The sequence below is a fragment of the Cavia porcellus genome, unplaced genomic scaffold (genome assembly GCF_034190915.1).
Source record: "Cavia porcellus strain 051 isolate PalLab524CR breed Dunkin Hartley unplaced genomic scaffold, mCavPor4.1 scaffold_11, whole genome shotgun sequence".
Lineage (NCBI taxonomy): Eukaryota > Metazoa > Chordata > Mammalia > Rodentia > Caviidae > Cavia > Cavia porcellus.
Genome location: NW_026947494.1, coordinates 16,852,078 through 16,996,256, shown reverse-complemented (window position 1 = coordinate 16,996,256; position 144,179 = coordinate 16,852,078).

The window sequence follows — 144,179 nt, the reverse complement described above, 5'->3', positions numbered from 1 at the left end:
CTAGTGACTTTTAGAGTTCAGTAAAAATTGAGAGCAAAAGCACAGCAGAAAAATTTGAAAATTGTGCGATATCTGCAGAACATATGCATGTTCAAAAGAATTGCCAAGAAGAATGCATTCGGTAAGGGAATTAATGAAACTAGAAAGAATCCATGCACTTTGTACCAGGGTAATAAGGAAAGTACATGAACAACATCTCAAGAATTATCAACACCCCACTGATTGCTGGCTTAAAGTTTTAAGCATAAAAGCATTTCAGACATTTATTTGAAAAGACAGCTTTGTGTCTCCTTATGTACAGGGAATAATCTTCCTGGGACTCACTCCCTTGTGTCCGTTTAGCTAAGCACTCGGTGCCTGCTGCATAACTGATTGGTTGATGCCTTTGGCAGACGTTGGCACCATTCGTGTGATGTGGCTTTACAGGTACACAGAATGTAAGAGCTAGGGGGTCCAGGAGACTTGAGAGATTTGAAGGGAAAGCTTTGGAGGCTAATTAGTCTGTATCACGGTTAGAATCCTTAAAGCCACCCCCTGGCAGCGAAGTATGTGGATCTGTTAGTGTCAGTGCAGTAGTGAAGATCCCAGGAAGCTAAATATGCCAAGGCCATGGACTCCTGCTGAGGGAACCTGAGGGAACTAGAGGTCAGCCCCAGGGAGGAACCACGTGTGTGTTGGCCTTGCAAGCTGTGAGAGAAGGGCTGCTGGATCCCTTAGACAATGATATCATGCCACAGTGTGCCTCAGATTCTGAACACAGAGATTTAGACTCTAATCAATCCTGTGAGGTTTGAGTATCACTTTGCTCTGAACTTTCCTGAAACGTTTGCCCTGTATGGTTCTGTTAACACTGTGCAGTTTTGTTTTTAATTTTTACAGGTAATGACAGCTCCATTTAGTTGAGTCTCAGCAAGGACTTTGGATCTGAACTTTTAAATTATTCTGTGGAGACTTTTGGAGTTAGACTGGGAATATTTTTATTGTGTGGTTAGCATGAGCATTTATGAGTCAGGGAAAGTGTGTATTATCTGCATCTCAAAGGTCTGTGAAGAAGTTTGTGTTAATGAATCAGTTCAATGAATGGGTTCTCAGCCTGGGAGGAAGGTAGAGGAATCTTCAGAAAGTGTGACCTAGTAAAAGGAATTTAGGCCACTTGGAGGAGAAAGTGAAACCTAACCCTTTGTCTTCCTTTCTTTTACCTCTCTGGTGGCCATTAGTTGAGTAAACTTTTTCTGCTCTGCACTACAACTGTGATGTGCTGCCTGGCCACAGGTTCAAAAACAATGGGCAAACCAACCATAGACTGCCACCTATACAAGCACGAGTGAAAACAAATGCATGAATTTTAAAATGTTGACTAATATTTTTAATATATTGATTATCGTAGGTATTTTTCAATTTAAAAAGGATTAAACAAATGGTCATTTCAGCCTTTGTTTATTCTGGTTTCTTTGAGCCCCAACTACCAGTTTCTGGAGACACAGAACTACTTTTCATTCAACAAATGTGAGGATACCCACCACCCCTAAAAAAAGTAAATAAATAAAATAAAACTGTGACTGGTTGCATGTGTGGAAAGGCAGGCCAAATGGCTGATGCTGCAATTACAAGTCCTTATGGTATTTCAGCCTAACATAATCAATGTACTCATATGGTATATCCTTTTTTTTTTTTTTTTTTTTTTTTTTTTTTTTTTTTTTTTATAATCAGTACCGTGAATGGAACTCACGGCTGCCTGCTTGCAAGGCAGGTGCTTATGCCGCTGAGCTAAATTGCCAGCCCCGCATTTGGTATATTCTGAGACATATCTTCAACACTTTTATGTAGCACATGCTCCAAGGGTAAGCACAGCATTTCTAGTACTCCAAAGATATTTCAATTGAAAATTATTCTTGAATTCGTATGCCCATCCATTCCTTGTAGTAAGTGACTCCATGTCACTTATGTTAGGTCACTGTTTGTTGACATCTTCCTATGGGCTCAGTGTTTTCTCACACAACACATTAGCATCATTCAGAACATATTTTCTATTCACATCTTTCACCCTCAAATTTAACATCTCCCGATTTTAGAAAAACACTTACCATACTTTGTTGTAATAGTTTTTAGTGCTTGAGGTATGTCAGAAAACTAATAAAAATTTATTTTTCCTTCTTCCAAGTTCATGAATAAATTTAGTCTTACAGTAGATTTAATCAATATCAATATATATTTTCTTCCTTTAACAATTGAACAACTTTTACACTTTTACTTATAGAAAACACTTTATAACTTCTCTTTTGCATATCTTGGTTGCTAGCCTCATTATTTAAACTAAAAGGCCATTACTAAGTAAATAAAAATCACTGAATTATACCACTGGGATACTGTAATAGTCAATATGGAAACAAAACAGACTACTAAGTGACTTGGAGTACATCATGTATAAGGAACAGAGACACTAGACAAAGGGAATCTATCACATAACTTAGAATTGGGAACAACAGGAAATATAAATCGTTTATGGAATTTTCCACTTAATATTTTTGGGCCATAGTGAGTGAGTAACTAATACTATAGAAAGTGAAAATGCAGAAAATGAGTTACTATTTACTTTTCCTAGAGTTTGAACAGCAGTCTCTAAAGTCATCTCAATCCTACATCCCGGCACTCCAGTCCTTGAGAAATCCCCTACTCTTATATCCTATCTAGTTGTATAACTAATTTCCCGTGGGTGGAGAATGACAAAAGTAAAGAATGAGATTAGACTGTACAGGTCCCAAGAATTCATTTAGGGAGCCTCTCTCATTCTAAGAGATGCTTGTTACTATGTGGGGAGCTGGTTTATGGAGAGGTTAACACAGTAAACAAGCACAATTACTAGTCAACATCAAGCAAAGACCTAGAGATTCAAGATCCACAGTGTGACTGCAGAAGAGGAGGCTGCTCCTGGCTTACCTCAAGAGAGATCGTACACCTGACTGTACCTCAAGAGAGATCCTACACCATAGAATGTGATCTGTTTTTCCTGGATCTTAATCCTGAGAAGTCCATGTAATAAATACATTTTTTTTTATGTAATGAAGTCAGGCTTCTATAATAAACATCTAATAAAAGAAATGATCCTAAAAGCACAACTTCTTTTACATGACTTGGAAAGTGTTTTCATCCCTGAGTACCAAAACAAAATCTTCCACCAAACCTGAGGATACAGTCAAATTTCTATTAAAAACCAGATGATGTGACAGAAAATTTCTGCAACTGGATTCTGTCATTCAGGAGGTAAGAAAGACAAGGAAGCTCTTTGGAAGAGGGTTAAAATCAGCACACTATTAAGTTCATGCTGGAAACCTTGTTGATGGAGAAAGAGAGCATGGTCCTTCTCCTGACTGGAAGGACGTTTCTTGTGTTTATGGTTGAGTCTGCAATGTCCCCAGCAGCTTGGTGGCAAAGGCTTGTTGCTCATTGTAGCAGTGTTCAGAGGTGAACCTTCAGGAGATGAATGGATCCTGATGGTTCATCAGTAAATTCGCTGAGGAATTCACCCCTGGATGGCTTGGCGGATAGCAAGTAGGTCTGGGATAGCGGAAGTGGGTCACTGGCAGAGTTTATTCTATCACATGCTTTTTATTTCCTGTCTCTACTTCCTGACCATCATAATACGAGCACCTTTTCTCCACCAGGCGTTTCTGCTGTGTTGGACTGCCTCAGCCTAAGCCTAAGAGCCACCAGGCCAAGAACCATAGGGGGAAACCTCTGCAACCATGAAGCAAAATAAATACGCTTCCTCCTTCAGTTGGTGTTAGCAGGTATTTAGTAACAGAAAAAAAGCTAATGATTTTTATTTGGATGAGCACATTAGAAATAGTTTGTGTATTTCCTTCCCAGAATTTCTTCAATGTACTTAAGGGAAAAGTGCAGTTTTAGTTTTATTTTTCCCAAGAAATCACACTAAATAATAAATTTTAATTATATTATTAGATTACTAGGAAAATTTATCAATTATATAAATATATTTCAACCTATTCTTTTAATACTTTCAGAATGATTCCAGAAGAATCTTGGAAAAAGTGGATATTTATATTAATTTTATTCCCTTTATTGTGTCTTTATAATAAATTAAATTTGGAGGAAAAATATTAAAAGTTAATATTCTGAACTTTGGAAAAGCAATTTTGACACGTAAACTACTAAGTCCATCTAAAACTACATAAAGCCACAGAACATAGAAGAATAATAATTTAATGAACTTGGGAGATGAACTATGCACTGTGTGTCAAGCTTATCAAGGAAAACACAGTTTCAATAGCAATGAAACAAACTCCCACAAAATCCATTTGTGTGTGCTCATCAGTGTAAATACAATTAAATTATAAAACCTGTCCTTGTTCATGAAACATGTTTTCCGTTCTAATTCATGCTATGTGGGCACTTTGGCTTCTGGTACTTTCGTTACAAAGTGGAAAAAAAAACTCCTCTAAATTTGTGTGTCTCTGCCATGGGATTAAAACTTGTACACTTATTTCATATTAAAAATATTATTACCATTCGCATCCAGTATTAATTTAAAAGGTTAAAGATGTCTACAAAAAGTAAAAGTCTACAAATTCTAGAATTTAAATGAAAGGAGGAATCATGGATTTTTTTTACTAAAATAATACTAAAAACAAAAATCAAAAGTTTTATCTTTATGTTTCAGATTGCCTTGAGTAAGTTTATTTTAGTTACCACTTTTTTTCTTGGCAAAATATTCCTAAGCACCATGTAAATTTGCAAATTATGACAATAGTAATATCAATAATATTATGTTCAATAATTTTAATAATGATTCATCAAATTTAATGTCTACATCTATAAATTATTAAAGGAATTTTTTTTGATGAGAAATGTGACTCAAATATAATCATCTCGCCTCAAATCATGCAATTAGTAAGTTATGGCTTGGAAGTGAATCTTTTGTGACACCAAAGTTCATTGTACCAACTCACCTGTGTGTAACTAAATACCTAGTAAGTTACACTTTTCTAGCAATCTCTATTTTGGCTAACAAAGGAGAGCTGTGATGGTACCTGATTTTTATCCAGATAAACAAAATTAATATTTCTAACATGTGGTGAATGTACAAATATTCCATTCTGAGAATAAATACATGTTCAAAACTCCTTTACAGTAATGACACCTTGAAATTTATGTGAGGAAAACTCCTGTTCCACCCTCTTCTTATGGAGGAGCAGATGGAGCCCAGCTCAGATAATGTGTCCCCTGTATTAGACACTGATTCCCTAGGGTGGCACTACTGAAAGGTGCTGTGGATCTCTGTAGAAGAAGTGTCCTGTGGCAGGTCTGCAGGTCCTTGAGCACATGTTCCTGAAGAAATCTGGGGACTTCTGGCTACTTTCTGAGGCAAGGAGTTCACTTTCTGCCCTCCATCAGAGGCCACTAGAGACAAAAGCAATCAACCCACTTGGTTTTGGACTGGAAACTCCCACAGTGGGAGTCAAAATATATCTTTTCTTTATGTAAGTTATTAGTATCAATCATTTCATGACAGTGACAGAAAGATCAGCTCAACGGAATTATATACACATAAGGGCAAGAGGTGACAGGAGCTGGGTGTGACACAGAAGGTGAAGTTTTGTTTGCTTTGACTGTTGATTTCTACTATGTGTAAAGCCTCAGGTTAATTATCATGTAGGTACATGACCCCAGAAATCCTGATTCTTTTCCTTTTCATTTATTTTCCATCCCCCCAATGATGCCTCTTCTCCTATTTTCACATGGCTGCACTAGACTGAGCTGCCGTTTCAAAGCGATGCTTTTTTAAAAAGAGGGAAACAAAGAGATAGATCATTGTTCCTTCTCCCAAATCAGCTTCTCAGTAATTTCACATGGTATTTCTCCTTACCGCCATAAGTTGGTAACATTTTCATGTCTAGAGTCAAAAAAGCATTATGGGTATAGTGTTTATTCTTTATGTTCAGCTATGCCTCAGAGGTTCATCTTCCTTAGAAGACGAGGAAAGAGTGAAGAAGTTGGCAATAAACCAGCACTTTCTGCCAAAATAAACACGTTAGCCACGTAAATTTTTATTAAAAATGAAAAAAAAAACAGTTAATATAAATTTACTATTACTCTGAGGTTTATTTTCACTTCTTTGCTTGTTTGCTTATGTTTTATTTCAGAGGAATACTGGCACATTGTAATAGAATTAATACAAATTCCTCATCATCTTCAAAAACACACAATCTTGAAAAAATAACTTCTGTTTTATTATGCTCATCTACAAAAGTGCATTACTTTGCTGATTTATTTCAACAGTGGAAATAGCATAATTCTATCATTAGCAGTATATTTGGAGCTTTCTTTTAGGAATATTTATATTTTGCTAGTTTTTCACTACTTACATACCAATAGCTTTTCACCTTGGTCAATTTCAAAATTATTTTTCCAGTTTCAATTCCTAACTGATTACCTGGTTTTAAGAGAAAGCCAGGTATCTGGTGATTCTAAAGTTCATTTAATGATGTGACACATTAACAGCTTTAATGTGAATAAAAAATTTTTATGGGACAATGAATTATAATTGAGAGTAGGTGCCGTCCACACTTGTTCTTGTCCTATCCATTAGCCAAATTGGAATGTGCAAACTGCTCATTCTTTTCTAGTCACAGAAGGAAGTCCCAAGGCAAGTGACTGCTGCGGCACTCATAGGGCAAGTCCAGACCTGCTGGAGGTGAGGGGTGTCTGGGAAAACTACAGTGTTCTCGGGGCCTCCCCCATGTCATCCCTGTTCTTCTCCTTGCAAGAGTGCTTTGCTCTTCACAGCCCGCCATGGTCACTATTATTGTTCCCACTGCTCTCCATGCATTGTCCTTGACCCAGATGTAATGAATAAATATGAAGGCTCAGGGTGACTTGTGATCTTCTGTTTCCAAAGAACAACTGGTCACCCCAGATCCTTGCCTGCATCCCTATTTTGTATCTTGCTCTCTTTCTTCCCACCATAAACTGTAACACTTGCCCAGAGATGGAGAGCTCACTGCAGGGACCCCCCGATGACAGACACCATGGAAAGGGTCACTAACCATAAAACACTACTTATTCATTTGTAGAAATAAAAAAATATAACTTGAGGTAAAAATGACTAAAATCTTATAGTAAAGGTTATAAGCAAATATAATAACTAAAATGTTTCAGCAAAGCATATCATATTATTATACAAAGTCACAAAGCAGAATATCATAGGATGCTTTGAAATTTTTCCAATTAATGTAGCCCTAGAGTCAAAGATTTTCACTAAAGCTATCCTGAACTTCTAATGTCTGGTATTTCCTGAGGTTGGGTAGTTTGCATCTAATGTTGAACAAGACTATAGTTTGAGCTGAACAAATAAGAAAAATGAGCTACTGGAGTTATTTTAGTCAATGGGAGGAGTTCCGATCATTATTTAACGGTCAAAGAAAATCTTTTATAAAAATGTAAGTTAAGATGTATATAGGATAGAATTATCATTTTCATTATAGAGTCTCCTACTAATATGAAGAGATGTTTAAAAAGTACCAAGATTAAGAAGTGGCACATTTCCAATTGTTACTTTTAAAAAATCAGAAAAAAAGAAACAAAAAGTAAAACATCCTATATACTCCAAATAGTCAACCCTCTTGCTCTCTGCTCTTGAAAACATTTGTTTTGGTTTGTTTGTTTCTTGTTTTTCTGTTCTGTTTTTAGGTTTTAACTTTTTCAAAATGTCATATATACTCTTCATGGCAAGCAATTTGCGGGACACCATCCTTACTTCCATCAGCAAACAGAATGTGGAGTTCTGCATCTGAGATGTAGGAGAGGATTCTTCCCTCTCTGTGGAAATAGACCTCAGAGGAGGCCACTGAGCAGGGAGGCTTCTCAGGGATGGGGACCAGTCTTCGGGTCATGCTTTCAGATTCAGAGGTTAATGCTGTATTTTCCTCTACAGTTTTAGAGTTCTGGATTTTATATTCAGATCTATCATTTATTCTGAGTTCATTTTTTGGAAGCATATGGAAGGAAGGGAATGAATACTTTCCCTGGGAAGATTCACTAAGTCTGCTGAAAAAAAAATTATACCATAGATAACAGGAGAGAAAACATACAAATGTATATACCATGCTCTTGATAACAGGCTCAAACATGTGACATAAACCTCAGAGAAGGACCATACAATTATACTGTTTTGAAAAAGAGGAAGAAAATAAGTGATATAGATGATTTATACATGTTTGACTGTTTTTGCTCTGTTCTAAGGGCCATATTCTTGTATTTAGTCTAACCCAAATTGGATAAGCTAGCTCACTTTCTTACCTCTGTGTCTCTGCATATAATACATTCAACTGTATAATATATTTAACACACACGTCAGAGCAATATTTGTAGTTCTTTTTGGTTTGCTTTTGAGGAGAATGACTTTAGTTGCTATGATCTGACTTGGAGAAGATTATGTTTTCATGAATCAAAGTTGAAAGAAAACAGATAAGAGACAGCAGCACAAAAAGGGTGAGAGAAACTTGCTTTTGGGATTGTTTCTGAGATCTTTAAAGAAGTCAACGTGCCAAAACATTATATTCTGAAGTATCGATTTCTGATTTCCAACAATAAAAGCATGGACTATTGACAAAATAATGACTAACTGCCATGAAAACTAGGTCTAAGTCTCAGAAATGTGGATGAAGAGATAAAAATTTGAAACAATAAGTCCAAAAATACAAAAATACATTTTTGTGTGAGCAACCTTATAGGTTTGCAAAATATATTTAACTCTACTATTTATTGTTTACTCAGTTGAACCGAAGCATATTTCATAGACATCACACCTGTAGTTGATATGAAATCCACATTGTTTGATTTCCTCATTTTATTATTGTTTTATTTCCTTAAGTTTTCATGCTTTGTAAATGGTTGGTGAGAATAGAAGATAATTTATTTAGAGTATAGGAGGAAAGTAATCCTTGCAAATGGCGTCCTTCACAGACTAATGAGTACTTTCAGAATGAAGAGTGATGGAGTAATAAGATGATATTTCAAAATTCTGTCTTTTAATATTGTATGTTTTGGGTTATATATGCTTACTTTTGTTGCTTACAGAAACTATTTTCTTACTGAAATGAACTACCTTTAATGAAACATGAACCATGCTCTAAAAGCAAGTATCAATTTTTTTTCAATTTCATAAAGAAAATATAAAATTCCTTGTTTAATAAGTTTCCATTTTTCTATTAGCATGAAAGACATGACTAAGATTATTTTAAATAGACTCATTAGAATAGGAAAAAAGGAAGTGCATTGTTTTGCAAACTGTGCATAACTTTTTAAAGCAAGAAATTAGATATCTCAGATTAGAAAGATAAAGACATCTTCCACAATTAAAGGATCTATTCTATAGCAGATATTGAATGAAAACTACTACTAGTAATTTAAACAAATTTTTATAACACTGTCATTTCCCACCTTCCCCTTTCTTCTCTCTCTTTTCTGACTTCAACATACACCAGCCCCCACCACCTCAAAAATGCAGTGTTCCTAAATTCTGCCATTCTAGTCCCAAACATGCTTTTTTTTTTTTTAGGTTTTATTTTCCATAATACTCCCCCACTGAACACTAAATCAGCAGTTCTTAAATATGTACCAGAGGTTTCCACTGCTGAAAACTAATTCATCAATAACCCTTGAAAAATGAAATCAGGTACAACCTCTGCATCAGCACATATTTCAAGGTGGCAAGGGAGTACTGGTTCTGGATTCGTCCTCACTTAATAACTTTATTAATGGTGTGGATGCGTGAACAAATATTATGAAAAGCAAATTCCTTCGTATTAAATATGTAGATTCTGCAGAAACAAATTGGCTGGAAGATATTGCCTTTAAAACGACCTACAGAAGTTAAAAAGGTTAATAGTGGCCCCATAATCTTCTACTTTTAATAAATGAGGTCATTTTGTGGAAAAAAAAATCAATGAAGGTAAACTAGTAAGTAATAGTAATGTCAAAAGGTAAAAAAAGAGAATGTTATACTTTAAAACAGTGAAAAATACATTAAGACTCTCAGTATTTCATAAATATTTTCAAAAGCGCTGTCCTCTAATTCATGAATAATCCAAATGAAATGAGAAGCCATAGTTCATTTTCTCCATGCTGACGTGATAAATTATTTAGGCACAAAAGCATATATAAAAGATTCACATAAGTGACACTCATAATGTTTTCATAGAGAAGATATTTATAAAACTCAAACAACTTGCAATTTTATGAACTCTGTATGTACATTTATTTTGACAATCAAGTTTGAGTCTATAAAAAATCATTATCTAATAACAGTGAGGCGAAAAGTATTCCTTAAATTTCTTCCAGTCTTATTTTCTCACTATAATTTATACATGGAAATATATTGTCTTAATTCGTTATTTTGAAGCATAGTCTGATAAAATTTATACAATTATTTTATTTAAATCCTAGTTTTGGGGAAAACTTTAATCACTTATGACTCAGATTCATAAGTTAATTTCATTAAGAATTCAATGCAAATAAATATCGCTCTTGTCCTGCTATGTAAAATCTCTAATTTGAATCTATAGTTACAGCACATGTGCTCAGCTCTTGTTTCCTATGACAGTATTGTCACTTGACTTCATGTCCTGTTTTTTCAGGAGCTTCCTAGAGTATTGTACAACATTCACTTAGCAGGGAAAAAGATGTCAATAAAATATGAATCAAATATGTAATGAATGCTTAGAATAGACATTAGTTTCAAAATACATTTGTATTGATATATGCACATATGTTATCTATGGAGCAGATTGAACTTCAAGAATAAACAAATCAGAATCTTTTTCAGTATACAATATAGTTCTATCCACTTTTATCATCAGTCAAAGGAATACATTTTAATTGATTTTATTAAATTTTACCTAGAAAAGGAAATATATTATACATTATATTGTAAAAGATGCATAAAAATGCAATTTCTTAAATGATAATAATGAAGTATTATTTCACATTATAGGATATTTAATAAAATGTTCACAACATTGCTTAAATGAAATCAGCCTACATTTAAGAGTTGGCACTACATTTTGTAGTGTATTCCAACTACATTTTTATTTAAATCCACTGTTTTACATTCCAGGCTTACTACACGGCCAAATTAATACAGATATTCTCAGTAAAGCCAGGTGCAATTCATCCTCTACATTGCATTCCTTGGTTACCTGTTATTAGTCTGCCATATACATAGTTAACATCTTCCTAACTCTCAATTGGTTTTTACAGCCTTATCAACAGTTTTGCTGAAATATTTGATTTACTATTTGTTTAGAAGTGCAGATTTCTTGTAATTTTAAAACACAATCTTATGTAAGATTTAGTTTGTGACCATTTTTTCTTTTGTATGAAGTTGTAAACAGTGCCCTGGTTTTCTCGTTACTGTTGTAAGCAATCCATCATGGAGGATCCAGAAGACAGATCCAAGTGCCTGTTAACATTGAGAGTAGGCCTTTGGGTATATTATTTAGTTGCAACAGAGCTCCATACAAAGAAAAGTCATCTAATAGACTGTTGCAGTCATAAGTGTGTGTGTGTGTGTGTGTGTGTGTGTGTATATATATGTATATATATACATATATATATACATATACATATATAGTATGTGTGTATATACATATAGAAGTATTTACCTGAGCATCTAGAAATATCGCATTGCTTTCTTATGTTATCAAATTGTCCACTCACAAGTTTTAACGAAATTACACAAAACTCATTATTGACTAAACGTGTTCTTTACACATTCATGAGTGTTTTGGTTGATACAACTTTTCAACTTGAAAAGTTTAGAAGTTGCACTGAGAAACTCCCCAGAGAAGCAGGTTCTTGTACTTATCCTCATCCTGTGTAAAGAAGGGCCAGGAGATTTTGTGAGTGCTACACCTGCCCTGAAGCGGGATGGCAGGGAGTTGCATACAATCTAATGGAGGAAAAGAGCCTTGCTCCGTCTCCTCCTTCTGCTCTGGCTGCTGCCTTGAAGTGTTGCCCCAGCGCCAAGCCACTCCAAGACACTCTGACTTGGAGCTAGCTGGTTACCAACTGAAACCTCCGCAACAGTGAGCTAAATAAACCTTTGATTCTTCTTTTTTGGGTGTTGGGAATTTTGTTCCAGCAATGAGAGAAAAGTAAACAAGACAGTGAGTCATTGTGAGGGGTCTTTTATGATAAGATTAGTACTGAGTTAATATTTAGGTATGTCAGAAATAAATGCAGTAAATGGACATAGCAGTTTACACATCATATATAGTGTACAGTAGCTGGTACCCTAAAGTTGCCCTTCCCATATTACATTACTGTGAGAAAGAACTTTTTGGCTTAAATTTTCTAGTTTACTTCATTTTTGTTCTTGTTGTATCTGCTTGAACTAATATATAACTTCAGCCAAATATTAAAAAATCATAATATTATATTTTAGCAAAAATTTAAGCAGTTCACTCTCCTTTAAATTGGGTACCTCTTACTCTAAAGTCATAACGGCCAGCGTAAACCATGATGGAGTGTTTTCCCCTTGAGTTTTACACAGTTTGTATCTACCCAAGGCAATTTGAATACAAAAGCTGAAGAGGGTACAAAACAATGTGCCTCATTGGGATGTGGGGAGAAATTCATGAAAAATATCATAATGCAATTGCCAAACTTGCAGCTCTGTCTGACTAAAGATTAATTTCTTAAAAATCCTTGTCTCAACATCTTTACCCTTCAGTACACTTTATGTACACAATATTAATGGGCACCGCTACCTATCTTTGTGGCTTTTTACAGATAAGACTACTCAATGCAGCAATTGTTGCTTGCTTTTCTCTTATGGCACACATGAAATGTGCAATATTTGGTTGATAAATTTCCTATGCGCTTGTTTGCACATATGAAACATTACTTGTGTTTTGGTTAATCTCAGAAATTTGTGTTTCATAAATGAGTAAATAAACATATGCTTCTCTTTAGATTACAAGCTTAAGTCTTAATGCTTTTAGATCTAAGTGAAATAATTTCATAAAAAGAGTCATTGGAGGGTCTAATGTGTAGGAATAAATGTCACATTATTACTTTTCAAAGCAATTAAACTGGGCTTTTAATGATATTACTTATATTTTACAGACAAAATGAGTAACAATTCAGCAAATTTCTCAGAAGATGACTTTTAAATCTCCAAACTCTAATATAATCTCATGTAATAATTATTTGCAAAAACCATTAATGTGTTTTATATCTTGATTATAAACAATAGTAGAAGAGAGTAAGGATTTTTTAGATCTAAGTGAAATAATTTCATAAAAAGAGTCATTGGAGGGTCTAATGTGTAGGAATAAATGTCACATTATTACTTTTCAAAGCAATTAAACTGGGCTTTTAATGATATTACTTATATTTTACAGACAAAATGAGTAACAATTCAGCAAATTTCTCAGAAGATGACTTTTAAATCTCCAAACTCTAATATAATCTCATGTAATAATTATTTGCGAAAACCATTAATGTGTTTTATATCTTGATTATAAACAATAGTAGAAGAGAGTAAGGATTTTTTATGAGCTAAAAATTTTGAAACCTAAATGGATCATTTTTATTATTTCAAGAAAAATTCCCTTGGGCTCTTTCTGTAACAAAGTCAAAGTCAGGGGAGTATAAATGTCTGTAAGAAAATGTGATTTTCTCTCTCTCTCTCTCTCTCTCTCTCTCTCTCTCTCTCTCTCTCTCTCTCTCTCTCTTTTTGTTTGTGTGTCTGTGTCTCTGTTTTTGTCTCTCTCTCTCAGTCTCTGTTTTCCTCCCCCCCTCAGTTTTCTCAATTGTACCCAGAATTAGAATCATCCCTCACTGAGAGACACATAGAGCTGGCTGAGGACCTGATTATATGATGATGATTATAATAATAATCTTTTTTCAACTGTATGGAGAATACTGTCCATGAAGCTACATTTTTCTCAGGAGTCTATGAAAGACTGCACACCTTCCGCAGGCTTTTCTAAATGTACCTCAGGAAATTTTGGCCAAATTGCATATTGCATAATTATAATACATGAACTGCACTAGGTCTAGATAAGGTACTCCCAGGAATGTTTCATTATCATTTCAGGTTCTAGCTATGTGTACAAAGCACTTTGGTGAGGACATGGAGCAGTGATGGGACACTGATTTCTGCAGAAGTAGTGATCTGCCTGAGCTTCCCTAGTAAGTTACGTCCTGAAGAGGTCAGCCTCCCTCGTAAGGGTATTAGCATCCATTTCCTTTCAGTATGTTCTAGGTAATAGCTTTCATCACTCTGCTGTGAATGTGAGCACGATCTTTTTTATGTGAGTACTTTAACCTTTGATTTGTCCAGGCATTATCGGTATCAGGAAACACTGTTTCCTTACGTTTGAATTTAGGACTGACTGGCATTTCAAAGTGAGGACATGAGAAGGAAGAGATTTCCATGCCTTACATTTGAAGTAAACAGCCATGAAATTCTAGCATAAGTAACTTAGGGAGTCTGTCGTGTCTTTTTTAATGATTCTCTGGATTGTTGTGATAATTATAGTGGTAAGTTAAAAGTCTCTGTTTTCCATTATTGCCATCCACGCAAAGTAGGTTTTCAGAGAAGTGACCCAGATGCTGCAGACGGTAAAAACTGATGGTCGGTGCTGCTGTGTCACATGCTGCAGTCATGGAAAGTGAGTCATCTGCTTGTAGATACAGAGCCGAATTACTTCATTTTCTACTTCTTACCTTAAAGTATTATTCAGGTATAAATGTCTTCATACATTTCTCAGTAGCTGGTTTTTAAATAACATGTTTCTACTATTCCACAACTATTTGAATATTTCAGTTCAAATTAAAGGTGTTTGTCGTTTGGTACAAAATATTTCTACAATTTTAAATTTACTATTTTTTTTCACTTGAAACAAGATCAAGATCCTTATTTTTTATACCATTGTATATTCTGTTCCTTATTTACTATTTCAGATCCTCACACAGGGGAGACAATGCAGTGTTTGCATACATGTTTCTGATTTGTTTCACTTAAGATTATGAGCTCAAGGTGCATCCATTTAACTAGAAATGTTTCAAGTTTATCTTCCTTGTGGCTGAGTAGTACTTTTTTGTATAAAAAAACCAACAAAAACAAACAAACAAAGCAAAGACGTATCTTTTATCTATTTGTTGGGTGATGGACATTTTGGTTGTTTCCAAGATTTGGCTATAACAAATTGCTTTGCTATAAACATGGGTACACATATTATCAGTGTGGTATGATATTTTTAATTCTTTGGGGCAGATTCTTAGAAGGGGAATAACTGGATCAAATGGGACCTCTAATCCTAGTTTATTGTCACTACACTGATTTCCACAGTGATTGCACCTATCTACATCTCGACCAACAGTGCAGAAAAATTCCTTTTCCCTGTAGTCTCTCCAGAATTTGATATTAGTTGATTTCTTGATGACAGCCATTTTTTTCTGGAGTGAATGGAATTTCAGCTTTGTTTTAATTTGCCTCTCTAAAAACCAGTGATGATTAAATTAAAAAATATATATTTATTTTCCATTTGTGTTTCTTCCTCTGAGAAGTGTGTATTCATCTTTAAATTTGGGTGGTCAGATTCTTTGCAGTTATGTATGTATTCTACATATAAATCCTTTGTCTCAAGGGCAAAATTTTTTCCCACTCTATGGGTTGTCTTTACACTCTTCTTGATTTCTTTTGCTGTACAAAAGCTAAGAGAATGAGATTCCAATTGTTGAACCTTTGTATTATTTCCTGTTTGATCAGGGTTTTGTTCATGAACTCTGCCTACACCCAGGTCTTTGAGATTTTTGCCTATTTTCTCTTCTAGCACATTTATGTCTCCTTGGTGTGAGAATGTGAAAAAGTAAATAAGGACCAAAATACACAATAAATAGGGTGAAATAGTAAGAAATTATTGTAAAGAAAAGAGGAACTAGGGAAGGGGAAGAAGGATTAAAGGGGTTGGGAAAAAGAGAAGCATCAAAATGTATCATATATAGGTTCCCTATATACAATTCTTTGGGGAAGATACTTGTCATATGCATATTCCCTATCATATGCAAATTCCTTATGATTAATATGATCTTTATCTATAAATTATATCAATAAACTTATTTTTTTTAAAAGCAAAGAAAAGAAAAAGAAGTAAAAACATACTGGATATATACGCCCATTGCATGCCATGGGGTGCTGGATGTTTCCCCTCAGAACTGCACAGCTGGCTAGAAGCTACATCTCAGAGCCACTGCCCAGCACAGAGAGACAGTATTATACTCCTACATAAGAAAGCTGGGAAAAGATCACAACTTCAGTTAGAACTGCTGTTTCTGCTAACTGCATATTGCTTTCATCTAAAAATAAAAAAGACCAAATATAAACAACACAATACACATGCATACACACACACACACACACACACACACACGGTTTTAAAGAAAACAAAAACATTATTAGTAGGGTTTACTGAAGTCTAAAGTCACTAATTATTGTGCAGGTTTTATGTATCCTTCAATATATAAAAGATTACCTTAGAGTAAAAAACAAACATGATAGAAACTCAAAAGTCTAATCAAAGAGAACTTCAAAAACAGAGATTTAAGAATCCATACATGATCACAGTGAGTCAGTCTATTACTGATTCTTTGAATTTTCTTCAAAACAGACTTCAGCTTGTATATTCAAATATACGGGAAAATGGCAGATGAAGTCAATTATATCAAACACTCTATGCTCATTCCTCTGATATTTTTTTATGTTAATATGAATATCTGTTATTTTTACCACATGATACGTCTTTAAAATTAAAACACAATTAGAGGTCATTAGCTCTCTCCTAAGTGGCCTTGGAGCCAGCATTTAAATGCATATATTTCTAAAGTTTTGTTTTGTTTTGTTTTTTGTTTTGGATAAGAGCAAGTAGTTCAATTCTGTAGCTACATTTAATAGCATGCAACTTTTCAGTGAAATAACAAAGAACATCAGACAGTGAGATTGCCACATCTTCTTATGTTAGATTAGTTATCTTTTATTTGGAGAATGTGCCTGCCAACTATTATATCTGCTTCTCTATATAAAACTGTGAGAATATTTTCTGACTTTGAAGTCTTTTTACTGATTGCTTGTTATGCACATTATAATTTGTTTAAATGCTTAACAATGAAACTGTACTTTCGTGTTTCAAAAATTTTCTGGGTTGATTATGAAGGTTTATTTTTAATATCTATAGCATGTGGAGAGACCTGTAGGCAGGTATCTAATAGTGCAGAGGTGGAACCCGAAAGAAGAAATGATTGTCTTATTATACTTATTTAAAGACTTTGATTTATTTGAAACTTTCAAGATAAAAGTCTGAACTTGTAAGTCTGGGAAGCCAATTTTAAGCTTCCTAATTTCAGTCCCTGAATGTCTAAAGATTGAACTATATACTACGGAAAGAAAGACAAATAATCGTTTACACTGTGAAAGCCTGAGAGGTAGAAGTCTCCTGCTCCTCCCTCTCCTTAAATCTGCCATACTATGTTAGAAGCAAGTGAATGTGTATGAAGGATGGCAGGTAGGGTGGACTTTTATACAAAGAAAGAATTAAGGGAGCATTGAAAATTTAGATTATTTTCAAATGCTGAAGGAAGGCATGTTTTCAGAGAAGACAGTTGGAATTCCTTTAAAGCATACTATTAATAAGAATTGTTGAGAGAGTTAACAATTCACTGAGGACAAATGCTGTGGCTCAATGTCCATATACCTCATAAGATTTAGACAGATAAACTCAATAACACTGAAGGTCAGACTGTTGGATAGCCAAGTTTGGTGAAAACACTTTTATGTTTATAGAGATTAGAACACACTGCAGGGAAGATCCGGGTGAGTATCCATGTAAACAATTTGTTGTTCTCCTTCTTAAGGAATAGAGATGAAAGATATTTTTCAATGAAAAGTACACTCTAGACAGGGCATAATGCAAGATAATTGATTGAATCAATAACCATGGTTTTCTCCAGCTGCTGAACATGAGAGGTGATATTTACCTAAGAATGAGAACTAGTATTTCCTTCTGCTTCCAGAATGGTGGTCAGGGATTTGTGTCTTGGAATGGGAATCTCAATTGCATTAGAAAAAGCAAACCACATATGTTTTGCAAGCAATTAGCATAATGTAGCTTTCTAGCTGCCTTTGGGGATGGTCCCAAGCTTAAAATGCTAAAGGAACCAAGAGGCTGACCTCAGAGCAGGGCGTTCCCGCTAGTGCCTCAGAGTCAGGGTGACATCTGGAGAGCTTGCTACCTAAGCACCTTGGATGCTGCAAAGAAGTCTGATTACTAACAATCACTGCGCACACACTTCGAATTCTGAGTCTGCTTTTCTATAGCCCAGGCTGTGTGGTGGCAGACAAAGGAGAGACAAAACCCTTTTCTTTCATTTGCTCAAATTGCAAAACTTATGGATGTATTATAATACTGATGGAGAGGACTTAAAAACACAGATCGAATTCCTTTAAAAAAAATAATGCAGGTAAAGACAGAAGCGCACTTCATTTTATTTGGAAGAGTGATCTGCATCCTTTCTGTATGTGAGCACTGGGAAGAAAATTCAGTTCTTTCTACACTAACATTACTGATGTTTCCAACTCATGAATTCTGGAGAGTCATTCAGATCACGGTACATCATTATGAAGCCTGTCAAATGATGGGAGCCACCAGTCTGAGAGACACAGTATAATTCCTGTGTCACCATTGGGCACACCATCTCTGATTGGCCTCCTAGTTCCTACAGAGCTGGGTGGATGGTTTTATAAAAGACGTTAAATGGAAAGTGATCTTATTTTGAAATGATTCCTTTCTTGCCATTATCACTCAGAATTTCAAAAGCTATCAGGGAGATTTGGTAAACTTTAGACCTCTTTAACTGAAATATGTCTCTTTAAAGGATCTTAAAGGGTAGGGGTTTAGCTCAGTGGGGCAGCATCTGCCTGCAAGGGTGAGTCATGAGTTCAATTATCAGTGCCAAAACAAAAAACAGAAAATAAATAAAAGAAAAAGATTTTAAGTTCCTTTGAAAACAAAATTAAGCAATATTTTCTGTAGTTCTTTCCCAGCAATTGTCTCCCTGACTGAAAGCATTTTAACACAATGTCCTCTTCCCTTATTTATTATCATCTAACACAATTGTCTGAAAGGATAAACTGCCATTTTCAGAATGCTAAACATTGGATATTAATTTATATTAATGTTTGGATACATTTGATTGTGGGCAAAGAAATGCAACATGCTGCAAAGAACATGGGCTATGGGGAAAAACAGTACAGATTTCAATGCCAATTCTATCACTTTTTAAACTTCATATTATTCAGTTGATTCACATCTAATTCAAATTTCAAAATTCTAAAAAGACATTGAACATGAATAATTGGTGACTATCAAATTTTATTTATGTTGCTGTAGTATGTCATTGTCTTAAGGCTCCTGAGACAATTCCCAGTGCTAATTGTATTAAGAAGAACGTTCTTTTACTGCCAAACATTCTTTCTCCAAACTCAGACTCAACACAAACTCACTCAGTTACACTCATGCACACACACTCATTCACATACAGGCATAATTGTAAGTAAAATATTTTTCATGAAAAAGCATTTTGCTAAATTCTCATGATTAGTTAGATTTTATTCTCAACCAGTTTTGTGCTTTTCAGCAGATAAATTTTAACTGAGCTGAGGATGGTTATTCTTTTACTGATCAATAAAAATTCCAGAGCCTTGGTCATTGTGGAATTGTGCTTTCTTCAGGAGCAAACATGAAATTCCCACAAACTGTGAAGATCTTCAATGTTTGTTAATGTTGCAATACTTAAGGACATTTATTATTATGCTTCTATGCAATTTACCAAATCCTAATTTAATTTAGCAAAAGTTCTTCTGTTTGGTTAATGTTATTCTCACAGTGTAGCCAGTAAAATAGGATTTCAAATAAAAATAAACATAATCTTATTTTATATATAGTTGTTTAAAAAGTAAATGTTTTTTTTTTGTGTGTGTGTGACTTGTGGAATGTACTTTTTAAAGACTTTCTAGCTATGTAGTTAACCATACTTATTTCTTTGGCTGACCATCCAATCATTAAATTCTTTTAATGACCATAAATAATTACCATAAAATGTACTTTTTTCAGAGTCAAATCAATTTTAATTTTTCAGTAATTCATTGAATTTGAGTCTATGCTTTGCTATGAACATAAATGAAAACTGTATTTTGCCAATGTGTACCATTTCCTGACTCAGATATTAAATTCCCTATATTATATACTTAAGATTTTAATGATGTGATGGCTTGTGTCTAGATATCTCTCCAAAGCCTAACGCAGTCATAGGGTTTTCTCGGAGGTGGCCGAATCTCGAGTGTGTGATTGATCTGTGGTGCAATCCTGGGATTAAGTATTCTGAGATTAAGTGTGGGTGGCTGCTGGATCAGTTCATTGAGTGGATTGGCTCTGCCCTAATTGCAGTAGGCTGAATACAGTACAAAGGAAGAAAGAGACTTATATTTCCTTGGTGGTTAATTTTGTTGTATTCTGCACCCCTATGAACTGTTCTCCTCTGTGAAGCCATCTGCTCTGGAGCTAAGCAATTACGGACTGAAATCTCCACTGAATGTGAGCTAAATCAACATTTCCTTCCTTAACTTTGGGCATGGGATACTTTGTCTCAGCAAGGAAAAAAGTAAGACAAATGAGTCATTCAACACTAAAGCATTCAATTATGAAGTTTATTGAAAGAAGAAAGTATTTAACAAGATCAAATAAAATATTAAAATATTGTGATAAATGTTAGTAATTAAAATTCTGCAGAATTATGTCATAAATGGGAACTGACTTTTCATTTAAGAAGGTAAATTAACAATATAGCAAGACCAAAAGCATTCTTATAGTAATTATGAAATATGGGGTGTTAACTTTTCCAATGTTAGGACAAAAAATTGACCATTGATTTAAAGGAGGGAGGTTTTGGGCTAATGGTTCTCATTGTCTATCTGGCTATGAGTAGGCAGCAATACATGTTACTACCTGCATGTTAGTTTACCCTGAAATTTCCTCTGTGTGATCAACTGGTCATCACCATTAAATTCCACTTCATTACAAAGTATTAGGACAAGAAAAAATGGAGCTTTTACTTTATATTATTTTATTTTGTTTATCGGCAGCATGTAACCCATATGGCTTCTGGTCCAAATCTAAACAGAGTTCTCATTTTCATTTGAAATCTCACCATATTTCCTTTACTGTTCACATGCAGCATTTCAGTCTTCTAAACTCTGGTCAGAAAAACCACCAGGCACTGCTGATGGCATTTTGAGTTTTCTGTGGCCTGATTTTCCTAAATCCTCCATAACTTGTGTTGAAAGATTTCTAAACCACTCGGTCAAGTATAGTTAGAGCAATGACCTTACTTCTCTGTGAACATTTTCTATATTAGCTTTTCCACTGCTGGGACAATATACCCATCACTCACGGCTTAAAAGAGGAGTGATTTTCTCTGATTCAGAACTTTATAAATTTTGGCTTCTTTCCAGTTGATTACAAGGCAGAAAAATGTTGGGCAGAAAGACGTGGTGATGAAAGTCGGAGTGGTTCATGGCATCCATCATAAAACGAGCGGGAGAAGACCCCAAGAGAACATGGTCAGTGACCCACTTCCTCTGCCTTACCTTTACAAGGTAAAGTGTAATTACAGACACATCAGTAGCAGAGCTCCCATCACTGATCATCTTTCCAGGAGTCTCTTATTATAGTCAAGTTGACACTGCAGATTAACCTCACCTGCAAAATTTTTAGATAATATAAAGTATTTTGTTTGTTTTTTATCAACTGTCCAAATAAATACTTTTCAGAACATGGACACATAAATTAAATATGGTAATAATCAATTCCATATATGTATACACACGCATATATATAATTATAAATGTAATTATATTATAAAACATATTCATATTATATTCATATATGATATATTAATTAAAATTAAATATAAAATATTAAGTATTCATAATATATACTTGTATACCATTCTAGCCACTGATAAGTAATCTCTGTTTGGCCTCCCCGTAAATCCTGTCTGACCTTACATCTTGTTCTGATCAACAGAATGTAATAACTGAATGTATTGCAAGGCTCAATCTGGCAATTTAAGGTTAAGAGACCTGGTATAATCTACATTATCTCTGCTGAAAGCCTTTCATCATTCAAGAAATCCCATTCTCCCACAACTGGCATGTTACAAAGAACCAGAAACAAGTTACACAGAAATGCACAGAGGCCACAATAAGAGCTGGGAAACCCAGACAGTAGAGATAACTCATGCCGTGACTTATGACTCTGGTTGAGTCATTTTAATGATTAGAGTCATTCCAGATGTCCCAACCCATGATTCTGATGATGTAGAGATGACATATCTGTCACGGCTTCACCTATTTGATCGTTCTCATAGAATCAGGAAAAAACTAAAATTATTTCTATTTGGTACAGAGTATTACAAACTCATCAATTAGTATAATGAACTTTTATTCTCAAGAAATTGAAAGTTTTATCTGATAAATAATAATAGAAATAGCTTTACTTTTTAGTGGTTAACTATATGCTTATCAAATGTTTATATAAGCCATCACATGTAATGCTTAAACTCTGACGTAGGTCCTCATTTTGTCTTCAGTAAGCTAAGATTAGAGAATCATCTACTGGTGACCTTGTTGTTGTACAGGTCAGAAATCCTGTAGATTCTATTGACTACACTCTAAAGTCTCAAAGGTTGTAAAGGTTACATAAACCATCACACTTGGTTGTGCAAGCTCTAAGGACGAAACTGCTTTAGACTCATTCTAGTTGTTGGTGGCTTCAATTTCCTTCTCAGAATATTTAGCAAACCATAAATTGATTCCTTCTCATGGTTCAAATCTACACATTTCCATCACCTTTTTCCTCTGATGTGTTTCTACTTCTTCTTTTACTTTAAGAGCTCAAGTGATTATATCATACTATCATGATAATTTAAGATATTTTTTTTACTATAATGTCACCTGCAAAGTGCTTTTTTTCATGCAATGTACATGCACATGTATAACAACCATGGTTAAATGTTGTAAGGGCCAAACTTCTACCTGCTGCAACCCTAATGCTACTCTCACAGTGTTCTTCTTTTCTAAAGAATACTCATCCCTGTCAGACTGGCTTCACTCAGTGATGCATTCCCCCACAAACTACTCAAGCTGTCACAAGGCAATGTTACCAGGGGTGGAAACACTGTGGGCTACTTTTATATTTATCTCATTTGTTCTTACCCCTTGGTGCGATGACAGTGGAATACTCCTTCTGACCTATTTAGGGTAATCTCATCACAAAGATATCACAGTTACAAAATATGTACTATGTCATAGTTCTCTTGGAAGAGGATGCAATCCAATAAGACCATCTTCTGGGTAGTCAGAAAGTAACCTAATATTCATTTTTTAAAGGCTGTATTGGACAACTATCAATCACCTAGAGTGTGTGCACTAGATTAGAGTTTAAAAACATGTTTTTCTTAGAAAATAGATTATTTATTTATAATTTACCAAACAATTTTTATGAAATTACATTAAAGTTGTTGCCATTACTTTATTATAGATCTTCATCATATATTTAGGGTAGATTGCATTTTAAGTAACATGTCTGATAAAAACTGTGGCCAGCAGATATAAAGTGAAAAACAAAATAAACATCATCACTGAACAGAAAGAAAAATCTATCAAAATCTATACTATATAGATAGTGTATATCATATTTTTTAAAATTTTTCTTTTCCCATATCATAACCCTACACTGGATATCTACTTGATTTGCATTTGTCCTTTTATATTGTAATTGGCTTTTAAGTACACTTTCATCAGCACACAATAAAATTCTTGAAATTATTAATTAATAACCTTAAATCAGAACTTGAACTTTGTAATCAGTGTATTCATCATGCTTAAATAAATGCTCAAACTCAGAAATCATTTCCCTTCAACAAATATTTTTAACATGAAAACTTTACTGGTCTCTCCATTATGGGTTATAATTTCATAGATGAAATTTACAGTTTTGAATTCTATCAACATACACTCTTATGACCATCATTTATAACCTTAAAATGAATTTGCAGAATATAATAAAATATGGTTGTGACTGGAAGTAAAACTACTGAATTTTTTAATGAAGGAATACGGAGTGATATTTCTAATATTGAGTTAAATACTATATCTCAGTGCTTTAACCCCCTTTCAATGTTTTGTAACAGCTGCTGAACAAAACTACCCATGATATTAATTTATTGATGCATTCTTCATTCATCAGGATTTTCAAGGCACATTCTGCCTACCAAATATTTAACAACAAGATAAATGTTTCCGCAAGTTTATGATCTCCTGGATATAAGATAAAGAAATAAGCAAACAATTGGAAAGGTAAATAAAGCATATTTTGAAGTATAATTCATTTAAAATATTCACACTTTAAATGGATTGTTAATTCTGAACAAACTAAAAAAGTTGATAGTCAAGAAGGTTGTTCGGGGAGACACTTGTCAGGGTAACTACTCTGGTTTGGGAAGCTAAAAGGACCTCTCTGAGAATGTGCCATTTAACATAGGCCATGAACCCAACATCAAGTTTCTAGAATGTTAGAATATATGTAGAGTATGGAGGACACAGTTCCATGCAACTAATGCAAGTTTTCTCAGAAGATTAACCATGAAATATTCCAACAATACATAATCATGAGCTTTCCATAGCAAGACTGTGTCCCCAGAGCACAGTGCCCTGAGATAGTCACAAAGTGTGTTTGTTTGTTTATGCAACAATTCGGTGGATCTGGAGCTTCAGGTAGGCAAGGATTTGGGTTTATATCTATTGTTTTCCACAGTCAGTGTGTAATAGGGACCTGCATGTTACAATAAAGCAATTTTGGTTAAATGAATGAAGACATTTTATTTTGGAAACATTAAATTTGTTTTAAATATTTTAAAATTAAATTTAAAACAATGAAATTTTAATGTCACTTTATGTTTTTGGCAGTATAATTTTGTAACAGACAAAATATAGTCTCATAAATTCTTTCTATACATAATTAAAATCTAATAGAAACAATACTAATCAAAATCAATGATTTACTAAAGTCATGAAGGAATTACATGCATTATTAGTACCATAAAATTGTGTACAATAGAAATAATGCAATATAATAACAATAAATATTCATAAGAGTGAAGCGCATCACCAATCATCTTCTGGAAAATGGAAAGGATGCCTTCAATACGTAATAAATATCTTGCTATTGTTTCATGTACTCATATATTTAACAATAGATATGTAACATATCCATCAATATACTGATACTTCCAGTCAAATAGAGCTGTAAATTGTAAAATCTAGAACTTTCTTTTGGAGGTGGGGAGACCTGGATTGAACTCATCACCTCGCATTTGCTAGGCAGTACTTGTGCCGCTGAGCTAAATCCCCAACCACTAAATCTAGAACTATTTCTCAGTTGTACAATATGTACAATATTTTGATTTGAGATTATGAAATTAACATTGAAAGTACATGTAATATGATTAACTTCAATTTTATACAGCGCTAGAATTTATCTTTTAGAGACTAAACATTTTCCTTAAGTGGTTGTAAAGTAAAACTTGAGAATATAAACAATTAAGTTTGTATTTGGCATTATAAATTCGGTGATGAATTTTAAAAAATTATATAGGCATGATATTGATTTTTAATGCTGTAAAAGTACTTTTAAGATCTATTTGCATTTTATTATATTACTAGAAATTAATTATTTTTTTGAAGTTCAGGTTAGCTTGAACTCACTATGTAGCTGTGGGTGGAATTGAACTCATGGCAATTCTGCCACAGCGTCCTGAGGCTCAAGACTACAGGCGTGCACCTCCATGCTTAGTTTAGAAATTAATTCTTTTGAATGTCTTTTTTTAAATTGAATGCTATTGATGGCTCTTTGTTCTGCAATTATAATTGTAATTTGAAATTACATAAAGAAAATATACAGGGACATATATTGTGAAGATTTTAGTTTAATTCATTTACTCATTTTTTAAGTACTAGCATTTATTTACTTTTAGTTTTACCAAAAAAAAAAAAATCATAATGCCCCGAGAATACCTGTTCTCATTTTATTTTTAAACTTCTTTTTAAAAACTGTAGTGAATATCATAAGTTATATCTGCCTGTCTAAATAGGCTCATATGTATGAAGCAAGCTGGAAAATGAATGACATCAACTGATAATCAATAATTATAACCTAGTATATTATAAGAATCGGTGAATGTTATATATCAGATGTTAGATGGTATGAGATGAACTCACAACCGCTGGGCTTCCTGAAATCTAGCACTGGATGGCAGACAGTGATGAAAGCAGTTGTCAAAGTGAAACTCGGTTCATTTCCAATTCATGACAAATTCCCTTATAGAAGTAGAGTTCAAAGTAATATTTTAACAAATTGGGTTTCTATAAAATGACATATTTATGTGATTTTTCCATATAAGTGAAATTATTTTTTACTTAATGAATACTTATATAATGTCACAACTGGAAAGTGCATGTTTTAATATTATTTTTGGAAATGGGATGAGCTGTTGTTTTCTACATGTGGAAAGAACAAAATTAAAGAAAAAGTACTATTCTTACAACCAGAAAATGGAAACAGATTAATTTTATTTGAAACTCTGAAATATAGATTACTTGAAAGAACAATAAAGACAGTACTGATTATTTCCAAACTGCATTTTCAAATTATATTTTGCACTATAGTACATCAAAGATTCCACTTTTTGTATTAAGATTTTTGCAAAGTTTAATGAGTATTTTAAAGCAAGTTTTAAACCTTTGAGTATTTGAAATTATTTATTTTGATTAATAATAATAATTACTCCTTTTTTGTTAATATAAGCAGGTAACTCAGTGCTTTAATGCATTTAGTCCTGTATGTTCTCAGAGCGACTCTGTTGGCAGAGGCAAAATATTCGTTTAACTCAAACTGAAAGAGGAAAGCTAGAAAGAGAAGTACAATCTTAGTCCAAAAATCCCTTTCCTATTCATTACGGGTTAATTCCTTGATTAAGTTCCCCAGACAGCTCATGTAATACCTTTCCAGAGTTCAAGGAAACACATACAGCTGGTGTGTATTTGAAGATTTGTAGCCAACTGTATGCATTTGAAATCTATAGCCAAATGGCTAACATTTACACAGGAGCACCATCCAGAAAGTGCTAATTTTGGGTTTCTTTCCTTTCTTGCTTATTTTCACCTTGGCTTAATATCAATTTACAAGATACAAATGTTGCCTCTCTCCCAAAACTCCTATGTTGAAATCAAAGAAATGATATTAGAAAACTACTTCTAGATACTTTTAGTTCATGTGCTAGTGTCTCCATTCACAGCCCCCACAGTGTGAAAACACAAGGAAGCATGCTTAGGAGCAGGGCCGTGGAACTCACAAGATGCTGGGTTTTCGCAGCTTTGATTATGGTGTTTCTTGCTTCCATCACTGTGAAAAAGAAATGCCTACTATATGCAAATTACTGTTTTATGATATTTTTGTTATAGAAGCTGACAGGATTAACATCACAATTTTGCTGGTATGTTTAGTAGGATTAGAAGTGAAAAATAATAAAAAAAAACTTAGAAATCCTAAACAAATAGAAAAATTGTTGGATTGAGTATCTCCAAATAATGTTAAGAAATTCACAGAAGAGCTGACCTTGGATCAAAGCTGTTTTTTTTTTTTTTTTTTTTTTTTTTTTTTTCTTTTAGATATCAAGATAAACATGGTGAGTGATAAAAAGTTTTTATAAAGGGAAATACAGGAAAGGAAGACAATAAAGACAATTGGACCAGTTTTTAATATATGATTGGAGGAGATTTTATGGGTTCACAAGAAAATGAAATTAGAGTTATAGTTGGGAGAGAAAAAGGGATGGAAAGATACAGTCAGTGTTAAACTGACAGGCAGGCCTGTGTCTGAGTGTAAGTGTAATCACGGCTTGGAGAAGTATTAGAAGTTGAGGGAGGGGCAGAAGCGAGGCATTTGATTAAGAAGCTTAAACGTTTGCCACCTGGAGTTGCTACGGAATAGCACAGTGGTACAATATGACTACTCATGAGGATCCACCTGCCGTGGTAGGAGTGGAAGAAAGACTGATGCCCTGAAGCAGATGTCTAAATCCTAATCGCTGAAACTGTGTGTCAAACTAAATGGCAAAGAACAATAAAGTAGCAGATGGAGTTCAAATTGCTAATCAGTTAACACTGAGATAAGATTATCCTGGGTTACCTTCATGAGCTCAGTATAATCACAAGCATTCTTTATAAGCAGAATCAATACAGAAGGGCCTCAAAAAACTAAAATTACAAAATCCCATTTAACCTACTTCTAGGAGTCGTCTCCAAAGGGGTAAACACATTGTATTTCAGTGATACATGAATGCCTATGATTTTAGCAACACAGCTCATAGCTAAATCTTGGAAGGAGCTTATATTTCATCAGCTGATAAAGGATGAAGAAAATGTGCAACTTATATACAATGGAAAACTACTCTGCCAGGGATAAGCTTGAATCATTTGTAGGAAGATGGTTGTACTTTGAGACCAGAAGGCTAAGTGATATAAATCAAACACAAAAGTTTAGATGCCACATGATCACTTTTATACATGAAACAAAATAAAAATATATCGTGGAACAAAATTAAAGATAATAGAAATGCAGACATAAGTATTTGACAGAATGAAAGGTGATAAAGAGGTGGCGGGATGTGGGAGGGAATATAGGAAGGAGGGAAAAACAGAAGTAAGATATGTTATGCAGAAACACCAACTCCTCACAATGAATGTAATCATTATGTGCTACCACCATGTACTAATAAAATATTTTATAAAACGGTATTGGCCAAAAAAAATTTGCATGTACTGTAATACTCTGCTAGTTTGGGGGGTGGAGAAAGGCACTAGAAACTGAGGAAGATAACATGTATCATTGTGAGAAAATACCTTTCCCTAAGTGTCCAGCAGGCGCTCAGGATTGCTGAATAAACCAGTGTTGGTTCAATAAGATGTATTTTGGGATTCCCACTTCAAAAACTAAAGGACAACACACTTGTGCTATTGTAACCATAAATTTTATGGTAGTTTCTTAAAATAGTGATAGATATCTAATAAAAATTTGATTACCAAAGATGAAGTTTTTGCCTTCATTCACATTATACTGAAAACCCTATGAGCAAAGGGAATTCTACCCAATTGATTCCAATTTTGTCTCCATGATCAAATTACAGATTTACTAATACACTACTCTGCGAGATGGTATCATACAAATACGGAGCTAGCTAGAAAATGCAAAATTTTTGCAGGAAGCATTCAGGAACTCTTGGACATGGGCTGAAACTGTTGCCCATAAATGATGTTTTTTCTTAATTGAGTCTCAGATACGCACTTTCAGTTTTTCAATTGGCTGAAATAGAACCAACTAAATTAGCTAAGACAATCTTCCTACTTAAATAAAGCAGTTAAATACTTTGATCATTTTGACACAGTATATTCCAGAAATACCTAAGTTGGTATTTGGTAAAGGAAGGAGTTTGCATGTCAGGGGGCAGGAGACAGAAATAAAAGGAGCTGCAGGCAGAAGTGAGCATCCTGGATACCGCCTGAAACATGAACTGCTTGCTTCTTGGCTTTCCGGTCCAACATGTGTAAGATACAGATGCCGAAAGAGAGACCAGGATGCAACATTCTCTCCAAAAGGAGTGGAACTAGGATTTTTAGTGACAAAGACTCAGGCATTTAGTGTGTGCCCTTGTGATTTCCTTTTATAAATTCCCATACTGAGAAGGCAAAATCTGAGACTAGCATTTAATGTCTGAAGATATCAAAATGTAGTTATCTCTTTTCTATCAGATTGAATCAAATTTCCTTCCCCAAACTGCTTTTAATGTATTTATATTATCCTTAAATTAGGAAAAACAAATGAATCTTGCCGACATATAGCAGAGAGGTGAGGAATCAAAAACTGACAGCCTTCAAACTGGAGGGTTACTGAAAGTGTATGTTTGAAAAATATCTCAGATTCTGTGCAGAAAACCAAAATTTATGATAAAATGTGTCTTTTTAACTAGGATGAAATCTTTAGCATCTATGCAAATATGACATCCTTGATGAAGTAAAACAAACAATATTCTGTTTTAAACTTTATAATCTGTATGATGTATATCTGCTGATTAGAGAGACTTATTTCCTTTCAGAATCCTTGAGGCGCAGTAGTGAACATTCTTGGTATATGCTAGAGTGTTTGGAGTTGGGAAATGTGTAGATTTCATTTTTGGCTGATCTGTATGTCAGTGCTCAAAATATTAGAGAAAACTCTAATGTCTAATTCTAGTGAAAGAGAAAAACAGGAGACTCAAATCTCACTGACTTGTCACAGCGTAACAGAGGTCTCTGGGAGCCAGTCCACACTGGGTCATGGGAAACTAGGCTAGAAGGCAGGAAAGCCAGTGGGCTGAGCAGCACAAGCCCTTATGATGGTTTTCTCCTTGGTCTTAAAGCGCACTAGTGACTGATTGAAAGAAGTTGAAAAGCATTAGCTGGTGTCACCATATAGATCAAATCCTCAGGTAATATTATCATATTATATCCTGCTGCGTCAATTCATTGGTATATTAAAGCATGCTCTTATTTAATTTTTATTAACAGTTTATAGAATCATTGTTTGCTGTCTGTGATTTTCAGTGTGAAAGGAAAATAACACAGATAGAAAATAGACTTAAGTAAATGTAATTCGGGATCAATCATACCTGGGAAGTTTACATTGCACTGGGTTATTCATTCCATCTGATAAATGATCAAAAAGTTTTTGCAAAAGGTTTTAAATATTTTGTTAAAAAATTCAGTTTAGGAAGTTCCATTTATAGTTCTTGGAAGCAGAATATCAGATAATCATTATATAACCTAACTCCTTTTGGTTGAGGTACTTGAAGTAAACCATTTCATTCCATGTGGGTGTAACTGAGTCCATGTGATAGCCTCAGTGAGAACCTACTGCTTCTTTGTCTCAATATGTTTTGTTCTGTTCCAATACCTAAGCCAGGATACTTTACAATGAATATAAATTGATTGGATAGAAATTTTGGAGCCTGAATCTGGTGACCAAGTGCCAGGATGGAGTCAATTCTTTTTGGTACGTCATCCCAAAGAGTAAGGTGGATTTGAGAGACACAAGAAAGGACCCAGCTCTCTCCTTTATCAGTGCACCAATTTCACCCACAAGGGGTGAGCTGGTTTGATCACCCTTTAAGCTCATTACAAGACCAAGTGTAAGCATGAGTTCTACAAGAGGTAAAAATTTAAATCATAGTTGTGGAGATTATGCAATCACATATATCTTCTACGTTCAGTTTGTGAAATGTTTGTTTTACCTCTGGTGAATCTGACTAAAAGACATTATAAGATGCTGCTTGGTTCATTACAAATTAGGCTTGTTTTAAGAACCAATGACTTGAGAAGAAAATTCAAATGGCAAGCTGTTTTTCCTGAGGTGAATTTACAATAAAATACCACCTAGAAGTGGCCCCTGTTATTGATCTGGATTATGTATTTCTATCTTGCACCTAGAAGGCAGTATGTATAAATATAGAAGTTGTAGGAAAGAGATACTCTTATATTTACTGTATCTTTCCAAAATATATCTTATCTGCTAGTTTTCCTTTAGAAAGAGCCCTGGAGTCACTTTAGGGAAAACATGTGAACCTATGAAACCTCACTGATTGTCTGTGTAGTGATCTGATGTTAGACTACAAACTATCCAACTTTCTTAAGTGCTATCAAGTAAAGATCTGAAACATGTTCCTTAGTCACATAAGGTGGCACTAATTACATATATATATATTGGCCTCCTCCACTGCCTGCCTTTCTGGTGGCTGTAATAGTTTAAACACATCCTTAAAATTTCTTGTGATGGAAACTTTATCCCCAGTGCAACCATATTGGTAGGTGGGACCCCAAGGCTGAAGAATGAGGCCCTAAAAAGGTGCAGCAGGACTGGGTATTCTCTCTTGACTCTTACGTCTTCTTGTTACAAGAAAAAATCAGGATGTTCAATCCCAAACACCAGAGCCTTGCTCTTGTACATCTCCGTAAATGGTAACCATTAAATTTTTATTCTTCATAAAATCACCCAGTGCCTCAGATTCCATCCTAGCACCATGCAGCACACTAAGGCAGGAAACTAACTGGACACGTACAGAGTTTGACCATATACAGATCTCACCTGTACAGAAGTGGGAAGAGTAGCATACATTTTGGAAAGAAAGCAAATTTGATAGGAAGGAACAATGTCCACAGGATAAATAGTCATTGGAAATACTCATCAGAGAAAAGGATTTGAATTTTTACAGATTTCTCAATTAAGGGTTTGTTAAATTGAGGGACATTTTTCTCTCAACTTTTTCACATTTTAGAATACTGAAAGCCTTCATTCGCACACAGTAGTAAACCTTCTGAAAAGGGATAATGGAAGCTACATCTAAGGGTTGTGAAGAGGAAAATAAAACTACTGCACGATTAAAAATGCTGACGGGCTTTGGAATCCCTAAAAGAGAGGTGATTTTCCTTTTGACTAGATAAGGAGCTATTCTTTACAATGCAGTAGCCTCTAAAATCTTGAGACTTTGGTGTATTTGGTGTGAGTTAAAATGTAGTCTGAAATTATCTGATTCATATATGAGTGGTGAGGAGTGGATGACTTAATGACAGAGAGAAACAATAGTATTATTATTTGAGACAAGTTAAAACAGGAATTCTAAATCTGCCCTATTCTTGGACTGTGACACTACAGAAATGTGTAATTGCTCCAATTTGATAATTTCACTTTAATCTTACCTGTCATAATTGTTTTTAAGTAATTAGTCCAATTCATTTAAGATTGTTTCTCAGTAGAATTCACTGATGGTACTATATAGGAAAATTCATCTACACTAATAGGGGAACTGAGTATGTGGTTTTAAAGAACTGATTTGAATAAGCCATGACCTCTGAGCCTTCCACGTCAAAACATTTAGGGAATCTGACAATGATTTCTGTAGAGTTAGTTAATTGCTTATATTTTTATCATTTCCATGGAGTGAATTCATTTCATATTCTTTCATGAGAGTGTCAGTAGCAAAAAGCATCATTTTCAAACTCTCAGCTATAGCCTTAAGGTGGAAAAGGGGGGCAAAGAGTTGGACGAGTTTCTCAGGTTTTTGTAAAGGTTCCTGCTCTATCGTCATCAGGCTTTTAATAAAACACTTATTCTTTGGTATGCACAAAATTTTAAAAGGTGTCCAAAAATTTCCTCAAACAACAAATCCAAAGACTCAGGTTAAATTCAGCACTGGAATGTAAAACAGTGAACCTCACAGTTTAGCAGGAGACTTGGCAGCTAACTCAGGCTTTCCTCTGAAGACTGGCTACTCCGAAGTCCATTTCCAGCACCTGTGGCAGATGGTCAGTGGAGGAAAAACTGTCCCCGTCAGTGAATCTCCATCTTTAAATCCCCACGTACAAAGGACAGATGGCAGCGAGAGTGACACTGGGCACAGCAAGGGCTCTGAAAACAGACCTCAGTTGACCTGAGACCTGCTATTAAGATTTGCCTTCCTTTTTTGCGAAAGTGCTAAAATCCAAATCCCTCCCAGGATGATCAGAACATCAACCAAAGAACAGTGTAAAATCGGTGATACTGAGAACGTACATACACGCTCTATGTTTAAAGTTCCACTCCAACATAAAAATAAGTCTCAGGAATAATATGACAAAATATTTACCCTTCACTATTTCCTCTCTTTCTTTGCAGTCCATTGTGAGAATCCTTACAGGAAACAGATACTAAGTTTTTTTGTCATATTATTAACTTCCAAAATAACTCTATTAAAAAATACAAAGCTCGTATAAGATGGAAGGATCTTGCAAGTTTTGATGTGACACAGTTAAGCACCCACTTTGAAAACCTGTGTAATGTCCACTTAGCAATGAAATTCTGGTACCTGCGGTCCATCCTGCATTAACCTTCTTGCTGACTGGTCTTGAGCCCAGGGAAGAAAAATTCCTTCTCCAGTTTGAAGGGTACCAGGTTTTTCCTGTTGACTTACACCTGAGTGGTATCACCCATGAATTTCAGATGTACTTTACTACATCTGAATCCTAGGATTTTTCAAACTTTAACATGCATCAGGTCACCTAGAGGGCTTGTTGAAACAGATCACTCTACCAGATCCTGCTTCTGATTCAGTAGCACCCTGGGGTTCCCATTTGCATTCCTAGGCAGCATTCAAGTGATACTGATGATTTCAATACAGAGAGCACATAGGGAAAATCAGTTTTCTAGAATTGAACGGAATCGGTGTTTATTGTGTGGTATCGACCCAATTTCATGCTCGTTGGGAAGGGAGAAGGAAAAGTTCTCTTGAGTAACGTTTCCTCTGTTACTTTAGTTGGCTTGAGGTACCAAATGGAAATGCTGGTTTAGTCAACAGAAATATTGTTTTGGTTGTTGCCTTGTTTTGTTTTCTTTTTGAAGTTGAGGATTAAATTCAAGGTGTCCAAGGAACTGGGCTTCTGTGAGACCTGTTTCCTTCATCCCATCTCAGACGTTCTCTTTTCTACAGGCTTCTCTTGGTCATCCCTGGCGCCTGGCCTTTTGTCAGGATGCTGGTCTTAAACGTTAGGAGGAACGGCATAGCCTTTCTTCAACTAGGCCACATTCTGCTCCCTCTCCTTCTCCTTCTCTGGCTCCTTATTTTCCGCGTTTAAAAACCTTGTCCCTGAAATGGGTCCTTTCTAGGGTGGAATTTCCAAGGTATGAGTTTTAGAGAGGCACTGGTCAGCCTGCAACAGTAGATTTAAAATAAAATCACAGTGAGCGGAATCTTAAATCTCCACCAATGGACGTTTCTATACCAACATCAAGCTTGCTTAGCCACAATCTCTGAGGAACCAGAAATTTTATCCGCACATCTGTCTCGCGTCTGAGAGGCAATCGCCAGCTGTCAGGAGTGCTGCTGAAGCTTTTGGCTGTGTCTCTCAGGGACTCCTCTTTCTGGGTGGCCACACCTTTCCATCCAACTGGTGTATCCCTGGGCTTTGTGTAGGTTCCTTTTTTTTTTTTTTTTTTTTTTTTTTAACGGAAATTTGTCTAAAATTAAGATAGAAAAACACAGTGAAAATCCGTGTGATCTTCATGACGGAGTCTCTACTTTCAATTTTGTGTGAATATTTTTTTAAAACATTGAGAACTTCCTCACCCACCCCCTTTCCCATTCCGATCCCCTTCCCCTTTGTTCTGTGCAATCTTTTCTCTCTCTCCTTTTCTCTTTTTCCAGCTATATGTGGCTCTCCAAAATCAGATCATGTTTTTCTCTTACTTATTTTTCCTCATCGAAATAAATATAGTACAGCTACTTTCCTAAATAGTTAAAGAATAAGATCTTGCACTCTGGAACTGCAGCACTTGGAGTAGAATTCCAGTTCTTTGGTTAGAAATAATACAGTATTGCTGATAAGATAGTCCCACCTTTTATGGCTATTTTTATGATTAAACACATAATTGTAGGAACCATGCTTATTGCAAAGTTAGCACCATATAAGTATAAATGTAATTAAAATTACATTAATATACAATTATCTGTATATTTTCTTATCTGATTCCTTTTTCTTAATACAGACACACTATCTTTATTTCATTGTCAGTGTACTGGGATACATTTTTATCGCTATACGTAAGATGCTTGAGAATACTTTCAGACCATTATGACTTGTAGAGTTTTGCACTATTATCCATCATTTTCTTTATTAATTTGTCTGAGTTGTAAATCCCGATCAAGAATGTGCATATTAAATTTTCCTTTCAGTAGTCACATTAATATGTATAGATATTATAATTAATAAAGTAATTTGTTTATATAGGAAGCATACTAAGAAATTTTGTAAAGATTCTGGCATGTCTTATTTTTTGAGTTTCACCATATATGATAAATATAAGCATTATATCAAAACATCATTGAAGTAATACTGTAAACACATCTACACAGCACTCATCTTCATTCTTACTGAGACATTTTATTAAATAAATATCATATTTCATATGATACTTTAAAAGGGAATTTGATGTGTACTGAATTTAAAAAGAAACACAACATGAAACATATGTGTATCTATGTAAAAGTTAAAATAGAGTAACAATAAGACAAAATATTTGTTTATTTTTAAACCATCCCAATCATTATACAAAAATACAGTTGTTCTAATATAATTGCTATGGTGCACTATTATGAACATATTGATTAAACAAACAGGATGACTCCAAAAAATCTAACAATAATGCTCATAAATAAACACAACAGATTCTAAATATGTAAATACCTGTATTTTTATAGACAGGAAAAAGAACTATAAGTCATCTATGAAGTTAAGAAAGTTATTAAAATAATATTACTAAATACTGATAAGTAATATGCAACACTTTATGTGAAATATGAATTAATATCCAATAACTAATATAAATATGTAACAAAATTAGAATGACAAATAGGTCGAATCTGAAATATTTCACTGTTTTTATTGAAACATTTTTAAAAGATTCTGAAATATCCAAGATTATGTGTAATTTCATTTGAAAATGAGATTTATATTTTATTATTAACCTTGATATAGTGCTTATAAATCACTGAAAATTCATAGAAACTGCCTGTGTTGAAATTGCAAATAAAATGTGCAAAATGTGAAAAAAAAACTGAAAATATTTTATGAGACATTGCACATAAATGCATGCTGGGGGAAAATCTGGATAAAAAATACAAAAACTGTTCATAATAGTGGTGTTGGCAAAGGTGAGTCCTTGGGGACTTCTTTCCGTGTTCTTTAGGTCCCATCCAAAGGTTGGACAAGTCACACGGCAAAGATCACAAGGTGGTACCTTTATTGCAGCTGGAATAGAAGTCTTCACTACAGGGAGAGAGCCAGACAGTGAGAAGACTCACGGTGCCCTGGGAAGGAGAGAAATGAGTCTTTTGTACCCCCAATTCCTGCCCTGGCTTCTCCTCTGCACTAAGGCATCCAGACAGTTGTCATCAAAAACTCACTTGATCTGACACGAGCTCAGCTGCCCAGTGAGAGATCCACGTGGCTTCCCAGCAGAGGGAAATGAAGAGCTGGAGCTCGGGCCTTACTGATTAATTCCATAAACAAGCCAGGTGACCCGTCTTGAAAACTGGCCTTTCTGATTCTCTCCATGTACAGCGCTTGGAAGCCTGGAGTCATTTGGGTCTGTGTTTCGCACACGTCCTCTGGTAACCTGTGACATAGTCTTTCCAGTTGTTCCCCTGATTTGCCCCAGCTCTCATCCTCCCTCAGCTGTGCTCCTCTTAGAGGAACATTTAATAATGCGTTACTTTTCTAAAATTCCTCTATCAAGGAGCAAGAAACTCTTTAAGTAACAGCAGCCTCCTTCATGCCTGCCACCCCAGCTTAGTTCTTTGTTTGTTTCCTATTTTAATGAACAGGTTCTAGGAAAATCTCAATCAAATAGTGTTGTACATCAGTAAGATACTAGATTTTCTGCTGATACTTCCCCTATGAATAACGATACAGAAGCTACTGATAAAGAATTAGACTGAAGTATCAGAGAAATGACTTCAAATGGATTTCTCAATTCAACAGTTATTACACTTAGACTTAGAATTCAGGTTCAGACATAAAAAAGCACAATATCAGCATTGAGAATTACAGCTGAAAGTATCTGAGTTGGTACCTAAAGTAGCATATATCTGTAAGATGTTTAAGTGATTGTAGTGGCAGTGGTGAAGAACTGAAATATATATTATACGACAGTCAACAAACTGATATTCAGCCACCCACCAAATTATTTTCTATCAGGACTCTAAATTTCAGCAAATGAAACTGTCATCTGATGCTCATTCAATTCAAATAGAAAATTAAACTCATCAAGACGTTTTTCCTCATTTCTTTTATTGGATAATTTATATATTTCAGCAGAAAATTTTAGTATTCTAACTCCCAAGAACAGGCTACCTTCATTTTATGAGTCACAAAAATTTTTGACAGAGTTAAATAGTTGTATTTTGGATTATGGGATTTTATATACCATTACGCTATGTTAGAAGAAGGCTATAATAATTCAATTCCAGTGTTTCCAGGAATATCAATCAATTTTGCCTAAGTGATAATGAAATGCCTTAAAAATATGCTCGTGGCTCTGTAACATATGCTTTTCACTTTTATTTCTATCTGTAGGAGATCATTGCACAGTGATTGGGGTCTGGGTCCACTTCTAACTTTTTTTTCTTTTTATGTTTAAACTCAGCAATGCATTTGCAACTCTTTAATATATTTTTAATTTTTGATTCTTTTGGTAACTTTTAACCACACATCCTTTTGTTTGCCTCTGAATTTGCAAATTATCAGAAGCTATTGTCATATTGCATGAATAGGTGAAAGCTCATGGCTGTAATGAATGAATTAGCAATGGTCATAGGTGTGAGACTGATTCTTAGGTGGAGGACGTGGAGATGTGTGTGCATCACAGTACTGCGGTTGGTCCTGTGTACAATCAGATGTTCTGGTGATCTGTGTCTAAGTATGCTTGAGATAACAAAACGAAATTCCATGAATTTGTTGAATCAAATGAAATAAATGTATTTTCCTTCAGTTCTGGGGCTAGAAGTTCAAAATCAATGTGTCAGCACAGTAGAGTTATAATGAGGGCCCTGCAGTATTGAAGATGACTGTCTATATCCTAAGACTCCACATGACCTATCTCTTAAGTACATGGAGAGAGAGAAACCACTATTTTCTCCTTCTTATAAAGATACCAATTATGTCTTTGAGGCTGTACCCGTATGATTCCAAATATCCTTACTTAACTCTAAGCACCTCCCAATTTCCAAATACAGTCCCACTGAGAGTGAGGGCCTTGAGGTAGAAATTTAGGGGTAATCTACATATTTAGTCCACTGTAAACTATGAAGATTCATAGGAGCATATTTTGAGAATAATAATGCATAGTAATCACCAATATTTCAGTCTTGTTATTAGAAAAAATCAAAAATAATAGATTAGATTACCAGAAGTACCAATATGTCTAGTATTCTTGGTATTTTCCATGTCTGTCTTTCACCCAGCCTAATACAACATTTGCCAAATTGTTCTCTATGATACTTAAAACTTGACAATGTCATTTAATATAAAAATGCTTTTTAAAATCTTGAATATTGAATATGATATAACTCCAACCCACTCATTTTGTAGCTCCACTTACTTCCCCGTTCTATTCCATTTGTTCATTCAGTCACGTACTTTGTCTTTGCATGATTTTTCTCACCAAATGGAAGCACCATTTTCCTTAACCTGCAGACTCTCCTCCATTCTGTTCTCCTGCCGGATTCTCATCATCTATTTGTCTTTTAAATTCCAGGTGTTTTTTTTTATCCCTCATTAAAGTGAGTGTACTCGTTGTAATAACTTTCTGCTTTTATTCGTGAATGCTTGCAGTATGCAATGGTGAAAATTCCTGAAAGGAGTTGGTACATGTACATAACACATCTCAATTCTCCTCACTAATGTCTGTTACAGGAAGTAGAGCACATAATATGTTTTCATTACACAGTAAGTTGTTACACAGTACATTGTTTCTGTAACATTTCATGGAGTAAGTATGAAGCAGCTTCAAAAACATGAGTTCAAATGAATGTGGCCATTAATAAAAGTTGATGGGAAAACTTGACATTTATCATTCTCTTTGGGAATTTGGAAAGATAATTTTGGATGGGAAAAGAGAGGTGAGAGGATTTTAAAACGTGTATGAGAGATTTTGTCATAATAGTGAACATTTGTTAGAATTCTTTACTTATTATGGGTATTATTATTATTATTACTTCCAGGCATAGTCTAAGCCATCTCCTCATGAATGGCGTGGTATCATAATGGTATCATTCCTATTCTTGGTTTTGTTGGGCAGATAAAAAGCTGAAGCTCAAGGAAGTAAAATCACAGTCCCCACATCAGAGATCTAAAAGAGATTTTGTGATTGAATTTTCTGAAAGAATATTTTATGCTCTTTAGCTATATGCTATCATGTTAGGGGAAGGGGCACTGGAAGATGAAGTAAGATACAAGTGGAACAGTTGTTTTGAAATATTAACGTAATAACAACATTAATATTTTAAGAAGTCCAATCAAAATGTATCCTGTGGTTCTTATAACAATCATGTTGATTGAAATAGAAATTAACCTCATGGAAAAGATCCAATATGGACTCCAGGTTTAAAATTTCAATACTTCTACTAATTACTACCATTTATTGCAAAGTTGAAATATTTTAATAAAATAATGCCTATTAAGGCTTTAGAACTCTGTCATTACACAGTAACCAAAATGTACCAGTGTAAAATTGAAATTACTCTTTGACCAGAATAGTGGTGCTACAGACGGTACAAATCAGAGACATCATAAAAACATGCAGACTAATGTCCACAAACAAATGCTAAGGAATCCTACCTGAAAGTATAAGAAATGAAAAACTCAATTAGAAAATATTATTTCTACTTCAATCTCCAGAAGTCATTGTGTACTTTCATGAAGGACTTATTTTCATTTTATTCTTTGTGCTTTTATTCAACTTGATAGCCTACATGAATTTGGTAAATGGCTTAATAACAAAATGGATCACTGGTCTTGGTGGCACACATCTATAATTGCAGCACTAGAGAGGCTGAGTCAGGAGTATCCCTGTGAGTTCAAGGCCAACCTGGATTCTGTAGTGAATTGAAGGCTGGCCTAAACTACATAGTAAGAGCCTGCCTCAAAAAAAGAAACTAAATAAAAATCAAAGTGGATATTACTAATGATCAGTAGATTATATATATATATATATATATATATATATATATATATATATGTATGTATGTATATACACACACACACACATTTATATTAAATATTCTCAATTTTGATATCCATTTTAACATTATCATGACTTTTCCCTCAGGCATAGAATTGTAAATTTAGTGATATCAATAACTAGTGATGTTTCATTAATAGATTTTTAAAAATAGTGATATCAATAACATAATGATGTTTTATTAATAGATTTAAAAAAACTAATGCAGATTAAAATTTCATGTGTTAATTCAATAATTATTTATTTAGTTCTTAAATAAACACAGTAACAAAGGCTTGAAACATAAAGTCACATAAATCTATGTCTATAAGTGCCTTACAGTTAATTAAAATGGAACTCCACTAAAATGAAGCAGGTTGACGTGGTCTACATAGAAACCATATACATAATTCTAGAGAAAAGCAACAGTTCAGTGGAAGAAGTCTTGCTTGAGTTTTAAAGCACTAACTCAACATATTGCTGCCACTAGGCGGCACCAACCAAAATCAAAACGCATCTTCACAAGTGTTCCAAATATGTGAGACACAAGAATGAGCGGGTGGGAGCAGAAATGCTTTGTTATTAATAGTGCATAGTTAGAGGATTAGACACTAAAATTATTCTTTACACCAAATGCCAAAGTTAGGAGACTCATTTGTATATTCCCAGGATACAGAGTGATAGAATCCTTGTCTGCCATCTTTCCCCAAAAAGAAAAAGAGAGTTCCGTGCATCATTTCAGTTACTTTTCCCCATTATAGCCATCAGATAAGCCACGGGCCTTGCCTATGCTAGGGCCATAAACAGAAAAATATCTCAGTGTATCAGTCTTTGTCTAATATATCTATGAAATATCATTCATTCTGACATCACTTTTGTTTGCAAAGAACAAAATACTCAGCCAGAAATATGTTAATCATATTTATTGATTATCTTACTGAAAAAGGTTGCAGAGGAAGAGAATACTTCCTTGATTTAGTAGCTCAACAGTAGAAGAATTAAAATATAAATCATTTTGATTATCTTTGGTTCATATTTGTTATCTTTTTACAAATACAGCTGTCACAGCACCAACATTTTATATGTAAAGATCCATTAATCTGAAAAAAATCAGATGATCTTCTTTTAATATTTTCTGGTTCTGCTTAACTATCTCAGTGCAGTCTTTCCCAGCTGTGCCATATCAAAATTTGGACATCCAGCTTCATTTATCTCACCCTAAATTATTTAAAAGGGAGCAGAATTATCGCTATGAACAGACACCCATCACAATTCACTGCCTTGAGCTGTTGGAGGAATCCACCCTTTTGAGCTGAATATTACTCTCAGTGTATCTGAAAAATGTAAGGAAAGCATCAGTGTTGTTTTGGCAAAGAAGTTAAAGAGTAGAATAATAGTTCATCAAATCATCTCCCTACTGCTAACTCATTTATTGTCTCATGATTGATTCCTGAGTTCTTGGAATGAATGTAATATAATTTAAGAATAGAGTCAAATGCTGAAGCCGACAAATATTGTGTCATGCAAATTTAAAACATTAATACAATTCAACTTTAGGTTATGATGAGTTATTCCAAAATAAATGAAAACTGAAACATTATCAAAATAATTTAAGCAGCGAATCAAATAGAATGTCTTTTGAAAAGAAATGCTGACCGCATAATTGAACTATTTGGTCTTTTTTTTTTTTTTTTTTTCTTTATGAACAACGTATTTCTTCCTTTTTCCTTAGGTAGTCAGTCATCTAAAACAAACATCAAATATAAAAGAGCAGCTTCTTTGTACTATATTGAGATGCAAATGTACATCCAAAACTCTGCATTTTCTATATAAGAAACTGAAGGAAATTCACACACATACTCTAAGGAAAGGAGGCACATCTAAACTGTGAATCTCCTACACATGACCACATGTGATTACCACACAAGACCACGGAATAATACAGCTTCAAATGTAAACAAACAAACAAATAGAAGACTTTTGATTTGAACAAAGCTACTGCTCAGTGTGTTCAACTGACGTGCAGTTTTTTAAACAGGATATTGAAAATGTTCAGAATCCCATGCAGTTAGGTCATTACCACAGGTCTATGATTCTTAATTATCCATATGAAGGCCAAAATGAATCAGTCCTCAAGTGGGGTAATTACCAAAGCTACAAAGAACACGGCTCTCTGAATGGAGGTTCTGCAGGCCTCATTGACTGTTACAAAGTCAGCAGCGGAGCGTTTCAGGACAAATGAGAACTGCATGATGCAATGTAAGCCAAATGCCATCAGTTTGGGGGATGGAGACAATATGGTCCCAAATAATGTATTTTTTTTTCAAAGTGTATTTTGGTGGATTTCAGGAGATAAAAATATGGAACTTGGACTAAAAAAGAAAGCTAATGTTACTCTGAAAAGCTTAATTTTGGGAAGCACAATTCTCAGTGCTATGGCTTTCCACAAGACAAGCCATTTTATTAAGGAAAGGGGAAAAGAAGAAAGTTTAAAAAGGCTGCCAGTTGTAAATTGTCTTCTGTTTTTCTGAGCTAGATTAAAGGTATATACTGATAAGAATTTTCTATCTGAAGCAGTTATAAAATGCAAACCATATATTCCAAATGTCCAGGTGAACAAACTCTCTTTTACATCCAGTAAAATCAAAGACAAACACAGACTTTTTCTTCAATACTTATGCTTTGCCATAATCGAAAGTAATAATGTAAAGCGGTACTAATTTGGAAGCAGCTATAGAGATTTATGTTACACTGACACTTGTGATGACTTAGAATCCACAAACTTACAAGTCAGAGTACTGAATGCCTAATTATAGACAATGATGATTCTTTTGCTGAGATGCATCCCAGCAGTATGTAGGACTGTGAAGGCAGACAAAAGGCTTAGGAACAGCTACCTGATTCATGTATCCAAATGAATGTCTGTTTTGCTACAGGACAGATGAACTATTCTAAAGATTACTTGCTAGTACAGATGTTGTTTGGTCATTCTTATGAGCTCCAGGTAATGTTCATGTGTTAGGTACTCCTAATGTATATTTCCTTATCACAGCAGAGAAATCGTTCATATACAATTGTCACACACAATCCATTACCACAAATTTTAACACTAACGCCAACTAGCAGGAAAGACATAGTCATGCACACACATATCAAGAGACACGCTAATTTATTACAAAACAAATATTATGCAGTATATACAATAAAAGCAGATATAAGATAAATTGAGACTCTAAAAATGTATAAACTACTTAGATGTTGTTTTAGTTACTTTTTACTCATTGCTGAGACAAAATGCCTCATGCTGGGAACGGAAAGCTTTATTTCTTACAGATTTTGGAAGCTTCAGTCCATACTCAGCTCCAAGGCAGGGTGGCATGGCAGGGCCACTGTTCATGGCAGCTGCAAACAGCAAGGTGTAAACCAGCAAGAGAGAAAGACACACCTTCTTTCTGCCATTACATCACACCCTAGCTTCACTCCTAGGTGGGTGTAACACTCACACCACCAATCCTAGCACTAGACAAATGAACCTAACACAAACGCCTGATTTGGTAGAGTCCATAATTCATGAGGCTCAGGGGCCACTGACAGAACCCATGGCTGATGTTTTAATGTAGGCTCTGAATTTTATCAAATCCTCTGAAATGGATATTTTTCTCTCACCTCTCTGTATATCTATCCTATCTACAGAAATATATGAATATGATATCTAAGTTTAGCATATTTTATTTTGTTTTTGGATTTTTGTTTTTTTGGCCAGGGTGTTACTATGTAGTTTAGACTCTCCTTGAACTCACTGTGTAGCACAGACTAGCCTTGAACTCATGGCAGTTCCCTTGCCTGTGCCTCCCACGTGCCTGGATTATAGGCCTAAGTGTTATTATAATGACAGCTGTATTATTGCCAAGCAAGACAGTCACAAATTGATTGCATCTTCCATTTGTTTTCATTTGTATGCTGCTAGTTAAAACATTAATAATTTCCAACAAAACAGTACAGTAAGAGCATATTGATGCATTTAACATTAATTGTGTTTATTTACTTGAGTACTCTTTTCATGGGTCCATAACACAAAAGGAACTTTTACTGTTTTTATATGTCCAGGCATCTTTAACAAATAGCAAATTGTGAATGTAAAAGAAAAGTTCTTAAAAGAAATTCAAAGTGCTACTCCAATGAACACAAAAAGGATAAGAAAGCAGAACAGCCTTATTCCTGATGTACTGAGTTATAGTGGTCTGTTTGATAAGAGCTCAAACCAATCATAATGTTCAATAAAATAAACTCATAATCCACAATATGGCATGGTTTTCAATTCTATGAAGGTTGAGAGGGCGGGAATGGTGCAGAGGTAAATTTGGAAGGTAGCAGCACTTTGTTTTAACATTTGGAAGACAAGTCATCTCCATAACAAAAATTTTCAAATGCAAGAAGGTACATTTTGATGTAGAACTTAAACAATTTCAGGAATGATCTAACTAGGATGGTTTCTGAAACTTACTGCTGTAAATCACAGATTTTCAACTTAAGTGAAAGAATCTCTGAACATTAAACGTTAAAAGCGAGAATCGAATGGTGGGTGCTAGGGATTTAAAATTTGCCTTCCCTTAGAGGCTGAGAAAGCTTCAGTTGGAAGCTGATACTCATCTCCTGTTGTGAAAATGCTGAGGCTTTGAAGATCTATACTAAACACAATATGCCTCTGATAAAAAAAAATGTAGCGTAAGTGTTCCATGTGTTTTATTTAATATTTTAAGCCCCTTATTGAAACCTGCTCTTAAAACTAGATTCTTTGAAAAGTGTTACTGTTTACTGATAATGCCATGCGGTCAGCCATGAGTTCTGATGAAGATGCAATGTGATTAGTGGTGTTTTCATACATTTTGAAAACTGTGGATCAAGGCATGATTTATTATGTGTAAATACATGTCATTACATATTGTTTCCGCAAATAGTGATTCATCTGATAAATGAATCAGAGCAAAGCAAATTTTGTTCTTGAAACAATCAGCAGTTTTACAAGACATTAATATCCTTCATGATGTACAGAAAGGGTCCAAATCTCACCACTTTCAGGAGTTTAACAGAAATTGATTCCAATGCTTATGGTGCTGTGAAAATTGGCTACCAGGAGGCAGAAGATTAAATGTAGACTCCTATTGCTCCCCATGTACTAAATTAAAATCAAAATGGATCACAGAACTAAATGTTAAGGCAGAAATAACCTGCTGGTAGATAAAAGAGGTAAAACTCTTGAAGTCATTGGCAAGGACTTTTTAAGCAGAAGTTCACCTGCAGAAGAATTAGTACAAAGAATCCACAAAGGCACCACATCAAATTAAATAGCATGTGTAAAGCATAAGAAACAGTCGAGAGAAGAAAAAGACAAACTGCAGAGTAGAAAAAAAAATTCCAGGTGATTCTCAGAGAACTTATTTCTAGAACATATAAGAACTCAAACATTGAGATCACCCCAATAAAAAATCCAACTAAAAAAATACAAGGGAAATGAATGGAGCTTTTGAAAGTACCACTGATCAATAAATAAGCAAGGAATTGTTCAGTATCACTAACCATTACAGGACTGGAAGTTAAAACAACAATGAGATTCCATCTTACTATAGAAATGATGTCCATCAAATCATAAATAAAATAATGGCTAATGTTGAGGCTACGGGTGTGAAATAACTCTTGAACATTGTCAAAGGGAATGGAAAATAGTACTAGCACTATGGAAATGATTCTGAAGATTTTTTAAAAAAGGTAAAATTATAAACTGCATTCAACCCAGCTATTCCATTTAGAGTTATCTTCTTAGAAGTACTAGAGATGACATGTTAGAAGTATGTATGTATAATCATGTTTATAGCAGTACAATTTATAATAGCTAAGTGTTGGACATTGTCTATATGTCCAAGAACAAATAAATGAATAAGGAAAATATGGTATTTACATACAATAAAATGCCACATTGCCATAAAAAGTTCAACTAGTCCTTTGTAGGAAAGTGAATGTATCTTAAGATCATAATATTGAATGAAATAAGACCCACTACCTTAATATATCATGGTTTCTTTTATATGAGGAAATCCAAAGTACAACTAAAAAGGAATGTAACACATCATAATAGGAAGTAGGAAGTGGGAACAGGATTGAGCCATAAAGGGAAGTTGGAGAGAGAGAGGGATGGGGAATGAAATATTGATGTACAAACAAGGAATGTGTACATTATATATCATATGCACATACTAACAAAAATCATAAATGATTTGTATGGAAAACGCTCAAGTAAATTAAAGAAAATCACATGTTTCTAATAAAGAATTTGAGATCAAGAAAAATTTTAGAGAAATGTAAAAAAAAAACAGTGAAAATTTAGAAAATAACAAATTTTAAGTGATATAAACCTGATATTTTATTAAAGAGTTGGAAAAGACAAGCATTTTGTGCCCTGTAAAAGTACAAGAGAGAAACTATTAAGAACAAAAATCAATTAAAATATTAAAATTGTTATTTTGACACATATTATTAAAATTGAGATAACCTTTTCTAGATTTATCCAGATGTATTGGTCAGGGTTTTACTAGAGAGAACGGATACAACTCGGGATACACAGAAACAACAAGATTGGTTTAGGATAGTCAGTCACAGAGTGTGATGAGGAAGCATGCAGAGAATATCTATGCACTGGAGGCTGCAGGATTCAATCCAAGGTCTAGAGTTCACCCTAGTGTCTTGTGCAAGTCCACACCAGCAGGCTGATGGGTGTGCAACAGAAGGCCTAAGGCTCTGTGATGAAAGGCTGAAGAGTCTACACTGGAAAGCTGAAGAGTCTATACTGAAAGCCAGGAGGTGAGGTCCAAACGAAAGGTGAAGACTGGAGCTTCTCCCAAGAATGCAATGAATTCATCCTTCCTCCTCCCCTTTTACACCTCGAAGTGATAGCCCACCCTAAGGTGGGCCTTATTCTACATCCTTGGGTATAGAATTACTTAACCCTTTTAGTTAGCTTCTAAGAGTCTCAAGTTGACACAATCAATCAACCACTACACCAGAGATTATTAAATTTCTATAGAAAACCACTTAAAGGTGTTATATATAAATTTTACAAAAGTAATAGTCAATCGACAAAAAATCCTTCAGTCCTAATTAAAATAATTAAACTCACTCAATAAAAAATAAATCTGATTATGCTGTTCAGATTATATAAATTATAAATACAATGACCTACACACAACAACTTTAGGCCCAGATGGCTTGATTTGTAAAATCCACCAATCAGGAAAGATAACTGAGACAAATCATAACTGAATTATTTATAAAATAAACAAACAAGAATATTCGCTTATTCAACTTTTGAGATCAGAATTACTTGGATCCCAAAATCCAACTCTTCATAAAAGGAAAACTACTAAACAATATTTCTCATGCATAGAGGCTCAATGTTTCCTCAGAAAATAAAAATAATTCAAATTGAAATTGAGATATCATTTAGAAAAATATCATAGTTTTGAAAAATAGGTGAATACTTAGCAAAGTACAAAACATGCATTATTTATCCATTCAAAAAAATACAACCTATCAAACCATGGAATCTGAAGAGTGCAGTCAATCTCTATCCCTCTGTGGTTTCTGTGGGTCTGGAAGTCTGGCATGGCCTCATTGTTTGGATCCTGGATCTATCTTTCCTGAGACTGCAGGATTCACCTGAGCTCCATTCTTCTAAAAACTTGAGTGGAGCTAGTGGATTGGGTTCCAAGGCAGTACATATATATAGTTGATTGACAGTTGATATTGGCTGTTGTTTTTAAAAAGTCTTAGTGCTATTATTCCTGGGCTTCTCATTTGGGCTCAGAGTATGCTTACGGAATTATAGCTGACTTTCCCCAAACCACTGGTCAGAAGACTGAGAGGGACTTACTGCTCTGGTTTTACTGACTTCAACTCAGAAATGAAATGACATCTTCTAAATACTTATGTTCTTTAGATGACTCAAAGCCAAGCTGTCAATCAATGGGATGGAAAGTAATCTAATCTTTTAATACTTTAACTGATCTGATTTTGGAAATTTTAAAGCATTTTGAAAAAAATTGAAGAAAACACAATTAAGTGAGTTCCTAGAGTACATATACAAACTGGAAGACTTGTCATTATGCAACATTTCTCCTCAAATTAACCTATATCAAAAATACAATCATAATATACATATGTTTGTGTATTTGTATGTATGTGTATAGAATCTGACTCTTTGATTCAAAATTATGTCTAATATCAGTGTTTACAAATGAGATTTAGGGACAAAGATATTATACTGTTGTTATAAAAATAAACATGTGAGCAAAATTAGATAATGATTTCAACAGGAAGGCAATGCAGATACGGTTCTTGGGTGTACCTTTGAAATTGCATTGAAGTCCTAATTCCCAACTATCTGTGAATGTGATTTTATTTGGGAGGAGTCTTTCTAGAGGAAGATTTCACATGACATTCTAAAGCCACATTACTGTGGATTGATGAAAAGAAGAAACTTAGGCAGAGATAATCATGCACACAGACTTGGCAACCTACGTAGCTACAGAAGGAGTAACACCTACATGCTGAGCAATGTGGGTTATCAGAAGGCTATAGAAAGATGTGATATAGAGTCACCTTTTAAAGTGTGAAGAAATAACCATGCTAAATGAATGACGCCTTGATTTTGGAATTCCAGGATCCAGAATTGCACTAAATTTCTGCATTTTAAGTCACTCGGAGTATAGTAATGTTCATGACCTTCCAGAAAACTAATAAAACGATAGCTGATTTATGAAGAGAATTCAACTGAGGAATGATCATCATTTTAGCAAATGGTATGGTAATAACCAGCTGTGCATGCATATAGAAAATACAGTTTGCGAGTTTATCTCATACAATAAGGAAATTAATGAAATGGAAAAACAACAACGTAAAAACTAAGTTCATAAAAACATCTTAGAGGATGTAGTACCATATATTATTGTGATTCATATATAACAATGATTTCTTAGGACATAAAAATGGCACATTATGAAGGAAAATATAAAATTTCATGGAAATTTAAAATTTATGTTTAATAATATTTAAATATTTATAAATATTTGCAATAAGTATATTTTCTGAAGAAATTAATCAATTAATTAATCATTCTCCATCTTTTCTTATCCTGATTTTAAAGACAATATAGCATATGAAGTTAAATTCTACTAAAGATAATGTTTATTATTGGAATTAAGTATAACTGTGTTCCTATGAAACATGACAATATGGAATCTGTATCAATGAGCCTAATTAACTTTCTTTTACTATCAGTTAAATTAATAATGTAGTGGCTGTTTCAAATGTGTCATAATAAATGTATTCCTAATTGAATTTTAAATTATATTAGAAATATTCTTAGGAGAAATTTATGTTTTCTGGCATTGAATTTCAATTCAATATGAGCAATTCAATTCAATATGAAGTCTTCCTTCTAGGAAGACTTCAGATAATTCCAATTCAATTATAGAAAATTATTCTAGAACGAAATAACGTAAACAAAACAATCACCTCATATGATGAAAGGACATGAAAACCTTAAATCATGAGAAAACTGAAGAAATTTGTTTTCAATGTTTGAAAATTTGTGTAATTGAAAGACACTGATTAAATATTTTTACTACCAAAAGTTTTTGAATTTAGGGTTCATATTCTTGTTTAATGATTTCTAAAAATTAAATCTAATAAATTTTTGACATTGTGTTACCTTGGTAACTGGAAGACAAATAATTTATGTTATTTTTCAATGCTGGAAAATGTGGTGCCAGAGTTTACTTTAATATTTTTATCTTACTATGCTTCCAAGTTCAAGGTATTGACGTTATAAACTGCCAAATATCCTTCAATTTTCTAATTTTCAATGATGTTCTAAGACATCAATAATCATCATCATACTTTTCCTTATTTTAACACCAACATTCTGTCATGTTGGATTCTTCTGTTAGTGCAATAAACACAACAAACTTTCTGAGAACACTTGGTAGTTTTGATTGTTATTTGTGTAATTGATACTTGATATTTCTCACACTTGATTCAATTAGAAGCCCACTGACTAAAATCCTGCAATCACTACATGAAACTTGTTAATTTCAATTACATGTTGTTACAGAAAATAAAATTTTGAAAATTTGTTATTTTCAAATTTAACCATATCAATATTAAGTGATATTGTACTATGAAATTTTTTCATAGGTAATATAAGTGATTTATGATTTATGCATCTTCTCTTATATTATTTTGTGACAAATTAATATATTATCAAAAAGTACAGAAAAATACATATGTACACACAGAAAAATATTTGCTAATATTTGCTAATTCTGCTACCTGCAGAATATATGAATGCTCATTATCATAGTTTTCAAGCCTTTATGAAAAATTCCACAATGAAATGTTTTATAAATTTATCTACTTAAAATTATTTTAGAAACACATACTGTACTTTCTGCTTTCTCATTTTTGAGTAATTTCTCTGAGATGAGAAATCTTAGATTCATGTCACTCACTAAATTTCTGTATTTCATATTTCAAGGTGAGCAACTTTCAACTAACTAACTAATCTACCTGAGGACCTTTCCACTTTACTCAAATTCTGATCCTCATAAATTTGAAGATAAAAATTTAAATCACATTTTTATTAAATGTTTCACATTGTCCCCTAAATGGAGCCTTTGGGGAGAAAACTGCTATCCATAGAGCATATACATATACATTTATGTGCATGGACTTATTTACAAGTAAGTGATACACTTTTCCATTATTTAAGATGACAGGCAAAGGATCATATGATTAAAATATATATTATTGTTTTAATAAAAAAGTGATATTTTATAAGCTTGAAAATGTGACAGATTTCTGGGAAACTTTTGATGAAACTCATGAATCACTGCCTCTTGGCTCCCACAGTTTTAAAATTTGGAAAGGAGAACAGGGAAAGCATAGTTTACGTCTCAATCTGGAAAAGGCATAAATATCATGGCATTGACATCCAGACTTTCAGTCAAGCAAAGGGGAAATTTATGCAGGGTTAAAAACTCACTTCTGTATATTTCATTTAAAATTATTAGTCTTAACATTGCAAAAGAATCAATACTAATCTAGTGTCAAAAATATTAAACATGAACAATATGGTCATCCAATGGCAAGTGCCATATATTTCACTCTTAAAATAGAAGAGGGGAGGATGTATGATTAGATGCCCACTAATGATGAATTGTATTGATGTTTACTATAGTAAATAACCCTAAAAGAATCCTGTGGTTTATATTTCTCATATAAATATATACATATATTTAACACTATATTCATTGTGAGTAGAAATGTTGTGGATATACATCATTATTAAATACATGAATTTGATCATGTGTATGAATAATGATATATATTAATCTATATGTACTTGTACTAATTATATATGACATATCTATTCTTTATATATATGTATGTATATACATTCATACTTATACATAGACATACAGTATTTTTGTCTTTATACATTTCTGTATTTTTAATTTTTATTTCATCATATTTCAACATGAGAGAGCAGAAATCATTTCAAGCCTTTAAGCTACAAGACAATTTAAAATAGGTCTGTGATGACAGAGATAATTTGAACTGAAAGAACCATAGCAAAGAATCCAGAGATACCTACAGGGCTGGCCTTTTAACTAAGTGATGGAGTGTTGTTGAAGCATGCAGGAGGTTTTAATTCAAATTTCAACACTAAATACAACAATGAGCAACACCACTTAGCCATATCAGAAGGCTACTCCTACCATAAAAACTAAAGGAATTCATACAGTTATCATTGTGATTTCAAAAATAAAATTAATTTGGAGACAAAATTATCCAGGGCTCAAGAAGAGCTGGGAAAGTCGAAAGTCTTAATTTATAATTTTGAAATTCTAAATGAGCAACGTGCTGTGACTTTGTTTTTGGCAATAATTCAAGTGTTTGGAAGGACAGGAGTTTATGGAATAAAATGAGGAAAACAGCTAAGCATGTTATTAGTGTGAATATTTACAAGTGGGATAGAGTTTCTAACTGGCCTTCAATTATGTTTAGCAGCATTTCTTTGGTGTGCTCCTTCTTAAAATGGCTGAGAAATGTACAAGCTGAGCCTTGGAAGTGTTTATCTGTTGCTTAGAATTGAGATGACTTTTAAATTTTGGTTGGGGTGTGAGCACTGGCACAAACTTACAACTATAAGAGAAGAGATTTTTTGTATTTGGATTGGCTCAACAGTACATATCTATGTTACCCAAATGATGGTTCTCATTAACAGAAGTTCCATGAATTTTATCACTACTGAACAAGAACAGTCATAAATCAATACACTGAACACCTACTTTGGTGGGAGGCATTAGTTAGGCTGGGAACTGTCAATAGGTATCTATTTTATATGGGTTTCAAATGACATCCTGTAGCTCTCCTGACTTCACGTTTGGTAAATGTGAAGGTTCTGCTGTGTTTAAGGATGCATCCAAAATTTTTGTTTAATAGTTATATAGATATTAGGTCACCTTCTGAGACTGAATTTAAAGGTTATTAAAGCTGCTAAGAGTGCCTGAATACTTTTGACCCTTAATCTGCAGTACTTCATCTCTCCACAATCATAATAATCTGCTCATTCAACTTCAAACAGTGTGCATGGGGAGCAGGCATTTTCTGGGTTCTTTGTCAAGCCAGGTGAGCTCCTTCTTTGCTGCAAAAGTGGTCCTAATCCAAAGAGAGAGCTTTCTTGGAAGACACTGTTATACTGCAGCCCATAAGCATAGCGGACCTGAATTATGGAAGCTAGGGCCAGAGTAAATATACAATTGAAATTAATAGAATTTTTGGCATGGCTAAAAGGATAAGAAATATGAAATAAAAGTGGTCTTTATTTTAAAATTTGGAGAGAAACTCCATGACGTCTGGGGTCTGGCTTTCTCTCTGCCTGACACGTGGTGTGGGGACATACATATAGCTTAGGTTTGGGGTGGTACCTAAGGGGCACTATTGATGCACAAGTAGGCCATTGGAACTCATTATGTGCCACAGGTAAATTGCTTAGGGGTGGGAAAGATGACCTAAAGATAGAGCCCCTTGGCTCTGGCTCCCAGCCTCTCACCATTGCAGCTTCCCATTCAGGGCAAAATCTTTTCATTCCCATCTTTTTATTATTAGGAAAAAGGGTGAATTTTTTCTTTCTTTTACTGATTCCTGCTGAAAAGGGGCACTGTGCTGGGGTTTAGGAGGGTTGATGGGATGACAGATGATGCCCATGTAGAAGCTGGTGCTAGGTGTTTTAACCAGGGAAACTTTATCATTAATGAATGCCCACATGTTAGACTGGAAAAAAAAAAGAGACAAGGTGGTATGAGGAGGTGGGCCACTATCATATTTGAGGACCCAGGTGAGGTAGAAGGAAAGTGTCTTTGATTTACATATGTTATTTTATCAGGACTATGTTGAGGTAGAATCATTGAATGGATAGGTAGAATTCTGAAAAATAAGTGTGGGGTTATGAGAGGTGATTATTCCCACATCTGAAAAGGTAAAAGTTAAGAGGGTAGGTAGCTAAGAATTGTCTGTGGTATGAGTGATGTGGGAGACTTTAGGTAAGACTTTTGAGAGTCCTGTTGTAAAAAGGATAATTAATACAATATAAGAAATTAGGAACCAAATTGGATAATAAAACATGAGAAAAGGATGGTTAGATCTAGGGCTGGGAGGGCATCAATTAGCATGAGTGATGTGAAACCAGGATGGCAGTATAGCAACTTTGATGGTGTTGAGGCTGAGAAGAAGACCAGGTATGGGCCACACCACCTTGGTTGTGGTCCTTGGGATGATTTTTTTGTAACAAGACTTAAGTATATCAGCAGTCTCCCTGGTTGTGGGAAAGACTTTTATTTATCCTGAAAAAGTACAAACAAAGGTAAGAAGATAAAATTTATCTGTCAGTCTTAACCAGGGTTGTATCTAAGAAACCGGTGAACAGGAAAGGAAGGGGGTGTTATGTATCCTGAGGACAGGTTTTACTAAAGATAACAGGTATAAGCTGTTGAGAACTCAGAGTGTCTGGGTCAGTCTGCATAAAAACAAGGAATATAAAGGCATTTTTAACATGTAGGACTGTAAAGTGAGTGGTGGAGGTAGGATTTGGCACCACTGGGTGGATTAGGGTAAGTACCTGTTTAGGGATATCCCTGTTATGGGATATTGGAGACACAAGGAAAAATTGAAGGATCCCTGAGATGAATTAAAATAGTCATGGTATGGGCAGCATGGGTGGGATTGGAGGTGTTTCAAACCAGAGAAGAACCAAGTTTGGAATCTGCATGAAATAGGCCCTGTCTGTACAGGATGCATAGGTTTACAATCAGTACCCCCTTATGAGACTGAGAATTTAATATAGCAACCTGACAACTCAGGAAGAATGCCATACATGGCCTCTATGTCCACAAGTATAGAGAATGTCTTACCTAAGACCTCTAGTGGGACTTGAGACTCTGAGAAGAACACCTTAGAGGCGTTTGTGGACTCTCAGACTGTCATTCTTCAGCAACAAGTCCAAGCAGATCTGTCAGTGATGAATCTGGCAATGCTGGCATTTCCTGTGAGGGCTAGAAGTTAGGATGGCTTACCCACTCTCTGGACACTAGGAAAGTCCAGTAGCCCTGGCATAAGGCCCCAAAGGAACACCAGGATTGGGCACTCTCTTGCCCAATGTTCTTATGCTGCATTCGAAGCATGGTCCATGAGGGGCTCAGGCAGTTCCACCTTGTGTTGGTTTACCTGTCTCAGAGCTCCAAGTGTCACTGCTAAAAGATAAGGTTGTTAATTTGATCTGTGTTGTTGAAAACATGAAAAACCATATTTAAAATGTCTCCCTGTGGGGTTTGAGGGCCAAGTTTAGCCTTTTGTCTTGGGATCTGGCCCACAGTGGGAGGTATCTGTAGAATTAATTAAGTATGCAAGGGTCAAACACAATCAATAGGACATTTATGATCGGAACTTTAGTAATGGCTTCCCATAAGGAGGATAAGGTCCAGGGAATTTTAGGAACTGACATGTCATTTATTTGTCATATATAGTTATACTTTATGCTGTTAGAATGTCTAATACCATCTGATTTTTGGAGGATGGCCTGTTTTATTAATTTTACCTTTTTATTTAGGAGAGAGATCAGCTATGGTGTCATTTAATGCCAGTTGAGTATAGTTAATTATGGTTCAGCGGAGGGCTGAGCAGGGCAGGTAGACAGACTGGAAAAGGCTCAAACCCGGCCTCTGCCCCTTGTTGTTTTGCATGCATCATATAACTTTTCTGGAAAAGATCTAGTGGATCCCAGCAAAAGGAATCCAAAAGGAATTTATGACTATCTCTTAATTTCAGTTGTTGAACATCTAGAAGATTGATAACAGTACAGTACATATAGACAGTAAGCTTACATAGAACATTAAATGGTGATTAACTGGGGTATTTTACCATTTGAATGCTGGAGAAATTTGTGAAGCATCTCTAAGGGTATGTCTGGATCTGAAAGAAAACACTTGTCATCATACATTATATAAATTTTTATTTAAAAATTACTATTTGAATGGTTTACTCATGTTGGTCTGATTTGTATCTCCTGACTGGAACACAAGAAAAAGGCAGCATAAACAATCTCAATTTTATATTTGAGAGCATGAATATACCATCAGATCAGCAACAATGAATTGTCTTAGTCATATGAACTTTAGTTGAGGTGTCTCACATGAGGCCATGGAGATTATTGAAGGCTTTAATTGATAAACAAGGGTGGTAAAATTACCAGGAGGCCACTTTCCTGTTCATCAATTGAAGTCTTGTCTATTGTCTCCTCACACCACGATACCAGTTTTAGCCTCATTTTGACCAACTGGCAAACTAATTGGCAGCATATTTTTTTAATGTATAAACCTTGATTAAATGGTTTGAGAAGGTAAAAAAGGAAAAAAATGTTAATCTCAAACAAGAAGGAACAGCTGTTCACACGGCAGGCAAATGAACAAACATGGACAGACAATCTGTACAGTATAAATGGACTGAACAAACAACAGATGTATCTTATAAAAGCAGAGTGCACTCAAATATATTTGGCCAATTTGAACTATATTAAATAAGGCTGGTATAAACCCTTTTGTAGATTGAGGTCTCTTGAAATAAGAATTGGTCCCCCCTCATTTTTCCCCTGCTGTGACTGGTTGTCTCTTTCTCCATTCTCCCACTCAGAATCTCGATTCAGCTAGAGCTCAGGAGTGGAGGCAGGGGTAGGGGCAGGGGCTGGGACTGCTCCAGAGACCAGTGGAGCATGCAGGGTGGAGCAAAGAGCTGGGGCCTGGCATGAGAGCCCAGAGCACCCTGCACAGGCCGGGCAGGTTGGTGCACACTGTATATGGCCCCGCCTGTGACGCCAGAGGGCAGCCCAATGCTATCAGTGCGCACCTCCCCCAACACTGTCTGCACCTTGGCTGGAAATGTGGGCCAGTGGTGTGGGCAGGGATTGAGAAATGAGTGAAGCAGGGAGGAGGGAAGACACTGAAAAACCCCCCGGGTTTGGTCTGTGAGATAAAGCGGAAAAGCTGTAAAGAAAGATGCTATTTCCTAAGTGTGAGGAGGGTGAGGGATCCTGGAGGAGCTGAGGGAGAGAGGGACACATTCTCAAAACAAAGACCTAAAGATGGAGAGTTTTTGCAAATTTGTCAGTGTGATAAGTTATTAAAAAAAATGCCTTTTGGTTTTACAAAGACTTTTGAAACAGGCACTCCATAGGTATGTTTTTTGGGGGACAGGAAGTGGTCTTCAAGATAAGAAACTCGGACATGGGACCCATCCCCACCACCAAGTAATCACAGTTAGGTGAGCCAACAGACGGTGGCCTAGGGCAGGTCATGTTGTCATGTGGCCTCTTAGACCAATGGTAATCCGTTCCAAAACTTGGGTTTTGGTCATCTCCAAAAAAGGCAGGAGTGGATTTTCCATGGATTAGTAAAGGCTCTGCCTAGGGGCTGCCCCAAGGGATGTGAGAGCCTTACCCCAGACCAGGAAACGGGAAGAAAATCTGGCATGGAGCCTAGCCCCACCACAGAGTAATCTTGACAGGATTGGCTCACCTATAGTAAATGAATTAGATCAGTGTTTGCAAACCAACAGTGACAAATTTAACAGCTCCCTTGTGTTGAGAAGTGAGGGATTAATCCAGTATGCAGTCTAGTCTGTGAAACAGCTGGGTACTCAGACTGGGAAGGTCCCAGGAGTCACTGTTCTGCCAATTACCAGTCAGGGAATCATCTGATATAATTTTTGGTGTGGCTAAAAGAATAAGAAATATGAAATAAAAGTAGCCTTTTTTTGGTATTTTTTAAAATTTTAAAGTAAGACTAAACAAAACAGAAAATAGGTAGCAATAATACATACGTTCAGAAAAAAAATGAACAGTAAGAAATCACTAGTTGATGTTTACATGTTGTCATTTTACAAATAGTTGCTTAAGATACAAAAATGGAACATGTAAAGTAGGTATTCAAACAGTGAGACCACAAACAGTTCGTTCAACTGTCCAACAAAAACTTAGTAACATGGTTGTCAGTCCTATACACTTAAACATACATGCAGTTCATATGACACGTGATGAAATGAAAAGATACTCTGAAGATAAAGAGACACTGAAGTAACCAGTGCTGATCCTGCAGTGTCAAAGGTGAAACCCAGGAATAGTATTATTCTTTGTTCAGAGTGATATTAGCCTGCTTGGGTTTATTCAATCTCAACATAATTGAAGAGATGGATAATGGCATGTATGTTTAAGTAGCCTTTATTTTAAGAATGTGGACAGAGACTCCATGACCTCTGGGGTCTGGCTTTCTCTCTGCCCAATACCTGGTGTGAGGGCATACATGTAGCTTAGGTTTGGGCTGGTGCCTAAGGGGCATTACTGATTTACAGGTAGCTGATTGGAATTCATTTCACACCACAGGTAAACTGCTTAGGGGAGGGAAATGTGATCTCAAGATAGATCCCCTTGGTGCTGCCTCCCACCCTCCCACCACTGCAGCTTCCCATCCAGGGCTAAATCCTTTCAGAAATCACTTCAAAGAATGAGAGTATGATAAAGGATGTGGTTATTTAAAAGTAAACAATGATGACCATTAGAGTAGTAAAGAGCTGAGATTCATTCTGATTCTAATAGCTAATTTTAAATTTGAAAAAAAAAAAAAACACTCAAATGTGTTGAGAGGATGGGTGATTCAGGGCTCAAGAAGAGTTGGAGATGACTAAAATTCAAAACAGATTGATCCATGCAAGTACTTTGACTGCTAGCTGATAAACAACAATGATATTGTTCTGTCCTCCTGCAGAGTCTGAGTGAAGTTCACCTTTTTCTTCTTTCAGTACTCCATGTTTGCAAACATGAGTACATTCACTGTGGGCAGAGGATACTTGCATAGGATACATCTTAATTCTCTGTACTTCCCCTGACACCTCTTCCTCCACCAAATCTCTTGGTTCTCTTCTCATTTGCAAAAGATCTAGCTCATAAGGTGCAGAAAACATGCTTAGAGTAGCTGTTTACATTCCAGAGTGTTGTGATTGATGACTCATTGTGTCAACTTGAGAAGCTTAAATAAGTAACTGAGCAGAGGGCCTCATTTTGTAAACATGCTAAACCTGTACAAGAGGAGGACACAGAGATGGTGTTAGGGTACACCCACCCTAGGGCAGGCAATCTGTTTACAATATAATGAAGAAAATGAGAATTTCTCTCCCAATTTTTGTCTTGTTGCTTTTGCTGTGTTGTGCATCCTTGAGCTGTTGCCCATCCACCTTGCCACCCTGCCTTGGAGCCAGCTGATAAAGGACAAAAACTTCTACAAACTATTATCAAAATAAAAATTTAATTCCTTAATGTTCGGTGATGCATGTTTTGTGTCAGCAGTGAGAGAAAAGCAATTAAGACAACTCAAAACTTAACGTTGTAAAAGGAGTATTCTCAATCATATGTCCTTTATAATAAATGCTCTGTAAGAAGGAAGTCAGAGTTCTATGCCAGTTGTTATTTACATAATCCAGCAGTTTCTCTTGACCTTTTTTTGCTTTACAACAGAAACATTAAAGGTAATGCCAAAGTATGCTATAGCCATGGTAATGTTTCCTTAAAGCTATTAGAGCAGAAACTTGGGGAACATTGATATAGGGGAATGAGACTCCAACTTATTGTGTCAGCAAGTTTGTGTTCTCTAAACCAAGGAATGAATTTTAGGAACAATGGAGGTGAAGAGTAGAATGTATTTGTTGAGAGAAAGAACGCTTCTGTCTGAAGAGAGACAGAAGGGGTCCTGAGCAGGTTGCCCAGGACTTTCTGTCTTTTCTAGGAACTTTTATAGAGTAAAACCACAGGTTCGAGGCAGGGAAAGACTGAGAATTCACAAAGCAGATGGGCACAAAGTGGGACTAAACTATAGTTAGCCAATAAGATCAATAGATCAGATAAAATTAATATCATTCGGGAAAAATGGGAAAGTAAATCATGCAGGAAGTGAGCATTCTTAGAGATCAGTGACTCCTCCTATAGGGGATTGCTGGCTTCTCAAGGTGATCCAGATTTAATCCCAAAGGATTATACTTAAGGATGTGGTTGCATTTGTTTTGCCTTATGTCTTGAGATCTGGCCCATAACTATAGGTGTGTGTCCCCTCCTACATCATCAGACATCCATCTGGTCTTCTATGCTGGCTTCCTCCACAGCCTAGCCCTGTCTGACTGCTTATATTTCTAACTCGCTGGACTGCCTGTAACATCATTTCCACCACTGGGTGATGTCAGCTTTTCTGCACCTCCATCTTTGCAATGACTAAGATGAACTGTTTGACATCTGAGGGTCATATAAAGGACAGTCTGCAAAAAGTAGAGACTTCTTTACATATATTTATATGACATTGAAAAGACTGTATCCTTCATCTACAGAGGTCTCTGGTTTAAAGGACAGTAAAGATTATTGTGTATTCAACTGCTTCTTATTTTTGCAGCTATTTCCTGCTTCGTTACCTTTCTTTAGAAAGAAGTAATAAATGCAAAACATCCTGTCAAAACTCAACCTCAGTTCTCAACATTACTCACACCTGATTTCAGCATAAATGTCATGCACATTTATGTAATGTGAATTTTTCAACAGACCTGAATGCAGACTTTCTTTGATTGAATGAAAATATGCCTAGCTGCGTAATTTTTTTATTCACAAAGCCACATTTGTCTCTCTTTTGTTATTTCAGCATGAAGCACTCCTTAAAACTAAGGTCCTATATGCATGATAGTATACAAAGGGTTATAAGACAATAGTGGGACTTTTTGAAAAAATGTCGCATCAACACATGCAGCTCAGAATGTACCTTTTATTTAGAAATATCCCACATAGGCACCACTGCAGGGTCTAACAAACTCTTCTCATGGAATCCAAAGCTGCTTGTGCCTACACTGTGAATTCAATAATGGACTATAATGAATTCTCCCCAAACGACCACTAGATAACTGTTTGCAGTTCTTTATGAGAAATTTGAGTTTAAGTGGAAAATTGGAATTCAATATTTAAGACATTTGAAAGGGCAAAGTCAATAAAGTGACAAAGATGAGATGGATTGTAACACCAAAGTAGTGACCCTCAGTCCTGGTAGGTTGAGCTTGTATGGTGTAGCAGTACAGCTTATTGAGAGGTGTTTTTTAAAGGTTATTATTCTGCTCTCCTGAAAGTATTGAGAAACCATTTTTTTTTAAACTGAAGGCTTTTAACTCTCTTTTTCTTGAGTTCCTGTTTCTTCTATATCTGAACATCGCAGTGACACATTGTAAGATTTTGCTCAGGCTCAGCAGTTCTAGGACTGGGAAACTTTCTATTTGAAAAATGACCAGGACTTTCTCTCAGATTTATTTTGGTGGAAAAGTAGTAATGTTCTCCCCAGACAAGGCACAAGCATAGTGCTGGCAGGAGAGCATCTCAGGCCATCTTTATCTTAGTGTAAAATGCCCAGCAAGCAGATTTAAACAAAATTATTGATTAATGCAAGCAGAGAAAAGCAGGGTTCCTCAAATGCCAACTCAGATTGTTCATCCTAACAGACAAAGCTTGTAGGACATTAATTAATAAAATGTAAGCTTGATCATATTGGAAGTATAAATATTACAAAATAAAAATTTACAGATGTTCATAGAAGATCAATGTATTTCTAAAATTCAGAGGCAAATGTAGGATTTTTATATCTTTATAAAAATTAGGTTATTAAGTGAAATAGAACTGGAATTTTGAATAAAACAAATGCATTTATGTCTTTAATAGATTAGAATTCATGGAAAGATTCACTGACTTTCCCAGAGTACAAAGTAATAAATGGTAATAATTTGGAATGGAAGGCATGGTACTGACAAGTACACAATAGGAGAGGAGTCAAATAAGGAAAAGACCTTGGAAAATTATCTGCTATTTTAGCAATAGAGATTTCTTATAGGAAAATATTCTTGGGCCTATTCTCTAACTAACTTATTTCATGAAATTTGTATTTATAATTGATTTGATGTGATAATTGATTTTTCACTAAAGTTTAACTTTTTCTTATTGTTTATATTTTATTGGCCTCTTCTATACTCAAAATGTCTGATGGTATTTTTCTTCTTGTACAAAGATTCTTGCTTAACTTTGCACACTGCCATGTGTCTTGGATTATACATGGCAGTGCCCCCTCGTAGTCTTCTGAAAAGCCTCATCTATTGAACATGACTCTGTGTTCTACAGTCATCTCCTGTAGGTGCATTTTGTACTCTGCACATCTTGTGAGATGTGCAGATGGAATATTTGGAGCTTTCTCTACAGCTCTCCAATCAAGCCAATGTCAACAGCAAAAAGAGGACAGGGTAGTTTTATCTACTTTACCTGTCATGTATGTTTTCAATATTAACCATGATAGCTGTATATCTAAGAAACACTTCCTTTCCTTTTTCAGTATTCCTGTACTGCATCACCATGAACTTGTGTGAATATACCATCAACTCTTCCCAACAAATGACTGTAAAGCCATCTCTTGATACATTCCCCATGAAACAGTCAAAGAGACACAAGGACAATCCAGTCCTATCACTCTTGAAAGGAAGTTTGTTGATGAGCTGAAGTTTTTGTCCCTAAATGTACTATTCATTGTTGACTTCCTTTAAACCAGTAATGTTTAGTGTATTGAAATTATAATGTAAATGCATAAGGTTTCTTAAACTTTTGTATTTGGTTCCTAGATATATCATTTTTTTTCTTAAGTTTGAGAACTACAAATAAATCACTTTTGGTAACCTAATGGTTATTGTAATTTACAGAGTTAGTTACTTAAAACTTGTTTAAATACAAAGTATTTTAAATTATACTGGAATAATACTGGAACAAGTATTGCAAATAGTCCATTTCCGTAAATATGAATATTTTTAACTTTTTAAATTTGCACAATTACACTTGAATTTGATGTGACTTTGACTTTAAAAAAATTAATTTTGGAACCAAATACTGATCACATTTTCAAATTTTGTGTATTCTCATAAGTTGCAAATACAAACAACTTTTGTGTAACCACAGATTAAGTAGCCAGATATTTGACATGAGAAAAGTAACCAGAACTCAGTAGTACTTACTTTCCATGGATAAATATATAATGCATGTTTCTTAATGTTAAACTCCTGCTGGTCTTCAATGAAAATTGCAAGTTCAGCTTAGAAAAATGCCTACAAAGAAATTTTATAATCTCATATAAGCATATTAAAATGGCTAAAACATATTTACACTACTTTGAACATTTACTTGTGTTATTACACAGGTGCTGTACAATTGGTAGTATTTAAGTAATATATAACACTCTGTCAATATTGCATTTTCAATATTGTTTGGCAAATAACCAAAAACAAAAATTAAGCTATTAAAATAATTGTGAATAAACATATAAAATGTCAAACAAGGTGATTCTCTGGAGAGACTGTCATTCACTTGGGGACATAAGCCTAAAAGATTGAAGAAGGGGGGAAAAGAAGAAGAGAAAGTGATTTTAGTAGTTTCAGCCTTTGCTATGAAACACGTGGTACAAGAGAGCTATAATTCCAGACAAGATTCCAAAACAGAAATACAGGACAAAGTAACAATTACTCATCAATAACTACAATCAGTCATTTTAACAGATAAAAAAGTAATAGATGAAGAAAACACATTTGTCAAAATTATACAACAATCACTACAATCAATCATTGCAATAGATAAAAAGGTAATGGATGTAGAATACAACATTTGTCAAAGTTGAGTGCTAATTTCCAGCACAACCTTAGTCCATTTCACATTGGCAGTCTGTGGGATCAACCCTCAGGGTAGAAGTCTCTACTTCTAAAAGGAAACAGAAATGAACTCCTGTCTTACAGAGAAGTGTTGTGTGGTGTTTTTGTTATTAGGGTTTGAATAATGATTCTCCAGCCTGTCTGTGTAGTAGTAACATATGGAGGGTTCTTGAACTCAAGGCATGTTGGTTTTCTTGCAGTGATCACTTCTTAGTCACAGTGTGACACTACAGAATCCATGCGGCTGGCTCACAATATAGTAGGCAGATATTCTAGTGGAAAACCCAAGAGATAGTGCCCAGACCCCAGTAAAATCCCACCCCATGGATCCTTCACATTCTCACTGGGGCTTCAGACATACGGTTAGGAATGTGGATGATGGTACATGATGGTGTGTGTGTGTGTGTGTGTGTGTGTGTGTGTGTGTGTGTGTATGTGTGTGTGTGTGTGTGTGTGTGTGTGTGTGTGTGTGTACTGGATGATTCACCTTTCTGTTGGCTCCACAAGGATGAAGTCATCCTATCTCTGGAATTTTTAAGTATTAAAAGTCTATGTTATTCCACATGTTTTTTGTCATTTTGCTTTCTCCATGTCACAAACATGTCAGGCTGATTTTCTTCCCTGTCAAATGGGTGGGAATCCAACAGGATTAATGTGGACACAGGTCACACTAAACCACACGTGTGTTTTCCAGTATAAAAGAAGTTTCTCATGAGGAGAACATTTGTCACATGTTGCGGCTTTGTCAACAGGGGGTCCAGCAGAAAAGCCTTTTTCCATGAAAGGTGCATTGTAAATGCATATGGCCAAACACCCTGCAGCCTCGTCAGTTCAGAATTAGAGGTTATGGTTGACCTTCTGATTTCACAGCCAAATTAGATAGGAATTACAACTACATGCAGACAGTTGATAATTAGCAAGAATATGAAAGCAATTTTAAGTTCCATTGCCATCCTATTACAAATAGTAAATGTTTTATTTATTAATGATAATTCCAACTTTAATCCTTTGATGAAGGCAATACTTCAAAGAGCTCAGCTTAGTATGTATTTGGTGGATATGTATTTTTGATTTTGTCTACATCTATTATCTCATAAAAGTTTATATATATATATATATATATTTATCTGTCTAGGTTTATAATTTTAGTAAGTGATATTTATAAACATTATTTTGATGTTGAAATTTTCCTGTATTTTTAAGGAAAGTGGTTTTATTGTGCTCTACATATTTTTGTGTTGCTGTTTTCACTTGTATCTGTCATTTATTTGTTGGTTTGTATACAATTATTCCTTCTGGAAAAATAAAGATGATTCTGGCTCAATTCTCTACAGTGGTACCTTAATTCAGGGGAATCAGCTATATCTAAATATCCAAATGTGTTCACAGTTGATTACCACTGACATTTCAGATTCTTATTCACTTTTACAGAACTAATTTTATTCTAGTTTTTCTTATTCCTCATTTGTCATCCACTTAACTGATATAGAACCTTGTTACCATTATCTTTAATGTGTTGACTTATTCACACACTCCTACTACACCTAGCCAGTCTGCCTTGGCAGTTGACCTGTAACCCAACCTTTATACACATCCTCATCCATGTGTTCATGAGCCACAGACAGCATCCACCTCTGTGCTTCCCAGCACAGGGATGACTTCCCCTCCCCACTGTGACCTTCAGCATCCTCACATTAGACTAACTCCTGGACACAGGCCTCTCCTCATGCAGTTTAGACTCTGTAGAAACACAGAAGGTTGTCAGAAGTTTACACCTTTTCTCAAGCATCTCACTCTCTACCATTCATTCTCATGCAGAGGGATTTTGCAGTGAACTGACTCACAAGGGCAGGAAATGAGAAAGAAAACTAATGTTTTGCTCTTGAAAATATTTAGGGAGCTGGAAACTTGTAACAGATGGTAGAAAGAAAGCACTTAAAATAAATTTAACCAAACTAGAGGTTACATATAAGGTTAGCTATTTATTTTTCATTTACATTTAATTGATGGTATACCTCTTTTTTATGGAAAATGGTTTATTCTTTGCATGAAAATATTTGTTTAATTATATATGTGTTTTGTGTTAGCAAAAATATCTGGGCTTCTGGAATAAAGAATAAAAAAGCTGTTTAATGTAATGGGCATACAAACTGATACTAACAATGTTAATCGTACTAACACAGCACTATAAATAACAACATAATTCGAAAATCATCTGGGGGAAGGGATCAGAGAAAATCATATATTGGATTATATATCAGAAAATAATATATAAGATACACCAGAGAAGTTTTGTAGGGCTAGACACAGGACACAAAGCCTAAGAAAAAGAAGAGTGCAGAAATAGATAGACACACACAGCAGAGGTAGGAGGCCGAGACAAATGTACTTACCGTATTTTTAAAATCTCAACGAAATTTAAAATACCTACTCATAAATACGTCCTAGAAGAAAAAAATTAGAAAAGTAATACTATTATAAGATCTATTATCCGTATCAAATATTTTATGAATCTAGGTTTTCTTCATTTCATCAGACAAACCAACAGTGAAGCATGTTACATCTGCATGTTTAGGAAGCACTAGGGAATTTAACACATTGTTATCTGGGGAACTGAGCTGACACGGGAGTAGACTTCATGTTTAAATATCCTCAGTCATTCCACTGTCTGCTTGTCACATGAGTCAAGGGATGCATTTGTGCTAAAGTCTCATTTGTGTGTATGTGTTTTTCTAAATCTCATTTCAATATTAAAACTGCTCACAATGTAAACATGGCCTATAAAATAGCTTTAACATTTAAATTGGAGGGAAATTTAAAAAAAATTCTGTATGTCACAGTTGGGAGATTCTCAGTATGCTAAATAAAATGATTTCTTAAATTTCGTACCATGATGTCTATTGTACTTACATTCTAAAGGTCATGCTGACTTCTGACTGCCATTTAAAGATCAGCTTTCAATAAGAAAGTAGCATGTAGGTTTTTTTTTTTTTTTTCACTGATTTTTAAGTATTGGTATGACACTCAGAATGATTTGCTTTCATTAAAACTGATAATTTTTAAATAGCCTAATACTTGCAAGCAGGCAGTCCTGAGTTCAATCCTTGGTACTGATAAAAATGAAAAAGACAAATAAATAGCCTAATAGTTCAGCTATCAATAACTGTAATACATGACTGAGTAAAAGAGAATAGAAGAAAAATAACCATAGAACAATTTTTAAAAGAGGAAGCATAATTTATTAAACTTGATAAATGTCATATAAAGTGTATATCAGCCTTAAATATGGCATTGTATCACAATATTGAAAATAACTAGGATATTAATTTAATTACCTTATGCAAGAAATAAAATAATTAAAACATACTATTTTTAAAACTTCTTTATTTCCAAAAGTATTTAATTATTCTTTTGACCATTTTATTCTATTTCTTCATCTCCTTTCTTCAAGTCTTGTTTATTTATGATGGAAATGACTCTATATTTTGTTCTCTTCTTCTTTAGAACCTCACTCAATATCTGGATACTGTTTGATAAGGTTACCTGTTGTTATTGTTGCTTCTCCTTTGTAGTGATCATGAAAACAGGATGGATCGCTGTATTATATATTATGATGCCCCAATTTTTTCCAATTAATGGACTGCTTCCAAAGTCATTATCTTTCCATGAAAATCTTTGCTTTCTTACATACAAATACCCATCTGTCAGATGATGTGCTAGTTCATTTTCTGTTGCCTGTAACAAAACACCCCTGATTTGGTACATTTGAATTAAACCAGGTTTACTTTTGCTCATGTTTCTGGAGATGCCAGGGTCTGGTGACAAATTTCTCCATGCTAAGATCCTGAGACAGCACCAGGCACTTTAGGGTAACACATAGGTGACAAACATGTTATACTTCAGGTCTCTCTCCCATTTTACATGACTCAGTCATGTAGCCTCTTGCTAATGACTTCATCTAAATCTTAATCAGCTCTTAAAGGTCTCACCTCAATACGTGACAATAGGGTGACATTGCTTCACATTAAGAGCTCATAGTGTGGTGTAGGTTTTACCACATGAAACCATAGGGATTGATCTAAGTCAGAGTAGCTATGATTGTCCCCACATTGTAGATCAGAGCTCCTTAGATTCTGCATGTCTCTCTTTCTCTTTGGATAGGCAACTTACAAGAGAAGTTGCTTTTCACTACTTTAGCAACAATAAAAGTGAACTTCATGAAACCTTAGAAGTGAGGTAAAATAGAAAAGCAATAAAGATAGCTAAAAAGAAAGCAAGCAAATTATACTAAATAATTACACATTAAGGAGATTGTAACTTCCAGGACACAGCTAAAGTGTTTCACTGCCGAATCTGTAGCAATATACTCTTGGTTAATTTAGGTTCCATTCCTTCCAGACACAGCTCAGCTAAGGTTCCTGAAGAATACTGCCCATCCATACATTGGCTTAGTTAAGTAAATGAAGAGTAGAAATATCACCTTAAAATAAAGGAATAAACTGAAAGAATTATTTTTTAAAAGTTCACCTTACCAGTATCGCTAAAATTGTTCATTGCAGTACTGTCCTTCAGGATGGGCTGCTTTTCTGTTACCACCCCCACACACACACACATACCCTCCAAGAGAAACATAATATCCCCAGGTACAAAAGCAAGTGTGTCTCCCTTAAACAATTGCACTCTGCTTCTTTGAGTGTGTACTTTTAAATTCCTTATAAACTCCTTCATGCATCTTCCTGAATAGTTCCCATTTTTTTTTCTGTAGTTGAGATTAATGAATTCAATTTAATATATGGACAAGATAGGGTGCATTTAAATTTAATTGCTCCCGGAACTTCCACAGATAATCTCTTGTGACAAAAGTACGTTTTGTGCTTTGGTTTTATGATAAATACCAATATTCCAATAGCAAAAGCAAGACTTTGATTGTCAGGAATGTTTATTACATTTGTATCAGATATGATCATAAAGTCTCTGGAAAAATGTGTGAATGTCCCTGGGTTGATAATTCCAATATTTTTAGCACACGTGTATTGTTCAAAAATCCTAACTTACTCAAAATTTTGGAAAATTCTCTTGCATTCCTTTCCATCCTTGTCTATTTCTTTGGCTTCATGTATCCAAAGACCTCTATAGTCCTACAATTGGTGAAATCTTACATTGCAAAAATTAGTTGGTTTTTCTCAATTTATAAAGTCTGTCTCGAAATACTCTTAAGTAACCAATATTTAGGCTGCTTTTTCCTCCCATAAGTAGAATCAGGCAAAGTCAGTCTTCCAGGGTTATTCCTGTTGATATCTTTCATACAGTGCTTAGGTACAGAAGCAAAATTTCAATTTTGGGATTCAGATCAAACTAGGAATAACTCTATGGGCCAGCGGCAATTAATCACTTGACTGTTCTACCCAGAAACAACAACAAAAGATGTTGCTGTGTTTGTTGGTAACAACTAAATTTTCATTTCAGATTTCTCTTCAAGGAAAAAAAAATGCAAACCATTCGTAGTGTAATTTTCTCTTTAAAGTGCATTTAGCTATTATCTACTTTTGAAAAGTACTTAAAGCTTTTATACTGGGACCTTTGTCATTGTGCACATTTATTTGAGTCACAGATTAAGAGTTGCTTTGCAAAACAATTTATCTTTCATTGAGGGACCAGAGAGATGAGTGAAATTTATGGGAACAATCTCCCCTTTACTAAAATCTTTAAAGTAAATATTGTAAAGTAAAAATTCTTTAATTCTTCATTGAAAAAAACTGTTAAGATTCTCTTCCCTCTGAGAACAAAACTGCTTGCTAAGTCCTTTTCTTATATTGAAAAAATAAAGCAGTCAAATATTAAGCATTAGATAATTTAATAATACTAAGCATGATAACAAATCTTTCCTGCTGTCTCTGAAAGAAATGGAAGAATGAATTTAGCACTGTGATTAACATAGATATTTTAATGCCTATCACTCGCTACTGGGCTAAAAGTGTTACCCTGAATCACAACACATAAGACTTTTGTGTTTTAATCTATTAGCTGCTCTTAAAATGTCTTTGTTGAATATAGTGTAGAAATAATGGACTCATGATGCTTTATGTTCTCCTCTACGGGGATAAACCTCATAACTTGGAGACTTAGCATCAATTTTAATTAATGCGTAATTTTTAAAACACCTTAAAATTTAATTAAATTTTGAATATGCCTTGATACAATGTTACTTGAATGTGCATTGATACAATCCTGAATGCATTGAAAATATGGTACAAAAATAGAATTAAAATTGATGATGGTGACACAAGCTATAATCTTAGTATTTTGGGGACTGAACCAAAAAGATCTCAAGTTTCAGGCTAATCTAGACAAGTTAGCCAAAATGTTTCAAAGAAAAAAATGAAGATATAGGACATGAGATATAACTTAGTGTAAAGGCCTTCATTTTAATTCCTAATTCCATAATAAATAAATAAGTAAATAAATGAATTCACATTGGTTACAACACAAAATAAACAGGCAAATAGATAGAATATAATGCTCAACTATTAAAAAGTAAAAGAGGAATTTTGAAAGAATGTAGAATCAATAATATTTTCAACCAATTAGAAGTTCTCAAAATATTTGTCAAAGTAATTTTTAAAAACTAAACTTTATTATCATTACTCTTTAGGATTACAGAAAAAGTACACAGAGAATAAAGAACATTCCAAACATTCCTGCATTCAGGTTTTCCAAATACTCATATCTTTCACAAACATAGCATGCTTGTTTAAAACCATAGCCAATTTGGACATGGAAGTATGTGTTTTGTTGATTTATTAATTTCGAAACAAATTTATCTCTTATTTCTAGGATCTCCTTTAGTGCACAACAATATATTTAATGATCTTATCTCTCTAATTTGCTTATGCATATGGCAGTTTTCAAACTTCTGTATTCTTAACGTTGATAATGTGGAATACTGGTCAGGTATCATACAGAACATGCTTGCATGTAAATTTGTCTAACATTCTTCTAATGAAAATTAGAAAATGCTTCTGCTTTGATTAGAAAGTACTGTCAACCCAGTAACCCATAGAGCAACCTAACTGTTCACATGGCCTCTTTGTCAGCTTGACATTCATAACCTGGCTGAGACAGGGTTTGTCAGGATTCCCTGCTGCTGAGTCTATTTTAGCCCCTTCTCTTTTCTTACCCTACTTTTTGGAATTCCCTCTCTTTGGGTCACTGGTGCATGCCTGCAGTAGTCTACTGTAATCTGGAAGCTGAAGCAGGAGGATCTAGCTTGAAAGCCAGCTCTTGCTCTTCATTCACTGAACTCTGTCTTCAATATAAGACTTACAAAGTCAGGACTGGGCTGTGGACACTGCTCAGTGGTGGGATGCTTGCCTAGAATGCACAAGAGACTTAGTTCAATCACAGGTACAGAAAAAACTTTTAGCTCAGCAGCATAAGCACCTGCCTGGCAAGCACAAGCACAAGGTTGTAAGTGCGAACCCTGGTACAAAAACAAATAAATAAACAAACAAAACACTTAACTAAATGCAGAGAAAACAATACGGTGAAGTAATGACAACAAAAAACTACACAGACATTACCCAGCAATGGTAATATTTATATATGCATATAAAATTATGGGGGTGAGAAATATGTGAAAAATAGAACATAATATAAATTACATTAGTGATTCTTATTACATTGTATTTCAGTTCTTTAATTGATGTATTGGTAATCATTAGAAGTGAGTAAAAATTACTGCAGATTAGTGTGTGCATATGTGCACATATACAAATTTGTCTTAAGTGTGCTTATTACTACCTAATTTTGTCTTTTCCAATAGTGTAATATTTCACTAGTTTATTGACATAACATTGCAGAAATATCTATACAAATTTTAGGAATGAAAACTGTGATGTTATGTAAATTCTAAATGTCTAAACAGTGGATTACTAACAATTTAATCTCTTCTATGAAATTAGAACATACTTGAGCTAAACAACAGCTGGAAATAATTAGGTACTAATTTTAATATGACTTTTCTCAAAATGCATCTTTACTTAGGGCAATTAATTCAAAAGAAAACTTAATTATAAATTGCCATTTTATTCTTTCATTTTCATTTTTTAAAAGTTTTTCTTTTCTTTTCTTTTTTTTTTTTTTCAATCATGATCTCAACTTACTAGGCAAGTGCTTGAGCTGCTGAGCTAAATCCTGGCCCTATATTACCTTCTTAATTTTTGGTAATTAAGTTTATTGGTACATTTTAGATATACATACTGATCACATTCATTATAAGGAATTTGTACCTGTACATGACATATCTTAACTTTTTTTTCCCCCATTCAATACCTATTTCTCACCTTATTTACTCTTATGATCCCTGGAACCTCCCTGGTAAATTTATTTCAGTCACAGTGATAGATAACCTCTTCCTGTCTAGGTAGGAATGTGTCTTTATGCTGTAAAATATTTTATATACACATACTATACGATATTGTTTTTCTTTGTTAATAAAATAGTTATTCATTAACATGAAATTAGTTTCTGTCTTTTAAATGTTATTCCTATTTGTAGTCTCTGGCACTTTGGTCATTCTGATCAGTTTCTCAAAACTAGTCATCTCTGTCATCAATAGAAGTGGCTTATCCAAGGTAAATAGTATGTGATTCCTGCCCAGTCAAACATATGGCAACAGAGAATCTCAGAAAATTAAAATATAGTTGGTCAAATATGTAAAAGCGACTTTAACAATCCTGTGAGTGTTCGGCAATGAGGAATGTTCACGCTGGAAATTATTTTCACTAAAATATGCATCTTCTATTTTGTTGTGAAGGTGAATATGCAAACACGCAGAAATTCCCTTAATATTGAGAATTTTTCAGATTTTTTGGGAAATTTGTGATTTGAAACCATCAGTGTTATGCATATTTATGTTGTAAATTTTCCAATATTTTAGTATTGGAAAGCGCAGAAAAAGCTTTGAAATATCATGGGGCGGAGGGACGGTTCCAGTATTGAGCACCTTCACCAACCCGGAGCACGCTGGTGCTGCAGCTGGAAGAGGCTGAGACATGAATCCGAGTGGTCTGAGCTTGCTTTTCCTACACAGTTTTCCTCGGTCATCGCATTTTCTTTTCTGCTGGTGGCTGTAATTTAGCCTCTTCATTCCTTGTCCTTCTTGCTCTCTGGATCTCAGTCTCTTCTACTATGATCCATCTTTTATATTGATTTCAGATTGTCTTAAACTGCATCCTTCATCACTAAACTTAGCGACTCAAAAACTTTTAGCTACTCCACATTTTCATCAAACAAAAATTCATTGTACTTTTCCAAAACTGAACTTTATGATGCAAAATTTCTATTCCTGACAAATAATTAATACGTGTTGGGCAGATCTGGTCAGTGAAGATGTAATAAGTTCTTCTTTCGTGATCTTTCGTTCTGGTGGGAGAGAAAATAAATATGTGAATCTTCACAGGTAATAGATGTTAAAACACAAAACAAAAAAAAATGCAATTTAGGCAGATGCATTTAATCCAATGAGGAACATTGGAATCCTTGGAAACAGGCTGTCTCTAAGTAACTGAAGGCACAATACTTGAGAAGACAAAGTGCGATTTTGGCTTTCTAGATGAAAGAAGTATGCACAGCTTTCCATGATTCTCTGTTACTGTGACAGAATACCCAAGGAAAAGTTATTTAAAGAAGAAAGTATTTCGGGGGGCTCATGATTTGAAAGTTTGAGTCCATGGTCACTTTTCTTGGTCACTTTGGGCCCATGGAAGCACAGCACAGTTCTTGTTCAAAGAGCTTTAAGACCTGTTCCTTTCACATGAATTCATTATTTATAAATTCTTATATTTGGACTCTATGAATACCGCTTTTAGATGGTTAAAAATCTACCTCTCAAACAAGCAATTGAACCACTAGTGCATTCTTTGCACAATATTGGTGCATTTCTATTTCAAAAAATTGTGCTTAAGCAGTCCATATTCATTAACTGCTCATTAGATATTAATTTTTTAAGGATTCTGAAATACAAGCTGTGTGTTTGCAAAAAAGATGATTTTATCTTTCATGAGGTAATATTTTAAATGCAGTGTCAAAATTAATGAAATAATTGATCACTAAAATCATCTCTAATTCATCTATTTATCAAATACTATTTTCTTTGTTAATTTAATATAATTGTATTTATTCTTCATGAGTATAATTTACCCCTGATACTGACTGTAAATCAGTCTGATTAATTGTCCAATATAATGCATTTATTTGGTGCTATTGAAAACTTGCAAAAAAATTCAATTATAGAATACTTAACTCCTAAAAGTATAATGAAAGGTACCGACTTTCTTTGGTTTATTGACTTCACATATATAGAAATCAAAACACAATTTCTATTCATGACCAATAATTCTGTCTCCATTTATTAAATCTAAAGAAAGTAAAATAGGCTTTCAAAGTGAGCAACAGAAAATTTTCTATTGTGAGAATATTTTCTGTGTTGCTTATTAGGTTATCATTCATTGAAAATGCAGAATTATCTGCATATATATGTATATATATATTAATATTAGTTAAATGATTTGCATCAGGAATATAATATTGAAGTCATTTTTAGTGTTCATTCTATAGTGTTCATAGTATATATTTCGATGCATTCATAAAGCATCAGAAAGATTCAGTGATATATTTTAAATTCTGTAATATTTCATAGATGTCTTTCTAGTGAGGTTTGAAAATACATAGTTTTGCAAGCATGGACTTTGATTTAACTCTAGTTTCAATTCTTAAGCATTAGTATAAAAGAGTAAAGATGCAAAAAAAAAATGCTTTCCAGCTGATGTACAGCCTCAATATATCCAGTTATTCTTTAAGACCCCTAGAAAATTCAGTGTCCTGGAAGGCACAGGAATGTGCACCGCTAATACCAGCAAACAGGAGACAGAGGCAGGGAATTGCAAATTCAGTACTAAACCAGGCTACATCATGAGTTCAAAGACAATATGGTCTGTATAGCAAACCAACCAACAAATGAGTCAATGTCCCCAAACAGGAGTTTCAGGTTATTGAACTTATAATCTCTGTAAATCATATGAAAGTCAAATTCTGTAGTTATATGTTTATGTCCATTCATTCTGATATAGTAGAAAAATAGCTGCAAAACATTTTTGCATATTGGTTTTGCTGAATTTTATTTTACTCTGTCTAAAAAAACTGACCACAAAAAGTAAAGGATAAATTAAAATAAGCCCCAAAATAAAAGATGAACAGGTTTGTTACCATAGGACTTACCCTGCCAAAAATAAATAAAAAATAAAAAGAAAGAGTAGTTTGAGTGGAAACTAAACAGTACTAGAAAGAATAGAATTATAATCAAATATTGAGCTCTCCAGTTAAAGTACATAGGGAGACATGTAAACTCAAATTATTATGTATTATTGAAACTTTATAGTTCAACTTTTAATTCAACTTTTATAGGTTTAAATGCAAAATGTGCAATAATAAATGTATGAATGTGTACATAATGCATAAAGGTAATTTATAACAATAATATGAGAAAAGACAGCTATAAAAGAAGTTTTGTGTATAATTGAAATTATTATTATAACTCTAGAACATTTTGCTAATACACAGGATAATCATAAAGAAAATGCTTATAGATTATACATGAAATGATAGAAGAAAGATGTACTATTGCAAAAACACCAACTACACAGAAAGAAGAATGTTAATGAAAAACATAGGTATAAAAGTGCTGCTGGCATGTAGTAAACACCCCTCATTATTATACATTATGCTAAATGTAAATAAATTAAAATCTCCAGTCAAAAAACACCCCCTGAAATTTAAAAAAAAAATGAACATAATTATATGTTTACTACAGAAATCTTTCTTTGTAAACACAGTTAGATGGAAAAATTTAAAAAAAAAATTCATGTAAATCATAAGCAAAAAAGCACTGTGACTGTACTAAATTCAGATAAAACAGGCTAATTAAAAATTTATGCAGTAATTTCACAACGTGTAATTATAAACATATATGCAGCAAACATTATCAAAGATTTAAATACTTCATTTCCCCTTCCATTAGCTTAAGTAATATAAAATATTTTAGTGCTTTCTTATTCATTTTTTAAAGAACATAAGTATTTCTGACTTTTCAAAGTCTACTTTTCAAAGAATTTAAAATGCTCTCAGTGATTTAGGATTATCAATGTATTTACTTTTAAAAATATGAAACAAAAACATGTAATTACAATTAAAAATATGAAATCAAAAAAGAAAGCTTTAAAAACTTCATTGCCAAATTCTGTGAAGCAGGCATTGACTGATGCTGATAGAAGTGGCCAGCTGTATAATAATAGGGAGAGACTTTATAGCAGAGGACTGGCAGACTGCAATATGAAAGTTTAAAACTCTTAGAAGACAGCACATGTGAAAATAATCACAATATTGGGTCAAATCATGGTATTTTTTAAGGTCACTGAAAGTATAACCACAAAATAAAACAGGTAAAGCAATTAGCAGAGAAAAAGAAAGAAAGCTGACTGAAATCAAACAAAAGAAGACTATTCTATCTCTGCACAATAAGCATAGCATAAATTCATATGGAGAAATATATGCAGTGATTACAAACACAAATACAAACACACCCATGAACAAATACAAGTTTTAGGGGAAAAAAGAGTTTGTAAATTAAACGCAAAGCCTCAAGCATAGAAGGCTGAATTCTACCACTACATTACATTTCAGCACAGTTTGTTTGCTTTTGTTAAATTTTCCATGTTGGAACAAACTTGAAAACCTTCTCCCTCAGCATTATGAGTGGCAGAGTTTATGAGAGTCAAAATCTTTTTAAAAACATTGCATATATTTGAAAGTATTGAGAGAAATAAGATTATGATTAATGACTGTAAAAGGGGCAGCTGAGCAGTTTCCTGGAACTAATTACCTTCTGAATTGTTCTACACAAAAATTGAAGTTTGATTACTCTCATGTTTTCTTTCTCATTTTCCTACTGTGAAGACCTCTGGGAATTGTAACCACTTTTCTGAACTTTGGGATAATGCAATATATTGATGTAGACTGGAAAGTATGTACAACTGATTGTTGCTTTACAAAGGCATCCGAATCAGGTATTTCATTATATTTGTTAAGAGCAGTTTTATTTTATGAGAATTACACAATGAATTGGATAGACTACCTCATGTAGTTGAATCTAAAAGAAATGAAATGAGTAATTTCATTTAATTTAAGGGCTTATAAGAAGATTTATGCCAGCTTAAAATTATCTAAATGTATACTATTTGAATCAAATAAATTGCTTACATTTCAATTTTCCCCTTCTTTTGATACTTTCTGCCAGTCTCAAGTGCTACTTGGGTTTTAAGACAGGGCATCATGCCTTCCTATACTTACATATTTTAAAAATTTCATTGTGATTGCAATGCCTGTGATCACCCTATTGATCTAACTAAAGTTTAGGAGGAAAAAACTCTGTATTTTCTTCTAAAAGAAAATACTTTTTTGACGTTTCAGACTTCATTATTTTCTTGGTCATTTTTCCCACAGATGTTATACTAATAATTTATCCTTAGTTTGCACCTACTTACTTTTCTTTCCTTATTCCAAGGCAAATCTTTCAAAATGTGTTTTTCTAAATCTTTTTATATTTACAAGACCCAAGTGTGGTCATTTCAACTCGTCATGTCTAAAACCCTGAATTAACCTCCCTCTTATCATATTTATGACTTAGGAAGTCCTTCTGTGTGGATTTATCACAGCAATAACAATGGTTCATTGACACATTTCCTGGCTGGTCATTATCAATTTACAAGGTTCAGAGATGTCAACAGTGATTCTGGAGGTAAGTAAAATTGATCTAACCGAAATTTATGTGCTCTAATTCTTATTGTTCCACTGAAAATTAAATACTTAAAATGAAAATAGTTATTTTACTCATCACTTCCCTCCATTACTGATTACATTTTTCCAAAAATAATATTCATTTTTAAACTGTATTTAAATCTTTTTTTTTTTTTTTTTTCTTTTTAACAGAAGATCAATGTGTGGGTCAGGTCAGCCTCCTTCTCAGGGAGTCAAGTGATTCTCCTGCCTAAGTATTCAGTAGACCTGGGACTTTGGTATGCGTGTTGGTACACCTGACTTCACTCATTGACTCCTTATTTAGGAAATCTGTGCTGCCTACCGCTTGTTCTTTCAATAAAATCAGAAGTTAACAATACTCTAAGATAGCTTATTCTCTTTTTTTACTTTTATTTTTTGGTATCGGGCATTGAAATGACCTTGTGCTTGCCAGGCAGGCACTTACACCACCAAGCTAAATCCCCTAAGATAGCTTATTCTTATCCATTTGAAATTCATTGTTATCATCTTTGAAATACCATACTGCCTTAACAACTTAAAAATACTTACGCCACCGTTTCAAACTCTTTTTTTTACAACACTGAGTTCACTATTCACTGAGTTCACTATTATTATCGAGGCCCATGTCATGAAAGAAGGCCTCTTAAATCCCTGTAACTGGTATATTCTAAACACATAAGACCAGAAGTCTGCAAGCTATATCCCTGGCCCCTAATGTGATGTTTTGATGTCTCTATTCTTTGCGTAGTAAGTGAGTCACTGTTGGTAATTAGTACATCCATCGCTTCAAACCTTTGTCATTGCTTAATGATGAGTACATTCAAATTCTTTTCTTCCTATTATTTTTACATAAATAATACACTTCTGTTAACTAATATACTCAACTTCATGTGGCCTAGAGCAGAATTTATTCCTGCTATTTAATAAGTATACATACCTGTCAATACTCCACTCCAGCCTAGGCACCATTGCCCTAGGTTTTTGGTCATTGTTGTTCTATTTTCAACTTCTGTGAGATCAAATACCGCAGTCCTGTTTGCATAGTAGCTAGGAAGCATTATTCTGTAAATATATGCAAAATTTTTGAGTCTTTAGTATTCAGAAAAAAAATAACCAAACCAAGATGAAAGGTTAAGAATATTCGTTAGGAGATGAAGCTGTGCTTTTGAAGAAGCAGTATCTAGAATTAACATTAAACTGTTTCACTTCCTGGAGCTAGAATAAAATTTTTAATTAGTTTCTGGAGTGGACATTTTTTCTTCAAATAGAAACATCAAACTTGTCCTGAAATGAAATGTTAAGCTCACATTAGCCCAAGGGAGAGAAAAAAACAAAACAAAGGAAACACCAGTTTATGTTCGGCATTTTTTTCTAATCTCTATTGCTTGTGGTGTAATCTCTAGGAGTGAAAAATCAACACTGTGAGGTTTTTTGTTTTGTTTTCTTTTTTGTTTTATGAAGTGGTGGCATCAAGGAGAACAAACGCCTTTCAGTACAAAACAATTTGCATGTGCTAGCTGTAAAGTTAAAAGAACACGGGACTGTGATTCAGATATAAATACAAATTTTAGGCACATCTGAGATCGGCTTTGTGGAACTCATGTCTGCTTGCTCCAAACCCACCTACTCATTAAAACAGCATGCAGAGTAGTGAGGTACAGTAGCAGATACCTACACTCTCAGTTCTTATGAGGCCGAGGCAGGATGATTGTGAGTTTCTTCTGCATAACAAGACATTTTACAAAAAATACCAAAATCTCAACAGCATAAAGCAAAACAAAATAAAGCCATAAAGAAATCTAAAGAAGGGAAACTTAATTAAATAATGTGCTGGATCCGAATAAAAACATCTGCCTACATGTCTCTCCCTCTGGCTCCCCGCTGGCTGACCACATGTAGTCTGAATGGGCCTCTTCTCCCTGCTGGCCCCTGTTCTCTGGACTCTGATGTTCTCTGCCATGCTCTATGACACAAAGTTTCACTGTATAAAGGCCATCACTCTTTGTTACTGACTTTCCAAATGTAGGAAGAGTTTCAATAGCTGAGGAGTATGGACAGCTTCTAAAAGAGAGAAAAAAGCAGGAAATGTATTTTGCCTTAAAATTTCCAGAAAAGAATGCTGACTTGCTGATTTTAGTCTATTGAGCTTATAAATTTCTGACCTCTAGATTGATAAAATAATGTTTCTCTGTTTAAAGATGATAAATCTACAGTAATTTGTTATAGTAGTTTTAGAAAAATGATACAAATTTCTACCCTGACCCTTCTACCTCTGTACACAAACATATATGCACACACTATACACATTATGTTTAAATAATATGTAATTTGTGTATATATTGAATAAATATATTAGTTATATATATTTTCTACTATATAGCACCACGTTTATTATATAGACTCTCATAATTCCAAATGTTAACTCTACTGCTATATATATAAAATATTGGCTTATTTTAAACATGTATTCCTTCTTTCATTTTGGGTGTCTAGTACTTTGTCTTAGCAAAGAGAGAAGAGTAACCAAACAGAATTTGAAACATAGTGGGACTATGCTTGTTGTGACTGTACTTAATCATGTGGCTCAAAAGCCCTTGGCAATGGCTTGTGGGAAGAATTTGGAAAGGTTCAGCGATGTCTCCAGAAAGAGCAGTGGTAGAACAGGTCGGACTGTTCTGTATGGTAGATTCTGCTCAATGCTCAAAATACTAGAAATTTGGTAGAAATCCTGCCAGAAAAGACCAGGTTTGGGAGTTTCCTGCTGGGAAGAAAGACTGCATTGATTGTTAGACTAAAGATGATGTGCACTATGGTTGGTATAAAGTTTGTCTACATTTTGCTCATGTCTAGGGACTTTGCCTGAGACTAAGATTAAAGATCGCAGACTCATTTGGCAGAAGAAATTTCAAGGCAGTCAAATGTTGAGGCTGTGGCATGGCTAATGTTGAGAGTTTTTAGCCAGATTTATATCGTGAATGAAGAGCAAAGAGCCCAACAGGATGATTTAAGTCATAGTAAGTTTGAGCAGAAAGTAAGCTCCAATAAAACTATGGGCTACAAAGATAGACTGAGGAAATCTCTATTGCTGAGAAGAAACAGGAAAATAAAAAAGATGCCCTGAAAGCATCACAAAAAGCAGCAAATCTCCAATCTTTGCAGCCTCAAAATTGCAAAAGTGAAAAACTGTGCTTTCAGATGAAAACTGCAGAGCACCATGTTTCAGAATGGCAGTGCCTGCACCATGATCTGGAATGGTGCAGCACAGAAAACTTGTTCCTCAGAATTGTACTCAGAGTGCCTAGTGATTTAGGCACTCAACCCCCATAGCCAGAAGAGAGAAAAGCCAGGCTACTGTACTAGCTGGCAGCAGATCTCAGTGTCATCTGCATAGTACTGATTTTAGGTGCGTATAGAATACAAGAGTTCTGAGGCTAAAAAGGCTTCCATTTTAATTTCAGAAGGCCTGGGAGGCCAGAAAGTGTGGCACTGAGAGGGCAGGGCATGACTCTGTGAATGTGAAGTTGAAGGTATAGTGGAGACCCCAGAAGTTGGAAAAAGCCAGGAATGTGGATCATCTAAGGAAAACCTCAAGCATGGAGCAAAGCAGCCCTAAGAGAGAAGCTATGAGTTACAATCAGCAGTAGTGCCTTAGGGATGGAGTCCCTCAAGCCATTTGCAGCTCACAATTTGCCACAGATTGCTGCAGGTGCTGGACATGAAAGTACAGGACGTAATGTTTGCCCTGCTTCATTTTGGATTTGCTTTTGTCCCAATTCTTTGTGTCCTCTGTTTTATCTTGGTCATTGAATGTTGAAAATGTTTAATTTTCCTTTCACTTGTACAGAAGTTTGCAGCTCAGAGTTGCCTTAAATCTCAGAGGCTATTTGGTCTTGGACTTTTCAACAGTACTGAAACCGCTAGGACTTTGGCAACTTTTAGAGAGGCTAAATGCCTTTTTCATAAAAGATGCTCATGAGTATGGGGGAACCAAAGATGAAATGTTATGGTTCTGATGCAATATAATGTTGATATATCTAGTACTGGTCTTTAAGGGTGGTTAAACCTGTGCTATAATGTTCAAGTTGGGAAGTGTTAAGAATGAGTGTGTCTTGTATCTAGAAACTGGTTTATAGCAATGTATCTGATTACCAGGTGACCGGCGCAGCTCCCCAATGAAACAGGAGACAGGAGTCGCTTTTGTGGGCGACAGTTAACTGCTAGTTTATTTACGCGGGCTCTGGTTTATATATTTGGCCGTGACCAATCACAGGCTGCCACAAGGAAGCAGGGCGGGAATGGGATGTAGGCTCTGGCTACTATATCCAGCTGTGGCCAATCAGGGGTTGCCACAGAGTACGGAGTATAGCGCGGGGTGCGCACGGGTTGGCTAATTTAAAGAGGGACATAGCGCATTGCGGAAGCTGGCGTGGTCCTTAGTCCCGGCTGGGGTATGGTATGTTGAGCGCCTGCGCCCAACAACCAAGTTCACAAGTTGTGGGTTGTTACGGTTGATACAGTGAGTCAACTTGAGAAATTTAGAAGTTTAACAAGAAGACTCAGGGGAAGCCAGGGTCTTTCCTTTGTAAATCTCCTGATCCTGTGCTAAAGAAAGGTGCAGAGGTTCTGTGAGTGCTGCCTCCGCCCTGAGGGCAGGGTGTGGCCTGCATACAGTACAAGGGAGGCAAAGTGCCTGCTCTCCCACTTTCCCTCTTGTTGCTTTACTGTCTTCTGACCCCTTCACGTGTCTCCCCTGTTCCATGCCAACCTGCTTGGCGCCAGCTGATTTTGGACTGAACTTCCACAAATTTGGGCCAAATCTTTCTTTCCTTAGTTTTGAGTTTTAAGTATTTTATCTCAGCAGTGAGACAAAAGTAACCAAGACAGGTAGTAAGGAACGTGAAAGAATTATGTGCCTTGACCTATGGATATTTTGGGATTATAAGATTTTGAACAGCACATCTGCATAGCTACTTTCTTCCACCAAAAAGGTACCCCGTAAAGGAAGTCATTACAATGAATACTACTTAGAACTGGGCTTTGTGTGGCCTGGAATCCAAGTAATTAAAATCATCTCAGAAAGGGAGAGTAAAAAGGAACTTGCAAATAGGATCATGTGCCAAGGAAAATCTACAGACACTAAACTAAATTCCACTGTTACTTTAAAAGTAATGAAGCCCTACACGAATCTGAAAATGAATGTGATTAAACTTTTGTTTAAACAATATATGCAGCGAAAATCCCCTGAAGATGGTCAGTCAGTAACAAAACTACAGTCTGTTCAGCTAAAGGGAATTCACAACTTGTGAGGATGTTATAATTGTGGCTTACATAACGATTAAAGCTCTAGCAAAGACGTAGCATAAAAATACCAACAAAATTTCCCTCCTTGTATACTGCATGCTGACATATCAGTGATGAAATACTATAGCCTAAAGACACTTTGTAATACATGGAAAATAAATAAATAACAAAAAATAACAACAAATAATATTAAAGGTTTTAGTCCATTCTAGTTGTCATTACAACTTCTTTAGAGAAGATAGTTTAATAAAAATATTATTTCTCATATGTAAGGAAGTCTGAGTTTGAGGTTCTGGCATATTAGTGTCTTTTGAGGAACCCTTTCTCCATTGATGATGTATGATGAAGAACGTTAAAAAAATATATATATATTATCCTATGATGAAACTATAAAAGGACAAATGGTACCTGACTTTTCAAAGCCCATATTTAAGGGCACTAGTTCCAGTCAAGAGAGTAGAATGCTCTTGATCTGATCATAATCTAATCTGTTCGTATTACTGAGGATTTAACCCACAGCCTTGACATGGAGCTACAGCCTCAGTTTTTTATTTCATTTTTATTTTGAAATAGAATCTCACAAGTATTGTTAAATTTCTTGTCTCAAATTTGCAATCCTTCTAAATTAGGAACCTCCTTTAATGTTGGAATTTTGGACAGGCACCACCCGGCTGAGTGGTTGACCAGTGGTTTCTGGAACACTTAGATATAAAAGTCACAGAAATTTTGTGTTTTGTTTTGTTTGTTTTCTGAATAGATTCAATGAGTCATATCTAGTTTTCCAGTTTTCTTTCCAGAATAAAATTTATTTATTTGTTTGTTTGTGGTTTTGAGGGTGAGACCCAGAGTTTTTTATTTATTTATTTTTTCTTTAATAAATAATTTTGTAATAGGCTGAACCCTGGGAATGTAACAAATGCAGCTAACAAACTTTCTTCACATTATGGGAACAGCATTCTTCAAGCAAGTATGAAGTGGAAGAGAAAAACATAAACTGCTTCTTACTGCAGTAGGTCACGCATGTTTTCCCACATTTCTGATATCCAGAGGGTCTCAGAGATTTCTGTACCTGTCTGACTACTTAAACCCAGTTAGTTTTCTCTATACTTAAACTTTACATGTCAGCACTGCAAAGGGACATTATATGCCACCCACGACCTTACCTGTCATCTCTTTATATATCATTCCTCTCCCTCATCCAGCCCAGCAAAGTCCCAGCTTCCCTCCAAGGAGAACATAGAAAGAAGGGACCCACATATCTGTCTTCCTTCTCCACTTGTGGGATCCACACTTTAAGGATTGGCTACCAGAAGAATGAAGAAAAAGACCAGCACTTTGGAGTGAACCCAGAGATTCCATACCGAGTTACAGCCTTAGCCCCCTTTCTTTTATTTAATATTTTGATATGAGCTCTTGCTAAGCTAAGAGTTTACCCAAGTGATCCTTCTTCTTTGGCCTCCTTGGAGTACAGGCATGTTTTACCATGCTTGGTTGACTGGGTCTCAAATAAATAAAGCATAACAGATTATACTAAATAAAATTGTGACATAGGAGTGTTTTAGTTTTTCTTATATGTAACTTAAAAGTTATTTGAGAAAACAAAATAATTTATTATAAAAGCAAAATTTTATTACCTCTGCAGATATTCTATTACCAATGAAGAGTGTTCACTGACATCATTAGAGGATGTCTATTTTTCAAGCAACTATTGGATATAATACTTGCACATTTTTTAAAGGGTAAATGCCTTTTATACAAACATATTTTCAGGACAAACTTGAACTGTTAATCTTTCAAACTGGTAAATTATAGTAAAGAAACTAAAATATATGAAGTAGACCCATTAGACGTTTTCATTGACCAATATGTGGACAATATCATTTTAAGAGAGTGGTGCAACTTAAGAGCAATTCAAACTTATCGGATTTAATTAAATTGAAAATGAATAAATTTCTAAAAGGAGAAAACATTTAACACTAATATACTGGCTATATTTCTTAGATTTCCCTTAGAATATTTATAGAAAATGATATGAAATATCACCATGACATTACTGAAGTGATTTCCTTTTTTTGTACTTGTGCACTGGTACTTTAGAAGAGTATTTCAGATTGAATTTTGAATGTGTACAATTGATTCTCAAATTCTTTACATCCTAATCATAATAATTGCACAACCACGTGAGACATTGTGAATAGACTGCTTTTTGTTTTGCATGAGCAATAGTTTAAATGGCAGGTTGACAATAGAAGATGTAAATACTCAGTTATGTGATACATTTGATAGTTATAAATTTTAAACATGTACAATAGCATTCTGTGTCTAAGTGTCACACACATATTGCACCTTATTTTTCTTATACTATTCTGGCTAACGTATCAATCATTGAAACTCTGGCTTAACTGAGACCCAAATAATGAAGTATTTTTAACCTTTGCTAGCATGAATTGAAGCCATTTCTAACCTTTCTGTCATTTTACTTTTTCATCACCAGAAGAATATTACTCAAAATAAACAGAATGGTTTTCCTTCGGGCTTTCCCGCAGTTATATTTCTATTTTTCATTACAATGAAATCATAAAGGACAAGAAGAGGGATATGGAGAGACTCTCTGGCCAATGCCTATTTGCAGTTTCTCACATTCAATATTCGTTATGGATTAAGAAAGCAAGATAATAACTCATTTTGTTTCAGTAGCAAATCCGCCAATCTGTTAATGAGGCAGGCAGATATATCTACCCAGCAGGAGAAATGCAAGGAAGATTTTATGTTAAAAGGAAAACTTTATAACCTGAAGATTTAATTAAAAATACTATGTGAGCAAAAATTATGAGAGCTTGTGAGCATTAAACTAGATGAAAATTGTAAAACTTTAACATGAAAAATTAAATTATATCACACTTGATTTGTTGAACATAATAATGCTTACAGAAATGAACCAAATAACATTTTTTCATATTAAGGTCTTCTTAATATATGACATTAAATTTATTCCTTTGTTCATGACCACTAATGTTTAATTTAAAAGATATATAATTTAATATATACATTATAATATATGTGGATTTAGACTCAAACTTACTTTCTTAATTTGGTGAATTTAAAGACAGAGATAGATTTATTAAAATTCATACAACAGATAAAAGTCATTAGGTAAATTCTACATAATCTGTTAATCTTCAAATAAAACAAATTTGTTACTTGTATCATTGGTTTTGAAGAGATTGACAAATTTATTATCAATAATTAGATTTAAATCAAGTCATTCGTTTTACCCTCCTTTTCATGTAAATTAACTTAAGATGTATGTCTTTGGATGAGTTAGGTCAGTGAGCTATTACAGTTTCCTAACACATATCATGTAATAATATCCTAGAGGTGGTGTGGAGACAGATAAAGATAAACATACACTTTGTCCTACATTAAAACTCAACAATCACTGTGGAAAGAAATACAGTACTGATGCAGTCATGGCTGTGAGTACATCTTGAGGGTGGGATTCAGTTTTATTTAGGCTGATAATAGTAGTTTTTGGGATAGTATTTAACCAAAATTTGAAGAGTTGAAGGACTTAGCCATGAAGCCAATGAGGGAAAACTGGTCCAGACACAACTTATGTAAAGCCTTAAATGTTGGATTTATGTGATACTTTTGATGAGAACTCTGTTGCTCATATGGTTGGTAATGGAAAGCAATGAGCAGGAGTATAGTAACTCAAAATTTGTATAAAAACTAAGAGGGTGGTGACGCGGTGAGGATTTGTGTAGCTATAAAGAGTTTGAATTATACTCGAAGTGAAGTAAAGAGCTACTTCAAAGCTTACTGGAAAGGATTTGAAAGCTTACAGTCAGGTTTTAAATAATAATTTCTGTCACTAAATGTAAAAAACCATGAGAGATCTATAAGGGTCAGTTTAGGTTATGAAATTGTGAGACTTGCTATCACTCAAGCAGAATGTACTCTTTATTCTGTACTCTTTATTCTCCCTGATTCTTCATTTTTGTTTCCCCTTGGAATAGTAAGAATCTTACAATATAAACTTTCTGACTGTACGCCAAAAAATATCAAAGAAATTGAAATTAGGACATACTTAAAATCTAAATAAATATAACTATTTGAGAAAATCCTATAGTATTTTTGAATAGGATTCTGTCTGTTTCACTTATGGACAAAAATGCAAAGATACTTACAAAGCAACTACTTTACACTGCAACTTGGAGAGCATATTCTTGTCCCTTCTGTAGAAAATTACATTTAAGAAAAGCCTTTTGATGTCATCACCACACTTCAGTGTGAATTATATGACATCAGGATTATATTAAATGGTTTGACATATAACACACTGGTAAACAGCCAAAGAGAAGAATTTAGGAGGGCTTAGTGCATAAGCCTGATATTTCAAACTTCTTTTCTTTTGGTTTTTCCACAAGGTTTTTAAGTGTTAGGTCTAGTAGATGTAACAGCAAATATAGTCATTAGGTATGGCTCAAAGTTTGCTTAATCTTCTTGAACTCCAACTGAAAACTAAAATCTCTTTTACTACAATTTTTTGTGTGAATCCTTTTCTGTGCATTATGTTTAATAATTTGCTCTTTACAAACACTTTTAGAAAAACACTAATATATATTAAATCAAACATTTTCTCTGATTTTCATCATAGTTCTAGTATAAACCCTTTTAATTTTAATGACCTATTCATCATCCTATCTCTTATGTACTTACTTATTTAACAAGTGTTATAAGTTTAATATTTTATATAAATTAGTATATTAGAATTTGATAAAACTTTACACCTTAATATAGTCATTTATTCCAAAAATCAGATACATACTTTATGTAAACAGAATATCACTCAAATACTTGTTAATTTTTCACAAGTTAATAAAAACATTTTAATGTGTCATGTAGCTTATATATATTCTAAAAAATATCAAAACAGTTTACAATATATGCATTGAAAAAGTGCTACAAATAATTATTGATATTTAGTCAACATTTTATTATTAGTAATTAACCATTTATAAAGTAAGAGATCAGAAAATCATTTAGAGATTGAAAACAAGACATAAAGAAAGATCAAAACGTTCATCTAGAATGTAGATTCTCTTAGCTCTATCACTACCAAACTATGTTGGATTATATTCTCTTCAGCTGTCAATATCTTTTCAGAGAATACCATTTTTACTTAACTGATAAAGATTCATATAAAATAAGTACAATGATATTTAGCTACATTTATTGTAATGTGAGATGAAACAGTAATATATATATATATATATATATATATATATATATATATATATACTTACTCATGGTCACACACATATAATTAAGTAAAGCATCAAATCCTATGATTCATAAGGTCTTCTTACTAAGAAAGAAACACAAACACACCATGATGTTTCTTAGGTTGAAAAAAAAATTTGTTATGGAATTGAACCGACCCTTAAACTCAACCTGTTTTTCAAGAAAAGTTCAAGGATAATACAGCTTACTGAAAGTAGAAGCTGAAGAAAATAGCATATTCCTAAATAGAACACGTCAACAAAGGAGAGAACCTATGAATTAGTATACTAATGACCCCAAGTTTAACATATAGCTGTCATGTTTTTATCTTCCACACCCTACTATTAATAAATTGTTGTCTGTAACTCTAGGAAAATGAAGGGGTTACTGTCATGGTTTATGCGTGTGTCCCCCATGCCTCAGGAGCTTGCATTGTATATTCGTGATGGTTCATTGTCTAGTGCTTGGATTGATAGTGTCCGTGCTCCACTCACGTAGGGGTGGAGTCAGGATGTGATGTAACACGGCAGGAAGAAGGTGTGTCTTTCTCTTTGCTGGTTGGAGCTTGCCATTTGCAGCTGCTATGAACCGAGGTCCAGCCATGCCCGCCTGTCTTGGAGCCAACTTAGTGTGGACTGAAACCTCCAAAAACTGTAAGAAATAAACCTTTCCTTTCCCAACTTTGGGCTTCAGGTATTTTGTCTCAGCGAGGAGTAAAAAGTAACTAAGACAGTTACTAAGTAGTGTGAAAGGGTAGAATTAAAGTATTTTACAGTTTAGGTTCAGCCCATTTGTTTGATTTCCAATGCTAATAAACTAGTCTCTTGAGCATATCCAGCTATATCATAATGACTTTAAAAACAGAAGCTTTGAATTTCCCACAATTCCTTGCTTTTGGCTCTATAAACTGCAGTTGTCGAGAGGAGGAGCAGACAAATCATCACAGAGCTGCAGAGCCCCAACTCTTCTCTAATGTTTAAAACAGCTGGAGTCTAGTGAACAAAACTAGAACATTATGACAGCCTTCAATAATTTTTAAAAAACAAATATTTTGCATTTACTGCGTGTGGAAAGCTAATTGTTCTGGGCACAACTCATTATAATAACATAAAAATATTTCACATTAAAACAAAGTTCTTCACTAAATTCAAACAAATGAGTGCTCCCTTGCTGATAGTATATGCTTTTAAAATTATTTTTTCCTGAACCTTGCTAAGAAAGAAATAACCTCATAATAAATATAAACCTGAAATATGGTTTCTACAATGCTTTATTTTCATAAATTGTGATATATTGAAATTTTTAAAAATAACTAAATATTATAATTCTTATTACTAAGGCTACTTCTATTGCAAATAACATGATGGCTCCCAAGACTCTACTCTAAATTAGCTTACGAAACAGAATTTGTGCTTCATAAATTTCCTTTTTTCACCTTGTAGCAGAAGTTTGTCTTTTATATCCAATCTTAATGGGTTGGAATCTGCTATCTCTCAGTGGTGATAGTGTTGGGGTTGACAAATTCCTTTGCTATAAGCACGAGAACTGATAGTATCAGTGATATTTTTGAAAGAATGTTCGTTTGTATTTCGGGATGGACCCCATGTTAGCCTAAAGAAATGAAAGCAATAATAGTAGTGCTAAAATAATTTTGTACCATATATCCGGAAATCTCTTTTTTAAAGTCTTTTTCAAGGTCTATGTCTTAGTTACTTTTTACTCGTTGCTGAGACAAAATACCTGAAGCCCAAAGTTGGGAAAGGAAAGGTTTATTTCTTATAGTGTTTTGGAGGTTTCAGTCCACACTCAGTTGGCCCCAGGCAGGCGGGCATGGCTGGGCAGCACTTCATGGCTGCCACCAGCAGCAAGCAAAAAGCAGCAAAGAGCAAGACACACCTTCTTCCTGCCATTACATCACATTCTGGCTCGACCCCTATTGGGTGTAGCATTGACACCATCAATCCAAGCACTAAACAATGAACCAATCACAAATGTACAATGCAAACTCATGAGGCCTGGGGGACACAGACATAAACCATGACAGTCTAGAATATCACAGTACACTGCTTCATACCTTAATACTGGTTAGAAACCCAAATATAAATGGGACATAATGGGAACATAAGTATAATTTTTCTTATAATATCTCCCTACAGTTTCAAGCTGACAATTTCTGACCCTTTTATTTTTTAATAGATATTTGATAGGTAGATAGAAATGAAAATAAGTTACTTAGAAGCAAAGACTTGTTCTGTATTTTATAAAACTTTATGCCAAATAAAGATTAGGCATTTCAAATAGAAACATTGCTGATAATATTAGGAAAGGCAAGTCAACAACGTGACTGATTTTTCCTGATGCTGAAAACAAGTGAGATGAATTTAAGGATGATAAAATCCAGTTGAAGTTGTTGGCAACAGGGTGGGCTCAGACTGTCATGAAAGGGAATGAATCGCTCAGGGTCAACAGCCTGAATCCACTGGCCTGGCCAGGAAAGCAGAGGAGCTTTTGAGAATTTTGTTCTTCTGGATTTATCACAGTCAAGTAAAACTGTGCAAAGGTGGAGAGAACGTGAGCCCAGGTACTAAGCAAGTTAGAATTGTACCCCCTGTGGCTAGTAACAGGATTACTGCAGCTGATTCCAGTCTACTGCTCATACAGTGCTCTTTGCTTTCTGCCCTAAATCATAAACTTGGTCCTTCACTGACCCTCACCTCTGCTAAAAAGGAATCAGTAAAGTGTGGTAAAGAAGCTTTATTCAGGCCTATGTTGTCAGGCATGAGAGTCACTGCAATACGGTTTTTCAATGAGGGTGAGTTCAGCTCTGAAGACAGCATGAGCACATGGGAATTTATGGAAAAAAAGCAGCGTAGGGCTTAGCAGATGGAAAATATCTTAAGGGAAACTATGAGGGATAAGAGTAATTCTAAGTAAACCAGCCTAAGAGGATTCTAGCTGAAGACTGCCAGGGTGATCACCTAGGTCAGGGGTGATAAACCTTTTAGTGTTCTCAGTGATACAAACAGCCCACTGCACCATGCCCACCACTGACCTATGGTGCAGTAGAGGACTAGGAGCCTGACAATGTATGCGCAGAGATCAGATCGCAAAGATGTGGGTTTCTTACTAAATTAGTTGTCAATGTTCTTCCTGGAACTGGATTCTACAAGGAAATGAACAGATAAGAAGAAAAGTTTCTGGAACTTGTTTGTAATTTGATCAAGGAAAGAATCATTGTCACCTGTAACTTCACGTTTTCACTCTGCTTTCCTGCATGTATTTTAAGTTTGTGTCCTTATATTTTTCTCATACTAGAAAATTTTAACTCTGTTTGATCTAACCAATCCCCTACCTGTTCTATTGCCTAAAAGTGGATGGATTTAAAAAAAAAAAAAAAAAACAGCATGTAAGCAATCTTGTTGTCCCTTTAGAAAGACGTTAGTTGTAGGCTTCTGGCCCTGTGGTTTTGAATATCTCCATTGCAATTTACTGTCCACTTAGACTCAATAGCCATTGGTAGCTCCTCCTACCTCTCCGCTTTTGAAATCATGGGATTTCCCAGGGATAAACCCTTGAAAATGAAGTCTTTATACCGCAGACTTCCCCATCTCACCAAGAGAGAGCTGCATTCTTGCACTTGTTCTGGTCAAAATCTTTGGTATCACCACTGTCACCTGTGGTAGGCTGATAGGCTGACTGATCTAAGCTTATCAGCTTTTCGAGTTTCTCAGCTTTTCCCTTGAGTTTGCTTGTTTTCAATTATGAATCTTAGGTACCATCTGATGTTTAGTTTTGGCATGGAAATGCTCTTGCAAGACAGAGCAGTCCAGTAGTACAGTTACATGCAGTCTTGTGTCCAAGAACAGCTGACCAGGAGAGGGATCTCAGATACTCAGGGCTCTTTCCAGGGTTTTACATTTTTACTCTGTCTGGGTCACTTGCCAGAAGTGTCTTTTGTAACAACAATTTGAGAATTTCTTCAAAGAATAAGGTTTGTTTTTTTAACATTCGTGACAGTTGTTTTCAAGATGAGGTGACTTTTGTTTCTAGGGCAACCAGTATTTCTAGGCCTTGTTGTCACAGAGACCAAATAATTCTCAGGCCAGGATTGGAAATCCCCAAGCTAGTTTGTACAAAACTGTGAAGTGATTCTGCCAGCTGTTGTGTGGACCTTATGACCATCATTAATCTTGTAGCCAAGATACGTCTCTTCTAAGAGACATGACAAACTCCTAAACTCAGTCTAACTGAAAAACTGCATATGTGAGGCAATGGGTTTCACCACCCTTGAGCAAACATTCAACCATAATCACCTAATGTTTGAATGGTTTTCTAAATTCGGCTCTTAATATGCTCTCTGATTCCTCATGTCCCAGAATCACACTCCTCCTTATTTATCCTCTCCCTCTCCTTGTTTTCAGTTACTTAAGGTTAACCAGGGTCTGAACAAACATATCAGAATTCAATAGTAATACACACTTCACCACGATGCCTACCGCATTCATCTTACTCAGTCTCCTCATGTGGGTATTCACATTAAAGCATAAAGGTATATTGAGAGAGAAAGAGAAAGACCACAACTCTATAATTCTTATTATGCTATAGTATAATTGCTTTATTTTGTTACTAAATCATATCAGTAACTGATTTAATATCTGCGCTAAATTTAAAAATTACAGTAAGAAAAATAAGAATTAACATATATTATGTATAGCAAAAACAAAATATTTCTCAGCATGGGTTTCAGTTGTTGGCTATTGATCTTGGAACTCGTCACTGAAGTAAGAGGTGGATACTCTACACAGTCCCATTTTATGTGGTCTCCATTAGTCATTACTGTCATACTTTTATTATGAACACTTTCCTGTTTATAAACTAATGCCTTGTAGAGAGTGTTTGGTAACTTCACCGATAAGACCAATATCCACCGTGCCTGCATCCTCTGTCACACTTTGTTTCACTCGTGTCTCTGTGACACTCCAGCACAGCAATTCTTCATCAGGAGCTCAGCGTCACAATCACTTGTGGGATAAGGAACAGTTCTGTGAATAGTCCATGCCTCCAAGAATTCTCCTTCCAGGGAACACTGGTCCCTTCAACATTTGTAGGGGAACATTATTTGATTCCTTTTCACATAGTTTATAATAGCACACTGGGTGCCCTTACTGGGTTTTCCTGTGGCTTCAAATAATTTCTCTTTCTTCTTACATTCTAATTCCTTTCTCACTGAAGGGCCTGTTACCAGCCAGATTTCTGTACCAACTTCATTACCACTTCATTTTCTAATCCTCATCCTACCTTTACATACTAACCACCAAACCTCTGTGGAAATCTTAACAACTCAGCAACCACAGAAACTGGTTGATCAATATTTTTCATATTTTTCCTTCCATAGTTCAGGAATTATTCACATCATATTCAAACTTCTTTAAAGCTACAATTTTAGGCATTTTACATATAATTTATGTATATTTATATGTAATTTCGTTCATTCTCTCTCATTTTCTACCTGTAATTTTTTCCACCTAGAATTATCCAAGCATCATTTTCAGCTTCTCAAGTTACATGTTCATTCCAACCACTCATCTATTCACCCGGAATGCTTTAATTTGCATTGGAAATCTTTGCCTTGGTTTGCGTTCAACTGTAAAGGGCCATTAAATAAATTCTGGAGCACCTACTGGTAGATTACTTGGGGAGAGATTCTAGGGAGAAAACTTAAAGATATGAGAAGAGGGCATGAAAAGGGGGAAATAAGACAAATAAAGCATACAATTATCTGCTTTTCACAGTTAAAGGCATGCAACACAACCATCCGGGGGAGCTTGGTGGAGCAGTGTAAAGGAGCTCTAGGAAATTTCCCTGGGGGATGCAGAAGCAGGTCCAGTCAGTCTTCTCAACAGCACCATGGTGTTTGTTGGTGTTTGGGCACACCTCATGCCCACATCTTGTACTCTGAGTTAATATTATGGAGATAATGATACACAATTTATTAATTGTTGTTACCTTCCTATTATCTGTTTTATGCATTTTTTCTCTTTAAAATAAAAAAAATGCATCTGGTGATTAAATCATGTCAGTCTGTGATTATGAACTGAGCCCACTTTCCTTGAGGGAAGTAAGTTTATTACCAGCTTCATTAGGGGTGGAAAACTGCGGATATTGGTACTTACAGTCCTCAAATGGGCAAATATAATCTAAAATGGAATGAAGGCATGGGGGCAGAATTTCAATGGCATATGTATATATCATATTTTTTATTTTATTATCTGCTGTAGGGTGCATAGGTCAGCTTTCTCTGCACTCTTTATTCTCCCTGATTCTTCTTCATTTTTTTTTTCTTTTTTTGCTTTGGAATAGTAAGAATCTTGCAATATAAACTTTCTGATTGTATGCCAAATATCAAATAAATTGATGAATAGATTCATTTTAAACCATTGGACACATTCACACATCTTACCTCTGGGGACTTAGGCAAATTCTCTGACACTTCTGCCTCAGTCACTGTCTTGTCCCTGTGACACAGTATTGGGTACCCAAAATCTAAAGATGGAAACATCAGATTGGGCCTCATGTTTTCAGTCTTTAGGCAGCAATTCCAAGGCAGAGAAACATGGTGGAAGGGTCTTTACGAAGAAAGGAGTTCCTATCATTGCAGCCAGGATACAGAAAGAGAAGAGGCTCTCAGGAGGAGATGCACCCTTCCAAGGTGTGGCCCAGTAGCCTGGAACTTCCAATGAGACTCCACCTCACAGTGGCAAGGACCTCAGTGGTACAATTCAGTAAAGAGCACAAACCTCTGTTGTAGTCAGGGGTTGCAGGGAGAACAATTACATGCAGGAATTTATAATATTATTTTATGATGGTCTCAAGAGTTACATACAAGAAAGTGAAGGAAATCTGTGCACAACCCTAAAGACCTAGAAAATCCAGCTGAGGACCTGGATCCCAGAGTAATGTCCCATATGGGTCCAGCTGAAGACCTACAGCCCACAGCAATGCCTCTCACACGTCCAGCTGGAGACCTAAAGCCCACAACAATGATTCACGCAAGTTTGTTTTATGTATCTGCACAGGCAAGGCCCAAAGGTCAGTGGTGGAAGCTAGGAAAGCCTATGCCAGTGGGGTGAAGAATCTGGGCCAGTAGGTTGAGCGTTGTGTATTGTAGCCAAGAAACAATGCTCAAGATAAGAACCAGGGCTCCTCTGAAAAGTATTACCGCCGTCCTCAGTGACAGTGAGGGCCTGAGTTCCTCTGATGATAACAGCTGAGTTTGTATCCGGAAGGCAACATGTCAAACTTCTCCTGGAGATTAAGCAGCACACACTTTTTCCACTCTGAATCCAGGAAACTCTGCTCATATTAAGGACCAGAGCTCCCCCAAAGTGAACTGCAGCCACTCTCACTCACAAAGTTCTGAGCTCTTGAGATCATAACAGCCAAGTTTATATCAGGGGAGCCCGCATGTAAGCCCCTCCAGGAGAACCAATGGTGCCAAACAACACCACTTAGGAGAACCCAGGATTCTTCTCCTCTTCTTCAGGTCTCCTTTTTGTGCTGGCAACAGTCTTCAGGTGGGTCATCCATGCTCAGCACCATACTGATTCAGTTCGACTGCTGTTTAAGTGGACCACCAGATACCAGTTCACTACAAGGAACAGGAAGAGAAACTAGGAGAAGATGGCAGTTAACCAATTACCACATCCAACTGCTAATAACTGAGAATTTCACACAAATATGAGAAGTATCACTAGTGTTTTAGCCACTGATTCCAGTGGCTTTTTGTTTTACAAAGGGTTAGGATAGAAACTTTGATAAACATAGGATTTGACATGAATGTTAAAGGATGAATATGAATTAGAGAAAAGAGCAGAAAATTAAGACAAATTACATAATCATTAAAAGTATGTACTTTTCAGTGATATCCAAAATGTGAATCATATTAAATTACCTGACTTTTCTGAATGGCCAATCAAGCACTGAAATGCAAAACAAAATAAAAAAAATCTACAAAACAGATTTTCTATCTTGTGATTTGCTGGAGTCATTTAGTACTTGCTGTTCCAATACTGATACTTATCTCTGTATTTGGATGCGATTTTTTCACACATGATCTCCACTATTTCAGCATCTTCATGATCACAATTCAGTACTCTTTGAGGTAAGATGAGATATAAATACACTTGTCATTGCTTGATGTTGATCCTAGAGGTGGAGAAAGATAAATGATTTGTTAAATATAGTTCCCTTAAATTACAAATTTATTGATTGATCTTGATTCATATTCATTAATTTTCTTGTACTGATTATTGTGAAAATGTTGCCTTTAGTTCTTTATAATACATTTTATACTGCAGTAATAACATCCATTTCTTTCTCAAAGATTGTATGTTGAGGAAATACTAAAAAGTCCTTTACCATTATGACAACATCCTTATCACAGACGTGTTGTTAACAGAGTACTGTTGTATTCTATATTTCAATTGCAAATTCTTCAAAGAGAAGGGTTTACACAAGGGAATTATTACCAGTATCAGGAATTCCAGAAACCACCTTAGAATTTGAATAGTACAGCGTGTATATATTCCAGTTGACTTCATGTTTTCATAGATGTTCTTTATAACTTTGGTTTGATTGTCTTATTTTTTATGTTCTTACTTGCTCATGGAAGCTTTGATTTTTGTTGTTGTTGTTGTTGCATCCATGGGGTGCACGTGCATTGAAGAACACTTTCTTTGGTAAAACTAGTGGAGCTTAGAGCTGTGATATGTGATTTGATTGGGCTATGCAATTGAGGTACTGCAAATTTACATGCTTCTTTTTTCCTTTTTTCCAGTTTTTATTATTTTCTTCCTTCTTTTTTAACTTGCACAGTTTAGGTTCCTTTTTTAAAAATATTTTAACATTCTGATATTATGTATTATACAATCCTTCATGATTATTTCAAAGCATGGTGAGAAAATTGAACCAGGATGTGTAAAATGTATATTGTTACATTAAAACACTTACCTGATAATGCCTATTTTTGTAAGATATCTTGTCTCTATATAAGAATTCCTTCCCATTTTCATATTTCTTACATTTTACAAAAGTTAAACAACAAGGCTTGAATCTTCTGCCTTTGTAATAACAATTATCTTTATGTCCATGAGACTAAACATTTTTATTTGCGTCAAAGACACCTGTTTTCTGTTTCATTTCACATCAGTTTTCTAGGATAATATTTTCCCTGTGAGGCTTTCAGAAATCTGTTCAGATAAATTATTGTTCTTCCATAATTATTTCAAGATGGCTTAAATTTCATCAATTTTCTGAACAAAAATCACCTTTTTGCTATTTCTTTCCAAAGTTACTCATATTATTACTGTTATTTTGGTTTTTAAAAATATTTATTGTTTTTTTATGTTTTAACTTACTGTTATTCTAAGGAATCTTATGGGGACATAAGAAATAGAGGTAAATACCTATGCCTACTACAATTGCCTTTTCCAGATACTACTATATTTTTGTTATATGTAGTAAAACTTAATGTTCAATAGCTTCCACCAAAACTTCCTTAATGGACTGAGGATATATATCAGTGGCCCAGCGCCTGCCTGGCAACCATGAGGTCCTGAGGTTAATTCTCAGTACAAAAACAAAACAAAACAAGAACTTCCTTAATGAATCTCAAAGCACCACCAATATATATACATCATTAGGATCAAGTAACTTTAAAATGGAATTGTCAAAGTTGATACATATTTTCCCAAAAATGACATTGATTATTCCTTTCCACACATTGTACAATATTAATCTCTATTCAGATCACTTTTACCTGCTCTGCTGTTATCTAAACAAATCTTCTACTTTTCATGGCAAGTATAAATCTGCGAGGGACAATTTAATTTTTTATGTCAAATATCTAGTACTATACTTTTCAGAACTGAAATTTGTGCCTAGAAAGACTGAGATCACAGCAATATTTCTTCACACTGAAACAAGTTTTTCTGTAAGTGAATAATCAAGTCTGAAACACCATCAATCATAGCTTTACTGCAGCATTGTTTTTGTAGGATTTCAGAAAATATTTCACAAGAGTCTCAAATAATACACACCATGAAATGTTAATTCCTTTTTAAATAAATAATTCACAGAAGCCATGATGTACAATTTTACATACTACATCTATAGTTCTCAGAAAAGTAGGTAGCAAAAAATATGATTATAAATAAAATAGTAATATTCAAATTCTTTAGTAATTATTCAATAATTATATACAATATAGGTTGTCAGATTTGAATCTGTATTATTGGGTTCCTAAAAATAGCCATAAGAGATAATTTATGGAGCAGTATCTTGTATAGCATCCTACATTTTCTCCTTGCTTTTCTTTATGATTAATTTTTGTTTCACTTTTCTGTCCAGGTTAGGTACTAGATAGCATATTTTGTTTGATATCATTTCATTCTTTTTAGAAAATTGAATGATGGCAAATAATGTAATTCTACAGTAAACACACAAGTACATCATCTACGCTGTGATTTGCATTTCATAATTCATTTTTCATATATTTCTCTTTAGCACTGCAATACCATATTTTCATGATGAATAGGGCAGTCATACCATCTCTCTCCATTGATAAATCTGGTGTATTTGTCAGATGATATATAAATAAAAATCAGAATGAAATGCTCTACTGCTATTTCTTTTTGGAGCCAATCATGTATTTATCCTGAAGCAAGATGTCTCAGAATTACAACAAACCCAGGTTACTCAAAGAAATTTTAATAGAAAAGCGTATCCTTTATATAAAACTATCTTTTCTACTTCAAATTTTTTCACTAAATCCTGAAATTTTTAAATATCCATCAGTCTACTTACTTGCCACCAGTTTTTCTTCCAGTGAGACACATATTCTAGTTTGATTACGTCATTCCACATTGATAACACATATCTTCAGGGAAATAACATTTCCTTTTAGCACTGTTGTTTCCAATGTGCCCTTGGCTTAAACAGAAAAGTGAAAAGAATATCCAGTTGAGAGATTGCCAGGGGCATTGAAGGGAACCGTATGCCATTAGCAGACATGATTTACTCATGAATTCTATATTTATTGGAAGCATTTGCAGTTCCAGAAGGTGATCATAAAGTCATCAAGCCTATGTGCTGGATCAGTAGGAAGTAGAATTATGTTCATGAAAACATTAGGTTCGTTATGTCTAATGACAGAAATAGATTCTGTGGTAAAAAAAAAAAAAAAAAGTGCTGGGGAAAAGTGCTGAGTGCTGGGAAGACAGGCATGTGCCACTGTGACCGGCTGTCTGCAAAGTTTTGGCAATGAAATCCTGTAACATAGATTTGCCCCCAAGAGTGTACTAGTACAGTTACTTACAAATAAAAAATCAGTTTGACATAGAAACTTTATAAGTCTCTTCCAGGCATATATTATTCCAAATGAGGAATTTGAACACGAACCAACAATTTCCAGCTTTGTTTAATCAGTTCTAATTTGTTACATTTAGGTGTTTGAAACAGTGGTAAATGAGGCGAATGCCCAACAGTGTTGTGCATCGCTTGTCCTTGACCAGGGATAGCATTTCTGTTGTGTTTTTATTTTATTTAATTAATAAATTTATTTATTTATTTATTATTTTTTAACCAGTACCAGGGATGGAACTCACAACCATGCGCTTGCAAGGCAGGCGCTTATGCTGCTGAGCTAAACACCAGCCCTCTGCTGTGTTCTTAACCTGTACTAGAATTTGCCCTCATGGGGAGCATGAGAGCATAATCATATCAAGAGATGTCACAGACCATACTTGGAAAGGATCATCACTCACTGCGGGAGACCAGTGATGGCTTTGTAAATTTTAGAAAATACACCACATCCTCTTGCTTAGAAGTTGCTCAGGTTATCACTTTACTTGTGATCTCAGATTGCAAGACGAAGAAAATGTAAGTAGGAAGAGAACATTCGTAGCTGTAGCATAATTATTTAGGGTTAGATTGCTCAGAGGTCAGAAAGGAAATGGTACCTGTCTTAGTTACTTTATGCTCGTTGCTGAGACAAAATACCTGAAGCCCAAAATTGGGAAAGGAAAGGTTTATTTCTTACAGTTTTTGGAGGTTTCAGTCCACACTCAGTTGTCTCCAAGACAGGCAGGCATGGCTGGGCTGCAGTTCATGGCAGCCGCCAGCAGCAAACTCAAACCAGGAAAGAGAAAGACACACCTTCTTCCTGCCATTACATCACATCCTGGCCCCACCCCTATGTGGGTGGAGCCATCAATCCAAGCACTATACAATGAACCATCACAAATGAACAATGCAAACTCATGAGGCCTAGGGGACACAAACATAAACCATGACAGCACCCTTTAGTTTTGAAGTGCTCATGGATGAAATGATTCGAAGAAAACAAGAGTAAGGGAAATAACACAGACTACAAGTAGTTATGAGGTATTATGAGTATGTGAGGTATATACAAGTATTATGAGGTATATATGAGCCCTGTGTATTAAATCCTGCTCTTGTGTAGCCGGGTTAAAGCATTCCTGACTCTAGGGCAAAACTGGGTGCAGCCCCGCCCTGAGTTCGCACAGGGCTACCATTCATTAATTTTAGAACTTCAGAAACATGTGTGGAACTTGTTACAATACAAAAGCTCAGAACTGTGAAATCATAATTCCAGATATATCTAATGTGAAGTAAACAAATAAGTTTGCGCTATCCTGTTTTTTATACAAAATTAGGCAACCTACTCAAGTGTATTTGTAAAAAGCATTTTGATTATCAAGCACGTGTCTGAGACCTAAAACCACAACCCTCTCCCAGCCTGCCTCCCACGTTCCTCTGCTCCACAGGGCCCTCTCTGCCCTGAAACAGGATCCTCATTTCTGTTCTCTGTGTGCCCACATCAGAGCTGGGATGTAAAAGCAGCAATCATTGCCTTCTGCAGGTAGAGCCAAAGTGGGTGTGCAAGTGAGTCAGCTTAGCTGAGCTCCGATCAGCTCACAGAACTTGCACAGATTGCACCTCAGTACGGGCTTCTCCTTATGAGTGAGAGTGTGCGATGTGGCTGTAAAATGCTGAATGCTACGACTATCCAAAGACACCCACACACTCTCAAGGCTTTGTTTCTCTAAAATGGCTGTTCATCTCCATTAAAAAAATGCCACAGTGGAGGAATGATAATCTAAGGAATGAACACCTTGACATAATGCTGACCAGGAGAAGGACACTCACATTAAGATCCTCAGCATACTTCCCAAGCCACTTCCACGGGATTGAACTCTGAGCACCATTTCCTCAGATGGAAAATATCTCATGATCTTTCTGTAACCATGTGCTCCTTGTAAAGACAGAAGGAGGATAATTTCAGTTTGCCTTTTCTCCAGACTCACTCTACACGCAGACTAAATTTAGAAACTCTAAGTCAAGGGTCAAGGAAATATGTATATCACAAAGTCTTTTACCAAAAGTCATTAACCTTTTCACCTTAGCTTTTAACTTTCACATTTCACACACTGTGAAATATTGACCAGAGCAACATTTATTTGTGCACTAGTAACCATACAGTCTTTTTCTGTAGTCAAAAGGTTCTTACTATGTTTAATTTTGAAAGTAAAATTAGGTCTGATTCCTTATTTATTCACAATTAAATTGCCATTATTACTTTATTTGTTTTTCTAAATCAAAATTTGTCTTCATTTCAACAAAATAAGAGACAATATAATACTTAATGGTAAAAGTATGAAAGATTTTTCTTTAAAACAAAGAAAAGACAAGGATGGTAAATTTAGTAACTTGATTCAATGTAAGACTAGAAGTTTTCCAAATAAATTAAAAGGAAGGCGTTAAAATACACAAAGTAGGAAGGAAGAAAAATTGTTTCGTTCTGTTTTGTTTTTGGCTGAAAGCACATATAGAAAATCTTAAAGTGAAACACGATTCTCAAACTTGGAATGGTAGGTATGACTATCAAAAGAGTCCCACAAATTTTAGAAATATATGTATTTGTTACATATTACATTATAGAAAATAATTTCATTTTATCACTATTGATGAGCTCTGACATAAAGAAATCTAAAGCAAAACAAACAACAACAAAAATATTTCAAATCCATCCACTTACAATTATTTTGAAACATTTAAATACTTAGGAATAAATTCAAGAAGTAAGTGAAAGAAACATGGAAAACTATATCAAGTGATTTACATGTCAGTGAATTCCTATCAAATCTTCAGTAATTTTTTTGCCCTAGAATTTAAAAAAGTCTAAAATTTGTATAGAACCAAAAAAGTTTAAATGTTTAAAACAATCTTGATTAAAAGAATTAACAATGCCCAACTGATAATGATGTCTGATTTTAAATCTATTACAAAGTGATAGTACTCCACAATTTGGATACTGGCAGAAACATATATTGAACAAAGGGACATGATAGGCAGTTTAGAAATAAATTGAAGTTATGGTCAAATGATTTCTTATCATTCTTGCAAAAGCTTAGTATGGGTAGAGGTCATCCTCTTCAATAAACTTTCCTGTAGGATGTTAAAAGATTTTATGTTAAATGCTAAAATATCATGACTAGAGGAGTGAACAAATGCTTTAGTTGGATAGATTTAGTCATTCAATAGTGTATATTTATTTTAAATATATGGCACATAATAAATAAAATCTTTGTGGCATAAAAGTATAAATATATTCAGGAAAAATGTTCTGAGAAAATTGAATAAAAAAATAAAATTGGATTTGACCCACATATAATCTACTTGAAATTCATTAAAGACTTTAACATGCCATCTGGAAATGTTAAACTACTAGAATAAAATGTAAAAAGAAAGTACCATTCCATTGAAATTTTAGATGAGATCTCAAAAGCACAGGAAACAAAAGCAAAATTGATAAATGAGATTACATCACATAAAAAGGTTTTGCCCAGCAATGGAAATTTAAAAAAACAAGATGAAAACACAAATAAAAGAAAATACTTCTAATGTTTATATTTTAAATTGAAATTTATTAGTCAGCTTTCCAATAACTGGAATAAATTACTTGACACCAACAATTTAGAGAAAGAGAAGTAGAATTTTTCTCAGGATATAAAGGGGATTAAATCCAAAGTTGACTGTTTCCGAAGTAGAAAGATCACACTGGTACTGTATGGCAGAGCAAACCTGTAGAGCTCAAGGCTGTTGGGGCAGGGAAGAAGACCAGTGCCAAAGAGACAGAGGCAAGGGCACAAACAGAAACTTTAAGATCGTGCATTCGTGACCCACCAAGTAGCATCTAAAAATAAACTTTGTCTGTCTTCAGGATGAATCCCAAATGCAATCAACTGACATCCTATGTTTTGTCAGCAAACACACAAACTCTATTTAATTTCTAAATAATGACAGTATAGCAAGTTCATAATTCGAAATCATACAATGCAACTATCTTGCACACAACCAGAAAGTCAGTAATCTCGTTCCCAAAAGTCTCAACAATTTCAGTATTTTTCAAAAGTCCAAGGCAAAGGTGTGTTTCATAATTTTGTAATAGAATGGCATAGGTTAAGTAGTTTCATTTCCAAAAGGAAGAATAGAGACATAGAAAAAGAATTGGCATAAAACAAGACAGGGTAAATATTATATCCTGCAACTCCTGCACTTTGGGCACACACTTATAAAGTGTGACCTCCAAAGGAGTTGGGTGACTGTGCTCTTATGGCTTTACTAATTGCAGTCCACATCTTGTTTATCCCAGGCTAGCTTCATACTTGTGATTTAGCTTTTCTCAGCTAACATTCTATTGCTTACTGCTGAGGTCTCCACTGTATCTTTGTCTTCACTCCCATAGTTTCACAAACCAATCTTTCAGGGACAATTTTGCCTGGCCTTCCATTAATATTTCAGCTAAAGCATCCCTGATCTGAGAACTCTTGCATCTTGTATGCTACTAAACCAATGTGAAATGGATTGTGCCATGAATGTTTCAAAGGAGTAGCAACAAGGTCTCTTTGGACCACAGTTGTGGTGTTCTCTGAGTGCCTGGGTGACTGCACACATTGAAATGACTGCACACATTGGAATGTCCCTTTCTGGGCATGTGTCCCCAAATCTTTCTCATTCATTGAATATTTTACACTTGATTCTGCAATAGTCATTAAGAATGACTATTATTCAAAGACAAAAAATAATTTTTGGTGGGAATACTGAGAAAAGAGATCTCTAGCATAGCAGTCATAGAAATATAAATTGGTGACACAAAATGACACAAAATCACTGAAGCCTCTTCCAAAAAAAAAAAAAAATCAAAAAACCAGGGAGACAGGAAGCAGGAGGGAATGCCATATGATCCAGCATCCTAACTACTGGGTATAATTTTAAAGGAAGTTAAATCAGTACATTTAAGTGACCTCTGTGTTATTAGGTTCTTTGCAGTCCAATTCACAATAGCTAGGAAATTAAAAAAAAAAAATCCTTATTGCCCAGCAATTGGTAAAGAGATAAGAAGATGAGGAATCACACAATGGAATAATACTCAGCCACAGAAAGAATGAGATCCTATCAATTGTGATATAATGGATGAAACTGGAGATCATTATATTAAGTAAAATAACAAGACACAGAAAAACAAGTATTATATGATTCATTCATATATGGCATATGATCTCAAAGAAATTAATAGTTGACAGGTAGTTTCCAGGGGCAGGATATCTGCATAGTGTTAGAGACAGTGGTCAAGAAATAAAAATGTCAATAATAGAAGATGAAAAATCAGGAAATGTATTACATAACAAGGTAGTTTCTGTTAATAAAAGTCTATTTTATGCTTGACAATCTCTAAGGGAGTTAAGTTTAGGTATTCTAATCACAAGGAAAGACAGGAAGTTATCTCATTAATTAACTCAGGTTATACAAAAATGTATATATTTTTCAAAACATACAATTGCAAGAAATAAACACATGTGATGTTTAACACTTAAAAAGTTAAAACATGGTTTAAAAATCTTATTTCTTCTATTCCATCCTTTGCTCATAAAACTGCAGTTGATGCTTTGTTTCTAAACACACACATTCGCAGAATCCTTAATTGAAAAAGAAGAGGCTTGTGTATTAATCATTCCTCTGCCTTTGGAAGTGACAAAATACACGACACCCTTAATTAGAGCAGGAGAGGTTTATTCCTGGTCACAGTTTCAGAGGGTTCAGTCCATGCATAATAGGCTGGATCCAAGAGAAAAATGGTGGGTGAGAGTGAGTGCCTGGAGGAGTGAAACTGCTTCACTCATGGCGGTTAGCAAGCTGAGAGAGAAAGGGGGAGGAGGAGGAGGAGGAAGAAATAAGTCACGTCCCAGTGACACACCTTCTCAACCAGGGCTCACCTCCTAAATTCCATTCAGCTGTGAAGTCACGAACATATTAATTAGGTGATGGCTCTCACACCCACACAATTCAAGCATCTTCTGAAAGTCTTGTCTCTGACTTTTGCTAACAGTTTAGATCTCAGCAGCTTGGTAGAAGACACTGGAAGTGACCAGTTCAAATTTGACATGTTGTTCTATGTTTAAATGGAAAATTCTAGAACTAAGAGAAAAACTGAGGTAAAAAAGGGTTTCATCAGACAACACTATAAGGCCATGATGACTAGGTTATTTTATTCTAGGGAGAGGTATATATGGAGAAATCAGAATTTAGGATTTAGCTATGTTATCTCTTGTGCTGGAAGACATGGGAGAAGGAAATGTACTCTCAGAACAGATTGAGAATCACATACTAAACGTGACAAATAGTGGAAACAAGGAACAAAATAAGCACAAAACAACATCTTCAAATATGAAAAAAAAGCTAGAAGAAAATGTCTCAAAAATGTGAATTGCTATACTGGGTTGAGAATAAAGGATGACTGTGTACTAAATACAAATTTTGTCACAATGTCCATTGTTTGTGAGCTGCCTGCAAGTTATTACACTGCATGCAGTGCTATGATTGTAGTATTTGAAATGGGGAACTGTTGATAAGGGGAACAAAGAGAGTGTGGGGATATCACTTGTCATAAATTTTTGATGACTTCGGTTTTGAAATTTTGTTATAAAACAGCAGCAAATGAAGCAACACATAGAAATGCCTTTTGTTTTTTATTAAGAAATACCAAGCACTGGCAAAAAAGCAACACTTCAGAAGTGTGGTTCATATACAGGTTTGAACTCCACAATGTAGACATATTATCCGAATTTAAATCTGAGAGAGTCACATTTTCAAGCAATAGAAAATATGAGTGAACAAGAGGTATGTTGCTTATTGACTTGATCTCAGTTTTCTATTCCCATTTCATCTGTCATCTAAGGTTTGAGGCAACCAACTGAGCATCAGGCAAGTACAATTTCTCTGTGTAATGGAAAAATTTCATATATATATATATGAAAATGTTATTCATTAGACAGAGAATGCCCCCCTGATGGCCTCATATATGCAGAGGTAGGGCTTTTTTGATTGGATCATAGGTGTTGTGAATTAAAAACAGGTGGTCAACTTAACACACGCAGAATTAAATCAGCATGGTGCTGCATGGAGATGGCCACCTGAGGACTGTTGCCAGTGTAAAAAGAAGATGTGGAGAGAAAGAGTACAGAGTTGTGGGTTCTCCTAGTGTTGCTCTTTGGGGCTGTTAGTTTTCCTGGAGAAGCTTGTCATGCTGGCTCTCCTGATTTGAACTCAACTGTTATCATTGGAGGAGCTCAGGACCTTGTTGCTGACAATGGCTGTGGTTCACTGCAAGGAATCTCTTATCCTTACAGTGAGCATATCCTTATTTCTTTGCTCCACAGCCCAAAAAATAAAGTACAGTTATGTTAGAAGTGGGATCTGAAGTCACATCTTAATTAGGATACCAACATACCTAAATGTGGGAAGCCAAAGTTTGATTTGGCCATCTAATCCCATTCTGTTTATCTAAGCAAACTCATGTTTCCATTAGGTATCATTATTCCAAACCAAAGTTAGATTTCTGCAAGAACTCTTACTATAACTGGCACGTTGGAGATCATTGTGGAAATGCTTTAAATAAAAATTTAGCCTTCAAATACAAAGCACTCTTTTCTTAATTTAAAAATGTCACTTATTTTATAATTTTAAAGGACAAAATAATTACACAAAATAAATATTATTTTGATTTATTCTTACATGATGAGTACAAGGAAAAACACCAGTCAATTGTGTTTTGTTAAACATGAGCAGAAATTTAAACAAAACAAAAGTACACTTGCTTGGCATTTGGCCAGTCACTAGAAATCTATTCACACACATATTCTAATTAGGCAGTCAGAGATGAATGATAGCAGTAGAAAGTGTTTTCCTTTTGCTTCCTAGCTTTCCAAAATAAATGATCATCTTGACTTTCATTCTTTTATTCAAGGGCATCACTCTCCACTCCAAGTTTTGATTTCACTCTTCTAATATTGTTCTCTTATCCATACACATAGCAGATTAAATTTTCAGCGCACACAAAAACATTAGCAACCATAAATATGGAGTATCATGATTACTAGTTAAATTTCAGTAATAGTTGATATTACAGTCCAGGCATGTATCAGAGAACATGCATCAGAGAAAATGCTGTTCAAAATAATGTTGAAGAGATCAGTAGCTTTGCCATGTACCAAGAGGAATTTTCTTAAAATGTGTAAATGGCATTATTAAATGTATGAAATATAAGTGTTTGTTTCATGCTTCAAAGATGAGAAATGTGGCCAAAATATCTTGATAACTTTGCTTAAGATTGACAATTTTCAGTTTTTATGTAGTCTCATTATTTATTTTCTTTTGAATAACTCATTTCCCAAAGGTCACAACATCACAAATATCCAGAAGTAATACTTCTTACTGTCAGTGGATCAGGAAAATTTTGTGAACTGAATGAATTATCCTGCGGTTAAATGATATAGATTAACTTTAAATACTTGACCAGAATGCTTCAGAAATTTTTAAAATTCTTTTTACAAATTTTGTTTCCTCAAGTTTTGAAATTTATACAGAGTCAAACTGTTTTTACATGGATTGAACCAATGTATTATAGCCGTACCTTACAGAAAAATTGTCTTTCTACAAAATCATTAAAACCTATGCTAGTCTTGATCAATGCATTCCAAGTTAAAAAAAAAAGAACAAACAAACAAACAAACAAAACCCAAAGATTTCTGATCATATAGGCTACTGAGCAAACTTTAACTTAAATAAATATAACCATCCCTTACATCTTATGTATTTTTCTATTATTATTTTGATTGTGCCCATTTTGTGGTCTAGGGTGAATTTCACTGTGTGTGCAGATATTGCCATACATACCTAAATCTCACACTAGAATAAAAAAATTTACATTTTGTACTTTTTTGAACAAGAGTTGGAAATTACTGATAACTTCAGAAAATTACCTTAGATATGCTTTTGTCTAATTAAATCAAAATTTGAGTGTTACATTAGTGAAATATTATAGACAATTGTTCTTTAAATTTATAAAATATTATAAAATAATATTAATATTTGTATAAATACAGGCAAAATTTTGGAAAAAAATTATCTGTATATGTATCTCTATCTCCATGTCGATATCTATATGAATGTGATATATATATATATATATATATATATATATATATATATATATCTCAATCTCAAAGAATGATCCACATATATTTCCTGGACAAATTGTTCTCATCAACTAATACGTCAATATTATTTGCAAAGTACATATATATCCAAAAACATACATATCTGAATGTCTATATACAGAATTTTTGTCTATATTTATAAGTCATTGCCAGTGCTTGAAAATCTAACCGGTTCTGATTTTTGATCCTTTTTTTACAATGACTTTCTGTTAAAATTTAACATAAAAACTGCCACGATGCATGCAGTTCCAGCTGTTTTCTGGGGGCAAGAATGGTGAGAGGATTAGAAAAATAAAGAAGAGACAAATCTGAGTCAGATGGAGCCCACTCTCTCCCATGTGAGGAAAGAAACTGCCCCTCTCTGCAGGAGCATTTATTTATGCATTTTAACAACTTAATGTCACATGACATCTTGTTGTTCTAGCAACCAACTGTTTGCATTGTTTGGGGCCAGGTGTTCTCTGGCTGAAGCAGCTTCTTCAAGTGGTTTTCCCTGGACACTCCTTGTTCCTGGCATGGCCATGCCCCAGGCCTACACATGTAGTCAATTACAGCTTCAATGACTCCCAACCAAAAACACCAAAGACAATGGTTCTTAGCATGGAGTGAGTAAACAAATATGGCTACATTCCAGACAGCAAATACAACTGAGGAATAAAGGGGCACGTTGATAAGAGTACATTAGATTTATTAAGTATAAAATTGTCCAAATCCAGGCTAACAATTAGCAACTAAGTGAAAATCATGGTCTTCAGATAATTCACTATTCAAACATATATACAAGCAACCTAGTCCTTCAAGGAATACCCTGTAGGTCCATTGAAGTCCAGAGTTTTCATAAATGTGTTCAGTAGAGGAAAGGATTTTTTTTTCAAAACACTGCATTCAGAAAGCTTCATGCACATGAACAAAAATAAAATTGAAGTTTTATCTAATAATATATGCCAAACCTAACTCAAAATGTGTCAAAAACTTAATATACATAAATTTATAAAACTCCAGGAAGAAAACACACAGCAAAAACAGTAAAAATATTTGATTTGGCAATGATCCTGTATGTGACATCAGGAGCCCAGCCAACACAAGAGAAGCAGATAAACTGGACAAGGTGAAACCTGAAAATCCACATTTATGTAAAAGGCATGAAACTGCAACACACAGAATAGAGAAGAGTTTCAAATTATGCTGCTGATAGGGATTAATGAACAGAATACCCAGAGAATTTATAAAATTCAATAAGAGCAAAAATGTGATTTAAAATGTGCAAACTCCAGCCAAAAATGTGCCCAGGGCTGGGCTAGACCTGGGCCCCTCCTGTTACTCCTGCCATCTCCACAGACCACCTGATGGGACCCAGGACTTTCAGCCAGAGTCTTGCATGGGGTTGGGCTAGACTTGGGGCCGTCCTGCAACTCCCATCATCTCTGCAGACCATCTTGCAGGACCCAGGAACTCTAGAGGTGCACACGGGGCCAGGCCAGAACGAAGCCCCCCTCATATCCCCACAGTGCTGGCCACTTACCTCAGGACCCAGGAACTCCAGTCTGTGGTGTGTACCCCCATATTCCCACCACTGCCATGGGAGAACCTCCCCACACCTCCTGGGCCTAGCAATGCTGTTTATCTTCAGCTCCCACACCTCCTCTGAGAATCTTGGACTGCAATGGATTAAAGCAGTATTGAGGAGGAGATTCAGTAAGAAAAACTCTGCAGGCTTACATCAGTGAGGTGAGTTAGTCCCTAAAATAGGAATAGAGTTTGTCACCTTCAGTAGGTAAACAGGAGCAACAGAGAAGCCCTCTCTAAAAGTAGGCCATATGTAAGCTGGGCAAGTGAGTGGGTGAGTCCTTCCTCCACCCTGAGAATATCAGGTAGCTTGAGGAGGATGGTAACAAAGTCTCCCCCAACCTGGAGAAATTTAAGGGGGCCTGTGGGACACCCAGAGACACCATAGGCTCCCTGTTGAGATAAAACACTATAAACAAAGAAATCTGATGACCCTGAACAACCTGAAGACATAATAACAGCAGGAACTAGGAGTTGATTTCCATCAGTGCTCCTCAGCATTTAAGCCTAGGAAGAACATAGTACTCACGCAACAGGCCCTGCAGGGTGAATTCAGGTGACTGGCCCACCTTTTCATTGTGGGGCCCAGAAATTGGACAAACATCAGCCTTACAGCACTACCCCAAGATACGCACTACCAACAGTTGAAACTAGTGGGATTGAAGGATCAAATATTAACCTGAAAGGATACAATGACAAAATGAAAAAGCAAAATGCAATTTCAAACATCTAGTCCAGCAGGAGCAAGTCCATCAAGAGACACTGAAATAGAAGACTCCAAAAGTAACATACAGGAAACTACTGAAAAGATAGTGAGTGGAAAACAAACAAACAAACAAACAAACAACAACAACAAAAAAACCCTCATGAGGCTATAGAATAAATCAAATTAGAAGTAATCTCTCATGTAGAAATTGAAATAACAAACTTAGTAAAGGAGGTGCTGAGTGCACCTAGAGAAGAAATAGATAAAAGAAAAGTACAGGAGCATGGGAAACTGATTGAAACCTTGAATGAACAATATAGAAAACAAGCAGAAGTCATGAAACAAACTCAGAGACATCCAAGAAACAAAAATTCTGATGAAAGCTGGCAAAACTGTTTAAATGAAGCTGAGGATAGAAATTTGAACCTTGAGGACAGGATCATAATTAGCATTTATGAAAGGATAGAACTTTTAAATACAACAAAGCATCATGAAATTACAATCTAGCAATTCCAAGATGATGCGCAGAGAAATAATATAAGATTAATAAGAATTATTGAAGATGCAGGAGTCAATGCAAATGACATAAGTAAAATATTCACAGAAGAAATAGAAAATTTCCCAAGCATGGGGAAAAATCTGATATGCAGATGAGAGGCATAAAGAACACCAAACAGTCACAACCAACATAAATCAATACTCAAACATAATAATTAAGGTCCCAGATTTGCAGCATAAAAACAGAATACTAAAAGCTGTTGGAGAAAAGACACAAACCACCTATCAAGAAAAGCCCATTAGGATCACAGCAGACTTCAGCATAGACTTCAAGAGGAGCTTGGAATGAGGCATTTTAAGTCCTAAAAGAAAACAACTTTACCCAGATTGATGTACCCAGAAAATCTTTCATTCAAACTTAATGGAGAAACAAGATACTCACATGACAAAGAACAAATGAAGAAATTCATGTCCACGAAACCAACCCTAGAAAGAGTGTTGAAACACATATTAGATAGAGATAAAATGACCACAATCCCCCAAAAAACAACAGAAAAAACAATCATGTAGGACAAGCAATTAAACAAAGGGGAAATGCAGAAAGGAAATAACTGAACATAACATGGTAAAGTAGAGCCAGTACATATCAGTTATATCCATAAATATAAATGGCTTCAATTCCCCTACCAAAAGAAACAGGCTGACAGAATAGATCAAGAAACATGATCCCACAATATGTTGTATACAAGAAAGACATCTGACCCAAAAGGAAACTCATAGATTAAAAGTCAAAGGATGGAAAACAGTATTCTATGCAACAGGAACACAGAAAATAACAGGGATAACTATTCTATTTGCAGAGAATGTGACCTTTAAACCTAAAATGATTAAAAGATATAATAAAGATCACGATACATGTTAGTGGAAAAATTCAAGAGGAAGAACTAACAATTATAAATATATATGCACCCAATACATGAGCATGCAACTATATAAGACAAATACTAATGGACATGAAAACCAAATATATAAGAACACAATTATAATTGGAGAGCTGAATACTCCATTGTCACAAAGAGATAGATCAACTAGACAAAAAAATCCAGAAAAGAAATAATAGAACTGACACACCTGTGAGCAATTGGACGTAGTAGATGTCCACAGAATGTTCCACCCATTTCAGAATACACTTCTTCTCAGCTGCACATTGGGACTTCTCCAAAATAGACCATATATTATCCCATAAAACATTCTTAAGTAACTGCAAAGATATTGGAATGTCCCATGTGTAATATCTGACCATAGCACACTGAAATTGGAAGTTAATGGCAGAAGAAGTTGAGCAACATGCATAAATACATGGCTACAGATAAAATTAAAGAAGAAATAAAACAATACCTACAATTCAATGAAAATGCAGAAACAACGTATGCCATCTGTGGGCTGAAATGAAAGTGGTCTTAAGAGGGAAATATATAGCAATAAACTGTCATATCAAGAAAAAAGAATGAGCACAAATAAACAACCTAATGCTTCAAGGCAAGCTTCTAGAAAAAGAAGAGCAAGTTAAATCCAAAGCTCATAGAAGAGAGGAAATTATAAAGATTAGAGTAGAAATCACAATTGAAACAAAAAAAATACAAAGAATTAATGAATTAAAAAACTGGTTATTTTGAGAGAATAAACAAAATTGACAAACCTCTATCTAACCTTATCAAGAAAAAGGAAGAAAAAACCCAAATTCATGCAATAAGGTCTGAAAAGGGGGAAATTACTACAGATCCCATGGAAATTCAAAAGATCATGAATACCTACTTTGAAAATCTCTACTCACAAAGAGTGGAAAACATAGGAAATTGACAGATTTCTAGAAACATATGAACTACCAAAGCTCAACCAAGAAGATATAGCAATTTTAAATAACCCAATATCAGCCATTGAAATTGAAAATGTAATTAAAAACTTACCAACAAACAAAAATCCAAGATCTGATGGATGCATGGCTGAATTCTACAAAAAATTTAGAGAAGATTTGATGTCAGTACTCCTTAAACTCTTCAATAAAATTGAAAAGGAACTAATCCTCCCTAAATCATTCCTGGAGGCAAGTATCACTATCATACCAAAACCAGAGAAAGACCCAACCAAATGGGAGAATTATAGGTCCATCTCACTAATGAGCATTGATTCAAAGATTCTCATTAAAAAATGGCAAATAGAATGCAGCAAATCATAAAGAAGATTGTACATCATAACCAAGTGAGATTCATTCCAGGAATTCAGGGATGGTTTAACATACACAAATCAATAAATCAACAGAGCCAAAAAAAAAAAAAAAACATATGACCATCTCAATAGATGCAGAAGAAGCTTTTGATAAAGTCCAAAACATGTTCATGATAAAAAAAAAAAAAAAAAAACAACCTTCAGAAACTCATGATGTCCACCTTAATCTCATAAAGGCCATCTATGACAAACCAACAGCCAACATTATCCTAACTGGACAATAACTGAAAGCTTTCACACTAAAATCAGGAACAAGACAAGGATGTCCACTATCACCATTCCTATTCAATACAGTTTTGGATATACTAGCTGGAGCAACCAGACATAAAAGAGAAATAAAAGGAATAAAGATAGGAAAGGAAGAAGTTAAACTATTTACTATTTGCAGATGACATGATACTCCATATCAAAGGCTCAAAAAATTCCATTAAAAGACTACCAGAAGTAATAAATTCAGCAGTGTAGGTGGAATCAAAGTCAATGCTAAAAAATCAGTAGCATTCCTGTACACAAACAAAAACTCACTGAGAGAGAAATTATAGAAATATTGCCTTTCACAATAACATTTAATTAAATACTTAGGAATCAAACTTATTAAGAATGTAAAGCTTATATGCTGAAAATTATGCTACTCTAAAATTGAGTTTGAAAAGGATATTAGAAAATGGAAGATATTCCTTGCTCTTGGCTTGGAAGAACACATATTATGAAAATGGCCATACCCCCCAAAAGAGTTACACAGATTTAATGCAATCCCCATCAAAATAGTGTTGACATATCTCACAGATATGGATAAAATACTCCTAAAGTTCATTTGGAAACAAAAAGACCTAGAATACCAAGGGCAATTCTGGGCAACAAAGGCAAGGCAGGAGGTATCTCAATTCCTGACATGAAACTATACTACAAAGCCACAATGATAATATCCACATGGTACTGGCAAAAAATTAGGCTCAAGGATGAAGGGAACAGATTAGAAGATGCAAAAACACAACTATAAAGACACTCAGCCTCCTGATATTTTACAAAGAGTATAAACATGTTCACTGGAAGAAGGATAGATTTTTTTCTGTTGGAAAAATTGTATTTCAACATGCCAAAGACTAAAATAGAGCCATACATATCACCATGCACAAAACTAAAGACTACATGCATCAAAGACCTAAACATTAAAACAGAAACACTGAATCTACTGGAAGACAAGGTAGGTAGAAATCTTGGAGACACAGGGGTAGGCAGAGAATTCATGAACAAAATGCAAATTGCACAGGAAACACTTCAAAGAATCAACAGTTGAAAACTTTCTGCACTTCAAAAGAAATCACCAACGGAGTGAAAAGAAAACCCACAGAATGGGAAATAATTTTAACCAGCAACCCCTCAGACAAAGTACTTATATCCAGAACATATAAAGAATTGAAAAAGATTAAGCTCCCCAAATTCAAAGATCCTCTCCAAAATGGCCATCTGAGGTAACACACAGTTCTCAGATGAAGATATAAAAATGAAAAATAAATACATGAAGAAATGTTCACCATCACTGATCATTCGAGAAATGCAAATTAAAACATCATTGAGATTTCATCTCACTCCAGAAAGGATGTTTGACGTCAAGAAAACAACTGATTACATTGCACACAGCAATTAACTCAAGTGCCCACTGGTGGAGGAATGAACAGGCAAAATGTTCTATATACTTTCAAGTCAAGTTACCCACTCTGAAGAAACAAACAAATCCAAACACACTGAAAAATGAAAGAACTGTGACAACACTGATCTAAGCAAAGTAAGTCAGTATAAAAAATGAGGATTCTACTTACAATAGATTTTTTTTTTACATGAGTTAAAGAAATAGGAGACAGGAGTAAAAGGGAGATTACAGAGAGTATATGGGTGAAAGGAACACGTGAATGCTTAATAGACAGGAAGCTTCTGTTTAACAAAATGAAACCAGTTATGGAACCCCGACACCACACTGTTTGCCTGTAGTCTTAAGTGGCCACTGACTGAGGCAGAAAAATAACTTTAGTGATTGAATTAAGGAATTTGAGACTGATCTGTGCAACATAGGCAGATTCCACAACACACACACACACACACACACACACACACACGTGTGTGTGTGTAATATATATCTGGTGGTGTTGATGATTTTGCAACAAGTATGTTTGCTGTCATCAAACTATACATTACAAAAGTTTGAGACAATAATTTTTATGATTTCTTTTTCATTACGTTTTAAAACAAAATATTCTAACAGGAAAAAATAATGGAAACTAAAGAAGTACAAACACACAGTCTTCACGTTTAAAGAGATAACAGTAATTCATTCTAATCTTGATTTAAAAATTCCTCTAAAAGACATATTCAGCATAAACTGCGGTTTGAGTTCAACACAAATGCCCATCAACTGAGGAATGTATAAAAAAGTTGTGTTTTTTTTTTATACACTGGAGTACAACTCAGCTATAAGAAAGATAAACTTAAGACTTTCATTGATAAATGGATGCAACTTAAGACCATACTCAAATAAATCAGACTCATATGTGTAAATATCTTATTGTCTTTCTGGTTTGAAAAATTAAAAAGTAAATCAGATCCAAAATGAAAATAGATATTGTGAAATGGGAAAAAACTGTTCAAAAGGAAAGAGAAACTAGGACAGGAAAAAGGGGAAAAGAAGGGAAAATTTAAAATATATATATATATATATATATATATATATATATATACACACACACAAGGTGTTTAAGACAGTTATACTACTAATTTCTCTTAATTCATTGAAAGGAAAAGTTTGTGATAATATTTTTTGTACAATTAAATACCTATATTTTGTATTTTTAGTAACTTAAAGATAACAAAATGCAATATATTAACCATTGTTACTCTCTTATTAGTCTTAAATTTTATTTTATTCTGTTTAAAATAAAATTTTAAAAAACTAGCAAGAAAAAATTGCTAAAGTTGCATTTAAAGAGAGAGTAATAATTTATTGTCTTCTTTAAAATTGTAATTAGTAAAACAATTGCTTTATTTTCACAAGAAAATTTTGTCACTGAAATTCATTAAAAAGAATATACAAGAGATTGTTGCAACGTGCTCAAAATCCTCGAAACCCCACACACTCGGTCATGCACAAGGTGCTGAGTTGAATCATTAACAAGGGAGAAAGAGAAACAGAAGAAAATACATTCATTTTTTTAATTAACAAGAAAATTATATTTTTGATTTTATGTTTTGATTTGTTTTCCATTTAGAAACATTTCTTTTGGGGCTGGGGATTTAGCTCAGCGGCATAAGCGTCTGCCTTGCAAGCAGACAGTCGTGAGTTCGATCCCTGGTACCAATAAAAAAGAAAAAAACAAAAACAACAACAAAAAAAAAAAAAAAGAGAGAGAGAGAGAGAGAGAAAAAGAAAGATTTATTTCTTAGAAACCTAAGACTGCAACTGTTCTAAATCCACTTGCCACTGAAATTTCCTTAAACTTTACATTAGGACTGAGTGCTGTGAATCTGTAATGAAGAGAAATATGATCACAGAAAAACACTTGTGAGGTATAAACATGCCAACTGATGTCAGGACCTGAATCATCAGCTGGAAACCTGATCATGAAACCTGATCATTAACATCTCCACATTCAAACATCAGATTTTTGACAATGTTTCTTACATCATGTAATAATATTTTTCAGCATAAAATTATTTTTTCTTGTTAAATTTTTAATATTCTGTCATGTTTAAGAAAAATATATTGTCCTTCTGTCAAGGAAGCTACATTTGATTACACTGTAAGAAACAGATGTATAACTAAAATAATAATTGGAAGAGAATAAAAAAGTAATTCAACGGTAATAATTTATTCAAAGTGTTTGGATTCACAAGCTCTCTGCTATGAGCTGTATATGAATTTACTCGATATGTGGCAGCACCGGGATAGTGTTTACTTACTGCACTACATGTGATGCTTTTTCTCTAGAAAAATGAGAAAATTCCAACTTAGTGATGAAAATGTGTTATTTCATATAGCAAGAGTCCAAAGGTCAGACAACTCCAGGCTTATTAAACTCAGCGGCTAATGATGTTATGAAAAGTCTGTCTTGTTTTCAGGGCTCCTGGCCGGCCCTTCTGTGGGTCACAGCTTTGTTATCGGGCACCTTCCGTGGTGAAAATAAAATGACAGTCTCTGTGTTTGCAGAGAAAAGCAAGAGCATCTAACGGAACAGGAGGCCAACTACCTTGATTGACCGCTTTTTTTTTTTTTTCTCACAGAGGGAAGTTTCTCCAGAATCTTTTCAACAGTTTTCCAGACACCCTCCCCCAAAAAGGAACATAAATAAATGTACAAATATGAATAAAATATATTTGTGTATTTGAGGATGTGATCACAGCCTTATAATTTGTCAGGAAGAGTAAGATTTCAATGATTGGTTCAGACTAGAAAGAAGTTAACACTCAGATGAGAAAAAAATTAGAAAGGTGGATAAGTTAGATGACCTAATGGGGAGTTTACATGTGAGATACACATTTATGTTAATGATGGGCTTTATATTTGCACATAATCGAAGGGAAGATTAAATAGTTAAATCTGCATTACAAGAATAAGAGATTTCACAGCATAAATTTGGTGTGTTGGTGAAAATATGCAGAGATTTCAGTGTGTGGGTATAATCGTACAGTGATTCATAGTTTAGAGAGAAAGAACAATAGGAAAAGTTACTTGTACTAAAGAAAATGAAAAAAAAATGAACAACAACAAGAACAAAAAAAAAGGGAGCTTGGATTTATCTCAGCAACATAAGCACCTGCCTAGCAAGCACAAAGTCATGAGTTTGATCCCCAGTAAAAACAACAAAACAAAACAAAACTTTCGTCAGGATGGATACTATTTGCTTATTTTATATGATAGATATTTAAAACGAGGACCTAGCTGTGTTTATTCTTAGTTACTTCATTAAAGATCAAAGACCCTTGAGGCATATTTGAATATTGGCATAAAGTAGAGAATAAGGAAACTGACTCTTTTTTTGGGAAAAATAATATAAAATTTAATAACAAAATAAAAGGGTAATACCAATAGTACATTGCATACTGTTATCTACAAAGTAGTTAATCAGAGTAAAACATATCAGCATAAAATGTTCTTCAAACAATACTGTCACAATCCTTTCTTTTCAATGACTAAGAGACACCAGCAACATAATTAATTTGTATAATATTTCCTTTCCATGTCTTCTTTGCCTCTTCCTCCAGCCCATTTCCTTTTTCCTTTTGAAAAATTTCTTCCATTTTTACCATATTTTGTCATTTTATACTTATTTGTTCTTTTGGTTTCTCACACCAGGAGAGAATATGATGTTACACTGTGAGTCTGATTTATGTCACTTATAAGTAGGGTCTCAAGTTGCATCGATTTAACTACACATACCTCAAGTATATCTTCCTTTATGGCTAATACTCCATTGTATAGAAAGATCACATATTTTTGTATGTATTCCCCAATTTATGAACATTTGGACTTTTTCTAAAATTTAGCTTTTATAAATCGTGCTGCTGTTAACACAGGTGCATATATAGTAATGTGGTACAATGTTTTTAATTATTTTGGGACGATAGCCAGCAGAGGAGTAGCTGGAGTGAATGGGACCTCTCAGCCTAGATTTTTGAGGAATCTCCACACTGATTTCCACAGCGGTTGTACCAGATTACACTCTCACCAACAGTGGAGAAGGGCTCCTTTTACCTCGCAGCCTCACTAGCACTTGTTATTGGCTGATATCTTGAGGATAGCAGTTTTTTTTTTTTTTTTTTTTTTTTTTTTTTCTGGATTGAGTGTTGTTTTAATTTGCATCTCTCAAATGACCAATGATGTTTTTTTCATATATGTTTGTTGTTTGTAATTCTACATTTGAAAATGTAGTATATGTCTCAGATGTCCAGATTTGAACTGGGGGGAGGGGTCTAATTTGTTTCAATTCTATGTTCTAGATGTAAGTCTTTTTTTGTGACGGAAAACTGGCTAATTTTTACCCCTGTATTCTCTCTTTACTCTTTTGCTGATTTCTTTTCCTGTGAAAACTTTTTAATGGGATGACCTCCCAGTTGAATCTTTGTGGTACTTCTCGTACGATCTGACACAGAGAGGAAGTTGCTTCTTACACCAATGTCTTCCAGAGTTCTATCTATGTTCACTTACTGTAGATTTACTATCTCTGTTTTAATATTTAGGTCACTGACACATTTTGATTTTAGTTTAGTACATGATGATAGACATGTGCCTATTTTTGGCCACTGGCATGTGGAGAGCCAGTTTTCCAGCATGGTTTATTAAAGTGGATAACTTTCTTCCAGTGAATGTGTTTGGCCCCTTTCTTAAAGATTAGGTGACTAAATATGTTTGTTGTTATGTCTGCATCTTTTACTCTTTTCCACTGATCCTCAGGTCTGTTTTATTTATTTTTTTTCCAGTACCATGCTTATTTTATCACAGTGGTTTTGTAGTATAATTGCAGTTCAGGTGTTGTGATGATCCTTGTCTTTCTTGTCTAGGATGGCTTTTGCTATTCTGGAATTCTTTTGTTTTCAAATGAATTTTAGAATGGTTTTCTCTAGTTATGTGAAGTGTAATAATGCTATTTTGATTGGGATTGCATCAAATCCATATAATAATTTTAGAAGTATTTTCATTTTCACTACGTTGGTTCTTCTAATGAATAAGCAACAGATTTCTTTCTATTTTCTGGTATCTCTTCTATTTCTTCTTTCAGCGTGATATAGTTTTAAATCAGATCTTTTACTTTCTTTGTTAGATCGATTCCTGTATATTTCACATATTGAATGCTATTGTGAAGGGTCTGGTTTTTCTAATTTCTCTGTCAGTGAGTTTATTATTTGTATACAGGAAAGTTATTGACTGTTGACTGTATCCAGCTACCCTATTGAGTTTGTTTATTAAATCTAGAAGCTTTCGTGGAGTTCTGGGGGTTTTCCATGTTGTATATCATATCATCTGCAAAAAAATTATAAATTAACTTATTTTTTCCTATCCTACTTCTATTGTTTCTTTCTCTTGTCTAATTTCTCTATTGTTCCAGAATTATATTGAATTACACTGATGTAGTGGACATCCATTTCTTGTTACTGAATGCAGAGTGATAAGTTTTCAGTTGCTCATTTATTACGATGTGTGATGTTGGTTAGAAATAGGATTTATACTATTCATATAAAGGATATCAGATACATGTATTGAATTTTCTGTAGGATTCTTATCAAGATTGGATGCTGGCATTCATCTAGTGACTTCTCTGCATGTATTTGAGATGATCATTTTGTTCTTGACTCTGTTGATATATTGTAGTGCATTGATTGATTTGCATATGTTGAGCCATTCCTGCATCTCTGGGTGGAATCTTACTTGGTTTACTGACTTTTTTGACAGGAGAAAATCCTTAAAATATTGGATTGCATGAATATGCATATATAAGATATAATATAGCATTATACAATCATATTATATAGTAAGATTTTGATATTATTATGTTATACTTTAAATTAGTATAATCTAATATGCATTATAATATACAACACACAAAGTATAATATTACTTAATCTAAAATATATATTACACATGTTATTTGTCAACAATCTTTGAATATTACTTCAAGAACATGAGACATCTTTTTGTTTTCTTGAGTTAAATTTTAATATTTATAAGTCAATGCAGAATATTGAAGAGGAGGAAAAATTGACTCAGAAATTTAAAAGTGAAAAAAATCTGTGCAATTGTGATATTTAATTAAATGTTTTATTATGGGATGTTAAAATTAAATAACTCATTCTTGTTATCTAACAATCAATATGCTAAAATAAGCTATTACATAAACTGTAATGACTATAATGACAAGATACTTTTTTCCCAGACATGCACTTCAGTCATAGGATATATTCTTCAAAAGCTACAAGCCTTCAAAATTAATGTTTTTAAATCATATTTTAGATATTTTTACATTCTTGCAGGCTGTCATAAAATAAAGCTGATTATATATTTTTAATTTTATTATTTGTATGAAAAATTACAGAGTAAATTTTAATGTAAGTATATTTAGGGCTTGAATTTCTCTATCAGACACTCCAAACATCATGCATGGCATACTTTGCTAGCTTTTGTAGAAGGATGTCCTTTTCATTTTTGGATATTCAAGATTGTTCTAAACCTACTGAAAAGTTAAAAACCTCCCTTCGTAATACCATTACTTTAAAGCTTAGGATTTTAACACTGGAAATTTAAGGGAGAAAGAAAATTCAGACTACAACAGTGAGAAGTATCCTTGAAACGACAGTCTATGTCAGGCTGTAGATCTGATGTACGTTTCTTAGGTAAAGAAGATTTCCAATCTCCTTTTCTTCTTATCACCAAAGAGTTCAGGCCATGAAAACATAGTTTGAAAAAAATCATATTATTTAAAAGACCATTTGCAGGGCCGGGAATTTCACTCAGGGCACAAGTGACTGCCTGGCAAGTGTGAGGTCATGAGTTCAATTCCCAGTACCCGCCTCCAAAAAAAAAAAAAAAAAAAAAAGACAGTTTGTATTCTAAAATCATAACCATATTGGTGACCATGTACAAAACTAGTGCCTTTTCTACTAATATACAAATGAGTATTTTGTTTTGCCATACATTTTATTGTTCCCAAATAAATAAAGCTCTCTGGTTCTTACCGTTAATTAGGTGCCCAAGACATAGTTCCCTATGTTTCCTTCATTACAATTGGTTTGGTGTGTGTTTTTCTATCTTTCATATTCTATTAGATCCAAGAAAAAGCATACCAGGTACATTATTTTAAACATACTATTTCAGGGCTCCAGAAGAGTGGGTGGTATGATATAGATATTTAATTATTATTTCTGTATTAGATTAATACTTCAAAGCTTTCCCATTAGTGATATGTCAAAGTTCAGAAGTGTTTCATTTAATTCTGTTATTTTGTAAAAGTGTAAAAAGTATAAAATTGACCTCTGAATAGTGGAGAATAGAGTTCAAGAAAAAAAAATAACAAAGTAAATAATAATTGCCTTTTTAAAATACATTGTTACTGTATAAAAATAGAATGAAAAACACAACTTCAATCAGTGGTACTGCCAAATCTCCTTTAGGTCATTTTGATAAAAGAAAACTTTGGTTTTATCTTACCATGTTAATTCATTTTATTTCTATTTATGCGTGAGTAGTCAAACCTAGCTGACATTTAACAAATAACACTGAATATATATATATATATATATATATATATATATATATATACAGTAATATTTTAAATAATTTAAAACTCAACAGGGAAAGCATTTTTCTTGCATATTACTATTGGGGAAACTATATAAGGGTCATTTTTTATTACTGTTAATTGTAAAATCTGAAGAAATCCTTAAGTTAATTAGGAGGTAAGTTAGGAATCTGTAAGTGATAAATACAGAATCAAATGTTAAATTCACATGAAACCTCTGCTTCATGATTAATTACAGTGGTTCACAGCAGTGAGACTTCTCACAAGCTAATCATATCATTATTGATTGTCAAAAGAACTTAGTTGATTAGCTTGTTCATATGACCCTTGTGTTTTCCTCTTCATGTCTTTGTGACACACACAAAAATACAAAAGATGTTCAGTAATGGTAAAAGAAGGTAAAAAGAGAAGAACTAGAAGACATTTTTTTTAAAAAACCATGTTACTGGAATTCTAACCTTTTCAATGAAAAGTGATTTTTGTTTTTGAGACTTCTGAGAAGAGGTGAAATGAGGATTATACCTGCCAGAGATCCACTGGAGGAAGCCCTATGAACACTTAGGAGCAAGGGTATTATCAGCTAGCTTGATTCTTGTGAAAACAAGAAGGAAAAAACAGAAGTCTGCAGTCATTTCGGAGGTTAGTTTTGTCCAGGTGTCCTGGAATCTTTGAGACTTATTGCTACTATTGAAGGAGAACAGCAGTCACATGTGTGACTGGCAGTGTTTGCTTTCCTCATAATCAGTCACTGACTAAATGCAACCCACGGGCATCGTGGACTTTTTGAGCTGAGAAAAGTCATGACTGTGAGACAATTCTGTTTCTCACATAGGGGAACTTGATTATATATATATATATATATATATATATATATATATATATATATCAAGTTACATATGATGACATATAGAGGAATTTGATATTTATTTTATATAATACATATTATATAGAGGAGAAGAATATAATTATGTAAAATTATATAATATGAACATATTTATGCAAATATATGGTATGGATTTAATTATATGTAACTATAATATATAATATAAATATGATATAATTATATGCAATTATATACATATAATATAAATATATATGTATATGTCCATATATTTGGACCACTATAGTTACACTGTGATATTTTAATGACCAGCTTCCCATGCATATTGGAAGATATGGTCTACTGTGGCTCTCACGAGACTGCTTGTCCCAGTGAATATTAAAACAGGAGGGATGTGGTAGGATGAATGCATGCATGGGGTGGCAGTTCATCCTTAGCTATAACTGAAACCCTTGTGTTTCTGCATCCACTGATCATTCTTCTTCCCTGCGCTCTCTACGACATATTATCACACAGTCAGTTCTTAGAGCACCAATCAGTGAGGCAGTTCGGACTCTCACTTCTAATGTTTCTGAATGATTAACAACAAAACCTTTCTCAGACCAGCAATGAACACATGGTCATTCATAGTTATACTGCAAGAGTACCATGAACACACAAATACTGTGTTTCTGAGACTTTACCAGTCATTCTGGAATAAAACATCAATCTAGAACCTATACTCAGATCAGGTATCACAAGTATAATCTATGGTGATCTATATATATTTTCCAGAAAAAAATATGCTTTTTGAAAGGGAGAGATTGATGAATGAAATGTATCTATAATAAGATTAATGCTGTCTGAATTATTTAGATCTCTAATGGTGCAGCAGATCTTTGCTATAATTTTCATACTGTAAATAAAAATGTGATACATTTTTGAGGATATGTGAGTAAGACAGTTTCAAAAGTATCAACATGGCCTTCACCAGCATGATAGCTTTTAAAGTACGAAGGAAGGATCCTGTGTGAGGGTTACTCTAATGCAACATGCCACTTATAGACTTGAGAACTTAAGAGTTGAATACATGAGCTTAAGAGACTCAATAGACACACTGTGAGTAAGGTATAAGCCAGACTTCTAGTGGTACATGGCTCTAAAACTGAAAAGCATATTGATTTTGTAGGAATCAATGTCAATTGAGGATACATTCCTGGCAGTTAGCAAAAAGTGTATCTATGTCCTTTCCTTCAATTTTGTCACCTGAGTAAATGCCAGTAGTTTCCTAAAGGAGCATATTGTTACTATCATACACAAATGTCCTCAGTCTTGCATAGTAAATAACCCACTTACAGACCTGATGACTGACACATTTTGGGGGAACTCAACAAGGAAGCAGGGCTCACTGGAATGACCATCTTCACCTTACTGATTTTCCATTGTTGTCATTTGCTTTTCGCTCATGTTAAGCAGTAACTTCAGACTGCCTGTATCTTCTGTTCTGAGAAACTACAAGTATTTCCAAGACTACCTACAGATCGTGCACATAAATTACTTTTCTGACATGTGTTTATTACATAAGTATTCCCTCTGGACTTCTGATATACAGTCAACTTCACCTTACCTTCCATCCCCATAGTCCTGATGCGTAATAATTCAGGCTTTTTCTAACATCAAATCTGGACATAAAGAAAATTTAGTATTGGTGGTACCCTCTAACCTCAGAGAAGAAAAAGTCCTCTGTCTTCCTGTGGAATGCAATCCCTCTGTATGCCTCATAGACACATGGAATGCATTCAGTCCAGCACCAAGTCTCTCTCAGCCTCTGTTCCCTCATGACAGATCTGCCATGCTGTGTGGTTCACACATTACATTTTTATTGTCTAGAGCATTAAGTTTTCTACATTCCTTTGGATCTTTACCTGGACTCTAAATTAAATCCTCATCTCCTGAGAATAATTAATAAATTCTAAGGCTCATATAATGGTCTATAAATCAAATATATGCAATATGTCATGCATGCTTAATACTCCTTGCTCCTGTCAATAATTGCCAGACAATTACTCTAGCACCATCCATGTATAATCTCTTTCCAACCAAAACAGGACCAATATATTCCCAGCTAACTGTGTTAAAATTGATTGCAATTTATCAGTCTATGGCCCAAGAGGGAATAGATATAACTCTCACTGATATAGGGTGATCACCTAATGTCCTAATGGAAGAGTCCACCACAGCAGCACCCAGTGTCACTGACGTACTAGTTTTCACTAGGAATAGGTACTAAATCAACTGGACAGATGCTAAACATAGGGTCCAATAAAGACAAACTGTTCAAGAGGTTCTACATAGAGATATAAAACTTAAATGTTCCACACCACATATCAGCTTTCCTGGTGTTACTGACAATGGTCTTACTTTTGCAGGTCTCTGAAGAACATCAATATATCTAATGAAAAACCCATTAAATCTTTGTTCCTCTAAGTCAGTGATAATTCATGAAAGGAATAAGTTATAGGTCTTTATGTTTCTATTGTTGTTCAGTGTTACTTTTGGAAGAACATTCCTCGTCTTCCTCTACTTCTTCCTTTTGGAAAGAAAATTTTTACACCTTGCCTGTCCCAGCACTATTTATTAACCAGGTTTGTTACTTTTGAATTTTATAGGGCACAGAGAGAAGTCTGCCTCGGATCTTAGAGGATACTTTCAACTTGGAATGTGAGATACACAGGAGCACAGACACTGTGTGTCTGAAGGACATAAACCTTTACAGTGTAGGTCCAAGTGCTAAAGTGCACCTTCTGCAAAGACCTATGTAATGAAAAAATGGTCACAAATTACGTGCTATTGTGAAATGGATGGAAAATCCAAAATGTGGGACCTAGTAGAGCTAGATCCCCCATGCCTTGGGGCCCTCACTGAGGAGGATAATGGACTCAGTCCCCCACTGCTAGCTCTGTTTTGCTACCAGCCATTTGCATCATGATGCCCTTTAATGCCACAGGTATAAAGCAATGTGGCCAGGAGATCACAGCCTGCACCTGTCCAAACTGTGAGCCAAAAGAAACCTTTCTCTTTAGAAGTTAATTATCTCAGATATTTGGTATGCCAACAGAAAGCTAACTAACACAATACCTGGTATGTGAAGTTTCTTTTTTATATCTATCACTAAATATTTCATATTACTTCCATATGGTTATATGCAAGTTCAGTCATTTTGCCTAAGAGTTTGAAATTTGATGGCTCACTCACCCATTAGTAATTAATTATGTACATTTGCTTAATGAAATTTTTAGAAAAAAAACAATGTTTTCTTTTCACAATAACTTATAGGTCACAATAATTTATAGAACCTACCTCAGTATTACACAATGATCTATAATAATGTGCTTCTGACATGAGTTTAATAACTGGTTAAACTAAAAAAAATTGCACGCGGCTACAGTGTATGTTTCTTTTATTCACAAAGTGGAGCTAAATGCACTTCTATATAACCTGTACACTTACTATAAAACAAAGCTCATGCTCTATATAATTCTGCCACTTTCTCCACTACATAATTCTCAGTATAATTTAGACAGGATTACTTAAATTGCTGTCTCAAAGGCTTGCCTTGGGTATGGAATGTGTAATGGAAGCCAAAAACATATGCACATATTCTTTGAGTTAAATAAGGAATTTATTGAAAGAAAAAATTTACCAGCTGTAGGACTAAATCTTTTCTTTGAAAAGTAATACAAAATTATGTGGTTCTTTTACTTTCAGTATCATTAGGGATGTATGTGATGTCAAACCATTTGCTCCTTTCTTTGTAAATCAGGTTAGCACCTCCTCATCTATTGTCATAGATTTGTCTTTGGAGAGAGAAATTTAGGTTTGGGACTTGCTTTGACCCATGAGGTCTGAGCAGCCATGACATATGGCCATTCTGGGTGAGTACTCTGAGCAGTGCTCTATCTTGCTTCCATGCCTGCCATGCCTCTTCTTTCAAGTGCATAAAGGTGAGCTTATTTCTCCATTGAGATGGATGTGGGCGCTATTCTCAAAACCTGCACTGAGATTTGAATGCTTTTGGTAATATGTGAGAATAGGGAAATCCATTTTTATCACAAAAATATTTATAGATAGTACCCTAGAATTCAAAAATACATACTTTTGGATTTTTCTAAGAAAAATGACTTTTTCAAGTATTTTTCTGCATATGCAATGAAAAATTATTAGGGGATTTAACTATCTTATTTATGTCTCCCACCTAATATTGCATATTTAGTTTTCCAACTAAATCTGAAATGAATAAATATGCAAACATCAACAGTAATTGTATTGTATATAATTTTCTATACCATAAGATAATTCTAAATATAAAAGGCAAACATCTTTTATTTTGATAAAGGTGTAACCTCTAAAAGTCCAAGTGCATACTTTAAGGATCCATTGCAATGGGTGCCACTAGAATAGAGAAAGGGTGCAAATAAGTACAAATTTGTGAAGTATTTTTGAACAGCATATATGAAAATATAATTTAAAGTCAGCCTGTGGGAGTACTAACAATGGTTCAAATTATTTAATTAAAGAATTTTGAACTTCTTACACATACATATTTTATAAATAGTATATCTTCACATAGGGAAATATTTTAAAACATAAGAATTTGCATGGCTTTTATAAACAGGACATATCCTATTCATAAATCACACTTATGTGCCTCCTAACATTACTTTATAATATTCAGTATATTTTCTTTGATACTTGGCAATTTCTCATCTTAAAAAAGTAAATTAGATGTATTGGTTACTTTATGTCTGAGTGATGAAATACATTGATACTAAATTCTACACAGTATAAAGTTCCTGCATTGCTAGTTGGGTAATAAAGAAAATATAAGAAACAGTACAAATGATACGGGTTTAATTTTGGGAAAAGAGCAAACATTAACATTATAAATGGCAAAAGGTACAGGACTGTAGAAGAAATTGGTATGTATCAGAGTCACTACATCAAAAATAGAAGTTACTTGAAATTTTCACCCAATGAGACAATTTTGACATCATTCAAGCAGAAAAATATAGATTTCTTCAATTTATAAATTGTAAACTGAAGCAAAGTATAATTTCCCAAATTAAAAATTAGTAAAGAAGAAAGTAAAACAACATACTAAAGTAATATTACAAGAAAATTCTATAATTAAAGATAGCTTTGTGGGTTAGAAATAAGTATATAATTAAAATATTATTTAAGAAGTTATATATAATTAAAAAGTGCTAGAATATTTAAAAATGGTTATTTTTTAAAAATATGTTGCCCTAAATTTCTGTTAATATAAAACTAATGACAGAATAAACTAGAAATTATATCTGAAATATTAGGGTGCAGAACTGTTAGAGCTAAGCATAAAGAAAATTAAATCAGTTTTTGAGTAAAATAAAAGGAGGGAAGATTATCAAAAATATCTAGTTCAAGCTATAGATGAGGGGAATACAGAAGCCATCCTTGTAAGCATATGTGGCCAAGGATGGGGTGGCGCATGCCTGTAAGTTGAGCACTTGAGAAGTTGAGGGAGGAGGATTTACTTCAATTTGCAGCCAACCTGCACTGCAGAGCAAAACAAACATGTGTAATAAAAACGTGGTTAAAATTTTTCTTGAAATACTATCTGAAATTACAAATCCAGTTTCAAAATTAAAGTTTATAAAATGAAGACGTATAATTTTAATGTTAATCATATAATTACTGCAGAGATTTTTTAAGAACTAAAGCTAAAATTACTGTAACCAGAATATCATATATTGGTGAATTGAGTCACATAGCTCTAAATCAATGTTTTTCAATAAAAATTAGAATATATATGCATGTCTGTAAACAGACGTACATATGCATACATACTGTATATAAATAGAAAGAACTCACACAAAGAACTTGATTACCCATACAATGTTCAAGATGTTTTAAATAATAAAATTAAGAAAAAAGGATAAAATTAAATAAAAGAAATTCTAAGGTATGGCATAAAATAATAACCATGTGACTTAACTAATATGCAATAAATACCAACAACTATTTCAGAAAAAAATATAAAATGATAATACAATTTGCAATGGTAATAGCGATAGTGAATTTTTAGGAAGAGGGGAAATGGTAAAGGTGAATTACTGAATCAGAATTATTTACAATGTGATATAGATTTTTGGATTTACAAAATATTTTTTGTAGCATGCCAATGATGGTGAAAATGCAAATGGTGTTATAGCTCAAAAAATATAAAAATTGAAAAAATGTAATAGAGAACAAATTTCACAAAACATGAGTAACAGTTTTTCAACAAGATATAAGTTGAAAGACTAGAAGTGCAGCTCAGTGACAGAGCACTCAGTTGTGTTGCAAGTGAGAGAAGAGACAAAAAGAGAAAGAAGTGAGAGAAAGAAAGAAAGAAAGAAAGAGAAAGAAAGAAAAAGAGAAAGACAGAAAGAAAAGGAAGAAAGACAGAATAAGAAAGTTTAAAGGCAAAGACAGAAACTGAAAGCTTACTGAAATAACTTCCTGGTATACTGATAAGGAATCAGTAGCCTGATCAAGGTAAAATAGGACAAAAGATGAGCAGGCTCCCCACTGAGTTCACTTTAGAATACAGACCTTCACCCTCCTCACGTGAACAGTTCAGACACTGATCAGGAATCAGAGAAGAAACATCAATCAGTGTGAAAAAGCTTAACAGCTGAGAATAAATCAGAGTGTAAATAAACACCAGATATCAGTAAGTAGTTAATATTGCCTCTTTGATCATCAATCCCACTTTAATTTTTTCATAATTAATTATAGTTGTTAATTTCATTTTTATGCTGATGGAATTTTACAAAGCTATATACACTTCACATAAATCTGTATATATATATATATATATATATATATATATATATATATTAATGTATGTCTGTGTGCAAATATAAGGGAATTATTTTTATAATTTAAAAAGTCTTCATATTTGTAATAAGCATATAAAACCGATCATCAGGCTAATGCATCTGTAACTTTAAATAAAGCTCTGTAGAAAAGTGAAAAAATATAGAACTTTATATTAATATTTCCAAGCATTCTAAGATGAATTTTGCCACACACATAACACATTCATAATATTGCCCTTCTTGATACATTTCCCACACCAATATATTTATTTTATTAATACCAACATATACTTTAACATTTGGAAATTATTTTCAATTATGGCTGATTTATTTCAATCATTTTCTGAAACTGCTTTCTCTGCTTAAGTTCATAACTCTATTTCAAATATCTAAAAATAGCCTGCAACAAAAATGTCAAACAAGCAAACCAGTTAGATATTTCATATATGCTTTAACATGGCAAATATAATGAATAAATAAATATTATAATGAGGGATCAATTTCTTAAATAAAAATTATAAATGCTACTTGAGAAATTTGACATGACATACATGTTAACTGTTCTTTCTCAAATGAATTCATATTTACGCTATGAATACATATTTAAGATGTTCTCCAAACAAGGAAATATTTTCAGGTTTACTACTTCTTCCTTCTACTTCAGTATGAACTATTAAAAATATCTTCTGTAACTTCTTTTTTACCTTTGAAGAGATTTTGATTCTTCCTCTCTTATTTTCCTTCATTATATATATATTTTTAGCATACTAGTACCTCTAGACTTACGCAAAGTATAAAATGTTGGGTATCAATCATGATATGTTTGTGGAATGTATATCACATACTTGACATTCAAGAGAAATGTCTTCTGGCTTTTGAATATTTTATGTGTTCTGTTACTTAAAGGTCTGATTCTGAAGTACTTGATTTTGATTCATAGCTAAGACTACTGTACTCATTTTGAATTATGACTCTTTCTGGAAATATTTACCTTAAGTTGATTGATTTAATGGCTATTTAATAGGGTTATCTTGATTTCACAAAAATAAATCATCTCATGTAAAATTATAAATAATTAATCTTTACTATAGGTGCAAAGAGATCTCGTTGGATTCAAATACATTCTTATACAACAGCAGTTGGTTTTATGAGTTAAATTCTCTAAAGTGTGTGATTTGTAAAACTGATAGGAATCAACTGAAAAAACTGCATAATATCGTGGCATTATGACTGTATCTTCTTTAATTTTATTGACATTCTAGTGTTAAAAACAGTAATTACAGGTGAACGCAGTGACAGACAGATGGACACACACACATACAGGTAGCCACATGTGCAATTAAAGAAATGAAGACCCGAGCAAAGTATTATTGTATATGGGGAAACTTAAGACAGAAATTAATGCAGACATCTCAAGGAAGATTCCAGAACTGGCAGCAGAAAGACTTACAGTCCTTAATGAAAGCATGATAAAGAGGCTTTGTGGAGGGGACCATATGTGAGGGGTAAAGGAGACAACGGAGGATGCTGTGCTATGCAGGGATTCTTGAATGTGAAATGGCACTGGGTGCTTATCAAAGTTAGATGTGATTCACACAGTATTTGCCAAAGTGGAAATTCGTGAACTAACTGACTTTAAAGCACCATTCTGAGTTCTGTGTAGGCAATGAAACAGGGGAAATTCCATCAAACCAGGAAATAGTATAGTGAAGTGTAGTTGTAATTCAGGCATGACTGTAATGAGGCTTTTGCAAAGTTTTAGCACTGAATCTAGACCCTGAGAACCTTTGTGCATTCCTGCTCTCAGCGTTAGCAATACTTTCTGTGAGACTCAGCATGAAAGAGCAAAAGTAACAGATTACTCCAAATACCTCACAGTGAACCCAAGAGTGGATGGTCTTTTCACCTACTAAGGGGGAAAAAACTGTGAAACGGTAACATTGGACAAAGTCAGCAATGTTCCAAATACTTACTAGGAGTAAAAGTGTAGATGGTGATATGAGAGTCGATATGAGTCTGGTATTCAAGGAACACAAAGTCTGCAGATTCCCTTTCATGAATCATTGCAAGAGAGCTTTGATTAGATGATCTAAAAATTAATTAAGCAAGAGAGAAACCATAAATCTGGAAGAAATGAGGTTCAAGACCTATGACCAGAACTTTCTCAAATATGTAGATTTTGGGATAGGGATGGGGATTTAGTTAAGTGGCATAAGCACCTGCCTGGCAAGCATGAGATCATGAGTTCAATCCCTGGAGCCAGCAAAACAAAACAAAACAACAACAATAAAAAAAAAAAAAAAAACTGTGAATAGAGTCTGAGATGATGAAAGCCATTCAAAAGTCATGAGCAGTAGAGAGAAAACCACAGACTTTTGTGGAAAACAAAGAAAGTAAACTCTCAAGACTGATAAACACCAAAAGTAATCATGGGGCTTGGCCAACTGGAAGACTCTTGTGCCTTAACAAGAATTTGATTTGAAGGATGGAAGTGAAATTCTCTATGAAACTAATCTAATAGAAAACTAGAAGAAAAATGGAAATCAAGGATCATTAAGCTACTTTTAGGTTGTGGTAAAGACTTGCATAGAAATAACATAATACAGGTATGGAATCAAAATGATAACTATTATTTAGAGCACAGGTTTTTATTGCAGAAAATAGAAATCATAGAACCCATTATATTTTTAATAACAAAAAATTAATAATAAAAATTATAAATAAATAGGCATTGCGTCAGTCTCTAGTAGAAGCTATCGCTTTCCAAGAACAGCTTTTCTGAAACAGTGATTCCTCCAAATTTTCAGATGTTTTTGGATTATAGTTGTTTTTTTTTTTTTTTTCTCCTTCAAGTCTAGGAATAACACTTCCTGGTGGGTGTTTCTATGACTCTTCTCTATGAGGTCCTGATCTAGATCCCCAATCTCCCAAATGACTGTAGTGTGAAAGGTTAAATAAAATGAGACCAGTGGTGTGATTTTAGGGCTCCAAGAGGCTCAAAATCCTTTACCTGAGCTCGAGACTCTGAGGGCTAAGACAAAGACATCACTGAACTGCTCATTTTTATTAGGTCCAAAACAAAGGGTGGGGAGACTGAGGAAAGTGCAGGCAATGAGCAGGACCTTGGGAGTCACTTCAAAGACTTCTGCAAGTAAAAATCATGTCAATTTAGGAGAACAACCATCATGAAGACATGATAGGAGTAATTGTAGGAGGAATTCCTGCAGCTGCAGTCTCTATCTGCTGGACTGATGTTTGAGCCAAGTGTCTGCAGCTGTGGCCTTATCTTGCCCCGTGAGGTATCTCTCTCTGGCCTCACAGGCCACTACAGGCCTCAGCCAGGACCAGTGATTCATGGAGGTTCACTTACTGTGAATCAGCTCCCAACACCAGGCAAGGGGCCGCAGCCTAGGACAGACTCACAGATAAACATAGAAAGCCAATTAGTTAATTTTAAATACTGCTCAGATCAGCTTCTCCAACACTTCTTTAGCTTGTATCTCTGACCATATTTCTTTTGGCATTCTATTAAGAGTCATTTATTTGAAATATTGAGGGTAAACTTTCTCTCCAGGCTTCTGTAACTGGCACAGGGAATGAAGAATTTTCACTGTAATTCTTGCCTTGCAGGAAGCTGGTTTTTTCAAGGATCTGGAAGCCACCACTATGGTCGCATTCCACACTTGATAGCAATGTGGCTGACTCCTGGCTTGGGAAAACTCGCTCCAGCCCCTCTTGTCATCTCCCCATGGCTTCTCTACACTCATGAAACTAAGGACACATGTGAAGCTCTGCTGTTAAAAGCCTCAAGTTATTCTGCAGCTTTATTTTCCTGACAGCAACAAGCAAAAGACCAAGCAAATGCACACAGAACACAGGGGAGTGCGTTTACATCTCACATGACAGAGCTAACCGGCAGCACTTTCCTGCCTCCTAAAATTTTCACCAAAGGACATCTGGGAAGTATAATTTTATCACCCCACTTTCCTCCTTCCTGGAAGTTATACTGTCTGAGAGTGATGTAGTGATTGATTACACATGCTGTATCAGCCTTTCAACGTAGTCACCATACTATTCCTGCTGTTTCCATGATAATGGTATCTTTTTTTATATATTTTATTCCTTATTAATGCATGTTATTTTTTTAGATAATGGTATCTTGATGGACAAGACAGTCAGAAGCAGAGAAAAGACAATTACAGAGCCATTTTGGAAGTGATGGGACCTGAGAATAAGTTAATATCCCACATGAGAATATTAAACATAAGAATGTCATCAAATGAAAAAGTAATGGCTACAGTGGCTTCTTTCAACTTTCAGCTCCATATCCCAAAGTCAGAACCAGCAGGGATATATGAACTGGCAAAAGAATGTTTTCTTCTTTAATAAAAATCTGTAATTGTCAGTTAAGATATTTGACTTCCGGTGGGTTTTTTTTTCTTTTTTAATTTTGTTCTCTGCTTTTCAGTTATCTTTACCGACTGCAACTTCTCTAGTTATCTCCATGATTCACCATTCTGAATTTCCTCACTTAATTAGCAAAATTTTTCCCTCATAGAAAATAAACTGCATAAGAGAATTAATAATAGATTCCATGCTCATCTCTTCAGATTGGAAGGATTTTTAGCTTATACTTAATAGCCAGCTGCAGACACTCTGCCTCCCACTTTCCCTCTGTTTTTCCTTTCTTCTCCCATTTATTTGCACCACCTTCCCTCCTAAATTTCTTTGCTTGTTCCCTTTCTTTTTTAATTTTTGGTAAGCTTATATTTATAATTATTGTGTTCATAATTTGTACAATTTCTCCCAAAATATATTTCTGACATCTCATTTAGTGTCCTTTATCATTTTTAAATAAAATGGCTACTTGTGCTCATTTTCTGGCTTTCACTAGATACATTGATGTGGCTTTTGTGTGAAACACATTAAGCTGCAGGCAGAAGAAGCAAGTGAAATATTTTGAGTCCCAGGGATCAGAGACACTACAAGCCCTCCAGCAGTGTTTCAAAGGGTACAGGCAGGCACTTGAGAAAATGAAGTCAGGCACAGAACTCTGATAAAGAGCAATTCCTCCTCGTCGGTGGGACTATGAACTAATACACCACTGTGGAAATCAGTAGGGGGAAGCCTCAGAAAACTGAAGCTAGAAATTCCATTTGATCCAGCAATGCTGCTTGTAGGTATTTTCTAGAAGGAATTTGAAGCTACATTACAGTGAGATGAGCCAGAGATGGAGTGAAAGGGAAGCAGAGGAAAAGGGGAGAAAAGTGAATTAAGACATGTTCTACAGCTGTGCTGTATTTTTACAATGAATGTAATCATTATGTGCCACCCAAAGGCAATAACAAATTACAACAACACTGGCATTCCAGAAAGGATGGCTATCATTACAAAGTCTCGCAATGATGAATGAGGCCATGGGAGACAAATTGACCCTTCTACATATTTGGTGGTAGTACACACTACTGCAACCACTATAGAAATAAGTATGGAGATTGCTCAAAATCCAAAAGTACAAATTACATTTAATCCAGATATTCCTCTTGTAACTATCCTCTTGTGTTAAAAACATTGTAGTAGTATGATACATGTATAAACTTATAGACAAACAATTCAGAATAGCTAAATCTTGGATATAGACTGTATGTCCAGCAACAGATTAATCAAAATGTAAATCTGAATAATTTATAGGAAAATTGGATGCGCCTTAATGCTATAATGTTAAGTGAAATAGACACAGATGCTTAAATACCATACGGTATCTCTTACATGAAACTTCCAAAATCAGAATAATTTAAAACACAAAATATACATTAAACAAGAGAAGACACAGAAACAGAACTTCTGCAAATGGAAGGGATTGAGAGATGGAAAGCGTGGGGAGGAAAAGCAAAAATGATTAAGATGCAACGTGTACAAAATTCATAGGGTACGTGTATTTATTGTATACTGCAAAACTTAATAATAAAAGATAAACTAAATAAAATCAAGCATAGAACTTCAAATATTTTCTTGTAATAGTGTATCAAATAAAGAAAATTATTAGAAGAACTCAGTGATCATGGAGAAGACCCTTTTTATATTTAAGCGTGTTGTCCTTGGGCATATGTCTTAGGCCCCAGATTGGTTGTCCCACAGTCCCTGGAGAACTATTGTGACTTTCTCACTATATCACAGTTCAGGTGACAGAAGAAAATGCATGAGGCCGAGGTAAAGACTTTCCAGAGAGACTTCTTTTTGATCTTGATGCCCAGATGCTGTTATTTTCAATTCCACCTTTAGGAACCAAACAGCAGGTAGTTTACTCTTTGCTTTCCATACCACAGGTGTGCTGGTAAGGAACCAGGAAGACTAGATTTTGACATGTCGCTGCCTCAGTGTCCTGGTTTCATCAATGTGTGTGTGGAGGGCTGTAGGTAAATAGTTCGCATTTTGTACCTTTTTCGTAAATAAAGTTGCTGCTTTCATTATTCATTGGATTGTTGTAAATACATTTCTTTATGAGAATTTTCTCGTTTTTAAAAGGAATTTATGAAATTTAGTACATGTGTTAATTACTGTCACCCTTACATGAACATTTACTTTATGATACAACTAAAATTACTTTCCTCATATGACTTTGAAAATGCTACAACATTATAATGTTGTATTAATCATTGCTATTGAATAACTATTTTATTCCGATTTTTACTTAGGAAAATATTGCTTTACTTTGCAACCTTAATCATTTTTCTGTCTGTTTTAGTATTTTTTAGTATTTTTAGTGAAGTCTGACTCAGTGATGCTTTTATTATTACTAAATAATGTCACATTTGCTTTATTATTTTGAGATCTAATATCTTTCCTGGGTAAGGCTATTTTGGTGATTTTCTTATTTCACATAAATCTGCTATTTAAAACTTGCAATGCCTTTGGGGCCGTGTATTATATGTATTAACTTCTGTATATATCGGCCATACTATGTAATTCTTTTTATGTACATTATATCGATTAGCTTTTCCTTATGCCTTCTAGAATCATGCCCAATACTCTAACTTACTCATTTACCACTTGTGATATTCTCATTGTAAATGCATTACCTTTGTTCTTTTCTCTCTTTTTGGCTATTATCATTTCAAAATAATGATTTTTCTTTTATATTTTGGACTTACTGATGCTCCTTTCTCAGTATCCTAAACTTTTCAGAATATGGAGAAATTTATTTTTAAAATTTATTCTACCTGGACTCATTACTCTACTCTTTGCTGCAAGGTGTTTATAGTTTCTTTGGCCAGTTTTATATTTTTCATATTGAGCATATATTTCTGAAGGGCAATCCAGTCGCTCTACTGATTACTCACAAGATTTAGCGCTCAGCCCAGCTAGTGCAAAACCTATATGAGTTCAGAGAATGCTGGCTGTTGTTAGCATAAGTCCCAGTGCTTAGATATGACCATATGGCTCAGTCTCTTCTACTTTCTGTCAAAACTATTCACAGCAGAATAAACACTCCATATACTGGTGTAAATGAGTCGTCCTTCCAAGAGGTTTATGAGCTGCACTAGCCTGAGGTGAGGGTAACACCCACGAGCTGCTCAGTGACCGAGCACTCCTGTCAGCTCCCTTGTGCATCACTAAACAGTCCTCATTCCCATTCAAGGCTACTACTACTGGTTTTCTGCTTTCCAGTGATTATGGGCAAGAACACAATAAGGACAAAATAAAACGTGTGACTAATGCATCTGTCTTCAATATCCACCCCGGCATCTTTCCTTCTACACTAAAGAATAAAATGCCCAAAAGGGACCTGTCATTCTCTCAGTCAGCTTTTGTTTTGTTTTGTTTTGTTTTGTTCTTGCTTACATTCAACTCTTCCGTTAGCAACACTGTGACATTTCTAGACTCTGGATCACAGGGAAGAAAAAGCACAAATGCAAGTTTCCTGTGTGTATTATACCGAAATGTCACTGACTCTTCTTGGCATATTAGCTTTCATAACTGTTAAAATGCAAATATCACATACAACCCATGTCACTTTATAAAGAAGTGTGCATTATTTATATCTTTTCCTCAGCACACACTAAGAAGTTACTGTTTTCAGCTTGACAGTGTGTGGTTTTGTCATTTACATAAATGAATGAGAGCACATGATGTTCCAATGTCACTTATTTTCCTATTTTAGTCAATTAAATTGAGAATGTCTCATCTAATTACTTGATACATGATTTTTTAAATTATTTTCTAAATTATCCTTTCTAGTGTCTCTCTATCACAAGCAATCTAGTATTATACCTATCAGGTAAGAATGAGAAAAGTAACACTGGGCTTCTGTCACCTCAGATATGGAAGATGATGACAATCAGTGAAAACCTAGTTCACGTGAGTGGCACATTTGTTTATTTTTTTTTTAATCACACTGCATTTGTTCAATCAAATCACAACCTACTTCTTTACTTTTAAATGTAGTATCATCCTCAGCAGGAGTTGGAAATTGCAAACTCAACAGTTTATTTGCTTTTCTGATGCAAATGAAGACTAGAACATCTAATTCTTCTTTTCTTAGTCATTTTATATTATTCAGACATGAACAAATAAAACTAGGGGTTCAGCGTGTTTATTTTAATTATCACAAAATAAAAATGATTCATTTAGTTTTTTGCTGTTGGTTTTGGAGTCGAATGTGTGATGCTAAAAGACTAAATAAAAAATTCCATGAACTGACACATTTTGCACTGCTTTTCATTTCAAGGTTATAATATTGTCACTTACATTTACTTAATATTTAGGAAGGCCATTTGTGTTCCATTTCTTTATTAGCATTTTATTCATTCAACTGCTAAGGTGGTTTATTATGAATTTGATTTGTTATAAATTTTATATTAAATGTTTGACACCTCAATATAAAAACAATATTGTAGTCTCTCTTAGTAGTGACAAAATGATAGTCATAATATAATGAAATCAGCATTATGCACATATATATTTTAATTGCATATGCAATGTATGTATTCTGTACTTATATGTACATAATATTCACATCAATGTATTAAACATATTAAGTTATTTAAAATGAAATTCTATAAAATACTAACAAGAAGACGGGTTTAATACTGGATAGATATAGAGGATGTAAAAAATGTCAATTAGTAAATTAGAAATGTTCTGGTAAAATAGGAATAAGTACGCTTAAGTTTCTGTCCTCTTTCATTATAATCTTTGAGAAGCCAAGGTAAAAGACAAAATTAAATGCATGGAAAAAATGTACTCAGAGCAACGGATAACACATGCTATTTGTAAATTCTGAACAGGTGTTTCAAAAATCAAAGTTAAAAAATGCACAGTAATTCATTTTCTGCTTTTATGTATTGATTAGTTAACTGTTATTACAATATTTAACCCAACAAATACTCAAAGTTTATTGAGGTTTTCAATTCTTCTCCACACTATTTCATGCTTATAACCTTCAATCATCAAACCTAATCTCAAAATACACTGTAAAATGTTTAAAGAATACATGTATTAATAATAAACTGTACACACACATTTTGAAAGTGTGATGAAGTTTTGAAACAGAAGCATCTTAATGTTTTATACACACTGTCATGTGAAAAGAAATATTTTTGAAGATAAATGCCTGCTAATTTTTCCAAAGGAAATTTAAATACTAAACATTGTAATCTTTTTCAGTCTTTTTCTGATCAGAATTTAAGCTTGGTCGCATTTGCCAGTGTGTGTGTCTCTGGTGTTGCTGAGGTGTGCGATCAATTTTGAGACATTATTAAGCTGCACCAGGTTCTCCTTGTAACATATTTTTTCCAGATAGTTTATTCTGGGCTGTCAGTCTGGTGTATTATAATCTATCATTCTGTGAAGTGTCCAGGTTCATTTGGATTTTGCATAGTCTCTATTCTGTGTACCCAGAAATTAATTTTCAATGTATCTTTTAGAAAGACTTACACAATTCTTATACTGATTCAAAAAAGTCACGTGACTGGGACATTTCGGCCTGAAGGTACATGCATTGTAAATATAATAACTCCTCATAAAAAGGCATGATTTTAGTATTTACATAAAATTCTCAATTATAAAATTAACATTGATAAGTTTAAATTGTTTGTTTTGCTTGGATATTGAAGTTAATTTACTTTTGTTTAATATAATTAGTTTTGATCAGTATCATAAAACAAATAGATATTTTTCATTTTCCTAGTATTTTCAGATAGTTTCTTTCATGTAGGTAAACACTGTAGAATAATGTGTAAGTGCTAACTTTGATATAATAATTAATCCTTATATTGACAATATTACAATTAGAAAGACAATATTTTTATATTTAATGCATTGATCACCATGCAGTTGTTTCATGATTTAAATCATTTTACAAATTTTAACTTTTATGTTGAACTGAAACACAAGTTAGAAAGCTTCGATTATATTTATGTTCTGTACATTGACTGACAGACATACTTCATTCCTCACCTTTTCATATATTCTGCTGGATAGCTGATGATCCCCATTCTGTGGTGTTCATTTATTCCATGAATGTTCTAGGAGTTATTCTAGGAAAATATTATAGGTATTTAACCCATCATATTTTTCCAAAAGGAAGTTTTCATTGTTGTTGTTTGTATTTTTTTTTTCATTTTTAAGGGTTTTGCTGTGTATTCCAGGCTAGGCTTAAACTCACTCAAGATGTATTGTGGCCTGGAACTCGTGAGAATCCTCCTGACTTGGCCTCCCCAGTGCTAAGATTGATTACAGGCATGAGCCATCATGCCCAGCCAAAGGGCAGCTTGTGAAGAAACCACTGAATTTGCATTTCTTACTGTGATTAAAAATGATTGATAAAGTGATAGTTTGGAATAACACACATTTTCAACTTAAGGAAGAAAGCTCTGCTCCCCATAAGGCCATAATCAGTGCAGAAATTAAGGCAAACTACATATAGTGTTTAATTATAACAAACTAAAATGTTAACAACTCATTTACTAAAGTTTCACTGACTTCTGCTTTACGAGTATACATAAATTAGTTAGGAATATATATGAATATATATAAGACACTCAAGTTTTTCAGCATACTTCACCTACAAAAGAAATTCCTGCTCAATCAAAACTCAAAGATGTTATTTCAGTTTGACCTGAGACATCACTATCATAATAAATATTAGTTTACTTCATGCATCTTTTACAGTCATGGCCACCCCCATCCCAACACTTGGGAGACACACAGGACCACCTGGATGAAACAGTGAGATTCTGCCTCAAAACCACAGCAATAATGGACAAAATAACTATCTCCATTCAAATGTTATATTTTTCTAATAATTCAAAACTTTTAAAACTAAAATATAATATTGGCAGAGAAAAATTAATAAAGCAGGGTGTGGTGGTATATGTCTGTAATCCCAGCACTCCAGAGGCTGAGGCAGGAGGATGCCCAGCAGTTGGAGACCACCCTGTGCTACCTAGAGAGTTCAGGGACAGCCTGAACTGCGTAGTGAGACTTTGCCTCAAACAACCAAATGATACCACAAATGAAAAATAATAAATAAATAAACAAGTAACAAATTGTAGCTTTATTCTGTGAATGAGTATTCTAAAAACGTAAAAGATGCCAAGCTGTTTTTTTCTGGCTCATTGTATGATATTACATGAAACATTTTTCAGTGACAATTATATTGTAGACAGTTTGTTAGAAAAGATAATTTGTGCATTCACATATTCCAGGGGTCTGTGGATTACAATCGAACTGTAGTGCATTTGTGATTGCCATCTAGTGGCGAATCCAAACAGAAAGCAATAACAGAAACTCAAAGGATACTTTCGAAACCATGAAGAAGCTGAAAGATAGAGGGAATAAATTACATGATCGTCCTCTTTTATGTGTCTCCTAGTTATAATCAAGGAAGTCAAGGAAAAGAGGTATGGGATGAAGCTCTGAGAGTATAAACAGTAAGTAAAGATCTTTATGGTTCAAGCCAACTTCCATGTGAGAACACTATGCAGATGTTACACCACGCAAACCCAGCGATCCTGTACAGATAGCATTTCTCTTTGCTTAGCCTTGTACTTGTGCAATGAGATGTTGACAGTGTAGCTTTCATCCTTACAGCTGCTGTTGCTTGGCTTAAAACTCATGGAGGTGCCCACCCCCTGGCCAGCAGAGCCAGTTTCACCTGTGCCTTTCTTTAGGGACCAACTAAGCAAGAATTGAGGCAAAAACTGCAGCTTTGATGCGACACTGCTGTGTACAATAGTTCTTAAAACTGACATATATAAATGAATATATATACCTGAATTTGTGCCCACCAGTAGTTTATTGAAGTCTTAGCAAATGTTGCATTTAAACAAGAGTCAGCATTTCACCTTCCTTCAGGAGTGCAACTCAGTTTATAAGATATGTTTTCCAGATGATTTGTGAAATTAAATAAATAGTTTAGCAGCGTAATGTTTATACATTTTTCAATGTTTAGGCCTTGCCTATGATATCATAAGTGAACTTTTCTGGAATATATTTTATAACATCTGCTCTAGTATGCTAAATTGAAATAATTTTATTTATTCTAGTTTTTCTAGTTTTCTGGAATAGGGAA